The sequence below is a fragment of the Mercenaria mercenaria genome, chromosome 2 (assembly GCF_021730395.1).
Source record: "Mercenaria mercenaria strain notata chromosome 2, MADL_Memer_1, whole genome shotgun sequence".
Classification (NCBI taxonomy): domain Eukaryota; kingdom Metazoa; phylum Mollusca; class Bivalvia; order Venerida; family Veneridae; genus Mercenaria; species Mercenaria mercenaria.
Window position 1 is genome coordinate 93,426,162 of NC_069362.1, and position 119,507 is coordinate 93,545,668.

The 119,507-nt window shown below is 34.7% G+C and overlaps 3 protein-coding genes across 4 annotated transcripts; all 3 read left to right on the forward strand.

Annotated features, from left to right (window-relative positions):
* The first annotated feature begins 9,607 nt into the window (after positions 1-9,607).
* Positions 9,608-33,741, forward strand: LOC123564597 (protein TBATA-like). Of its 2 annotated transcripts, XM_045358300.2 has the most exons (9): positions 9,608-9,829; positions 22,040-22,251; positions 24,785-25,021; positions 25,354-25,625; positions 26,006-26,087; positions 26,792-26,948; positions 27,792-27,892; positions 30,501-30,540; positions 31,393-31,530. In XM_045358300.2, the coding sequence occupies exons 2-8, from the start codon at positions 22,041-22,043 to the stop codon at positions 30,533-30,535; spliced, it is 1,095 nt and encodes a 364-aa protein (XP_045214235.2). In that variant the 5' UTR covers positions 9,608-9,829; position 22,040; the 3' UTR covers positions 30,536-30,540; positions 31,393-31,530. The 2 variants fall into 2 exon arrangements, with proteins under 2 accessions (XP_045214235.2, XP_045214234.2); XM_045358299.2 differs by lacking the exon at positions 30,501-30,540 and having other exon boundaries at positions 31,393-33,741.
* A 12,776-nt stretch (positions 33,742-46,517) lies between these two features.
* LOC123564598 (uncharacterized) lies at positions 46,518-102,648 on the forward strand. The gene is made up of 4 exons (XM_053527303.1): positions 46,518-50,030; positions 69,293-69,898; positions 71,865-72,644; positions 96,234-102,648. Exons 1-4 carry the CDS (start codon positions 46,682-46,684, stop codon positions 99,257-99,259), a joined length of 7,761 nt encoding a protein of 2,586 aa, XP_053383278.1. The 5' UTR covers positions 46,518-46,681; the 3' UTR covers positions 99,260-102,648.
* Positions 71,039-75,394, forward strand: LOC123564599 (toll-like receptor 3). The gene has a single exon (XM_045358302.2). The coding sequence runs from the start codon at positions 71,174-71,176 to the stop codon at positions 72,674-72,676; it is 1,503 nt and encodes a 500-aa protein (XP_045214237.2). The 5' UTR covers positions 71,039-71,173; the 3' UTR covers positions 72,677-75,394.
* Positions 102,649-119,507: the final 16,859 nt, after the last annotated feature.

Sequence of the window (119,507 nt, forward strand, 5' to 3'; positions counted from 1 at the left end):
TCTAATTTAGCTGAGATCACAGAAATGTTTCATTGGTGACCATGTATACCAGGTTTGTTCAAATTATTGCGGTTTGTCGAAAACATGGCACCACAGAGGGTAGTCGTTTTTCATGTATGTATGCAAGATTTCCTATATATGCATACAGTGGATACTTTAAACATTTTCACAGATATTTTCCGAACACGAACTTCTATCAGAATTGTTCACGCAGGTGGGAGATCTAGAACAATCACGACACCCTTATTAAATTTATTTGATTTTTCAATTTTACAAAAATACCCATAAACTGTACGAAAATATGTTTTTAAAATTTATGTAGCAAAGTCAAGTTTCACTTTTTTATTCTTATTTATGAAATGATTGATTTAGTTATTTGATTTGTATGCACATGTCCTTAAAGTCATTGTAACAGTATTCCGTAGTCCGTTGTATCGTGTCTGTACCCTGTGATCCGTTGTATTGTGTTGTACTCCGTGTTTGTTTTATCGTGTCCAGTAATGTATCCGCCCGTGCATATGAACTTGATACGTTTTGGTTGGTCAGCTATGCTTTCTGAATGAATAACTTTTTGGCGCGAACTAACACTTGCACGGCCCTCTATACATCATTCTTTAGAATCAGTTCAAAGTGAACGTAAGTTCCTTTCTACTCTACAGTAAATTGTTCTTACCTTTGGACAACATGCCTTATTTTATATTTAAGTGCACGAATCATAGACGTATCTGGCAAGCTATTTTATTCGCAATTGTTTATTTAGTAATAACCGCGAGATATTTATTGTTTTGTGAAATTTGCGTATTTCCACGATTGTTATTGTGTATTACAATTTATATCGTTTCATGCTCCTGGTTTTACTCAACGGTTTTATGTCTTTAAGTTTTCTTGGTACGTATTATACTGGTACTCTGTTCAATAGATGGGGAAAAAACTACAACATGGACGAGTTCACCATAAATCCACAACATCACTACTACATTTACACAGTCCTGTTTTAATGGTAAATAAATTTGTAAAAATGAAATTTACACTTATACATGTTCTTTCCGAACTCTCATAATTTTTATAATTTTCTTTCCTTTCTTTTTTGCAGCAACCTTTCTTTTGCAGTTTTGGGTGTTATTTCCGCCTGCACTCATGTCTACACCATATATAGAGCGGACGCAGTGGTCTGGCTACAGAACCGAGGGTCGTGAGTTCGAGCTTTCGCTCCTCCAAGTAAACAGTAAACCACATTAAGCGGATTTAGTTTTGACTGTAAACATATGTTTGTCAAAACGTTTTTTTTTATTTTTCGTATATTAGGCTTAAAATAAAATTAAGTTTGTTTGACCTTTACCGACCGACCCGAAAAAATTGCCGCGACTCAAATAATTTTATTGCATTCCAGAGAAAAAAAATATTTTTATTTTCTTATCAAAGGGAAAAACTTATTTTGGTGCTTGAAACTGGCGATTATTTTATTTAACAAATGCGTACATAATTATGGCAAGTGAGAAAGTAACCCGCGGTCGGTTAGTAGAAATCGATAAAGCAGACTGTTTATCATCTCGTGTATTCCGAAAACGTGTCAACTATGCCGATAACGTTGCCTAAGGCCATAGGGTGCAGACGACAATCAAACCGCTTATAACCGGAAGGCAATCTGACGAAAGGACATAATTTTACAAATCTAGTATCTAATTTACCCGCTAAATGTAAAGAAACCAAAACGTCATGCCGGTACTTTTCCATTCCACGAGCACGTGCGAGCTATCGTAATATCTAATTTCCATCACTCGACGTTACTTTTGTTTACACATACACAAAAAAAAACGCGCGTAGTGCATCATTTTTTGTTATTATCGCATCAATACTTTTTTAGCACCGCTTAAGAAGTAATATAGTTTGAATTCTATAACGATTTTAATAAGATATCGACAGAAATGTAGGCAAAATTCTATAAAAACGGTCACATTTAAATTTAGTTCTTTGTAAAATTTCAAACAGTGCGATCTTAAAATTACTTACTTCTTTCTAAGAGTAAATAAATGATAAATTCTATGGGCATAAAGTTCAGACTTTTGACCAGAAGGTACAAAAAACAAAACAAAAACAGAATAAAAAAATCTTAAATAATGAAAAAGCGTCAGCAATTTAAATACATGGCGTAAAACGACTTTTGGCAAACAGATTTATGTTAGTGCACTGGCACCAGATCAGAAAGAAAATTCCTCCGTACGTGTTATACCCTACCCCTAGGTATTCTATAAGAACCATGGTCGTGAACGGGAAAATATACTAACCCGTTTCAATCGCGCATTTCATACATAAAACACGCAGTGCGGTAAATGTGTACTATGGATATCAAACAAGTGGTAATTTATCTTCCATTGTGTACCGGTCACATTTTTTCAATAATCTTATCTTAGAAAAACAACGCGTAGTTTATAGTAATTTCAACATTACACAAAAAACTTGCTTGAACTTCCCTGGTGAAGTTCCGTTCTAGATTACAAAACCAATCTGATTGGCTGTTGTGAAAATGTATGTCAATCGTCATTTTACTACACGTGTTCGCTAAAATGTGAAAATGCAGCAAAATGTGCAAAATGAATAAAATATACAGAACAGATGCAGACCAAAGTACGATTTCAAATTAAAGATCATATACAAGATGAATTTCATTCATCATTTCGAGTTTTAGTGTAAAATTGTGATTTTTTTAAAAATCTGTTTTTGTTTGTTTACGTTTCGCCAAACATGTGCGCACTGCCGTGACCTCTAGACCGGATGTTCATTAGGGAAGTTCAAGCAAGTTTTTTCTGTAACGTTAACGAAAGCATAAAATATGTTGATAATCTCAGAAATATGGAATATTGAGACAATGTGACTGGTGCACGATGGAAGATAAATTATCGCTTGTTCAATATACTAGGTACCTATTCACCGAACTGTGCGTTTTAGTTGAGAGATGTACGATTGAAACGGGTTAGTGCACTTTCCCGTTCATGACCATGGTTCTTACAGAATACCTAGGGGTAGGGTATAACACGTACGGGGGCATTTTCTTTATGATCTGGTGCCAGTGTGTTAGTGCGGCAAAATAGCTCACAGAGGTAGGATATCCACAATTATCGTTTGACACATTTACCTGTCAGTTTATACAGGATATTGAATTCGCTTTAAGAAATTAAAGAAGAAACTTTTTTATTGATTAATTCAAAGAACCGGGGCGGTACGATCAAACAGTGATGTGTTATATGGCGCGAAAACATGACGTAATTCCATGACAATCTCGGGCAACTGTAACGCTTTGATCTCCACTTCAGATGCCATGATATATACACACTTCTTTTAGCTCTTTGAGGGGGGTGTTAATTGATGATGAAAACAATGACAAGGACTAAGTTTATCAACAGAATAATTACCGATAATCGTTTACGCTTTTTATTACGCTTTCAACATTGGGTGGATTATGATTTTTGTGTCCATATTTTTGGGACACTTCACAAAATAATCATTTTTCGGGAAATAAGTCTTGAGAAAGTGAAAATAACTAGTCCTAACATTTTTGGGAAATACGGTAAGGGTTAGACTGTGATTATTTTTACTATCGATGCAGTTATTATGGAGAGCAACTAGGTGGTGGTGATTACCAAAATACCCTGAAAGAAAAATGTCTGCTGTGAAAACGAAATTTAAGAACAAATACGATTGATTACAAGGGAAACGTAATGTACATGAGATTATTATTTGTCTACTATGTGTTATACTTGAAATTTGCTTGTACATAATACTGCTTTCATAACAGTGACAGTATTACGGCAATTGACAGGCGAGTGGTGGGAAATTTGATTATCTGTGAAAATATATTATGAACTGACTTAATTGTTGATTTCAAAATGTCTTTAATCAGAGATCGTTTTGAAATGCATTTGTTCAAAGTGAGAAAATCTCAGTTTCCGAATTTCAAGAATTTGACACGAACGTAAATGTTTTGAAATATGACAAGCTAGATAGTTTTAATATTTTAATTTTGTAATGCCAGAACAAAGAGGTATAAAAATCTTATACTTCTTTTGCCAGGACAATGGCATAATAAATGTCTGATGTCGGGGAAACCCAATCTTGTTTCTGTTCTTAGTAACATGACCAATACGTGAAAGTAGCTTGAAGCTAAAAAATCATCACTTTTGCTTGCATACTGCCATAACCGTTGTAAAAACCTTCTAAAACTCATAAAAAGTTATTATCTATTGAATTAAGCATCAAACACTTGTTGAAAATAAGCTGTAATTCAGTAGTGTGTTTAGATGCCAAATATTTTCGCGACTATATCGTTTTGTACTTTAAGCGCAGATGTAGTAAATACATTTTTGATATATATATATAAAGAAAAAGTATAGACATGAAAGATACTCAAAGACTTGGTCAACTTTGCCTTATGTGCAAATTAAGTCTGTGCCCATATTGTGTGTGCATGAATAGGGCTAGGGGTTTATTACAAGCATACATTTAACAGAGCATCTTCCGAGATTATCTACAAGCAATAGGTATTAATATATAGACTTTAATTTTTATTATTACTGAGACAACAAACATTAAAAAAAAACTAAAATATAATAAAATTATTTACCTACCTACCTACCCACTGTAAAAATACTGGGTCGGTAAAGGTCAAACAAACTTAATTTTAATTTAGGCCTTACTGTCATTTCCAATGATGATCATTTTTCATTTTTATTTTTTACATCTTCTGTTGATTACTAGTATATATATAAGCAAAACTCTTTTATTGAAATCAGAGTTTTACTTGATGATAATAATTTAAGAACTTACGAGAACTACTCATTAACTATAGTGCCATCACATGTATGTATTTTATTATGGAGATTGTTCTTTGTTTTTCTGATAGAATAATGAAAAGATAATGTCAACTCAAATAGTGATCAGTGATTCAACTGCCTGTCCAGAAAGCTGTACATGCAAATTGTACTCGAGCATCGTGGAAAATGCCCTGATATTTGCTAAAAACTGCTGCTTGATACTTTGCCTGAGATCCAAAGTCCTATTAGAAAGTGGAGTTCCTTGTAGTTGGTGTCTCCTGTAAAGCAGATGCATTGTCGGATGTTGTAAAATGTTTTGCGTCAGTTAGTGTCCTTGATGTTCCACCTTATTAATCAGGATTAACTATTGTGCACTTTAGGCTACTGTTGAGTGAGGTACTAGTATTCTCTCGGTACAAACATACTTCTAACTTCCTTTAGCTTCAGTAAAAATAAGCCAGCATTTGTTTTCGTCATTTGTTTTACGAGAACGCTGACAATATTTCAAAACTATTTTTATTTTCATGCCATCTGCCGACCCGAAACCACAATTGGTAAACTATAAACCCTCTAAATAATCCAACTTCTACACCAAAAGAATGCCGAGCCTCCCAGTAAGAACAAAGCAATCACTCGGTTATTGCCAAGTTTGATTACGGGTCCATCATCCCAAAATTTGCAAATTTTCTAAAACTAGACATTATATTGTTACAATAGACTGCCAATTTAAGTAAAGTAGTTTTACTTTCACTATTCATAAGTTTGGAGCATTAGGATGTTAAAAGTAATAGTCATCAATATATTTTTTTCTAACATTATCAAAGTAGGGGGCAATTGAAGAGGTAATGAAATTCAGTTATTATTACATAATTGACAGTATCTTTGTTCTCTAGCAATATTATAAAATCTTCCTATTTCTAGGGGTAGTTTATGATTCATACACCCGAATTTACATAGTGTGACAGCAAGATCGATTGGCAGATGTTTCAAATATTTTTCAAATACAAATTCTTGTTTATACGTTCTGTAATTCAAATATTTACTAGAAATACTAACAATACTGTTCCAGTTTTGTAAAAACTGGTCGTTAAGGTTTGAATTAACATTATCCTTTTAAATGAGCTAAACGATGGAGTTTTTTGTTGTTAAAACCAATAATTAGACATACCCAGATTTTTCAAACTATCTTGAACAAAGGAGATCCAGTTAAACGTAATATTCAATCTTTCATGCAGAAAAAGAGATGTTCTATATACAATCTATCTTGGAATCAATAATTTAAAACTCTACTTTTGGTACGATTACCATGTGTTATAATACCAAGTTCGCCAGATAACATACAGTTAGGCATGCTCTGCTTCAGATTTAAAATATATTAAAGATATTTCAATTGAAATTAGTCAATAATATCAACGTTTTCAATTCCCCATAATTCCGAAAACTATATAAAATAATTAAAGTATAGGAACTGTTTCAGGTGAGGAATATATTTACTTACAAAGTGAACAATTGCGGTTTGCGTATATTCAACATAGTTGTTTTCATCCTTGAAGTATTTTTGACTCAAAATTTTGAAAACTGTAGCCAGATACTGGAATAACTATTAGTGCCAGTCATTAAAAGTTGATCTGTATATTGTGTCGTGTGCATATGGATTTATTGTCAGCCCTTGGTTCATTTTCATAAGTTGTATATATTATCAAATTACGTTGGATTTTTCATAAATGACTCCATCCGTATTAAATAGGTTGGAAAGAGATAAATCTTTTGAAGTTTATAGTGACTGATCTATATATGAGCCGCGCCATGGGAAAACCAACATAGTGTATTTGCGACCAGCATGGATCCAGACCAGCCTGCGCATACGCGCAGTCTGGTCAGGATCCATGCTGTCCGCTAACAGTTTCTCTATTTGCTATAGGCTTTGAAAGCGAACAGCATGGATCCTGACCAGACTGCGCGGATGCGCAGGCTGGTCTGGATCCATGCTGGTCGCAAACCCACTATGTTGGTTTTCTCATGGCGCGGCTCATATTATGTTCGATTGTGATGTTTAGAGTTTATTTGATTTATTCCATAAGGCTTTTATTCCATCATGCTATAACAGGCATACATACAGATATGACTGGCGAACAGTGAAAACATATATATGACATACACTTCAATGTGGAGAATGGATGTAGGAAATGTCGTTTAAAGTAAGTATGAAGGACTGGTCGACGAAGGGACAAATAAACTGACGATGAGATGTCACAAAATAGTTCACTAGGGACAGTATGTGAGCTCATTAATCACAAGACATTAAAACGAATGTACATTTTTAAAACTAATAAGGAGTTCCATTTAATTATGAAACTATATGCTAAAATGCTGAATAGCCACATTATCTTAGGATTATTCAACACTTTAAACCGTCTTTTATTCCCCGCACACATGCGAACACGACTCCTCCGGATACGGAATTCCGTCAGGGCCATCGCCTTTGAATGTGCTGATCTGAAACGCGATACTCGATAGTACGATGATGAAAACGCGAAATCACGAAACTACGATAACGAAAACGCGGCAACACGATGATGATAACGCAATACTACGATAACGAAAACGCGATAATACGATGGTACGATGATGATAATGCGATATACTATCGCGTTTTCACCATCCTCCTGTCGCGTTACCACCATCGTAATATCGTGATATCGCGTTATCACCATTTATCGTTATCGTAGTATCGTACTATCGCATTATCGCCATCGTATTGTCGCGTTATCATCATCGTACGGTCGCGTTATCACCATCGTACTATCGCGTTATCACAATCGTACTGTCGCGTTATCATTATCACACCATCGCCTTCCGGTGCGCATGCGCATGCTCAAAATTAGAAGATCTTCCAGTACAGCAGTACAAATGGACGAGTTTATACAATCTCATTTTAACAGAGGCTATGCCTACAAGGAAATACTTGTTTTATTGAAATCGGATATGTGCACCGGAAGGCGATGGCGCGATAATGATAACGCGACAGTACGATTGTGATAACGCGATAGTACGATGGTGATAACGCGACAGTACGATGATGATAAGTACGATGGTGATAACGCGATAGTACGATACTACGATAACGATAACGCGATATTACGATGGTGGTAACGCGACAGTACGATGGTGAAAACGCGATAGTATATCGCATTATCATCATCGTACTATTGCATTATCGCGTTTTTGTTATCGTAGTATTGCGTTATCATCATCGTGTTGTCGCGTTTTCGTTATCGTAGTTTCGTGATTTCGCGTTTTCATCATCGTACTATCGAGTATCGCGTTTCAGATCAACACATTCAAAGGCGATGGCCCTAACGGAATTCCGTAATATCCGGATAATGCAGAAGTCACATACGAAAAATGCGTAAATTGTCGAACAAAGTTCACTGTTTTTTTCTGTTTTTTTTTTTTTTTTTTTTTTTTTTTTTGTCATTTTTTCTTCTTTTTTTCTCTAATTTTAGTTTTCATTAATTCAAGAGGTGGACTATTTGCAATGCCTGGTCAACTTGTGAAATGCATAGAATTTTTATGATAATAATAACAATATCTTTTCTACAGCCTCGGTGATAGAGCGCTTGCTCCGAGTGCAGGAGGTCGTGGGTTCGCTTACGAAGGACGTGAAAATGATACTATTACCTTCTCCGCGTTTCGGTCAGCATTTCAGGATATTGCTAGTACTGGTCTGCCCGATGTCAGTATAATCTGACTGGGTGGAATATGTCATATGTCTACAGCGTGATAATTCATTGTGGCAACACTATAAAGTTGGGTATTGCACTGCTACAAGTAACATCGTCGTTTATATGACTGAAAAAATGTTCACTATAAACACGAACACACAACAACTTTTAAGTATTTATTTTTCGTGAATTTAGATGAAATAGGGCCATATATTATTGCAGTTATTCTGGAAACTTAGCATACATTGATGGTGCTCATGTATGGTGGCCTATCCGACCTACACATGCTATAAAGTAACACGATGTATATTGGCTTCGTTGTATAGGCCTACCTGTTCCGCTCCTCACATATTATGGCAACATATATGCTGTTGATCGTTTAAAACGCATTAGGTCATTGTAACTTTATCAGTAATTTATATAGACGGAAGACCGATCCTGCAGTCGCCAATTTTACTAAGCATCAAATTTCTTTTTAAAACCATGAATATGAAAACATCCGGCTACCACAGAGCTGTATTTCTTTTTTATGAATGCCGGTCAGAGTTTGAATTAGTGCCCACGGCGACGCCGTGGTCCTTGTTTTCTTTGGAGTACGAAAGCGAGCAAGATGCGTACAGTTTTAGAAACAACAAAACACAGTTTAACATCAATCGCTCGAAGTCGCATTGGGACGAACCAAATGCTCTAGTTATCTAGCTCTTCTAGCAAAGACACTACAAAGGAAATAACCGAGCCACATCAATCGGTTGGCCGAGCCATCAATTAGGCCTAATACTCGTAAGAGTAGTGCTGTGCACATATATATCTTTACTGGTATGGAGCAAAAATAAACAAATTATGAAACACTTTATTGTTCCAGAATAACTGAGATAGCTTAACCTTATGCTCAATTTATTTTAATTAATATTTTAAACTAAAAGTTTATTATACACAATCAATTTCAACCTTTGTCACGAAATATTTAATACCTGTCATTGATCTGTTATTTTATTTCAATTACTTTTTCATTCATTCCTACACAACTAATATCGTATTTGGAAATGGAAGGCAAGATTAAATAACTAATCTATCCGCGGCGACTATTATATCGTTAAGTCACTCATATTAATCACTAGGACTATCTATATGCTCTAGTGTTGCGTCCCTAGTTACGACCATTTGTAAAATCGCTTCGGCTAAAACGGGTAGTTCGGATAGAGTAGAGACGTGTTAACTTCTGTCTGTTCTGTTTCTTTTATCTATTGAACGGACACTTTCTTTCCATTATAAGCAGGGATAGGATTTAATACAAAGGTAAGAAACGTTATCATTAATTCACTAAATGCCACCTTTCTCCATTTTACACCATTGTTAAACTGATAAAAGAACCATCTTATTCTATTTATTTGCCTATCTTTCAGTGTTTATTAAGAACTGAATCCATTTCAAATGATTAGATCCTATGAAATGAATCGAATGATTTAATATTTTGCTTAAGTAAATACATGTTATCTAGCAGCAACAGATAGAATAGATCTTTTCTATCCATTTTGATACCCCTATAATAGCAGTTTAGACTTTTTAACGAAAGCAAAATATGTTCATAAAGTTGTTTTTTCCGTAAAGGAAGACATGCTGATTTTTTTTAATCAACAACAAACGTTTCTTAGCATTCTTTATTCACACACTAAGTCTGTTTTCAATTTGTGGTGTGTGTGTGTGTGTGTGTTTTGTTGTTGTTATTTTTGTATCTACTGTTTTACTATTTGTTAAGTTAAATACACACATTTCTATGGTAGTGTGTGTATTGGGACCTTATAGTCTTTCTATTGTTATACATGTTGTAAATTTACGGTAATGGGCTTAAGGCCTATTATTGGCAGTACAAAAGATTTGGATTATCTATTTGATATAATCTTTATGCATATATGGTGTATCAGTTAACAGTTCCAATACACAAACTGAAATACTAAACGTAAAAATATTTGCAAGATAGCTGTAATTGGAAGTATGTTACAAAAAAGGAAGAAACTTACAGAAATACAATTGGGCATTCTAATGTCCTATGATAGGTACTAGCATATGAATAAAAAAATGACCTATTTTGGTACCTATTTCATAGCTATCATTTTTGTTAGCGTATTGCATCCGTCTGTCCGTCCGTAATGTACTTAACTACTATATACTTTTACTGTGGTATCTCTGTACAATATATGCATCATTGCATGTATTTTGTTTGTTGTATATGATGATGTACATAATGATGAGACTGAAATAAGTTATCTTATTATTACTGTCAGAAAGGAAATTATTTTAGAAATGAAAAAAAAGTATTACAGTTGTTTCCTACAATGTGTTTGAACCATTTGAAAGCTATAACTGCAGTTATTTGTCACACTGTCCCCGTCCTGTAAAAACTGTGGTTGGAGAAAATCACAACTTTGAAAACAAACTGTCATTCAAACGCGATATCACTAGTGTAACTGCTAATCTGACAGACCACTTTTTCATATCAATAAGTTTGAAAACTGCCAAATTAACACCGGTAGCATTTATCTTTGGAAATATTTCAAAATATGTACATTACGATTTCTGGTAAGGTAAATGTATATTCTACAAATGTTTATGACTGTATTTAGTAGAGAAAAATAAAAACTTGTTTTTTTTTTGTGCCCCCCACTATGAGTGGTGGGGGTATATAGATTTGGTCTTTTCCGTGCGTCCGTCTGTCCGTGCGCCCGTCCTTGTGTTTGTGTGTCCGAAAGAAAGTTCGTGACGCGCCTAGCTCAAAAAGTATTTGATATAAATTGATGAAACCTTGCATGAGTCTTTGTCATGAGATGAACTTGCGCACCTCCTATTTTTCGTCTGGTTCCGCCCGCCCCCTATATCCTGAGTTATGGCCCCTGAAATAGTCAAAAATGCACATTTTCACCTTGTGAGGCGCCTAGCTAAAAAAAAAAAAAGAATTTGATAAAAACTGATGAAACCTTGCATGAGTCTTAATCATGATATGAACTTGCGCACCTCCTTTTTTTCTGCCCCCCCCCCCCCCCCCCCCCCCCCGCCACCACCACCCACTATTCCCAGAGTTATGGCCCAGGAAATAGTCAAAAATGCACATTTTCAACTTTTGACGCGCCTAGCTCAAAAATATTTCATATAAATTGACGAAACCATACATGAGTCTTTATCATGATATGAACTTGCGCACCTCCTATTTTTCGTCTGGTTCCGCCCCATATTTCCAAAGTTATGGCCCCTGAAATAGTCAAAAATGCACATTTTCACCTAATGGCATGCCTAGCTCAAAAAGCATTTTATGTAAATTCACGAAACCTTGCACGAGTCGTTATCATGATGTGACCGTGCACAATTGGCATTCTTCTTGACAGTTTAGCGCTAATTACAGAGTTACGGCCCTTGAAATAGCCAAAATAGTGGATTTTTTGATTGTGATGCTCATAGTTCAAAAAGTAAGATTGCAAACATTTGAATTATTGCCCCTTATTTGTGACAAATGTACCAGTGGGGGTACACCCTGTGTCCTACAGACACATTCTAGTTTTATATATACTTGAAAAACACAAACACTCCTTGAACGGTAGGTATGCGTTATTGAGTACAAGTACCTTTGACTAAAGTATATTTAGCAATTTTATCCTATAAAAACAATGAAAGATAAAGAAATAGTTTATATAAACACACAAGGTGTTGTAACAATTTTGACTTATCATATCAGAACTTATCTCAAACTGTCTACATTCACGTTTTAATCATTAAATAAAAATTCCAAACTCAGTTTTCTGTTGGCCTTGTGCGATTGGTAAACAAAAATGAAAAAAAAAATCTTTGATAAAGTCTCCCTCGATTTCTTAAATAGATACAATGCCGCAAAATGATTGATTTGATCAAGTGCTTTGCGTGAGATATATCGGTGATATCCGCTGGTATAAATGCGCGCTTGAAAACTCGTGCATTTCGAATGGAAATTCCATTCAACGTGAAAATGCATACTGGAAATTGGAAATGTTCGCGCAGTAGGTTGTTAATTAACATCAAAGCATGTTCACTTAATAATGCTGAGCAAATGTGGTAAACAGGCCTTATAATATGATAGAAAATGGTTTTCGCCGTCGATATTTTTTATTGCATATTATTGGATATTGCAATAATAAAAGTTGCTACAGCTGATATATTGCGGAGGATAAATGGCTTATAATGCTTCGTTTATCTGCATCATGTAGCGACAATTCCAAAACTGTACAATACATTTTCCAAATATTTATATTTGTGGGGTCGGGTGCGAAAGTGCGACGAATTTAACCGTTCATGAACTTATACCACCCCATTGCCCTTAGAGTACAATTCCTTTACAAGATACTTGGCTTCCGTTTGAACGACAGATCGGAACAATCACAAAAGGTTGCCCGCCTATGCATATTTAATATTTGGTTTAATTTCTAAAACCGTTTTAAGCAATGTTTGCACATACTGTTAGTAAGTTTATAGGGTCAGGAAGTATATTCAAGGGATTTAAATGAAAATTCACATATAGACAGTATACACCTTGTGATGAATAAATACAGTGCGAAATAAGTCAGACATTTTGGGGTTTTTTTTACGACTACTTATGAAAAAACACAGTAAAATTATTATAGTGGTGAAACACCTTGACTTAGCTGAAAACATCCTCAGATGCAGTTTTATAATTACAAACTGAAACACCGCCTAAGAATGCAGTATTGTCATTGGTCAATCTCTAGCGTCCCCCCCCCCCAAAAAAAAACCCCACAAAAAACAATAGGCGCTAACGTTCCTAACTCGACTTTGTAACCTTTAGGTTTGAATAATAACTTAATGTTTTTACTTTGGATAGGAAACAAATCTAAATTTAGCAGCTCGTTTCTAAACTGTTTTTATAACACCGGTTATAAAAAATGTTGTTACAATTGATACTTACAGGCTCAGTGTTTGTTTTCTAGATATCTAACCTACGTACTATTAAGAAACCGCGGAAATCGCCCCAACAACATTCAAAATCACGAGCTAGGTTTCGAGATCGGCACTCTTCTTGCTTCATCATTGCAGGTATAAAGGAGCATTTTGCATGTTTCTCTAACTGGCAAAGGCTAAAAGGCTCTTCAATAGCAAAACTCACAAGTCGTTTAATAATGCAAAAACCATTCTCGAAAATTTTCGTCTGCTTTTGCGAAATATTTAGCTGGAAACGTGTCTGTCCACCAAAACAAATCAATATTTATTTGTCTTTTGGGACCAGTATATAATAAACTAATTGGCTGGAGGTCTTATTTTTATAGCTTGACTCCGCAGTGGTATATTGAAGGCCTTTATAGACCCTTCATGAAATATTCAAATGCTAAATTGTAATGATAAATTACGGGGCTAAGTCACTCAGCACGAGAAAACATTTTAAACGTAATAATATGTATCAATATTGAATCAACAGACGATAACGATTTGAGATTAAAACATGCCTCTTTAAACCTTACGCATGTTTCTTTATTCAAATATAATCCATTCAGATCTTAAATGCACGAAATATGTACGCCTTATGGATCTATACAGCCCGTAGCGAAATCAACGGCTTACCTTATACAGAACGATTTTTGTTTAAAGAATTTCAACAAACATTTTAGACAAATTCTATAAAAGGAAAGATTAAACAAGATTGACGTGCTCTAAAAGCATTCTTAAGGAAAATATATATTTGTTGCTATTCACTTGACAGCGTTCCTTTCAATACGTATAAAAAGACCTATAGACAGTCGATTTGTGACTTCTGAACCAATTGCGTTTAAATAATTCAATCAATAATTTCATGAAAGGAATTTATTATTGGATCATTTTGCATCAATTTTATAATCCTAATCGAAAAAGTCTGGACTCGTTGGTCCGGTAAACATTGCGTTTTACTAAGATCTATAAAACAATTTCTGTCTTCGTGCAATTTTACAGTTATGCAAGAACTTTTTTCTTTCTTGGTCCTCATCTACTCCACATTTGTTCTCTGTTTGCAAATGACCAGTCATGGGTCATCTTAGATATTCTGTCATCTAACTCCATAACTAAAATGTAATGTTTTGTCCGCTGAGAACGATTTAATGCTTTTGAACCCGAAGATTATGTTATGCTAGGATATCAGGTCCTCTCAGTCTGTAGGCGAACCACTGCTAGAATATTGGGTCCTACTTAGTGCTATGGCAGTTTCTGTGTTTAACTCGCAAATGATCCAGAACACAGATCTTTGTTACTTTAAAATACCAAGGCGACTGCATGTCCGCTTGCAAATTTTATTTCTTTCAAATTATCGGTTATCTAACGGCTAAGAAACTATAGGATCTTTGGCAATTTCCATTTAAAAGGGATCCGGTACAAAGGCAATTCCTGTTATACATCCTTTCTTTTACCTACTTTGGGTGCTCGACAACTGATGCTTGATTCTTTTCTTCTAGCAATACGTCTCCAACAAAACTGATCGGTTCTTTTGTTTTACGATGTTGGTCCTGTCACAACAGACGCTCGTTTTTTCCCATCCAGCCATGATATTTTCTGATCCCGAAACGCAAGCGGTTTTTTTTTGTCAGAATGTTTTTGCAATGGATATGTTTTCGTTACTTTTTATGAAAAAATCGACCATACTAAATCTGTCTTAATACATTTAGTGTTCACAAGGTAAGACTATACTAATTGGTTAACATATACCTAGCTCTGTACAGCCCATCATAATGTTCATTGGTTAAAGTGTTTCGCATTATCATCAAGATCTCTAACTTCATTGTAAAAAAGTCAGTCAAAACAGTTACTTTCATTCCATAATTTCTAGCCGAAGACACTAACCCTGAAGTGCAGGGGATTAGTCAATATTTCTGGAAAAAAAGGACTATTTCTAGGGTCATATCAGGCCCTCTGCTGTTTATTTTCAATATTTGAGCATGGACTTGCATTTTATGGCACAATTTTATAAAGGTAAAAAAACTTGTATGTGTCGTTATCAGCCAATCAAGACTATTCTGCAAGTTCCCTACCCAAAACCTATTGGTTCACGTATTTAATGAAATAGTGGAATATCCAAAAGGACTGTGCATATGGACTCTTAAATTATCAACAACAACAACAACAACATTACCTTTATTAAACTCAAATCACAAAGTGACACAAGAGTATACAGTAATACATTGTATATATCTGAAAAATGTGACATGGTGTAGAAGCTACAAAAAAAAGACAAAATTTACATTGACTTGAGATATAAGATACAATATATTATAGATCTACACAAATAGAAGAAAAAAAAACTGAAAAAGAACTAAAAAGCGGATTTCATTCAAGGAAATGAAATGAGGGGGAATGTATACTTTGACCTATTTTTTTTTTTAAACATATTTAATGCACACGCGATCTAGAGAAACAGACTATAATTTTGGATTTCCAAACAATTCTATTTAAATAAATCTATTTTGATTGGTCGTTATGTCACGCGCTGTGTCAATTGAAACTGTGTCAGTTGTGTATTAAACCCAGATACGGGTCAGAAGCGTGCAATTTATTCATAGACAAGAAATTCTCGTTTAAGTAAATTCAAAAGGAATAAAAAAGTATTTTAAATCTATATGACGCGGTGTGAGAGTGTATATTATCAATCTTCGCAACGTGGCTTTATTGAAACAACGCACCACTAATGTCAATACAAAATGCTCCTAAATAAAAGAATGCTTTCAACAAACGTTGGTCAAATAAAATACATATTTCATTTTCTTTCACTAAATAGGTGTGATCGATTTTAACAGACATAAAATATTCGTTTAGTACATTGAACATCAATTAAACCTTTCATTTTAAGTATTGTGATTTTTATTGGCAACGCGTGGTGCTCTTCTTTTCACATATTGATTACAATTGTTATCTCTTTGACACGGAACTTTTGTATTTATAAGACTATTTGTCAAATCAATTTAATAACATAAGCTTTTATTGATCTTCCAATAGCAACGTTAAGTCTTTTGAAACAAACCGTAATAAAGCGAAATACGGGCATTACACCAAACGAAAATTCTAACGCCTCCCTTACTAATTTTGCAATACCTTTCATAATACTAATAGTACAATTAGAAAGTTCTCACACGCAAGAAAACTATGCTGTCAATAACATTTAAACTAAAACAAAACGAGAAATGCTATGCTATCATTTTATTCAGTTTAGGACGTGGCTGCCTCTATCGCATTTTAATTATTCTTTAAAATATACATAGCTGTCTAGAATTAATTTACAAACGGGCGTAGTTCGTTAAAAGAGAGGAATATCATGGCAAAAACAAAATACCCTCTTTACCCTGCCATACTTAAGAAACAAAATTTTAATTAAAAACTTCTTGTCCATATGTGTTACAGTGAAATATCAGTATCTTCACATCTGTTTCCTTATAAATAGAATTTTTAGCCGACTGGCGGCAATTGGTTTTGCCTTTGCAACCACTGCAGACAAAGATCCGTGCAGGCTGGATTATGGTCTTCACTGTTCGCTGTTCAGTTAGTCAATTTTCAGTGAACACCCCTTTGAATAATAAGTGGCACTGCCGAAATTGAATAATGGACCAGTCCATTTTAGAAATTTAGTACGGTAAATGTTAATAAAACAAAACAGTCATCTTTAAATTGTCGTAGAATGAATGAAATTATGTGATTGCATGATTCGAGTTTTGAAATTTTGGAATGTTATTATTGTCATTATGCCCATATTTGTCTAAACGCGTAAGAAAATTAATAAATATTCTATTAGTATTTATGAAAGATATTGCTAAAGTTAAACGTTTTGCTAAGTGTATAATGAACTCCTTCCCATTTGCGTGTGGTGTCGCATTTTCAGTTTGCCTTTTATCGAGATCAATTAAGAAGAGCAACGTCTCTTCCAATCCACTTATAACTGACAGCAGAGCTCTATTTTCTGTGTTATCAAATATAATAATTATGTCAGCTTGGAGTTTTTACAACATTTAAAGAATTTAATGTTCAAACCGAGACGGAAATGCGTATAAATCACTTAACCTTTACCCTGCTAAATTTCTAAAATGGACTGGTCTATCATTCAATATGGGCAGTACCGTTTATTATTAAAAGTGGTGTTCATTGAAAATTTACAGACTGAATGGCGAACAGTGCAGACCATGATGTGAAGGCTGATCTGGGTCTGCACTGGTCGCAAAGACAAAATCACTTGCCACCACCAGGCTAAAGGTTAAAAGATACAGTATGTGCACACTTTGTTGAAGAAAATACATTTAAGACACACAGAGATTATTTCTATAGATAGTTAATGTCGAAATTTTATTTCGAACAATCACTTAAATGAATAGTATACATTTTAAAAAGTATGTGCCGAGGCCTCGTTTTCAGGGTTTTTTTTCATTATACATTTAATTGCCAGAAACATTAAACGTAAATGCAAATTCTTTATAGTCGACCCAAATCGACAATTTAGCTGTTTAGGAATTGTAATTAAATCAAAATATCAAAATATTTAAATTACATGTCTAGTTGTGTTACCTTTACATATATGAATGGAGCGTTTTCAAACGTTTTGAATAGATCAAGGTTATCTTGAGATCTAACGCCTGCTAATTCTGGACTCAGATTACTCGATACACGACTGATATATGCTTTGTAAAACGTACATAATTGTAACAATAGTACAAGAAATATTCAGCTTGGCATGGGATATTTTTCAATGTAAATTGCCCTTTCAAGTTATGAAAGCAACGCAGCAGCTGTGGCATCAGAGAAATGTGGACACCAGAAATGCGCTAAGGAACATGTGAAGAGAGGAGCCATGCACTATTTAAATTTTGACAAGTTTTTAGAGGATCGAGCCACTATTTAAATCTTGATATCTTTCATACACGAACTACCCTGATCCTGAACATTTTCTCCCAACCGTTTCCTTTTTACAACGTATCTGATAACAAAAAACTTCAGCTGCTTTCAATACCTTTGCGTGAGATTCTTTAAAATCAGCCTGACTAACCATGTCTTGAATATATAAAATTATACTGCTTTCCCTTCCAATATTTGTTCTTGTCTTTTAGGGTCCGTATTTTCTTTTGCCGTTGCACAACGCGAGACACTGAATTCTCATTGCATGATACTAGTAATCAAATTCACTGCGGACCAACGTGAGTGACTTGCCTTTCACTGCATGATAATCAAATTCACTGCCGTACGACGTGATTATCAAATTCACTGTAGCACGACGTGAGTAACTGTCTACTGTTGACTTGCCTTTTACTGCGTGGTTATCAAATTCACTGTAGCACGACGTGAGTAACTGTCTACTGTTGACTTGCCTTTTACTGCGTAATTATCAAATTCACTGCAGCACGACGTGAGTGACTGTCTACTGTTGACTTGCCTTTTACTGCGTGATAATCATATTCACTGCAGCACGACGTGAGTGGCTGTCTTCTGTTGATTTGCCTTTTACTACGTGATTATCAAATTCACTGTAGCACGACGTGAGTGACTGTCTACTTTTGACTTGCTTTTTACTGCGTGATAATCAAATTCACTGCAGCACGACGTGAGTTGACTTGCCTTTTACTGCGTGATAATCAAATTCACTGCAGCACGCCGTGAGTGACTGTCTAATGTTGACTTGCCTTTCACTGCGTGATAGTCAAATTCACTGCAGCACGACGTGAGTGACTGTCTACTGTTGACTTGCCTTTTACTGCGTAATAATCAAATTCACTGCGGTACGACGTGAATGACTTTCCTTTTTACTACACGATACATGTAATTAAATTCACTGCGGTACGTCGTAAGTGACTTGCCTTTTACAACATGATAATAAATTCAATGCGGTACGACGTAAGTGACTCGCCTCTACGACGTAAGTGACTCGCCTTTCAGTGCATGCGCTAATCAAATTCGCTGCGATACGATGTATAAAGGAAAATAGGAAGTGTTTGTTTTCTTGATATGCATGTAAAGTAACTGTTTAACCTAGCTATAGCAGAGATATTGCTTTGATTGCATGTAGCATGCTAATATCTAAATTGTTTTATCGAACGGAATTTTAAAAAATCACAGGAATGCATTCAATATATGCATGGTGCACGACACTGATTGAAAGGCATTACATGCTCTAATCAAATCGATCTTAGTTTTACGGAGCGCACAAATGCATCTCATGCCTGCTCGTTTGTATTTTAAGGAACGTTTAATATGCTTTTTTACCTCTCCAAGGTACAAACTTACTGACATATAATTTTTGCAAGATATCTAATAGATAACCAAATATTTTGTGCAGAAAGGATTATATAAACTGTTTTGAAATAATAGTTACAATCAACATTCGTCCAACTTTTTTACCAGTAACACCTGTTTTCTAGATTTACAATTTTTACAATGTCATATATTCAGTCTATGCCAAACTTAGTGGAAATAAACAGGTTAAAGATTTCTCCCGATGTATAGGCGTGTAGCTTTAAGACTGTTAAGAGAAAAACTACTAAAACTACTCCAATACTGTTTTCTCAGATACCGTCAAACATGTGTCAGAGGCCAACTGTAAGACTGAATATAAAACCACCTTAGATACTTTTAGTCTAAAGTCTGTAATAAAGTCCACTTGTGGCTATGTAAAGGTGGACTTTATAGACGGTTTCGAGACTGTTTCATCTGAGTGTCATTTCTTTTGTTAATTAGTATAACCTGTGTAACAAGCCTATTATTAGCTTTTATTCATATGGTGCCTAGCTGTATCTGTAGATAATCTGTATTGAGGTTTCATGTAAGTTAACCCTAATCAGTCGGGTCAAGTGTATTCTCATATTTATTTTCAGTCCCGAATTCGGTCACATGGATATCTGTGTGTCATTTCAATATCGTTTGATCTGAGAGAAAACCCTACAAAATAATTAATAGTTTATTATGTGCCTTACGTTTTCTTTTGTTTGTTTTCCTTGTATGTATTTTTCTTTTGCTCCTGTCGCCTATACAATTTGAGAATACGACACTGAAATATAATTTTGAAAACAACTTTTTGGCAATACATTGTTGAGGTATTTCATATTTCAGTTGGGAAAATGTCCCGCAGATTAACTAAATAAATCTATGTAAATAACATTATCTCACATCAATATATACGGACTTGACTCTCGAACCCTAAATGTACTGACAATTGATACGTTGTGTCCCATTGATAAAATAGACCTAGTGTAACACTATAACTTTTTAAAGATTTACAAAAGATTAAAGCTTCCCTAATACCATCTTGAAACCTTTCAGAAGACTTTAATTGTTGTATGGTTTGTCTGCTACACTACAATATAGACTCTTGTAGTTCATTCCGAACACCCCATATTGAAAAGTCTATTGAAATCTTAAGAGAAATAAATATCATATACGCCCAGACACTTTACATACAATCACATTAACATTTAGACATAATATTATGAGGTATTGCACGCTCGCGCCCGCGGACTAAATTTCAATCATGATTGTGAATGTGTTTGTGGTTAACGTTTCTAAAATGTAAGTACGACAGGGTTTTTTTTTGCAATACAGATTTTTTTTTATTTCTTATCATTTCCATTATTGAGAATTAATGGACTTATTGAACCTTGCTTTTTTCGGTCATAAAACAAACATTGGTGTGGTTATGCTGGATTCACCAACATTATTTTTTCAGTTGTAGGCTTACATTTTTACTTTGAAGTTTGGTGATGTCGTAGTTCTGTTGGTGATGTAGCTTAGACATGAATCAGAGTTTTTGACACAGGCAGTCCCGAATCTGAGTTTTTGACATAGGTAGTCCCGAATCTGAGTTACTGGCAGAGAAGGTCTTGAATCTGAGTTTTTGACACATGTGGTCTTTAATCTGAGTTTCTGACGCAGGTTGTCTTGAATCTAACCGGATCTGATGTCTTGCAACGGCTGTTGTTTAAAGTCAGTATACAAAATGAAATATTTTTGAAATATATAAACCGCTAAACCGCGAAATATTTCAAATAAACAAAATATTTGAATGCACATGTATTCTATTTTCGAAAATTATGCGACAGATTACGTTCAGCTTTAATGTTTTTCAAATAATGAAACAGTATCAATAAGGAAATTGAATATACCTCTGTAGAGCAACACCCTATGGGAGATAAAATATTGACAGTTATGTAGAGGTTGTTGTTATGGAGAGGTAAATTTGATAGTATATTTCATCTTAGGGAAATTTTGATGATGTTGTTATAGAGAGGTGTTTGCTTAAGAGAGGGCCGCTCTGGAGAGGTTGTACTGTAGGTATTATTTAACACTTGAAAAGGGTGAAAATAGTATTCTCTTGTTCTCATGTAGTATGAATGTAGTATGAAAAGGAATAGACAATCCTTGTAAATGTGGTATGGTTAATATAGCAACATCGTTTTGGACATTACAAAACATTCATCTTTATATATTGAGATGATAAAATTACTGAAAAATAAGAAAATAAAACATTTCCATTTTTCACAGAATGTCAACAGAAGTGTTCAAGCCCACAAATGGTGCCGACCTCGTGACCAGAAGTGCCATCAATGAGGGTTATGCAGAACCTGTGGACTCGTTTAAGAAATCAACAAATAGCCGACCGTCAACACAAGGAGGGTACAGATTTGGTCAACTTAGTCAGAATTCATTTTTCACCAGACATAACCCTCATCCTGCAAGAGTTCGACATTTAAAAGGTAGTTCAATCGTTTGGTTGTGTAAAGTTTATATAACATTACATGCTTATTTAAAGCGAGTATAACATTCCATATGTGAACTGAATGTCATATCAGTTGAACTGTTGGCCATAACACAACTTTTAGCTAGTCTTCTTTTTTCTAAATTAAATGAACAAAAATGTAAGGCATGCGACCTGTGCCTTTTCTAAATGTCTTGTACCATAATTCTCTTGAACACCTGTGGCAGTGATTAACAAGCACACTGTGAAACCAGATAAAATATGACAAGGCTTTAATATGGGTTTTGAACTCATGTGTTTCTGCTTCAGCAAGAACTTGCAATTGAATTTAAAAAAGCTAAATAACCATTTGATACCGCTATTATGCTATAACCACTATGCGTTGTGATTTGGTTATTTAGTGTTCGCATCCCTTTGCGAGGAGAACGTTGTACATATTCTATTTCTCTATTTCTCTATTCCAGCAATATTTAGTGTTCGCATCCCTTTGCAAGGAGAACGTTGTACATATTCTATTTCTCTATTCCAGCAATATTTAGTGTCCGCATCCCTTTGCAAGGAGAACGTTGTACATATTCTATTTCTCTATTCCAGCAATATTTTTATAAGGAAATATACTAATGTATTCTTTATCGTTTATATTTGGAGTCTTATAAAAACTAAAGGTAAAGGTCTTGTTTATTATAGTGTCACCCCTACTGAAAGGGCCAGTCAATTTGGCTTATGAGACACCTTTATTGTGCGTACCAAATACCTCCCAACTCCTACCATTATGCCAGGCGCCAGGCGGATAGAAGCCGGTAACCATTCATTTAACTAGCTCGCGGCTTACGAACCGGCCTTTTCGGAACGAGTCCCATTGACAAACATCCCCCGGACGAACGCTCCCCTGGGGCTCGAACCTTCGACCTCCCGATCCCGAGGCGGACGCCTTAACCACTGGGCCACGGTGACCGGTGTATGTATATGTACCCAAACCATGTTGTGAAAAATAAATTGAAAACTATAAATTCATGTATAAATTAAATGATTAACTAATAATATTCCAGACATGTAAGAGAATATTTCTCTATATTTCCATAAACAAATAAAAATCATCCTATAGAGTCAACACTCATCTCATTTTACAGACCATGGGGCAATTATAAGTGTAGGAAAACAGTTTGCTTCTTAACCTTTGAACTCGTTCAAGTATATAAAGGATAAACACTGTGAACTGCACTTCAAATGCTACTGAAAAAAATCGCATTGAAATGAAAATGCAAATATTCCGTAATATTTCAAAGACAATACTGGAAATCTGTAATTCTAGGCACGAAAAAAACGTCATCGACTAGTGTAACGTAACGTTACGTTACGCACATAACATATGCCACAATCATGTAACGTACGGAAGAAATAAACACACACAGGAACGCGTAACCTCAGAAACACTGCTTGATTTAGGCGTGAATTTATATTAAACAGAAGTTACCGTGAATAACAGCTTTAATTATGGGACATAGATTGTCATATCACACAGAAATATTCCAAATTTTAGTTTTGAAATGTTTGCAAATCGTCTAAGTCACCCGGAGTGTTTGTATTTAAGTTTAAATCAATAATTACCATCCATATGGCAATGTTTGTCAAACACTTCATTATTTTGGCCTACTTGTGTTTAAAAACTGTTAGCAAAACGACCATATTGATGAAAATACACTTGAGAATGTCTGATAAAATATTCAAATCAGTGCATGCCGCATAAATACATCTTGTGAAAAAAAATCATATCAGAAACGAGCAAATATTTTATGATATACGTTGATGAATGTATGCTAATAGCTGCACGAGTTTTGAGTGTCCTTATATACTTCAAATTGACCTCATCTTGCAAACATTATCTAAAACTTTAATTTCATTAAAAGTCGACTTGGTATCCAGGGCGGTAAGGTTATTTTCAACGGGTATTCAATTTAAATCCAGGACTTTAGCTTAAGAGATTACACGTGCTAATCCTACAGCAGTCTTTATTACCATTATGATATATCTTTATTACATTTTCTCATTCTTTGACATACATTTAACGTATAATGGTTTTGTAATGTTTATCTTGGAATAAGACTTCTAAGCTGTATCTCTATAAATCAAACGGGAGCAACACACTTTTGTCAGTGAAACAATCGAGCAGCTGACAACTCTTTTAATAAACAACTTATGTCATCCGTACATAATTTAAAGAAAGTAATATCAAAATGCATTTTCATTTCTTGCTATCCCCGTTAAATTTTTATTTCATTATATGAAACGTTGTGTCTTGATATACACATAGATGATTACCTACACGAATTTCCATCTTTTGATGGTGGGGGAAGACTTCAGGAGCCCCTACATGCATAATTTCATCACAGTCGGATCCACCATTTTACGTGTACAAGCCAGCTTAATGGCTTCCTCACCTACCGTTAAGAAAATATATTAATTCAAATTAGAACTTATCACACTGCTCAACTTCTGATGTTTATTTATTCCAAATTTTACATTTTATATAGGTCTGTTAGATGTTCCAATATGCGCCGTCAACGACGATGGCTATTTCTCCAATCCACGATATTCTCTACAGTTCCCGCCAAATTATTTCAACCAGAAGAAATTGCAGAGAATTCCAGTCAATGCCATCAACGTCAACTCACAACTACACCCTATCAATACTGTCACTGGTCTACAGTACTTTACTGGGCTTACAAACTATCCTTTCAGAGAGCGGGCGGTGCCAAAGGTGGGGCTTGGTAAGTCAGTTTTAAGCTATTTTCACAAGCAAGCTAAATTAAATTAGGACTGCAGTGGGCTAAAGTGTGCTGTTGACTAGAGTATAGTTACTTCACTACATTAGTTGTGTGGTACTCATATCAGATTTTTATCTCCATATAAATCCAATATTGATAAAAAAAAGTAATTTATCTAAGAGTAAAAGAGAATGCATAACCGGTGCGCGACTCCATGACGCATGGGTATAAAAATTGCTAGCCTTTTCCAAGTTAGAAATAGATGCGTTGTTTTCACTCATGTCAAGAGATTGTCAAAACAAATTCCGAATAGTATAATTTATAAAACAATTTAGTGCCAGTCACTGAGGCGTGGAGAGATGAACTGAAGGCCCTTACAGACGCTTTGCAAGAAGCACAGCCTGAACAACCCAAAGAACCAAAACTACTAGAAAGACCAAAAACACAATACTCAGAAACAACAGGGCGTCTGATCCCACCGCCATCACGTGCAATGTCGAGGGGTTCATCTAGACATGGATCACGACAGGGATCAAGGGCGGGTCAGAGAGACATGTTCCAAAGAAATTTCCAACATATAACAGAAGACCCGGACATGGAATCACATGTGAGTGTGTCATCCAAAGTTGTGACACATATACATATTTTCACCTTTAAATTAGATTAAATGTAAATATGCTGAAACGGAAGAAACCTCCCAGAACTACTAATTATGAAAATTTTTTATTACGAAAGACTAATTGCTCTCATGTTATTTGAATCTATTTGTACACAGCGCACTTGAAGTTGAAATACTGTACATCACTGCATTTGTAATGAAGTTGGAATGATTATTACCACATTTTTCACTTATTAAATAATTGAATGAGGCTTTAGACACTTATGAATACGTCATGATACGTCAACATTGCGGCAGTTTGGTAACGTCGCTGATAGTGTATAGATTCTTTTCAATGTATCAACACGTATATATCTTTATTTTCTTAGGTTTTAATGATGCTGTGTCAGATTCTACAAACAGAAGATATAAATGCTGTAAAAGCTTGGTTATGTTCTGCCGGAGAAAGAGGTAAAAAAGTACAACATATTGTTCTAAACGATAATTGAAGCAACGAAATGTAAAGAATTATAGGTGTTACGCTAGCCCTATAAAATGTTTTACGCTGTCAAAAAGCATTTCATCAAAACGTTTACTTGTATAGAAATAATTTTGTCTCAAACGAATGTAAAGTTGTGCCCACTTGGCTTTGTCATAATAAACACTTATTTTGGTAGAATAAGAAAAAAGCTTGTTCTGGTTAACATCCACTGATTAAAAAATACCTTCGTTTTTACTATGTACAAATACAGGCGATCCTAATGGCGCATGTACACTTTTTGTAAAATTGCGAAGTTAGACTATTGTTAGAGTAGGCGACTGCTGAAGATGTTAAGAAAAACTCTAATCTGCTATGTTTGTTCGATTATTTTGTTTGGTGACACAATTATAAGTCATATGGCGACTTTCTAGCCTTTTATGGTGTAGGAAGGCACAAGGGACCCCTCCGGGCATTAACATGAGCGGGCATCTGGGTAGAACCTTTGACTTTTCGTTAGCATGCTGGATGTTTCGAACCAGCAGCAGTGAGGGACAAGTGGTTCGAAGCACTTGGCCACGGAACGGAGACCCTATCAAACTGCATTGTAAAAGCAGTATATATATTATAGAAGATCAAAAATCGTTAAAAAAGTAAGTTAGGATAGGATGTCTAAAGAGTTTTATAATCTTTTCAGAAAAATCCATGGTACTTGAGATGATAAGAACGGCTGTAGGTTCAAAAGAAGACTATTTTGAGAGACAGTTTAAACCAGAATATGTAGAAAATTACAACGTTCCTAAGCTACCACCAATAAATGAAAAAGATGATGGTAAACCTAAAACAGTTACCAGGTTAATGTTTATAATTATTATATAAAAAGAGATAATTCCATAATTATTTATTTGTTGTTATTTCCAGTTTATTTGGTTGATTAAAACTGACTAAGTATAACATTTCACTCAGTTTTGATTGTCTAATCCGAGTTTTAGTTACATTCACAGCTAAAACTGTGACCATGTAAAGAAGTAAGTACTGTGAAATCATTTTTATTCGCGTAGGACGAATTTTCGCGTATTTCGCGCTAGGACCGATGCGCGAATTAAAGACCGCGCTTTTATTAATTTTTATTTTATTTTTTATTTCTAAAATTGAAAATGCGCGAATTAAAGCCCGCGCGAAACAGTCCTTTTTCACATATGCGCGAAATTTCATGCCAGCGAATTTAAATGATTTATATCACATGGACATCAAGTTTTCAGACAGAAACGGCTGACTTTAATCAACCAGAGAACTACAAGCTAGATGAAATAAATCACTTAGTGGAAAGGATTTGACTGTGCTCTTAAGTGAAATTATTCACATAATGGCCCTGAATACTGAATAGGCAATGTTTTCACCTAGATAGTTATAGTATGGTCGCATTCAACACGACAATTCGGCCAAAAGTTGCTTGTTTTACTGAGGTCACCATAATAACAGATGAGCGTCATCTATAGGAAAGGTTATTTTGAATTACATCATACTGTCAAACCAAATTTAGTTAAAATATTTCGTCTCAAAGGGTCATCAGGGCTTTTGGTAGAATTGCAAGATTTTGCAACACGTATCGGCTATGGAGAGCATCACTATATGGAATCTATATCTGTACTTCCAAGTTAGGAGATTATATTAGCTTTTTCTTCTAATGTTTCCAGATTGACGGTAGAGGATGACGGAAGTGAGCACGTGGAGTCATGGAAACAGCCGGCTGGTGCCACGTGGTCCCAGCAGCAGTCAACACAACAGCCAGAACCAGGTAAGTTTCTATGATACAATGTTACTTTGGCAATATAGATTATCATTGTACTTTGGATTTTGTTTTTAGTTTTACGATGCAAACGTTAGACAATAACACACGGCTACTAAACGCTAGCGCCACCACCAAATTGTGGTGATAAGGAAATGAGCTATCGACATTTCCGTGGTGCAGCTATCGCCCGATTCTATTTGTTAACACGTGAGTAAAATTTATATTTTATCTTATGTTTTTATTGATAGAACTTTTTTCGAAAATCGGAGAATGTAGTTCCGTGTAACAACACTTTTACTACAGGTTGGCTGTTATTTCATTAAAATATTATGCAAATTGTGGTGTCAGGAGCTTTTCTCCCGAATCTGACTGTGGCACATTTTCATATCGGCCAGTATTCGAACACCATTCCGATGAATAGAAACACTGTAAGAACATACCTGCGCATGCAAATGGTGCAGAAATGATAAATAATCATATACGCACACACCATGAATAATAGAATCTCGGGTTAGAAGAAATATACCAGGATTTTTAAAAGTGGTGGCGCTATAACTCTAGTGATGGCGCTATACAGTAGTGGTGGCGCTGTTACGACATTCAATAATACGAACTGCTGACGCGTCCGGAACAAAACAAAAACAATATTTTTTCTAACTGATAGTTTTCCTGCAAATAATTATGTTATTAAAGAAAGAAAAACACGATCATAGTTTATTTACCTTTATGAAACATTCTCTATCCAAGAAAAAAATGAACAAAATACTCACAGACCCTTGGGACTCGTGTAGTCAAAGTAAATATTTTCCTTTGTTTAAAATGTTAATGTAGAATTATTTCTAACCTTTAAATATTGTACTTAAATACAAACGTAAGTGTACTTTAAATTCGGGTAAAGAAAAATAGTAGCAATACCTTTATTTCAAACGAAGATTTGTGTCCAGGCAATAATTCGAGGATAGTGTAGAATTTATTTTTATCTTAATATTCTGAAAGTTACTTCCCTTTGTTTTTATACGTCTTTTGCATGTCAAAAAGACCTTACTTTCACAATTTTTTTCTGAAAAGTGAATACAGTACATTTTCAATTCCAATCGGTTAAATATGATTATCAATAGAGCTTAGTTGTACAATCTGAATCCATATATATGTAGATTATTTTATGTATGTATTTTGTTGAGTAACGTAATTTTATTATAGTGTGGATAGGTTGATATCATCGATTATTGTAGAAATTTCCGTGGATTGCAGACAGACATTTTCATATATTAAAATTGAATATATTAGCCACTAATCATATACAACAGCGCCACCACTACAGTATAGCGCCACCACTTGAGTGATAACGCCACCACTTTCGAAAATAGTCGTGTTTTAACTTTTTACTGTGTTTTTCATAATTCTTTGATGTATAGGAATACGTGTAATTCATTTCTACACCATTTGCATGCGCAGGTATGTTCTTACAGTGTGTCTAGTCATCGGAATGGTGTTCGAAGACTGACCGATATGAAAAAATGCCACTGTCAGATTCAGGAGAAAAGCTCCTGGCACCACAATTTGCATAATATTTTAATGAAATAACAGCCAACCTGTAGTAAAAGTGTTGTTACACGGAACTACATTCTCCGATTTTCGAAAAAAGTTCTATCAATAAAAATATAAGATAAAATATAAATTTTACTCACGTGTTTACAAATAGAAACGGGCGATAGCTGCACCACGGAAATGTCGATAGCTCATTTCCTTATCACCACAATTTGGTGGTGGCGCTAGCGTTTAGTAGCCGTGTAACAGTAGAATAATTCATTTTGTAACAGCAGTGATAAATCGTGTTTTGATGTGTTGAATCATGGGTAAGAAATTTCAAATACAAAGTTGTCTTCCTTCCACTTCCAGAAACATAGCAAGTGAAGGGGAGACAACCCGTGTAAGACTTACTGACCGATTCAAGGTCACTGGACGATTCTGAATATACTTCAGCATTATATAATCTTAATTTCAAATAAGTTCTCCAAGAATAAATGTGTCACGGTACTGACTTGGTCACGTGAGGGAAGGGAAGGTGTCAGACAACCGGTTAGCTCAGTCGGTAGAGCAGTTCGAGCCTCGGACTGACTGCACATTTTTCTCACCCATTGACATTTGGCGCCCAACGTGGGGTCGTAGCATGCTTGCATGGTCAGTCTTACAGGTTAACGCTTGCAATATTATGTACCTCCAGAATTCGAGTACGAATTTCCAGTTTGTGGGGGTGTATGTCACGGTATGGACTTGGTCACGTAAGGGGAGGGAATGTGTCAAGCAGCCGGTTAGCTCAGTCTGTACAGCATAGGGTCCCAGGTTCGAGGCTTGGACTGACTGCACATTTTTCTTACCCTGTGACAAAATTTACGGGATCATGTTTTTCTATATTAAACAAGACGATTGAGTGGCCAGTTTGTATTATTTAACAAAACAAACCATGTAATGACTTAATTTGAAGCTGTCGTTGTCATGTTTATTTCAGAAACTAATACAGTGTCATACAAAGGTTGTCTTCTCATAAAGAGTTTCTTAAGAATGCCTCTTAAAACATCTTCCTCTTACTTTTGATAAACTCTTTCCATTCCAGAATATGAAGATTTCACTTGTTTTCCTGATTTCTAAAAATGGTATTTTAATTTTATAAAAATTCAAGGTACAAAACGTGTGGATTGCAGTTTTTTGCCAGGCAGTTTCCCCAGTGGTCGAATGCACACTATATCATTCTAAACATCTTGGCTAGTGTTCAGATCAACGTTCTAACATATATTTTAGGTTACCAACTAATATATTGGTATATTATCTGTGGCTGGAAATTCTCGAAATTGTCAGATATATTTTCTCGCAATGCTTTAGTGTGTGCCCTCCTTGTATATCTGAAAATATATCTGAATTTTACAAGGAAGCATATTCAAAAGGGGTTCTGTTTAAACTTTTGTTTAAACTTAGATTTTCTCAGATCAGTGCAGTCCAGAAACTGGGAAAATAGAAAATATTTAGTTTAATTCTTATAAATAAGTTAAAACGTTGGTGAATGCGGGCCAAAGCTCACAAAATATCCTCATAATTCTGCTCTACATTATCATGTTTTACTTTTTGCACATAAATCCCATTGTAAAGGGCCTAAACTGTTTACAAAATCTGTTTATTTCTGACATATATTTGCTTACAGCTTTTGGCTTTGTACTTTGGTGAATGAATATACTATTATTCCTTGTGTTTGATATTATCAATGGTTGTGTAAGAATGAAAAATAGGTTCAAAATGTATGATGAAATATAATGCTATCTTTGTATTCAAATGATAAAAAAATGATACAATCTATATTAATCAAACGATTGATTCCTAAGGCATCGACACCTACTAAAATTATACTACAGCTTGATTTCAGTAGAAAAAAACAACAGTATAAACAAATGCAAAGTGTGTTTTAAACGACATCTTCTTCATATAGTATTTAAACCCTACATCTTTTTTTTCAGACAATTTCCGACCACCAACCTCTGATGCATTTAGAAAAACATCCGGACGTCTAAGAAGTCAACAAAATGGCCGCGTAGCGACACCAAAAGCGGCACCAGCACCGGAGCAAGCAGTACTTAGATTAACTACATCCGCACAAGGAAATAGGCCTCAACTACCTGAACCTGTTGCCCCAGCAACGGTAGAACAAGATCAAGAACCAAGTTTAAATACATTTTAAGGGTCGAGAAATAGCTTAAGCTGACTTGCATTATAACAACATTTTTCAAGTTAATGAAAAGACACAGTCTGGAATTTATTTTCACAGAAGTAATGACTGGCGATAGGGTAATTGTGTAAAATGGTCAGTTATATTTTCCAGCTTTAAAATTACAGATTTGAACCTGTCATTGTTTTTGTACATTTCATATACAGAATTGCTTAAAAGCATGAAAACCGTGCAGGCGGTTTTCATATTCTCAAAAAAAAATGTTTTAATACGATCTATTTATTTTGAGAAAAAAAAAAACATGAAACTGAACTTAGAGATGTTGAAAAAATATGGAGATTTATTTCGTTTGCTGAATAGGGTTTATTTCATTTTGCCGGATGCTTTATCCAATGATTCTTAAGTTCAGTCTATCTTCTATTATTGCTTAAAGACTTGTCTTCAGTTAAATATATTTGTGCACTTTTCATTCAATGAAATATACATAAAATATCTCTTCTTCTACTACAGTTCAGTCTTCATAAATGAGCATGTACAAAACGTGTTTTATTGTTGATCTTTTTAGTTTATATTTTGATAAATTTTGCCAATGTTAGATATGCCTGTTGCTAGATTTACCCGTGCAATGTAACCAGCATAGCTAACTTAATTACTATCAGTATTAATTAGGATGTTCGAAACATTTAGTCACGAATTGTGATTAATTTAGTAAGTGCGCTTATTGCTAACTGCTCAAATGTATAAGGAACATACTAAAATAATGTTGGCGTAAATTGGTCTACCATGTTTAAGTACTGGTTGCAGAAATTATTTATGTATGAATACGTACCTTGACTTTATCTTTTACGTTTCTCTAAAGAAGTTACTTCTTAAGTACGATTACAGAAAAGTTCCAATCGAATACATTTGTAAACACGAAACATACAGGGTTTCAATCATTACACATTTTGATGTGTTTGTCATTCTTGGACAACGCATATTCAGTTTTATTACAGTTCTTGCACTTTTATGATAATATTTTAGCACGTATTTTAAACGTATGTAAGCGTCATTTATTACTCATTATTTTTGGTTGTGATTATATACAAAAACGTAAGTATGAGTATGTATGTATGAGTGTACGTCTTTATGCCTGGGTAAAAAGACAATTGTACCCACTGACATTAAGAACATATACGATAGTGGTCAAACATATACGAAACGTGAAATGTGATTCAAACTAACTGAATATTTGCTGATTTTCATACATATAAACTACATATCTTCGTTTTGATCACAAGATCGAACAGTTAAATCAACGGCAAAAGGGAGGTAACTGCTGTTATGTCATTTTTATGTAATATTCCTGTTACATTTTGTTGTGTTTGTTTTTGTTGTTATTTATTACAGCATTTTTTACTTTGTAAATGTTACCTTTATCTATGTTTTATGTTAAAGCTTAAGCTGTGACCTTAGAAATATTGTTTTCAATTATTTGTGTACAACTTTTGTAATATGTCGATTTCACTTTGGGTATTTAGTTCATGAAATTATTTTGATCCTCTATTGTATTGTATGAGGATCAGCTATTGATCATTTTGTAAAAACAAATAAAATTGTGTACATGAATAAAAGTGCTTCCTAAAATGTACACACACTCTAAACTTTTAGATATATTGCAATGTAGCGCTATATAACATCCAAAATATATTTTGTTATCGAAATAATGTGATAAAATGCATATACCACTTTGTCTAGTAATAACCGTAAAGTAGTAAACCATGTGACCCATAGGCTGTGAATTAAATATACTTATGAATAATTATTTCGTACTTTGCAAAGTATTTGATGTATAGTGTAACGTGACTGTGTGTTCATTACACGGAATTGCGCTAGTATATGTATTACATATAAGCATCATGTTAAAATCGTCTTGATGAAAAGTATGCATGATAACGGTTTCTAAACGATTTTACTGTAAACAAAGTAATTCAAACTTCATTAGAGGGCCGAATTAAGCGTGATCTGTGATAGATTTGTATAATGTTCGTGTCTGTAAATGTTTTTATTATAAATAGGTTTTATTGTTTTGTATTAATTATTCTTCTAAAATATATATTTGAACCTGTCATATACAAATAAATCTGTTTGCAAAAAGGTGTTTTCCACTTTCCATTTGTCATTTTTCTTGCTTCCAAAAGGTCACTTATTGCCAGAACAGCAGTCTGTTTACGTGCCGTGTAACTGCCTTGGTGATTTTGTCTGTTTTTTTGGGATAAAGGGGTCACGCTTTGTTTACAGTATAGTTCCACTTCTGCCAATGCTAGGGGACGTAATTGCCTAAGCTACACATTCCTTCATTGCGTTCTATGTTACAAAAGGGATATATTTACAGGAATCCCAGGAATTACTACATGCTGGCAAAATACTGACAATGACGTTGATGGTATTATAATCTATGCAACAGAATAACATTTTGAAAAACATGAATTTCAAAAGGACGCTTAGCTTGCATTTAAGTGTTGTATGAGAGTTGATAATGTCTGTCTCGATGGTCAAAGAGGTGGACATAGATAAAGGTAGCAAACTAAACAAATACAAAGAATATTTCCTATGTACTACAAAAGTGTATAGCTTTTTGCGTGGAAATTGCAACACTATTCACAAACCTTACCAAGAAAGGTAAATTACATTTACATGCCATAAGGAGAAGAGCATGCACAATCTCAGTAAATGTTGACCAGTTACTAATACAAGTGCACATATTACAATTTCAAGACTTTTCCATGTTTCTTTCCATTTAAAACTGGGGTTCTAGCCCCACTTCTTCAATGGATCAAAGATGGAATATTAATAATTTTCTTAATTCGCCGTAATATGTTTAGATACGTGGAAGAACATGCACACTTATCCCAGGAATTTGGTGATGAATGTACATTTAATTTCCTTTATCAAAACTGTGATAAAACAAACACTATAAGGTACTTTCCTAATCTCGTCCAGTTTCTTTGAATTTTAGATTTTATTTTGTTTATTTACGTCTCATCAATGTACACACATATAATATGATTTGAAACATCACAATTATAATATTAATCTATACAAAACTACATTGACACTCTAGGCAGAGTTATAAGAGACAATATGGTATCACAGACACAGTTCAAATACACTGACAAACATAGATAAGTGTTTTAAAAACTAAAAGGAAAACACCATTGTAAATCAGTTATAAAGAAGGAATGTCTTAAATTACTGATAATAAAGTGAATTTATAAATGGGTGTTACTACACTAGACAAAATGGGTATAAACAATGTTTCTGTATTGTTCTTATTGATCATATATTTCTGATAAATATATATATACATTTATAGTTTATTCATTGATTAATATAAGCGTTTTAAAAGCAGATAAAACAAACTGACACAAGATTTCTTAGATAAACTAGCTGTATATTACAAGATTGTAAAAAGCCTTAAAATAAAATGTGGGAATAAACGGTTTAAGAATGACTGAAGAACTGGTATTTGCCAAAAGCATAATAATTACCGAGTAGTAATGCATAGAACACCATTATATAATAATCATACAATAACCAACACATATAAATAGAAGTCATTGCAAATTAATGAATCTTCTATGAATCCCACCTCCACTCCCACCAAAAAATACCGCATCATGTTTTCAACAATGACAATTCTTCAACCATCATAAAACAAAACCATGATAAAACAACACAAATGTTAGTTTATTTGTACAGCAAATTGTTCCTAGTTTTTAAAATCATACAGCAGGTTTTGGCAGTAACATTGACTATAATTATCCTTGTTGGAGAGCACAGAATTCAATTTCTCTTGGTTATTAAAATTCACGTAGGTATTATTAATTTCAGTAGCCTTAGCATTGAGTTCATTCAAACAGAACATGCATTTCATTTTCAACTGACATTTTACATATTGGGCAAACACGCTGATTTTCTGGAATGTTTTCATACCTTCAAGTTTCTAACCTAAGGGGAGAAGCCCCACATCGGAATGTAACAAAAGCAGATCTATGTTTGACAGATAAATATGATTTGAGGTATGTTTTATAATATTTTTTGAACAATCTATTTTCTTCCCCGACCAGATGGACCAACATCATTCTGAATATTGGAACTCCATGCACTAATAAAATCATCCATAGAACCTTGCAAAACTTTGCAAAAACGCGAAATGGCAGAAATCAGCCACCATATATATATATATATATATATATATATATATATATATATATATATATATATATATATATATATATCTTTATTTTCTTAGGATTTAATGATGCTGTGTCAGATTCTACAAACAGAAGACAAACATGCTGTGAAAGCTTGTTTATGTTCCGCTGGAGAAAGAGGTAAAACAGTACGACATACTGTTCTAAACGATAATGTAACATGTGTAAAGAACTACAGGAGTAACGCTAGTTACCAGGTTAATGTTTATAATGATTATATAAAAAGAGAAAATTACATAATTGACGACAGAGGATGACGGAAGTGAGCACGTGGACACATGGAAACAGCCGGCTGGTGCCACGTGGTCCAAGCAGCAGTCAACACAACAGCAACCACAGCCAGAACCGGGTAGGTTTCTGTGGTACAATGTAACTTTGGCGATATAGTTTATCATTGTACTTTGGATTTTGTTTTTAGTTTTACGATGCAAACGTTACATAATAACAATAAAATAAATTAGGCTGTAACAGCAAAGATAAATCGTGTTTTGATGTGTTGAACCATGGGAAAGAAATGTAACAGCTGTCTTCCTTCCACTTCCAGAAACATAGCAAGTGAAGGGTAGACAACCCGTGTAAGACTCCACTGACCAATTCAAGGTCAGCGGACGATTCTGAATATCCTTCAGCATTATATTATCTTAATTTCACATAAGTTCTCCAAGAATAAATGTGTCACGGTACTGACTTGGTCACGTGTGGGAAGGGAAGGTGTCAGGCAGCCGGTTAGCTCAGTCGGTAGCTCGAGCCTCGAACTGACTGAAAATTTTTCTCACCCATTGACATTTGGCGCCAACCGTGCGGCAGTGGCATGATTGCTTGGCCAGTCTTACAACGTTCAAGCAATATCATGTACCTCCAGAATTCGAGGACGAATTTCCAGTTTGCGGGGGTGTATGTCACGGTATGGACTTGGTCACGTAAGGGGAGGGAATGTGTCAGGCAGCCGGTTAGCTCAGTCTGTACAGCAAGGGGTCCCAGGTTCGAGCCCCGGATTGACTGCACATTTTTCTCACCGTGTGACAAATGTAACACAATTTACGGGATCATGTTTTTCTTTATTAAACAAGACGACTGAGTGGCCAGTTTGTATTATTTAACATAACAAACCAGGTAATGACATAATTTGAAGCTGTCGATATCATGGTTATTATAGAAACTAATACAGTGTCATACAAAGGTTGTCTTCTCATAAAGAATTTCTCAAGAAAGCCTCTTAAAAAATATTCCTCTTACTTTTGATAAACTCTTTCCATTCCAGAATATGAAAATTTCACTTGTTTTCCTGATTTCTAAAAATGGTATTTTAATTTTATAAAAATTCAAAGTACAAAACGTGTGGATTGCAGATTTTGGGAAACGTAGCCTTCCCAAAGTCGCCAAACTACGTATATCGACATTGGTGATATTGTAGTTACAAATGCCGTTACTACCTTTCTCCATACATACGCTATAAAAGTAGTTCAGTACTTCTATGAAATTCAAGGGTCTGAGAGTAAACAGATCGATACCATTTAATTAGCATATGCAATAAATGTGAACACTTATGATTTGTAAATGAAAAATATGGCAGGGATCATAAGTTCTTGTAAAGAACTTTGTCTACGCGTTGTACTACTTTACGACGTAAATATTTATCACGTGACCAAGACCAAGAACACATGGTTCCGATTCAGCGCTACCTTTCTCCATGCATGCGCCGTAAAAGTAGTTCAATGCTTACAAGTAACTGAAAGATATGAGAGTTTATTCTATACCTATTTTATCTATCCAATCGCAAACGTTCATTTGCAACACGTGACCTTACAATATATTACGGTATTTGGATGCACGTGCGTACAAAAATCCTGTATTTTCTGTATTTGGACGCACGCGCGTACAAAAAACCCTGTATTTTCTGTATTTGGACGGTTCAACAGTCCCATGTTAAACATACGATAAAGCCCGAAACGCGTGAAAATGTTCCGAATGTAAATCGGATGAAGTAGGCGCTCTATGTACAGAGTTTGATTATGCGCCTTGAAATCTGGATTTAATTTGAGATTTTTGTTTACAACACACAAAAACGATTCAAGGGATAACAATGCAATCTGGTTTAGGTATTAAAACGTTCGTTAATAATCAAAAACTTAAAAATACAGTAAAAAAAATTAATCGGATGTTGGAATATTTGAAAAGTCGCTAAAAGAAGCCGTTCCGGACGAAACCTAGAAATTGGTATCAGCCCTGACTGTCTGAATAGCTACCTCAGCAGTTTTTATTTAACGGTTAAGAAACAAAATGGAGAAGATTATGAATGGCAGCGGACGGGCGGTCAGCATCCAAAACATTCAGTTATCGTCGGCTCTTCACCAAACTTGCTGACAATGTTTGTGGGCATTACATCTCGGCCAATTTCGATAACCAGCCAAACTGTACCAGGCACTCTTTGATTATAGTCCTTCAATTACTCGAAAAAACGGGGAATTTAGCCTTGTCCGCTCTTTTAAGTCGAAAAGTTTTCATCCGATTTTTAACTAATATTATAGTAAGATAAAATAGATATAGAATAAAAAGGTTATTTAACATTGTACTGTACAATACGAGATATTATGTACTCGTACCCAGCTGAGAAAACCATATTGAACTCGCCTAGCGGCTCGTCCAATATGGTTTTCTCAGCTGGGTACACGTCCAAATATATCTCCGTATTGTACAGAACAATGTTAAATAACCGATGCAATTTATTATGGATATGCAATAAATGTGAACACTAATTAATTTTTAAATAAAAAATGTGGTTTTGATCGGATACCCTTGGAAATTTTATAAATGTATTGATTTTTTTCTACGCGTTGAACTACTTTAATTACGCGGTAAATATTTGTCATGTCACCAAGGCGGATGACAAACGGGAATCTATATTAATCCGCTAAAAATAAATCGTCAGTAGCACAAATCTTTATAACATGAAAATCACGGATATAGATTTTTTAATGAAGTATTTGCAAAAAAATAGTAGTCACTTATGATTATGATATGCTGCTAGTCTGGCCAAATTATTATCAAGTGCGCACACAGTACTATTAAGTGCATCAGTTGGATTTCTTGACATTTAGAAAATGTTGGGCCTTCAACATACTGAATTTTTAATCTGTTAGCTCTCCACAGTTTTGTAAGATTTTTAAAAACTTGTTTCACAGTTTAGTAAATAAATACTTTAACATTTTCTCTGACTGTTCTCTTGGTTTAATGCGTTGACATCTCACTTTGGAAGATCCTGCCATGATTGTCCGTCGAACCTGCTTTCAGTCTAGACCGTTTGATTTTCTTAGAACCTTGCCAAAAACATAAACCACCCCTATTGATGTTGGTGTCGAGGTCAAAGCGACCTTTAAAGCTTTCGTCTACTTTTACTGATGATCAGACTTCTTACATACAGACATTGGTTTCCTATTAGATCTAGGGTCAAGTCAAAGATTACGATTTGAGTAACCTTTACTGACTTTGGTCTGGATGTGGATTACTTTTTGGGTTCAATCAGTTAAAAAAACTGATAGCATTTAGTGAAATATTGCAAAATGATGGAATCTTTTCTTGCCTGGCTTCTCGATTAAAATGCATACCGGTTCAGCTACGCTTCCCTATAGTCCACTCAGGGCTTTGATTTGCCAGGCAGTTTCCCCAGTGGTCGAATGCACACTATTAGTATATCATTCTAAAAATCTTGGTCAGTGTTCAGATCAACGTTCTTACATATATTTTAGGTTACCACCTAATATATTAGTATATAATCTGTGGCTGGAAATTCTCGAAATTATCAGATATATTTTCTCGCAATGTTTTAGCGTGTGCCCTCCTTGTATATCTTAAAATATCTCTGATTTTTGCAAGGAAGCATATTCAAAAGGGGCTCTGTTTAAACTTTTGTTTAAACTTAGATTTTCTCAGATCAGTACAGTCCAGAAACTGGGAAAATAGAAAACTTTTCGTTTAATTCTTATAAATCTAAATTGTTTATTTAAAACGTTGATGAATGCATGCCAAAGCTCACAAAATATCCTCATAATTCTGCTCTTCAGTATCATGTTTTACTTTTTGCACATAAATCCCATAGTTAAGGGTCTAAACTCTTAAAAAAGCCTATTTAATTCTGAGATATATTTGCTTACAGCTTTTGGCTTTGTACTTTGGTGAATGAATATGCTATTATTCTTTGTGTTTGATATCATTAATGGTTGTGTAAGTATGAAACATAGATATAAAATGTATGATGAAATATAATATTATCTTCGTATTCAAATTAATAAAAATGATACAATCCATATTAATCAACCGATTGATTCCTAAAGCATCGACACTTACTAAAATTATATTACAGTTTGTTTTCAGTTGAAAAAAAGGTGTAAAGTGTGCTTTAAACGACAGCTTCTTCAAATAGTATTCAAACCTTTTATCTTTTTTTTTCAGATAATTGCCGACCACCAACCTCAGATGCATTTAGAAAAAACATCCGGACGACTAAGAAGTCAATAAAATGACCTTCTAACGGTCGAGAAATAGCTTTAGCTGACTTGCATTATAAACAACATTTTTTCAAGTTAATGAAAAGACAGAGTCTGAATTTTAGGCTGTTTGTTTTCACAGAAGTAATGACTGGCGATATTGTAATTGTATAAAATGGTCAGTTATATTTTCCAGCCTTAAAATTACAGATTTGAACCTGTCATTGTTTTTTGTACATTTCATATACAGAATTGCATAAAAGCATGAAAACCGTGGAGGGGCTTTTCATATTCTCAAAAAAAATGTTTTAATTTGATCTGTTAGAACTTTATTTTAGATTTATTTCGTTTTGCTTACTAGGGTTTATTTCATTTTGCCGGATGCTTTATCCAATGATTCTTAAGTTCAGTCTATCTTCTTTTATTGCTTAAAGACTTGTCCTCAATTAAATATATTTGTGCACTTTTCATTCAATGAAATATACATAAAATTTTTGACCCGCTGTCAGCTCTTCTTCTACTACAGATCAGTCTTCATAAATGAACATGTACAAAACGTGTTTTATTGTTGATCGTTTTAGTTTATGTTTTGATAAATTTTGCCAATGTTAGATTGCCTGTTGCTAGATTTACCCGTGCAATGTAACCAGTATAGCTAACTAACTTACTTACTATCAGTATTAATTAGGATGTTCGAAACATCTAGTCACGAATTGTGATTAATATAGTAAGTGAGCTTATTGTTAACTGCTCAAATGTATAAGGAACATACTAAAATAATGTTGGTGTAAAATGGTCTACCATGTTTACGTACTGTGTTCGCAGAAATTATTTGTGAATAAATACGTACACGGACAGTTTCCCTTGCACTTTTATGATTATATTTTAGCACGTATTTAAAAAGTATGAAAGCGTCATTTATTACTCATCAAAAATCATTTTTGGAGTGATTATGTACGAAAAAACGTAAGTACGAGTATGAGTGTACGTCTTTATGCCTAGAAAAAAAAATGGTACCAACAGACATTTCGAACAACTGAACAATTGTTGAAAAACTTACAAGATAGGGGTCAAACATATACAAAACGTAAACGTGATTCAGACTAACTGAATATTTGCTTATTTTTATACATTTAAAATACATACCTCCTTTTTGATCACAAAATCGAAGATGTAAATCAAGGGCAAAAGGGAGGTAACTGCTGTTATGTCATTTTTATGTAATATTCCTGTTACATTTTGTTGTGTTGTTATTTATTATAGCATTTTTTACTTCGTAAATGTTACATTTATCTATGTTTTATGTTGAAGCTTAAGCTGTGGTCTAAGAAATATTGTTTTCAACTTTGTGTGTACAACTTTTGTAATATGTTGATTTCACTTCGGTATTTAGTTCATGAAATTATTTTGATCCTCTATTTAATTGTTTAAGGATCAGCTACTGATTATTTTGTAAAAACTAATCATATTGTGTACATGAATGAAAGTTCATTCTAATTTGTACACACACTCTAAACTGTTAAGATATATTGCAATTTATATAACATCCAAAATAACCTGTGAATGAAATATACTTAGTGATAAGTATTTCGTACTTTGCAAAGTATTTGACGTGTAGTGTAACGTAACTGTGTGTTCATTACATGGAATTGCACTAGTATATGTATTGCATACATGCTTGTTGACGGGAAGTAGGCATGATAAGGTTTCTAAAAGATTTTACTGTAAACAAAAGAATTCAAACTTCATTAAAAGGTCGAATTAAGCGTGATCTGTGATAGATTTGTATTATGTTCGAGTCTGTAAATGTTTTTATTATAAATATGTTAAATTTATTGTTTTGTATTAAGTATTCATCTAAAATATATATTTGAACCTGTCATATACAAATACATCTGTTTGAATAAAGGTGTTTTCGATTTTCCATTTGTCATTTTGCTAGTTTTTGTTTTGTGCTTCCAAAAGATCACTAATTGTTACAACAGTAGTGTAACTGCCCTAAATGACTCAGTGTGGTGATTTTGTCTCGTTTGTCACGTTTGGTTTACAGTATAGTTTCACACAACAGACACGCATCAGAGATGCATCATTTGCTCTTTCCAAGGTCCCTAAATATTGCATTCTTGGTGTGTTTAATTTTTCAGTTTCCTAAATTATCTGTAGGCCCAGGCCTGCTGTGCTTAAATAATAGCGGCTACGCCACAGAGTCATGCACTTTTAGCCTATAATTTTTAATGCCTAGCAAACATTTAAATGTGCTTTCTATTACTCCAATACAAAAAATAAATAAAACAACATAATAATACATTTAATAACAGACCTTTAAGGCGTAAATGTAAATGTACACGACTATGTATATGCATACATATTTCGATCAATTGCGAGGGGTTTTATCAAAACACTTGACAGAACATATTTTGATAGCAATAACTTTAACGAATAATCCAGCCTGTTTAGATACGAAGACAGAACAGGAACGTATGTGATAAAACGCTGTCACCAAAATAAACCGTGCGATAAGCAAGATCAGTTCTTCCATGTGTGGTCTAACTCGGCTGAGGCATATTAACTAACGGTACGTTATTCGTTGTTGTCTAGAAAAAAGAGGCATGTCCACTTGATGTTGATGATTTATATCAAGTTTATTTGATTTGAATGAGATCTGTAAAAAGAGCTGAAAACGACAGTTATTCACGGTGCGACATAGAATAAAATTTACAATTGCGAGAAGCAATTTTTGCACCTTTGTCAACCGTAATTTTCCTTCCTCTATTAGCAGTATCATGTACAAATAAACATGTAGAAATGGATGGAAGGCATATGTGAAACAACAGGAAATGCATGATAAGAACTTATGACGGTGTAGACGATTAGCCAAAAGGTAAAATTTAAACATACCGTTTTTAAATTTTGTTTTAATGGGCAACATAATTACTGCACGAGAAGCAATACATATGTGGATATCCTTGCTGGAATAAAAGCCAATTTATAACAATACTGTCTTTCATCCTGAAGCTGTAGCATATGGAACAGAATAGAATGCTTGTACAATTTTATTTCTAACTGACCTTGGCTAGGAGGCAGTAGGATATGTCCGAGCAGTGGGGGTACCGGTTCCCCTCCAGGATTCCCGAGGCGACGGCCTTGCGGGACGGACGACGGGACAGGCGAATCCGGTTTAAAGAGATGTAATATTTATTGAGAGCAAAGCGAGAAAAATGTCTTATCAGATTTCAGATTTTTCTTTTGGTTTAACGTCGCACCGACACAATTATATGTCATATGGTGACTCTTGCATTATTTCAACACGAACGGGCACCTGGGTAGAACCACCGACCTTCCGTAAGCCAGCTGGATGGCTTCCTCACATGATGAATTCAACGCCCCGAGTGAGGCTCGTACCCACACCGGTGAGGTGCAAGTAATTTAAAGTCAGCGACCTTAACTACTCGGCCACGGAGGCCCCGGTTTTAGAATATATTTCCTGAAAATTATTTTCTTCATAACTGGGACAAAGACTACTAATATACATTAAGTTTAATGTTGAAGAATTTATTTACTTTTCTGACATCCGCGTCCCTGATTTTCTAATGATCATCGCTTTAATGTAGATATGAATAGTTTGATGGCTCCAAGTTTCCTATAAAATATGGTTGTGATCCCAATTTGTGCAAGCATTTCACACTGGGCGACTGAACTACAGAGCGAAAGTTAGAGTTCGAGCGTTAGACGAGGCAAATATATTCGATCATTGTGGAATATTTTATTTGTTTAGAATCTTTCAGTTCAAAATGGCGATATGCAAGACCATTTCCTAAGTTGGTCAATCTCAGTTGTGCGTGGTATTAATTTTAACCGATGATACGTTATTCGTTGTCGTCTTGAGACAACCCCCAAATTTTGTCCGAAGTACATTATACATGTACATAGTTATATACATATACATTTACGCCGAAAAGGTCTAATGAAATACCGACTGGTCCAATATATCAATGGAACAGAACTTCACTAGCTAGTATCAACATTTATGTAGATATTCTTGGGGCGTCAGTGTTAGTTCTTTGAAGGTCGTTACTGGTATTTCGGTCGGCTTCGGAATAAGTTTCAGACGTGTGGGTGAATTGGTGTTAATTCTGGGGGATGTCAGTGTTAGTTCTGGGAAATCAGTGTTAGTTCTGGGGGCGTCAGTGTTAGTTCTGGAAGCACCAGGGTCAGTTCAGGAGGCGCCGGACTTGGTGTCTTGTGTAGTTCTGTTAAGAGTTGAGGATGCTGGATCCAGTGGTTCTTTGCTTCGAATTAAAGCAAAGGTTGTTCTTAAAATGCATTCTAGTTGCGCCATAATTGTGTCCTACTAAGGGTAAAAAGGCATTTGCACCACAGTGGCACTATTCCCATAGAAGTTCGTCTGTATCTCTTTGTCAGGTTTAGGTTGAAGACATATACATCTAGTTGTATATGTCTTAGCCTCTTGCTTGGTTCATGACTAGCGACAGACGCAGTTGTCTCAATCCTGATGACACTCAAACGACGGACTTAGATTGTCAAGCAGATATTAAAGTATTTTAGGATTCTATCTCGGCTTCATCTTTCAGTTTCAGATTATTTTCACCCACGGACACGCCAAAGATTGTTCGATTATTCTTTTTTGAGCTGAGCTATCAACGAAAAGTCAGACGTGTACCACATTGGTGTCTGTAAAAAAAACGATGTAGGTATTTTGCACTTTTACGTATGTAACATTTATATTTGCATTTTTTGTTGTCCACTAGAGGGAAATATTAATTAAACAATGACATATCATTTTAAGACAAATACAATGATTGTTGAATTATATGTATGGTAAATGGTTTACTGAAGACAATATAAAATGGTACGTTTGATTAATAGAATAAAGCAAGTCTAAAGAACGGACGGCATTAAATCTCCCGCATTCAGTGTACGCACGCATTGAATGTTCACAATGTTAAACCTAACCCTAATCTTAATACAGTATATTGTTCAGTCCTTTTGTTTACATTTTTGAATGGCGAACATACAGGCTTATTCCGACGTTTCTGTTTCATGGACGACAAGTAAAATCTTGTGTGTTTTTTTCTCGTCATTTTCGACGTTCCGATTTATCTTTCTAAAACAGATGAACGCTACATCAGGCATATGAATGAAAACATGTACAGATAACTGATACATACTTTTTACCTTGGATCAAATTTGATATATTTTGTACGAACAGCTTAAATGCACAATATATCAGTACTAAAATAGCAATGCAATGTTTTAAGGGAGTAAAAATAAACTAAATGTAACTATACTGATTTAAAGAGTTAACACGCTTGTGATTGTTTTGGTACGCTGTTCAGTACCATACGTGATGGAGTTACATCCGTTAACTGGTTCTTGTTTTTACTAACTAATATTTTGTTGATGATATTGTTCGATATTCATTGTTGCTTTAAGTTGTTTGTTTTTGACAATGTCCGCAAAAATATATGTCTAATGTTAAGCGAACTTAAAAATGCAAAAGTGCAATGTATTAGAAATGGCAGGATCAGTATAATGATATAGAACGTTCTAAAGCTATTCTGTGTGAGGTTCTAATGACTTTTTATGACGGACAGGACTTTGCAAATAAGGCACAGAACGATATCCACTTGATTGCGTTGCGTAGCGACCCACTAGAAACTGCGTTGCGTTAGGTTTTCGGCCGATTTTTCTGAAACAAACCCGAATAATTCTATGAAAACACACATGCTTTGTTTTTTAGAGGTAGCCCTTTAGATAAGTAGTGTTTTAATAATTACTTGTTCCAGATAAGCACTATATTTGACTGACAAAAAGTCCCTTCCCCCGCCGGACTGTACAGAAGTGTATGAATAAAAAACACAAATCTCACCTAAATGGACACATGTGCTAAGAAACACAGACATTTGCACTCAAGGTGCATCCATCATTTTCATTCAGGTCGTAGAAATTCCTTTAAATCATACTTATAAGACCGGAAATTTATACAATCGGCCATTTTCTGTATCTGTTCTGCGTAAAATTCACCACTCAAACAACGTTGGAACCACTTGATCTGATAAAGCTATGGCCAGTGTGATATCTGAAGATCTTGAAAATTATCCAAACTGCCTTTACATTTATTCGGCCTGATCGTATTTATACATCCTAGCGTGTTATCTATGGCATTTTGTGCTATGTAATTGATAAGTCACATACGCTATATAAATAAAATCTTTAGCTATATTTGTACTGTTTTTGTTGGCTTTCTGAACAACAGAAAGGAGGAAGCAGTGTACTTGAAAGTTTTATTTAACTGGAAATTAATTTATTGACTTCCAATATGGCTTTCTGTCTTCCAAGATACAAACATATCCTCGTTGCATTCACAATTATTTTTGGAGTTTTTGGAGTGAAACGGGTTATTGGTTCGCAGTCCCGGAAACCATGCATGTATGAATGTGTAAAATTGGATACATCCATTAAACATTACGTTTCTCCGGATGCAGACATAAGATGCATTCTTCATGAAAATCAGTTTGGATGTACAATCAGTTTGAGTGATTTTTACGAGAAACTGAGTATTTTGCACAATTCAAATGTTACGCAGCCCAAAAACGAGTTGACTCTCAATCTGAAGATAAATTGTGTCGATAACGAGATTCACTTCACTTCTTCGTCAGAAATAGAGGAAAATGAAATTCAAATCAAAGTAGCTGCATTGTTAGAACTACAGTCGTGTACGGTGTTTTTAAATGAATTACAAGTATTTAAGAAATATGGCAGAATAAAGACGTTATCAAAATTCTTTGATACGACAATATACCCAGACGCCGACTGTTCTAGTCTTGCAGATATTATAAGTATTATCAATCACATTCCATGCGGTTTTAACAAAATTTCTTCTTTTGACAGTGCCACACGATTCTTTTGGGAATCTTGCGAACAAACATTAGACGAAGTTGTTAGTCTAGAAATATATGGCTGCTTCCAACAAAAATGTCAAGTGAGACAAGATTTGCTTCAAAGAACATTTCCAAGACTTCAAGTGTTAAAACTGAATAACGTAAGGTTGACCAGATTTCCAAAAACATTTCCATGGACAAAAATTCACATTGACCTATATTCACCAAAGAATGCCTCAGATGATGGAATCTTTTCAAAATTACCTTTTGATAGTATAACTAAAAATATATCATCGATTCCGAGAAAAATAGAAATAAGTGCAAGTGATATGAACATCAGTGATGTAAACCTCGACGGAGACATCCAAAGCATCGTTATAATTAATTCGCATCTGAAACGAATTAATGAAAACCTATTCAGACATGTTACTGGTTTGATAGTGTTGGACCTGTCTAACAACGATCTCGAAGAAATAGATGAAAGTGCGTTTCAAATGCAAACAAATTTGACTTATTTAAAGCTGAAAAAGAACAAGTTAAAATTCCTTTCCATGAATGTTTTTAACAGCCTGTACAATGTGATGCTCATTGATTTGTCGTTCAATGAAATTAGAACCTTAAGCCAGGAACACTTCAAGCATCTTTTGATTTTGCAAGCATTAAATCTTGCATTCAATAAAATTACACAGCTACCAGGCGACTTTTTAAAAGATCAAATTCATTCCTTACAAACACTTGATCTTTCTTGGAATCCTTTAGAAGTGATTCCCATAAACGCTTTTTATAGTGATAAATTACAGAATATTCTCATTAGCCACTGCAACATCAACTCAACAGTTTTTTATACTTTTATAAAAAGTTTGAAATATAAGACATTACTTGAATTACTTGAGTCTTTCACTGACCATGATAGTCGTGTAAAAGAACTATATTCATCAGAATGGCCTTTCAGAGCTATTCTTGACATTTCATTTAACCAGATACAGTACATTGACACAGACATAACTAATATTACGGCAAGAAGGACATACGATCAATTGATCAAGTCCATCTATATTATCTTTACAGGGAATCCTATTGACTGCAAATGTTTAACTTTCAACATAAAACATTCGTACATCGACTGGAAATGTATGTATCCTTCTGAAATGAAAGGGCGACTTGTCACAAGTATAAAAGATAATGAATTTTACTGTCAAGTTAACATTACAAACTGTCCAAAACTTTGCACTTGTTACGAACGTGTTAAAGCACATACATTCATTGTCGACTGTAAAAATATAAACATTACAACTTGGCCGGATACAATGCCAGTAGGGGAACTAGAACTTTGGTTTCGAAATTCAAGTCTAATGAATATAACTGTTCATGAATACTTCAAAAATGTAACAGTACTTGATGGCTCACACAACAGAATAAACGTAATTACATCAACTGCTGCAATTGCACTGACAAATTTAACATCTTTAAAATTAGACCATAATAACTTAACAAGTCTTCCTGATGAAATAATGTCAACAAATATTAGAACATTAACGCTTGCACATAACCCTTTCCTCTGTGACTGTCGCATTCGCTGGATGAAAACATGGCTCCTAAAAGGAAGAAGCCCAGTTACAGACTGGACTGCAATTGAATGTACTTATAACACAAGCAAAGTAAACCAAATGGTATCTCTCTCAGATTCATTCTTTGTTTGCCGTTCTTGGTCCATAGTCAGTATGTCTGAAAATGTTACTTTTCTAATTATTGTCATAGGATGCTTTTTGTTTCTTTTAGTTTCCTTATCTCTATTAATATATTTCCAAAGGTTCACGATCAAAGTGTTACTCTTTATGCACTTTGGAATTCATTCATTTGATGAACAAAATCACAATGATGCAAATATGGAATATGATGCTTTTGTGCTTTATTCACAAAGTGACTCTGCATTCGTAAGTAAGAATATAATAGAAACTCTGATAAAGAAAGGTTATACTGTATGTGACTTATATGAAGACCTTGTGATTGGTTTTACATTTCTCAATAACATTGAACACATGGTCAAAAAGTCAAGAAAAATTATATTCTCAATGACAGAAGATACACTAACTAATACTCTGCTGATGTCTGCATGGAATATAGCTTATGAAAAATCAATCGACAATTTCACAGACTCTATCATTTTAGTACTTGATAATGAAATTAAGAGTAAATGTGAGGAGGATAAAGTGAGAAAATATATAAGGAGTGGTAAATATATCAAAAAGAAATCAAACATTCTGCAATCAAGTATTTTGTATTTTATGCCAAAGCACGTGAACATAGTAAATGACAGTAATTTAAATATGGTGAACACTGATAAAACTGCCATACCAATGATAATAGAAAGAAATAATTTAAATAGCAGTTTAGTGTACATATCACACTCTGAAGAACATGATAAAGAAATGAGGAACACCTTTATTCCTGAGTTACAAGTAAAAAACTATGATGTTAGAATCTTTGAGAACGCGTTTATTCCTGGTACTGATATTCGTGATGAAATTAACGAAAAGCTTGAAGATTCCGAACATTTCATTTTTATTCTTTCACATGACACGATTCAAGACGAAGTTAAGATGTTCATTCTCTCCACTATCATATCGAAATCTGTCTTCAGTAATGACAACTACCTATTGTTATTCACTTCTGGCTTTATAGATTATTCGTGCTTGCCTAAAGAGATAGAATATTATTTAAACAAATATGTTACAGCAAGCATCTCATGTCCAGAGTTTAAAGGACGTTTGTTAAAAGCTCTGAGCTGCAGATTTTAATCATATACTGTCTAGGATCATCCAGACGTTTAATCATTTTGAAAACAAACACCAACGTCAATAAGAGATCAAAAGTTTAAAAAGAAACTAGTTTTAGTAAGTATTGTTTAAACTATCGATTCCGCTACATAGATATCTTTATCAGTTTATCAGTACATCTAAATGATCTCTCAAATTGTTTTTTTTTTTTCTTAAACAACCGATATTTCTTTAAAAAAACGTTTGGGTCAAAATCGGGATAGGGAGGCCCAGCCCCCACATGCTCCAACGCCTGTGGATAGTTTTTATTGCAAAGATCGAAATGACAAATAGATGTGGGTATTTCTTGAAATTAAGTATATAGTTTGTTTATGTATTGGTGTTATGATAGTGCTAATAATATGTGACGTATGTCACTTAAGGATTTGAAAGCAGCTGTCATTCAACGGCAGACATAATGTTAAAATTTGTCTTTTTACACAAGTTAGATGTTTGTAACGCTGAAACTTTTTACTCAATACCACTGTTAGTGCTTATATCCTTTAGATTTATTGCAGATGTTTGGTATCGTTTGCAGCTTCATTTTGCTCCATTTTAAATGTATAAGATTATTCATTTTACGGTATCCAAGACAACGTTAAGGTTTGCCTTTCACACCTTTCTCTTTCATATTTGAGCCGCGCCATGAGAAAACCAACATAGTGGCTATGCGACCAGCCGCATCCGCGCAGTCTGGTCAGGATCCATGCTGTTCGCTAATGGTTTCTCTAACTGCAATAGGCTTTGAAAGCGAACAGCATGGATCCTGACCAGACTGCGTGAATGCGCAGGCTGGTCTGGATCCATGCTGGTCGCAAAGCCACTTTGTTGGTTTTCACATGGCGCGGCTCATTTGTTATTATAAAACATGCTTAATGTAAATTTTATCTGTATTGTTACATCGATATATATAGATTTAGATGCTGATATCATTTACATCTCCATGAATAAATTATTCGTTTGCATTTTACACCATTCTTGAGGCATACTACAAAACATGGAGTGGAGTCGTGGAGTGGAGTCGTGGAGTGGAGTGGTGGAGTGGAGTCAAAATTGGAGTGGAGTCGTGGAGTGGAGTCAAATTTGGAGTGGAGTCAAATTTTGGAGTGGAGTCAAATTTGGAGTGGAGTCATTGAGTCAAAATTTTGAAATGTTGTATTAAGCCTGTGAAGCTCCATCTAAATTCCCGTTAACAAAATAATTGATTTATTGCCCTTTAGAGAAAATGCGAGTCAGTATATATATAATATATTTCTGAAAAAATAAATGTAGTGTCTATAATTCTCTATGTTCTAGTTCCATGTATTTCTAACACCTACCATGCGGTTGATTGAATATTTAAAGGTTTAATTAGGGTATATTGGATGGTTGTTGCCTACATTAATTTTCATTTTAAGTGACAGGAGAAAGGTTGTGCATTATCATAGTGGTGTCAATTCCAATTAAAAATGATGAAAAAAATTGTAGCATTTTATGATGTAGCACTGGATTTTTTATTTAAATTTGAAATGGCATTTGCATTTATATATTATATGTTCACCACATAGAGATAACATGTTGTTTTTCTTGTTTTTTCTTGTTAATTAAAAGTAACAGACTTTTAGGTGAAACTTTATAAAATACATGTTTCTTATCTGTGAAATGCATTTGAGACCACTCGGATGAAGGGGCTATTGGAATCATTAGGTCAATGTGACCATTTGAAGAGAATTTTCTTTTAAACATTACAAGCATAAATGGTTATGACACAGCCCATTTCTTAACGATCTTACCATCACACTTGCACCAGATTTTAATTCTTCATACCATTTGGATTGTGCAGAAATGAAAGTGTAAACGTGGGAATCATTTTATTTTTTATAGATCAAGGCCTTATAGCTCTGACTCTGCTAGACTTTTTAGTCTGATTTGCCTTGTAATCACTCCTGATCTAGACCTAGATCTTAAGATCACTTCATATTGTATATAAATATGATTGGGATTCCTAAAGAAATCAAGATACATGTAATGTACTAGATCTAACAAGGTGATATGTAACAAATTGTGTGATACTGAAGGGCCGACAACACTTGACTTACAGTATACAGGTGGAGCCCAGAATCAAACTTGGCTGAGATTTTAAGATTACATGTGCATTGTATTTTATTTTGATATGTGTGTACATAGATGAAATAGTAATAAATTAACTAAATTATTTGCCCAATATATTTCCAGAAGGTATTTAGCTACCTGTGATAAACACAGAATGGTGAAAATTAATGAAAAATCCAAGTAATAGACAGTAACATACCGTAGAATTGGTAAACTTAGCAAGGTGGACATTTTGGCAAATTGTAAAAATTCGCTAATATTTGTAAATAAAATTGTAATGTACCATAACAATGGGTTATCATTACATAAGTCAGGAAATCAGAAATTTGCTAAAATTTGTGCACGCTAAACAGATGGATTTCAAAAATTGCTAACTTTTTGACACTCAAAAATACGAGGGTCGTTCAATAAATAATGCTACTCCATGTGTAGTTCCTTAATCGGTGGTTATTTTTCAGTGCGGTTTTACACTGTAAAGCAATTTTTTGGGAACAAAGTAACATCGGAATAAAAAAATCGTTAAAGCCAAATTATAAAAAATAATTATTTGAATGAGGTGTACACGCTGGTTACTGGAGCATATCAAAAAATAATCATAACTTCGGTTTGACCTGGGCATCCAGGTCTCAGAATAATAGAATAACTTGTGAAATCTCAAAACTCTATCATTTTTGTACGAGATACAGCAATTTGTGACGAGTTTGAGTTTGTTTTTAAATACTTATTGCGTTTTTCATTTTACAAGACAACTAAAACATCTTAACTCGAGGTTAATTCCATCTGAAATGAGTCTCGCGAGCGATTAATCTTAAGTTGTAAGAACTTGTTTCGCAATCGAAAATAAAGAAATTAGTGTAAACTTAAAATACAAGAATTTTTTCAACGATCAACATCACATCTGACAAAATTGCAGAGGCTTATTGTACTCAACTCCTCATTTTTCGAGTAAAAATGTGCAATCATTTAATACAGTAACACTAAATTGTGGGTTGTTATAATGGAAAAATGTTTCATTGTAGCAACCTGCAGCCCGCAAAATATATACATGTACACAAAATTGCGGGCTTCGGGCTGCAGGTCGCGGGTTGATACAATAGAAATTTTGTCAGCAATAAAATTAATGAATTTAACACACCAACATGCATGCTACTTATTTTTTTTTTTTTACCCGAGCTAAACGGTAGTCAATATTGCAATATCAGTGGACATAAACAATTTCAAACACTAATAATGCATAATCACAAAATATTAAATTATTTATGTAACAAGTTTAAATATCTAAATTTTATCTGACTCATAAATTCCTCTTGTTTATTTTAAATTAAATGCTGCTGAAATAATTCATTTAATAAGATAATTAAACTTGTAAATTGATTTTTGGTATTTAGAATGGGACTAACAGGTTCTCATAATAAATCTGTCGACAAATTTTGAAAATGATCTCAGGCCAAGTGAAAAATTTGTTAAGTAAAACAACAAAAACAACAAACTTCAATAAAAATAAAACACTGATGAGGAGTGTTATATTTGTTCACTGATAAAGGTTATGAAAAATAATGTCTATTATTATACCCAACCCATCAGAGAATACATCAAGTAGTAATTAGAACATGCTCCTACAGTTGTTCAGTTGGAACTTAGTTTTGGAAACTTGGTTATTACTTTTTACCAGTATTTTATACTGTGGTCTATTTGAATATGTTCCCATGGGTTGACCGCCTTTTGATTGGTTTACAACTGTTCTCAAATAAATAAAATTGTATTTCATATCTATGTGATGCTTTAAAATCTCTTCAAAAACAATGAGATAAAATATACTGACAATTAACAATTTGACCAAGCCCTATGTTCCGTGTGGCTACAATTAATGTAAGACAAAAGCATTATTATGTTGAACAGTTATAAAAATATCAATAAATAAATATTATTGATAAAACAAATTTGACTCCACTCCATGACTCCACTCCAATTTTGACTCCACTCCACTCCAAATTTGACTCCACTCCATGACTCCACTCCAATTTTGACTCCACTCCACTCCAAATTTGACTCCACTCCATGACTCCACTCCAATTTTGACTCCACTCCACCACTCCACTCCATGATTCCACTCCACGACTCCACTCCATGTTTTGTAGTATGCCCATTCTTGATGTTTCTTTAAATTTTATATTATAAACCATGGTTAGGGTTTATTTAGATTTTTATTGTTACACCATTATGTAATTTAAAGATGTTTATATCGTTCAAAGCTTCATTTTGCACTTTTATAAATGTATACATGTTAAAAGATTGTTCATTCTACGCTATCCAAGATAACGTTAAAGATTGACTAGTAAGAACATTCTACACGCTTTTTGAGATTTGTTTATTTTATGAACCATTGTTAAGGTATAGGTAGATTCAAATTGTTACGCTGCTGTATATATATGTCGTTTACAGCTCTCATTTTGCATCCATAGATGTGAGAAAAACTAAATGTTTTTTTTTCTTACACCATCAAATATGTCTTATCACGTTGAAAATTTAGGCCTACATTGCGAAAATTATTTTTTCATTCATTCCTTACTGTGTTTATGTATAATACGTTATCTTATAACTTTATGTGCATATTGCATTTTGATTTATATCAAAGAAACTATTCTTAAAGAAATGTATCTACTTGTCAATTATTTATCAGTTTGCTAATTATGTAGGGAGATAAGTTGACTAGATTCTGCTAAAGATAAAATTGCATGTAATGAACATAATAGTTATGTATTGGTTTAAATGCCAAATGTTATAACTTGTAGAGCACCTGGTACATACTTTAGATAAACAGCATTCTGTTATATAAGTTAGTGTTTTTGTTGTCAAACTGATTTATATAATACAGGCATGTTAGATAAATATTTTTTTGGAGAGTATCCATCATGTTATATTGTATATCCTGTATAAGATGGTACTTTTGAAATTAGACAACCAATCAGACACTGTATGTATTCACAAAATTATTTTATTGTGATACTGTTTACTGAATTATGCAAGTCAGTCTGTATAAGAAAGAGATCAATACAACCAATCAGCCAATGTATATATTTAAATCATATTATTGTGTTGTTGTTTACTGTATTTTGTAGGCCGATCTTAATCGTTCCACACTCTGTTAACTTTTAGCCTGTTGGCGGAAAGTGCTTTTGGCTATGCGACAGTGCAGTCTCATCAAGGTCAGCACTGTTCGCTATCAGTCTGTAAATTTCAGTGAAGACCCATTGAATAGTAGATGGTACTGCCAAGATTGAATGATAGATCAGCCCATTTTAGAAATTTAGCAGGCTAAAGGTTAAGAAAATACCGTGAATAAAGATCAGTATTGAGAAATATTTTGGCTCAAAAGATATTCATCACTGGCATGACAGAATGATAGATACATATGTATTAACAACAATAAATACATTTTATTTCATGCAAAAAAGTAGTTATTTTAAAATTAGATTTTATACTTAAAGGTACACCACTATGACTCTAACATAACGTCATACATGTACTTATCTTGTAGTGTTTCCAGTTTTAACGATGAAAAAGAAGCCCAAGTGCCCCTCCAAACATGACTTTGAACATATACTGATTCTGAGGATAATACCATAAGAATTTATATTTATAGACATATAGATGCAGAGTGATAGTTTGGGTCAATAAATACTTTAGACCAATATCTTTATCAAATTCTATTTTTATGATATTCAAACTTACCGCCATTCTTAAAATATCAGTTTCCGGTAAAATTGATTGTATACTAGTATTTGATCTTTTGATCAACTGATGCTGAAAATCATTTCTTAATTACCCTCGAAGGTAGGAAAGATATCCTTTATGTAAATCAGCATGTTCGTCAGTATGTCTGCATCTGAATGTAGTTGTATTTGAATGTGGTGCTTCAACAAATATCCCGTAATAATCACGTATTTAGCTAATGAATAAATACAAAAACTGAACTGAAAGGTCTTTTCTCATATGTATAAAAGAGATATGTCAGAAAATAAATCTTACCTAAATTCTTATTTTAACATTTCTGTTTTTGTAAATTTTAAAATGGCTACCACTGTATTGTTCTCCAGAAATGGTTCTTTTGTCGCTTTTCAATCCAGGCATTGAATGATTTAATAAATCAATTCATTTGTTTTGTTATAGTGTTTACCCTTGTAAGCAGCAAAATTAAGTTGTTAGTTTAGTCCGGTAAGCACATGAACTATGTTTCTCTTCTGTTTGAAGAATTAAATATATCATATAAAAAAAGTCTTACATTAGATATATGTTATTCAATAAAACGAAATGTATAATGCAGTATATTTTCTAATTAAAAGTAATTGGTTGTCATTAGCTCTGTTTATTATCAAGTCAGAAACAGTGGGGAAAGGCTTTTAGAGAAATCGTTGAATAATATTCGTATAGAAATACATGTATAATAGTTTATGTTTATACTCATTAAATGTATAAAACTTAAAAGCCTTTCTCTATATCTACGTGTCTTCTATATAAAGGATATATACCATAAACATTGAACGCGTATATGTTCAAGCTGAAGCGAAATATGAGAATTTACGACAACATCAAATAAAAAGTGGCTTTCTGTAATAGTGTCAGTTTCATTTATATAGTAACAGTAGTTTCTTTGCATGAAAAATAAGTTTCCGCTTGAAAAGATGATTTTTTTAAGGTTTTATGGCATTTTCAATAACGCGTGTCACTGTTGCAATTTTCCACCAAAACTAGTTGTTGTGACATAACCTTTTCTCTTATTTGTTTGCCAGGTCAACACTACGGAATATCTTCCAAACTGACAGCCAAAATGTTGTTATGAACACATGTTTAATAAGGTTTGTTCACATTTCTATAAATGCAGAAATCTCCTTGAAAATGCTTCTAAAATGTCAAGTATAGGCCCACAATGAAAAAAACGGGAAATAGCTTACTTAAAATATGAAAACGCCACATAAATGGAATAAAAATGAGGATTTTCCTTTCTGCCGTTACCCGACTTGCTTGATTACCTATTTAGTACTATTATTCCTTAACGGTATTACGATAATATTTTTGTTCGAAAGCAACCAAAAAAACTGAATCTTCTGAATATCTTTGAAGCTTTATTTTACCCTGCATTCTGTGCGAGCAATTGCAAATGCAGTGTCGAGCTGGGTACCAGCTATTTCAATATATAAACCCAAAGATACTCGACTCTAAATAAAAGTGGTTTCCTTTTTGCTTAACTAGTCGATGATACACAAGCATATGTACTTCGCAGATCTTTCAGTCTCACGTATGAGCATTAGCATAATAATCGGGCCGCTGAGAGCTAATCTACAGAAACGCCAGAAAGCAATGTTACCGCTGACCTCTAACGTTTTTGCGTAGTTACCCATACGTACAAGAAGCAGTCCTCGTTGTTTACAATGTTGTGTAATGTGGATTACTCCTATATAAACAAATTTAATTTGATGAAAAAGTGTAAATGTTTGTGCAAGTCAGGAAATAAAGGTACATATAACACACTATATTGGATTGTCATTAACGTCGATCCGACAAAATTATAGGTCATATGGCGACTTTCCAGCTTTGATGGTGGAGGAAGACCCCGGGTGCCCCTCCGTGCATTATTTCATCACGAGCGGGCACCTGGGTAGAACCAACGACCTTCCGTATGCCAGCTGGATGGCTTCCTCACATGAAGAATTCATTGTCATTTAACTCTTTGTTACATTTATTATATAATTAGCTAAGGGCTAATACAGCTTGATGTGACTGCCATATATATATAATAACAACCTCAGATGCATTTAGAAAAACATCCGGATGTCTAAGAAGTCAACAAAATGGCCGCGTAGCGAGATCAAAAGCGGCACCAGCACCAGAGCAAGAAGAACTTAGACAAACTAAATCCGCACAAGGAAATAGGCCTCAACTACCTAAACCTGTCGCCCCAGCAACGATAGAACAAGATCAAGGACAAAGTTTAAATACATTCTTATTGTCGAGAAATAGCTTTAGCTGACTTGCATTTCTACAAAAAAAATTCAAGTTAATTTAAAGACAATGTCTGGATTTTAGGCTGTTTTTTTTTAAGTAATGACTGTCAATTGGGCAAATGTGTAACATGGTCAGTTATATCTTCATGCTATGAAATTACAGATTTGAACCTGTCATTGCTTTTGTACATTTCACATACAAAATTGCTTAAGAGCATGTACACCGTGGTAATTACTACGGAAAAGTACTTTCAAAAAACAGACTAGGTATGTATTTACACTTTGGAAATGAAAGGAATATTTGGCTGATGAAACATACTGTCATATTGTCCAAAACTTTGCTCTTGTTACAAACGTTATAATAGATATATATTATTTGTTGACCTAAACAAGTTTACCCGTGATAATGCCAACAGGGAAACTAGAACTTTGGTTTCAAAATGCAAATCGAATGAATATACCTGCTGGGGTGTATTTTAGAAATACAATAGTATTTGATGCGTCACATAAAAGAATACATTTTCTAACACCTGTGGCGGTATTTGAGACATTGGCAAATGTAACACATTTAAAGTTAAATCATAATAATTAACATGTCTATCTATACAAATAACGACCCTTTCCTCTGTGACTGCCACATCCGTTGGATGAAAACGTTCCTCCTCACGATAACGTGCCCAGATTTTAATGGAATTGATTGTTTTTATAACACAAGCAAAATAAGCAAAGTGGTATCTGTTCCAGATTGATTCTTTGTTTGCCGTTCAGGGGTCTAATATTATGTTTCCTATTATTGTTATAGGATATATTTTGTTTCCTTTAGTTTCCTTATCTTTATTGATATATTTCCAATGATTCACAATCAATGTGTTACTTTTTATGCACTTTGGGATTCATTCATTTGATACGCAAAAACAGCTAGGATGATGCAAACGTTGAATTTGAAGCTTTTGTGCTTTATTCACAAAGTGACTCTGCATTCGTGAGTAAGAATATAATATAAACTCTGATAAAGAAAGGTTATACTGTATGTGACTAACATGAATACCTAATGGTTCATTTTACATTTCTCGATAATATTGAATACATGGTCAACAAATCAAATAAAATAATATTTTAAATGAGAAAAGATACACTAACTAATAATCTGCTGATGTCTACCGCTTATGAAAAAGCAGACTCTATTATTTTAGTACTTGATAATAAAATTAAGAGTAAATGACCATTCAAGAATATATAAAAGCTCTAGCCTTTTGGTCTTTATTCATAAGGTAATACTCATGAAAAACATTCCTGCAAGTAAAGATAGTGTTTGTTTATAGAATTCCTGTCGTAATTTTTCCGTTTTATCAGAATAATTTCACCATTAATCATTAAAAGGTTGATAAAATTGTGTAAAGAGATTGATAAAACATATATTCGTCTTTGTAAATATCCCCATCTGTCTTACTCAAATTCTTACTTATCTACACAACATCTAAATAAGTGTGTATAAAATCATTTTATCAAAGTAATAGAAAGCTTTATTAGAATTATTTCAAAACAAAATTTGACAGAAGGAAGTTTGAAAAAAAAACCCAGAGATATAAGTATATAGCTATATTAAGATAATTCTGAACTAATATTAAATTGATAGAATACGCATACAATTATTTATATTTAAATACATTTCTTTCAAATACAACGATACCAACAAACAAATCAAGTCTTTTGCAGATCGCTCAGAATGATTGTATCAATAAAGGTGACCGTGTTTCGGGCTGTTTTGCAATTTTTAAACAATTTTTACCGTGCCGTTTTTTGTTGTTTCTTTTTTTATATTATTATTTTTTATATATATATATAAATTCTGCATAACTTATGGTATCTCCTCAAGCTCAAGTAGAGACAAATTACTAAGTCACAGGCACTGTCCATAACGTTTGCATAGAACTCATTTTACCATTAATTTTAATAAAAGAAACATCAAATTATTGGTTAACAATAACAAAACACAAAAGAAAACTGTCAATATCATTTTCTTCTAGGGGGCCTCAAGTAAACGGATTTAATGAGACAAAATTCTAACTCCAACATTGAAAATTTAAGGTCGAATCCTGTGTTTCTGTTTTCAATTTTGCTTACTTCTTTCAAAAATAACCCTGGGGCAGACATAAAACCTACTAAATTTCTTCTACAATGTATAATCTAAAGAGTGAAGGCAAAATAGAGAACTTTTACCGCATGTAACTCAATATGTTTGAAGACGTGTAACTCTACCCTATCTGTTTAAGAGGTAAATTCACTTTGAACAGCAAGAAATAGCTTATCAAATTAATTTTTTCCACTTTTGTACAATAAATCAATCATAAGTCTTAAAAGAAGTAAAAGCTTACTAGAAAAAAAGGAAAACAAGGAGAGAAAAATTGGTCCGAGTAGGGCTTGAACCTACGCCCCTTGAGAATTGCAGTAAAAGTAGGTTTATGGTAGGAATTGAATACTGTTCAAGAAGGAGGTTCTCTATTAGTGATCTAATACCTTCAAGATTTTATTTTACAATAATGCAATTACAAACGTTACTCAAAATGTGAACTGGAAAAAAACAAACAAACAAAAAAAGTTATTGAGTACTGACTATGCAGCTTTTGATATCACAGGTCGATCTTGACCTTGAATCGACATGACTGTAATCATATTTTGCACATCATCTTATCGAGCTAACATAAGTCTGAGGTGGTATTAACCGAAAATATTGCTTATCGGCGGTGTCGATCCAAGACCTACTTACAGCAAAATGACAACTGTTTAGTTTTAGAAGATAATGAAAAAAGTTTTGACTACGTTATAGTAAAAGCAAGTATATTTAGAGCTAGTTTTTAATCGTGTTTTGTGTCTAAAAGAGCTTTAAGTCATTTACTTTGCTTATAAGCCTTTGGCTAGAATGCATTTACAGGATTTTTGATCTTTCTAAACCGTATCTAAACTTTCTTATACCAGTAACAAACACTGAGGTACTCCTAATAAAACTAGAGGTGCTTTGAGAAAAGCGCTGCCTAATTATCTGAATAGTAAGTCTGTCTTTGCATACTGTTTGTGGCCTATTGGTATTCACATGTTGGAGTAACTGGTCTACAATTCTGTATCGGTAGTGTCGATAATTATTAACAAGGGCCATAATTCCGAAGTGCCTGAGCCGATTCGGCTAGTTATCGAACTTGGCCTAGGACGTATTGCCAAACACACTCTGTTCAAGTTTGGTGAAAATCGGATGAGAAATGTTCGACTTAGAGTGCGGACAAGCTTTGTGAAAGACAGACTGACAGACACGCACCCATGCACGCACGCACATACACGCACACAGGAGTAATTCAATATGTCTCCCACACCACTGTGGGAATAAACCGGGATTGAACTATATAGCGCGCGCACCGTATTTTAGTTATTCAATTTATACAATACATTGCGTATATCGCCACCCCTTACACGGGAGGAAATTTCGAAAGCCAGTTGCTGCGGCTAAGCACACAATTGTAATTTACGTTTGATGAAAATACTCCTCTAATTCTCGTCTAACGTTATTTGAAGTAAGAATCGTGATAGAAACGAGGGTTATTCTAAGATAAACTAAATTTTGTTACTTGATATCTAGTAATCAATTTGCTGTAATTTTGAGCATAATAAATTCAATCTTTTTCATAAAAGTGCTTTTTACTGCTAAAATAACATTACCCCCAGTAAATACATCAATATTTAAATTATTTCTTCGTTTTCGAGGACGTGGTCACCTGCAGATATTTAGCAGTCGTGGATTTTCTGAGACATTTTCCTAGAGCTTACTTAATTCAAATCATTGCTCGTGGATAGCAAGTAAGACAGGGTTCCTAAACTCGACGTAGTTCAAAGACAACCTCCTGCGACAACTTAAACAGGGTGTGTATTTATTTATAATATTTCAAGCCAGTTGGAAAGTAAAAGTCTAGTCAAGGAAGTTGAGTTGTACTTCTGTTATGGGGGTAGAAACTAGTTTGAGCTGTTTGATTGGTTAGTCTTCAGATAAGGATCATTTGGCAATCATTTGCTTATGACTTATCAAATCAAGGAAAATGCATGAAAATTGTATTGAAAATGTACACCGTCATCGTTAAAGGTCTCACCCACAAAGGAACCCAGCAAAGTGTGTTAGCATTTGTCTTAAACACAAACACTTTACTGTATAGGGGATCCATTTCATTGTTCAATGTATATAAGTATAGATCATATCTGTGGGTCCTCTATCTATTACTTGACAGTTATCTGTCACTTGTCACATTTATTCAATATATGCACATTATCCACTTCGAAAGCTAGGTATCCCCATAGAAGATAGCATTATCTGAAAATCTTAAAAATTATCCAAACTGCCTTTACATTAATTCGGCCTGATCGTATCTATAAATCCTAGCATGTTATCTATGACAAGTTTTGCTATGTAATTGATTAGTCACATACGCTATTTAGATAAAAATCTTTAACTATATTTGTACTGTTTTCGTTGGCACTGTGAACAACAGGACAGCAATAACTTAGTTAATGTAGTCTGGCTCCCGTCCCTAAGTTTGTTCTGTCTTATTGTTCATATATAATTTTTTTCATTAACAATGGAAGTAACTGCAGAACTGACATGGCTCCGAACATAGGGACTGGTGAAAGTCTCACAAAGTTGTGAGAAATGCCAATTAATATCAGCTTCTATCATTGTCTAAGGACACCATGTGCTGACCGTCATTATATGACCAGGAGCTATTTTACTGATTTACGGCCTGCTCCGAACCTGTATTGGCTTATCAGACAACAGGAGTGTGGTTTTATAAAAAGTACCGATTTATCAGGAGTTTTTTTGTGATGTTGTTTTTCTGTTCTTTTCTTTTTTTTTTTTTTTTAATTTTTCCAATTAAACTTTTTATTGAGTTATGGCTGGAGCTATACTTAAAAGTCATAAACATTTAAAATATGGACAAATATTTAAGAACAAACCAAGATTGTAAACAGTATGTAAAAGGCAATTCTGTTTGCGGCTGAATGTTGCAAAAGTTTAACGTTTGAAATTCTCTAATTTGCATTGTTATTGTTTTTTTTTTTTTTTTTTTTTTTTTTTTTTTTTTTTTTTGCATTTTATGTGCTTCTAAAGACAGCTTCAAAAGAGGTGTTATGAATTTATGCAAAATATTAGCCCTAAAAATTGATCATGTGATTCATCACACCCACTCCCCTCACAAAAATGTTTTACAGAATGGCATTAAATATTTATAAATTTCCATCATTTTTTTATTCAGATATTTTCTCAGTTTCTTATATATGCCTCATATACACAAACTGCTTAAAACTAATTTTGAAATAACACTTTTTTTGTAAATATGGGATACTCTCCAAATTCATAACATAATGTAAGGCAGAAATATTGGACTATAAATGGGACTAACCCACACATTTTAGGTGAAAATATTTTCTCTAAAATGCATACCAATAGGGCCATGGTGGCCGTATATCGCTCACATGAGTTTAATTGCATGCTTGAACAAATTTCTTTGCTAAAGCTTCAAAAAACAAAAAGACAAGCTAGTTGAGTAGGTCAGTAGGTAATTATTAAGATTATTCAAAATCAGTATTGAAATCTGTATCAAAAATTATACATGTGGTCCAAAGTTCTATACTGTAAATTCAAAAACGAAAAAGTAGGGTAGAAGGTCTTGATTAAGACTATTCAAGATAAGTATTGACATCTGTATCAAACATTATTCTTGTTGTCCAAATTTCTTTCTGTCTATATAAAACAAGGGACCACCGGGGCGTGGCCTATACTGACCCCTTGGTCTTGACTTGGACAATCTTGGTAAAAAAAATAGAGCATGCCACATACCATATATCTATGCTCTGGGCCTTATGGTTTCAGAAAAGAAGTTTTTAAAAAAACATCCTGACCAAGTTTCATGAAGATAGGGTCATAAATGTGGCCTCTACAATGTTAACAAGCTTTTCCTTTGATTTAAGTGGTGATCTAGTTTGTAACCTGATATGACCCAGTTACTTGGCCTAGGAATCATCAAGATAAACATTCTGACAAAGTTTCACGAATATGGGATCATAAATCTGGCCCCTAAGGTGTTAACAAGCGGTTTCTTTGATTTGATCTGGTAACCTAGTCTTTGATCCCACATGACCCAGTTTCGAACTTGGCCCAGAGGTCATCATGATAAACATTCTCTGCAAGTTTGTTTCATATCATAGCATAAATGAAACCTCTATATGGTTAAAAGGATCAAAATAGAACATTTTCTCCCTTCCATGGGTAGTAACTCTAGAACACATGATGGAATCTGGCCGGTTTTCGAAGGTAACCGGGATCTTGTTGTGATTTAATTTGTGTATAAGTGTGGTTAAAATTAAATGTAACATGTCACTTCTATCGTGTTAGGTAAAAAATAACATATTTTGGCTTTTTCAAGGGTCAAAGGGGGACCATAACTGCGGAACCTATGATTAGATCTGACGGATTCATCATGGATTCCAAGGTCTATTGTTTTTAAGGTATTTTGCAAGTTTGTATCATATCAAACCATAAATGAAGTCTCTATATGGCTGCAAAAGCCAAAATAACAAATGTTGGCCCTTGAACGGGCCATAACTCTAGAACCTTGGTGGGATGCGGCCAATTTTCATTAGAAATTGAGAAATTATGCCAATACAAGTTGTGTGCAAGTTTGAGTAAAATCTATCGCAAAATGTGGTCTCTGTCGTGTTAATAAGAAATTGTGGACCGACGGCGGACGAAGGGCGATCATAAAAGCTCAACTTTTCACTACGTGACAGGTGAGCTAAAAAGTAAATACTCTGAAAATGACTAGTTGTACAAACTTATTGACCTAACACTTTTAAACTAACGCAGGAAATTTACATTCTTCTTGCATTTTTTTCCAATATCTAACTTTGTTTTCACCCACTTTATCATTTTCCAGTGTTATATATTCATTCTATGCTAAACTTTTTGGAAATGAGCATATTAAAAATATTTACTCAAGCTGTTGGCGAATAGCTCAAAAAGATGTATTCAATTGCTATTTGCTCTGACATTCTTCAAAAAATTTTCCAAGTGTCTAAAATATTCTCAACGTAAAGAGGAGATGTACAAACATATTTCTACTGTTTCAAATGACAATAATGATGCTGAAACTTTGTAACACCGTATGTGAGACGTTGTCACATATTTCTCCTTGCGATATTGCAACATATGTGTAAAGTTTATAAGTGTATTTGTAATAAGTTCTTTCGATTTTCCAAATTATAGCAAAACTAATACAACTCAAAGTTTTCAAAGTTTCAAAGTTTATTTCAATCAACTCTCAGTTTGTATATACAGTGTATACAAATACATTCATATAACTAAGACATATATACGGGGGCAACATTAAAAACTACTAAAACAACTTCCTTTTGAAATATCAAATCAAGATTTCAGTATTATAATCAGTCTCAAATGACACATATCAAGAAATTTAATTAGCTTTCGGTGTTATGTGTTTCCGCGAAATCTACCTTAACTTCGATTTCGTTAAATAAGAACTAACTGTCTTCGTTCCTGGCCGATGCTTCAACACAGGATAATCGATGTTATAAACCCGCAGTAAAATAACAAATAATACATGCCCTAAATGTCTTTTTTTTTTAAATTTAGGTCTAGTGTATTTAAACTTTTATGCAAAAAAAAAAAAAAAAACACACACAATAAAATCGCTTCCAGTTCGAAAATCGCACTTGGTAGCGCTCGCGATATACAATACGGCAAATTACGCAAGAACGAAACCATGCAATTTTAGTCTAGGCTTACAACCCGTATCCTGCTTAATTTCTATAATGAAATTGTCAGTTTTTCAATTTGGAGAGTACAATTAGCTGTTGTACGGGGTGCTTACCAAAATTTCTTACAGAATGGCGAACAGTGCAGATCATGATCAGACTACACGGATGTGCAGGCTGATCATGATCTACACTGGCCGCAAAGGCAGAATCAGTCATGTCCAGCATGATAAGGGGTAATACATTATGAATACAAAGACATTTTTATATGCATCCAAAATTAATCAAATATGATTGGTCCACTTGAAAAAATCCTTAAGTAGATGCCATATCATTTCTTATAATTTGTATAATATTTGACAAATAAATTGATATTTTGAGATACCTATAGTTCAAGTAATTTATAACTGCATGACTATGGGTACTTTCTATCATGTTGCGCGACAAATTATCAAATTAACTGTAAACTAAAAATTTCAATCAATAATATGCAAGTTTTCAGGACTTTTTATAACACTTTTTTCTCATATAAATATAATTTATAAGAACTAACCAAATGGGAGAAACTATTTCATAAATGGGGATAAATGACTAAGAAAATAATCATAAGCAAGCTCTTCTGGAGAATTATTTTTGACATAGAATCGTTTAACGCTTCTTCTAGTTAAGCTATAACTGTCCCTAAATTAAAGTGCAGTCACATGGGAACAGTTAAGTAAATTTAAGAAAGGTATATGTAAAGATGCTACACATTAGGTTTAGTGTGTATTCATTAAAGCAATTCACGGCATAAAGTCATTTAAAGGTTTGTTTTTTTCTGTTTAAGCTCTGATGAGCAGGGCCATTTACACAAACTTGAGAAAGTTCAATTCTGTTGTGATTCTTACAAGCAGATTTCTACCAGGCGGATATCTATGTAGAATTGCGGACTATACCCGATGTGCGACGAACGACCATTTAACTCTGAAGACAGTCCACACTAATCCATCAGTTTCAAGTGAACTAAAATTGTGTACAGGAAACTTATTTAAATGAGCTGAATCCTACCCTCATTTCCACCTTATTATGTTTATAAATGTATTTGTCTCACATTTGAGCCGCGCCATGAGAAAACCAACATAGTGCGTTTGCGAACAGCATGGATCCAGACCAGCCTGCGCATCCGCACAGTCTGTTTGCTAAAGGTTTCTCTAATTGCAATAGGCTTTGAAAGCGAACAGCATGGATCTTGACCAGACTGTGCGGATGCGCAGGCTGGTCTTGATCCATGCTGATCGCAAACGCACCATGTTGCGCGGCTCATTTATTAGTTTCAGAGTTCCAAGTCTCCAGTTTATTTAGCATGAATGTCTTTCATAAAACCTGCAGGTTTTTGATATCAATTGGTTTGAACAGTAAATGTGCCTGGCCAGTGTTTTAATATTTTCTGGTCCTTTTGGAATCATGAAATCCATTCTTTATTTATCTATTTATTTGGGTTTTACGGCGCACCAACACAGTATAGGTTATATGGCGCCAAACAGGACTACAAATTTTGGTTTCACATCTCATTTACATCGAAATAAAAACATGAGGTATGGAATCAAAATTTGCATACCTGCTGGAATCACAGAGTTACAGCAAAATCAAGTGTTAAGACCCTATTAGTCGCCTCTTACGATCATGCAAGGGTAAGGCAGTGGTTCCAATTCTTTTCATACACAGATTGTCCCAGAAACACATGGGGCTGAAGTCCATTCAGTGCATATATGGTAGGTAGCGGTCCAGCAGGTTACTACACCTCCTCCTCTTAGCACCGGCTTAACTGGTTGACCACTATCTACCATATATGCACTGAAGTCCAGTGCATATATGGTAGATAGTGGTCAAGCAGTTAAGCCGGTGCTAAGAGGCGGAGGTGTAGTACATCTCATTAACGCTCTTTGAGAGACTCGGTTGAAACCGAGTATACTAGTATTTTGCTTCCTTGTACAGCATTCGTGCTTTCAAATATTTTGATAGATTTTATCGACACTGTGGATTACACAACCTGAACGAGCAAGAAATACTGCTGCATTTTTTCATCAGAAGGATGTATATGACCCGGCACGTGAGGCCCTATGAACTTTGAACATATCTCGCAATTAAATTCTAAAGAACACTGTTACCACATATGATGACAAATTATTTTTACCAAATTGCTTCCGTTGCTTTATTTGACTGAAATATCTACCTGCAGTATTTACATTTCAATTCAGATGTTTATTTGTTTCGTTTATTGTGCATTCTACACAATATATAAAATAAAGTTACTGTTTAACTAAAAAGGTATTTGTAACGCTTGCCCAATATATTTCAGTTGTTCTCATATGCTTGAATGACCCCATTCATGAGACATATATTTCTTTCGGTACCCGGCCCGAACTAAAAAGTTAATGTTATCTATTCGAGTGGCCAGTAAGCTGGTAATAGTTTGTACGCCGTTTAGTCTATTTGTGCGAATAGTCATGCATTGATAAATAATTCAGTTTCAATAGAGTGAAAACGAATGGTGTCAGTGTTCCAGATAAGCTGCGTATCGGCGTATTTTACGCATAAAAATCAACTAAAAACGCACATGATTTCATTTTGATGCGTACATTATACGTACATGACTTTGAACTTACGCACGACATTAAAACTTGAAGCGTACCTTAATTATATTTAAATGAAAACATGTTGAAAACAGCTGATCACTACTTCCGTATAAACAATGCGACGGGTAACCATTATTAACTTCGCTAAAACGTTCTACCTGTCTTAGAAACCGTAAACTAGTCTACTTGAACATCTGCGTCGTCTAGGCGCTCTAGAAATTTTATGATTTTACTTATCAAAATCAAGCGTTTGATCGTTGTATTAAAACGAAAGTAAACACATTATTTTTTTATCATGGCTTCCGAAGCAAAACAGAGAAAAATTGATAAGTTTTTTGTGGTTAAAACACCTCTACCGACTAAGAGCTTGGTGCAACCAATAATCGAAGACATTATTTCTGCCGTTTTAAAAAATAAAAAGTCGCATGTGGCTGTCACAGAATCTACCATTGAAAGTTGGAAAAAATCGTATCCTTGGATAAAACTTACTGAAAAGGACAGTTTATGGTGTTGTTATAATGTCTGTCTTTGTCTCTATAGTAACGGTAAGTATTGTTAAAATTACCCTTTATCCGAATTTGGAATTTTGAATTTACCCCCATCTTCTGAAAAGTGGGGGTAATTACCCATGGGGTCAAAAAATTATCTGGAACACTGTGGTGTAATGAGTTAAATCTCTCGATAACAAAAAGTAAATATAAAAAACATGGTCTTAGTTATTATTGGAGCAATACTTGGTCTAGCTATTGGGCAGGAGCATAGGAAACCGTGCATGTACACGGTGAATGGATTCGATTCATCCTTAACATATAACAATTCACTGGATGAAGAAATAGAATACGTGCTTGCAGAAAATCAGTCTGAATGTGAAATTAATCTCAGTGGATTATACACGAATTTGAGCACTTTACACAATTCATACAATTCAAGCTTTAGGCTCGACAGAAAGGAGCTGTTCATCAGTTTAAGAATATACTGTGATGCAAAGGGATACAACGATATTCACTTGAACTCTTCATTGGAACAAAGCAAAAATCAAAGTAAAGTTCAAGTAGCTGTACAAATAGTATTACGAAGTTGTTCACTGTTTGTAAATGAGTTACAAATCTTCAAGAACCATGGACGAATATGGTCCATAATTCATACAAATTCTTCAATAATACATCCAGACTCTGACTGCTCTAGTCTTGCTGAATTACAAATTCTTAACTCCCGTCTTCCATGTGATACAAACAATAGATCTTCTGCCATCAGAGCAACAAGATTCTTTTGGGAATTCTGTAGCAAACCGTTTGAAAAAGTTTTCGATCTGTTGCTTGAAGGTTGTTCCCATGAACACTACGAACTTAAACACGATTTACTGCAGCACTTTTTTCCAAACCTTCAAACATTAAACTTGATATACGTTAACTTGACAAAATCTCTTGTGACATATCCATGGACAAATGTATATATTGATACACCAGACGCAAAGTTAATCTCATATTTATCTTCCAGTTATGAAAGTGTCTTAAAGAATGCATCGTCATTACCAAGACTACTAATAATACGTAGTAGCGATGTAAACATTAGCAATGTGAAATTTATTGGAGATATATATACAGTTAAGTTAAACTTTATCCATTTAAAACGTCTAAATGACAATACTTTCAGAAATGTTAGTGGTTTAACACGGCTGGACCTATCTTTTAATGAGCTTGAGACAATCAGTCAAAATATGTTCCAAATGTTAACAAATCTGGAGTATTTGTATTTAAGAAAGAACAATTTGACAGTCTTACACCCCAAGGTGTTTAACAGTCTACATAATTTGCTATTCCTTGATTTGTCTCATAACAAAATCAAAATTTTGAATCAGGGTCAGTTTAAACACCTAATTAAATTAGAAAAGGTAAATCTTGAATATAATAACATCACAGAATTACCAGACGATTTCTTAAAAGGTCAAATTCATTCCTTAAGAGAACTAACATTATCATGGAACCCACTTGAAAAGATTCCAGTTTACCCTCTGTATGCTGTAGGAGTTACTCGTATATTTATTAGTCATTGCAGAATCAATTCAAGTGGCTTTCAAACTTTTATAGACAGTTTAAGTCACAACGATCTTAGTGCAGCTTACAATAACCATCCTGGATTTGAGTTACTTGGGCCTTACACAGCAAGGGCAATGCTCGACCTATCTTTCAATGATATAGGAACTATTGAAAATGCAGTGACGAGTGGACCACAGATGTTTAAGTTTCAAGATTTACTTCAATGTTTTTATGTAATTCTAATCGGAAATCCAATAGACTGCACCTGTATGGTAGTTATACCTGATTTGATTTCATTTATAAATAATAAAAGAAAGCTGGATACAATATCATGGGCTAACACCTGGATATGTGTGCGCCCTTTGGAATTTAAAGGGAGACTTGTTTCGAGTATATTACCGAAAGAGACTTACTGTCCAGTTTTAATTGAAAACTGTCCAGAACGTTGCTCTTGTTTTCAGTCTGGAATCAGACAAATTGCAAATGGACACAATAATAATAATAGCATCAGAACCATTGTCGACTGCAGAAATTTAAACATTACACGTTTGCCTGAAAAAAATGCCAGCTGGAAAACTAGAACTTTTGTTTCAAAATACAAGTCTAACCCAGTTAACTTCAAGGGACTACTTCAGAAATACGACAGTACTTGATGCCTCACAAAACAGAATAAACGTTATAAAATCGACCGTGGCAACTGCAATGACAAATTTCACCTCTTTAAAATTAGATCATAATAATTTAACAAGTCTTCCTGTCCAAATCATGTCAACAAATATTAGAACACTAACGCTTGCAAATAACCCTTTCATCTGTGACTGTCACAACCGCTGGATGAAATCATGGCTCAACGAAAGTACAACCTCAGTTACAGACTGGAATAAAATTGAATGTACTTATAACAAAAGCAAAGTAAACCAAATGGTTTCTCTCTCAGATTCATTCTTTGTTTGCCATTCCGAGTCTACAATAAGTATTTCCGAACATATTATTTTTCCATCAGTTGTAACAGGTTGTATTTTATTTGTTTTATTTTCAATATGTCTGTTAATATATTTCCAACGATTCACAATCAAAGTGTTACTCTTTATGCACTTTGGGATTCGTTCATTTGATAAACAAAAACACGATGATGCAAATACAGAATATGATGCTTTTGTGCTTTATTCACAAAGTGACTCTGCATTCGTAAGTATGAATATAATAGAAACTCTGATAAAGAAAGGTTATACTGTATGTAACTTATATGAAGACCTTGTGATTGGTTTCACATTTCTCGATAACATTGAACACATGGTCAAAAAGTCAAGAAAAATTATATTCTTAGTTACAGAGGATACACTAACTAATAATATGCTGATGTCTGCATGGAATATAGCTTATGAAAAAGCAATTGACAATTTCACAGACGCTATAATTTTAGTACTTGATAATGAAATTAAGAGTAAATGTGAGGACGATAAACTGAGAAAATATATAAGGAGTGGTAAATTTATCAAAATGAAATCAAACCTTCTACAATCAAGTATTTTGTATCTTATGCCAAAGCACGTGCACAATGTAAATAACAGTAATTTGAATATTGTGGACGCTGATGACCCTGCCATACCAATGATAATGAAAAGAAATAATTTTGGCTATGATATAAATAACAGTTTAGTGTACATATCACACCCTGAAGAACATGATGAAGAAATCAGAAACACCCTATTTCCTGAGTTAGAAGTGAAGAATTATGATGTTAGAATCTTTGAAAACGCGTTTATTCCTGGTGCAGATATTCGAGAAGAAATCACCGAAACGCTTGAAGATTCCGAACGTTTCATATTTATTCTTTCACAGGAAACACTTGAAGACGAACTTAAAATGTTCATTCTCTCCACTGTTATATCGAAATCTGTCTTGAGTAATAACAACTTTCTATTGTTATTCACTTCTGGCTTTATAGATTATTCGTTCTTGCCTAAAGAGATAGAAAATTATTTAAACAAATATGTTACAGGAATAATCGCATGTCCCGAGTTCAAAGGACGTTTGTTAAAAGCTCTAGGGTACAGATTTTAATCATATACTCTGTAGGATCATCCAAACGCTTACAATTATAATGAATGACATTTTGAAAACAAAGACAGACGTCATGAAAAGATCAGAATTTTAAACATATATTCTAGTATGCATATGCGAGGCTCTGTGGCTGTGTTTTTTGGTGCCCTGTGCTTCCGAGAAAACTACCCTTACCTATTATCTTATGAAAGTTTTATTCAAGCCATCGAATCTGTATATATTATCTTTTTTATTTCATACGACTTGTTTGGACTACAATAAGATTCATTTCGTAATTTCCGGGTCTCTCCCTCTTTATTTGGTCTTTTTGCTTTTGTTCTAAATGTTTATTGGGGCTTCAGAAGACAATAGAAAACCCAATATACATTTATATATGTATATATAAGTATGTTTAAACTAAAGCTTAATTAATTAATGACGTTACAATATTTACGTTGTATACAAATGTGTACGCATCATATGACGTTGCATGACAATTACGCCTTTTATGACGTCATATTTTATTATTTTCCCTGATGTATGAATTAACAAAACAGGTTGGCAAATATTAACTAACTCATGTATGTTATTATTTATATCATGTTGACGGTCTACACTGACGGTCTGCTTCTCTTAACACTTAAATTTTGCTTTCATGCTATCTAAAATATCCAGAATGTTTATAACAAATCCATTAACATTGTCAACAATGACTGAAATTTACAACGGTATATACCCACTCAAACTTATATTGACAGTATTTTGAAAAGACATAATATTAACAGGCTACTATACCCTCTTTAAATCGATACTCTACATTAATGATATTGTCTAACATTTGTTATGAATTAGCTACAATCTTAGTCAAAATCCTTTTCTCGTGTGCATTGTCTCAACTTGTAGTGTTGGAAAGTCATTTACATTCAACTTGACGTCATATATGAACTGAATAGACTAACTTTATCTTCTTTTCTCAGCAACTGTAAAATTTTAGCCTTTTAATTTAGTTTACTGTTGGAAAAGATTCTAATATGCTTACCTGTGTAAAGACAGGATTATCCCAAGCAATGCTTTTTTATCCATGCTTTACTGGAGATTGTTCACAAATTTGTAAGGTCGCATTGGCAAGGAGCAAAGTTTGGGGTGGCAATAGCAAATGTGGGGGCACGGACAGCGCAAAACCTATCAAGATATTCCCTAAAAATTTACCGAAACCAAAAACAAACAGGAAAAATACGTTCTTTTCCCTTATTGACTATAGACATCAAATAAAATTCTTATCAGTTTATCAGTACATGTAATTGCTGTCTCAAATTGGCATGTTTCCTTCAACAACTGATATTCCTAAAAATGGGAACAAAAATCGAGTTTTGGAGGCCCAGCCCCCACATGCTCCAACGCCTATGGATCGTTTTTGTTGCAAAGATCGAGATGACAAATAGATTTGGTTATTTCCTGACATTATGTATATAGTTTATGTAATGGTGTTATAATACTGCTAATAATATGTGACGTCTGTCACATAAGTATTTGAAAGCAGCTGTCATAATATTAAAATTTGTCTTTTAACAAAATTTAGATGCTTGTACCGTTAAAACATTTTTATTCAGTGCCACTGTTAGAGCATATACCCTTTACATTTATTGTTGATGTTTGATATCATTTACAGCTTCGTTTTGCACCATTTTAAATGTATAAATTTTACATGAGTATTCATTTTACGCTATCCAAGACAACGCTTTGCCTAACACACCTTTCTAGATGCTCTTATTATAAATAATGCTTAAGGTATATTTAGATCTGTATTGTTACATCGTTATTTAATGATATCGTATTCATTTTCATGAATGGATTATGTGGTTTATGCTATCCAAGATAACGTGGAGGTTTGAATTTTATGTTGTAGATGGATTCTTTTAGACATTATATATCATAAAGCATGATTAGGGTTTATTTATATTTATATTGTTACATCATTAGGTAAAGATGTTTATATCGCTCACAGCTTCATTTTGCACTATTGCATAAAAAATGTTCATATTACGCTATCCAAGAAGTTTGAGTATAACATCATTCTACATGCCATCAATTTGAAATTTGTTTGTATATAGACATTTATGTTGTTTACAGCTATAGATGAAAGAAAAAACTAAAAAAAAAAATTCTCACCATCAAAGATGTCTTTAAACGTTCAGATTTTAGGCCTACATTGTGGAAATTATTTTCTTATTCCTGATTGTGCTTAAGTATAATATATTATCTTCTAACTTTATGCGCATAATACATTTTATTTATATCAAAGAAACTGTCCTTAAAGAAATATATCTACAGTATTTGCCAATTTTTATCAGATTGCTTATTGTGTAGAGAGATAAGTTGACTAGATTCTGCGCCTTGCATGAACATAATAATTGTGTATTGGTTTAAATGTCTAATGTTATAACATGTAGAGCGTCTTTTACATACTTTAGATAAACAGTATTCTGTTATATAAATTAGTGTTTTGTTTCCGAACTGATTAAATGCATGTTAGATAAATATTTATTTGGAGAGTATTCATCATGTTATACTGTATATCCGGTACAAGATGGTACATTCGAGACTAGACAACCAATCAGACACTGTATATATTATAATAAAATTATTCTATTGTGGTATTGTTTACTAAATCATGCAGGTCATTATGTACAAGTATGAGATCATTTCAACCAATCCGCCAATGTATATATTTCAATTCTGTTTTGTGTTGTTGTTTACTGTAGGCCGATCTTAATCGTTTCACACTGTTAAGAGAATACCATGAATCAAGATTAGTATCAGTATTGACAAATATTTTGGTCCATAAGATATTGTTCATTGATATGACAGAATGAGTTCAGTCCGATTTTATTACAGATACATATGTATTAACAACAATAAATACAGCTTATTTTATACACAATAATAGTTGTTTTTAGGCTTTTAAAGTACCACCCCTATGACTGAAGCATAACGTCATATATGTACTTATTTGGTAGATTTCTTTCAAATTTTAATGATGAATATGACGCCTAAGTGCTCCCCTCCCAACCCCAACCCACACTTCGGACATTATTTTGAACCCGTGATGACACTGCGGAAAAATAAATAAATATTTATAGACATGAATATTCAGAGTAGATAAATACTTTATGGCAATATCTTTATAAAATTCCATTTTTAGGATGTTCAAAATTACCGCCATTCTGAAAATATCAGTGTCCAGTAAAATTGATTGTATATTAATTTTTATCCTTAATCAATTCATCGTGCAAATTATATCTTAACTAGAAAATGCTTTTGTAAAAAAGCGCATGTCTCCCCCAATGCAAAGTCGTATAGGCAAGAAGTCAATAGGGGTCAGGAGCAAAAGTCAAAGAGACACTGATGGTTGGCTGCAATAGCGATCATCTACTTGGCATGTCCAGTCATCCCGCTAAGTTTCAACACTCTTGGCCTAGTGGTTCTCAAGTCACTGTTCAGGCTTCTGTGACCTTGACCTTTGATCAAGTGACCCCAAAATAAATAGGGGTCATCTACTCTGCATGTCCAATCATCCTATTAAGTTTCAACATTCTTGCTCAAGTGGTTCTCAAGTTATTTTCCGGAAATGATTTTACATGACCAGGCCCCTGTGATCTTGACCTTTAATAGACTGACCCAAAAATCAATAGGAGTTATCTACTCTGCATGTTCAATCATCCTATGACATTTCAACATTCTGGGTCAGGTGATTCTCAAGTTATTGATCGGAAATTGTTTTCCATGTTCAGGCTCCTGTGACCTTGACCTTTAACAGAGTGGCGCCAAAATTGATATGGGTCATCTATTCTTATGTTCAATCATCTTATGAAGTTTCAACATTCTGGATCAAGAGGTTCTCAAGTTATTGTTTGGAAATGGTTATCAATGTTCAGGCCCCTGTGACCTTGACCTTTAACGGAGTGATCCCAAAAACAATACGGGTCATTTACTCTGCATGACCAATCATCCTATGAAGTTTCAACATTCTGGGTCGAGTGGTTATCATGTTACTGACCGGAAATGGTTTTCCATGTTCAGGCCCCTGTGACCTTGACCTTTAATAGAGTGACCCCAAAATTAATTGGAGTCATTTACTCTGCGTGTCCAATTAGCCTATGAAGTTTCAACATATTGGTCAAGAGGTTCTCAAGTTATTGATGGGAAATGGTATTCCATTTTCAGTCCCCTGTGACCTTGACCTTTAGCAGAGTGACCCCAAAATCGATAGGGATCATCTACTCTGCATGACCAATCAACCTATTAAGTTTCAACATTCTGGATTAAGTGGTTCCCAAGTTACTGACCGGAAATGGTTTTCAATGTTCAGGCCCCTGTGACCTTGACCTTTAACAGAATAACCGAAAAATTAATAGGGGTCATCTACTGTGCATGTACAATCATCCTATGAAGTGGTACTCAAGTTATTGATCAGAAATGGTTTTCAATTTTCAATCCTCTGTGACCTTGACCTTTATCGGAGTGACCCAAAAAACAATAGGAGTCATCTACTCTACATGACCAATCATCCTATGAAGTTTCAACATTCTGGGTTAAGTGGTTCTCTAGTTATTGATCGGAAATGGTTTTCAATGTTCAGACCCCTGTGTCCTTGACCTTTGATAGAGTTACCGCAAAATCAATAGGGGTCGTCTACTCAAGCAGCCCTACAACCGTATGAAGTTTGAAGGTTCTAGATCAAATGGTTCTTCAGTTATTGATCGGAAATGAAGTGTGACGTACGGACGGAAGGATGGACATGGTAATCAATGTTCAGGCCCCTGTGACCTGGACCTTTAACGGAGTGACCCCAAAAACAATAGGGGTCATTTACTCTGCATGACCAATCATCTTATGAAGTGTCAACAGTCTGGGTCGAGTGGTTCTCAAGTTACTGACCGGAAACGGTTTTCCATGTTCAGGCTCCTGTGACATTGACCTTTAACGGAGTGATCCCAAAAACAGTAGGTGTCATTTACTCTGCATGTCCAATCATCTTATGAAGTTTCAACATTCTGGGTCAAGTGGTTCTCAAGTTACTGACCAAAAATGGTTTTCCATGTTCAGGCCCCTGTGACCTTGACCTTTAATAGAGTAACTCCAAAATTAATTGGGATCATCTACTCTGCATGTCCAATCATCTTATTAAGTTTCAACATTCTGGGTCAAGTGGTTCTCAAGTTACTGACCGGATATGGTTTTCAATGTTCAGGCCCTGTGACCTTGACCTTTAACAGAGTGACCCCAAAATCGATAGGGGTCATTTACTCTGCATGACCAATCATCTATTAAGTTTCAACATTCTGGGCCAAGTGGTTCTCAGGTTACTGACCGGAAATGGTTTTCAACGTTAAGGCCCCTGTGACCTTGACTTTTAACAGAGTAACCGAAAAATCAATAGGGGTCATCTACTTTGCATGTACAATCATCCTATGAAGTTTCAACATTCTGGGTCAATGGGTACTCAAGTTATTGATCAGAAATAGTTTTCAATGTTCAGACCCCTGTGACCTTGACCTTTAACGGAGTGACCCGAAAACACAATAGAGGTCATCTACTCTACATGACCAATCAACCTATGAAGTTTCAACATTCTGGGTCAAGTGGTTCTCTAGTTATTGATCGGAAATGGTTTTCAATATTCAGGCCCCTGTGACCTTGACCTTTAATGGAGTGACCGCAAAATCAACAGGCGTCGTCTACTCAAGCAGCGCTACAACCAGATGAAGTTTGAATGTTCTAGATCAAATGGTTCTCCAGTTATTGATCGGAAATTAAGTGTGACGCACGGACGGAAGGACGGACATGGTAATCAATGTTCAGGCCCCTGTGACCTTGACCTTTAACGGAGTGATCCCAAAAACAATAGGGATCATTTATTCTGCATGACCAATCATCCTATGAAGTTACTGACCGAAAGCTATTTTCAATATTCTGGCCCCTGTGTCCTTGACCTTTAACGAAGTGACCCCAAAAACAATAGGTGTCATTTACTCTGCATGTCCAATCATCCTATGAAGTTTCAACATTCTGGGTCGAGTGGTTCTCAAGTTACTGACCGGAAATGGTTTTCAATGTTCAGACCCCTGTGACCTTGACCTTTGATGAAGTGACCCAAAAATCAATAGGGGTCGTCTACTCCAGCAGCCCTACAACCCTATGAAGGTTCTAGATCAAATCGTTATCCAGTTATTGATCAGATATGAAGTGTGACGTACGGACGGACGGACGGACAGACGGACATGCTTATCAATGTTCAGGCCCCTGTGTCCTTGTCCTTTAACGGAGTTACCCTAAAAACAATAGGGGTCATTTACTCTGCATGACTAATTATCCTACGAAGTTTCAACATTCTGGGTCGAGTGGTTCTCAAGTGACTGACCAGAAACGGTTTTCCATGTTCAGGGCCCTGTGACCTTGACCTTTAAAGAAAGACCCCAAAATTAATAGAGGTCATTTACTCTGCATGACCAATTATCCTATGAAGTTTTAACATTCTGGGTCAAGAGGTTCTCAAGTTATTGATCGGAAACGGTTTTCCATGTTCAGGCCCCTGTGACCTTGACCTTTAACAGAGTGACCCCAATTCGATAGGTTTCATCTACTCTGCAAGATCCATCATCCTATTACGTTTCAACATTCTTGCTCAAGTGGTTTCAAGTTACTGACCGGAAATTGTTTTCAATGTTCAGGCCCCTGTGACCTTGACCTTTAACAGAGTGACCCCAAAATCAATAGGTGTCATCTGCTTTGCATGTCCAATCACCGTATGAAGTTTCAACATTCTGAGTCAAGTGGTTCTCAAGTTACTGACCGGAAATTGTTTTCACTTTCCAGGCCCCTGTGACCTTGACCTTTAACAGAGTGACCCCAAAATCAATAGGGATCATCTACATTGCATGTCCAATCATCCTCTGAAGTTTCAACATTCTTGGTTAAGTGGTTTTTAAGTTACAGACCGGAAACGGTTTTCCATGTTCAGGGCCCTGTGACCTTGACCTTCAATAGAGTGACCCCAAAATTAATTGGGATCATTTACTCTGCATGTCCAATTATCCTGCGAAGTTTTAACATTCTGGGTCAAGAGGTTCTCAAGTTATTGATCGGAGACTGTTTTCCATGTTCAGGCCCCTGTGACCTTGACCTTTGACAGAGTGACCCCAAAATCGATAATGATCATCTACTCCGCATGTCCAATCATCCTGTTAAGTTTCAACATTCTGGGTCAAGTGGTTCTCAAGTTACTGACCGGAAATGGTTTTCAATGTTCAGGCCCCTGTGACCTTGACCTTTGATGGAGTGACTCCAAAATCAATAGGGGTCGTCTACTCCAGCAGCCCTACAACCCTATGAAGGTTGAAGGCTCTAGATTAAATGGTTCTCCAGTTATTGATCGGAAATGAAGTGTGACGTACGGACGGGGACGGACAGGACAAAAGCAATATGTCTCCCCCACGGGGGGGGGGGACATAATTACCCTCGAAGGTTGAAGAGGTACCCTATCAGCCTGACTTCCTTAACATCAGTTCTTTATTATCGGATACCAGTATTGCAAAGAATGGTTATTTTGTCGCTTTTCATGCCAGTCGATGAATGATTCAATGTATCAATTCCTTGGTGTTTATTATATTGTTAACCCTTGTTAACAGCAAAATTAAGGTCGTTAGTTTATTTATTAAGTGCAGCCGGGTGAGCGCATGAAGTATGTTTCTCTTCTGTTTGAAGAATTAAATATATTATATACAAATGTCATGTCTTTGATATATTAGTTAATAAAACGAAATGTATAATGCAGTATATATTCTAACTAAAATTAATTTGTTGTCATTAATATCCCCGTTTTATGTTAAGCCAGAAACAAGGGGAAAAAGGTTTTAGAGGAATCTTGATAATGGTTCGTATGGAAATATCATAATATGTTTATACCAATTCAATGTAGCTTTTGTTAGTTTGTTTTGGGAATAACGCCGTTTTTCAACAGTATTTCAAGGAGAGCGTGGTCTAGTGGATAATGTGTCGGCTGCTCAATCCAGGGGCCGTGGGTTCTAGCCCCGCTGGGGTCACGACCATGACTTCTCATAAGACACCAGTACTTGTTTTTCCAGGAAGCGGACTCGGAATGGGTTCCAACCAGCTAAATGAAACGACTGACATTAACCAACCAAAGAACTATAAACTAGATGAAATAAATTACTTGGTTGAAAGGAGTTGATTGTGCTTTTGAGTACCATTACTCACATAATGGCCCTGAATGGGTAATTAATGTTTAAGCACTCATCAAAAACAATTATCTTAGAAAGTTATAGTATTGTTCCTTTCAATACGACCATTTGAACAAAAGTTGCTTGTTTTACAGAGGTTACAATTATGTCAGATGTACGGTTATTTTGAATCTCATCAGACTGTCAAACCAAATATAGCTAAGTATTTCGTCTCAAAGGGTCATCAGGGCGTTTGGTAAAATTACAAGATCTTGTAACGGGTATCGGCTGATTCACTATGGAGAACATCACTTTATGGAATCTATATCTGCACTTCCAAGTTTGGAGAATATGTTATCGTATTCTTCTAATGTTTACAGATTCACGGTAGAGGATGACGGAAGTGAGCTCGTGGAGACATGGAAACAGCCAGCAGGTGCCACATGGTCCCAGCAGCAAACAACATAACAACCCAAGCCCAAACTAGGTAAATATTTATGATACAATGCAACTTTGGCAATATAGATTATCATTGTACTTTGGATTTTGTTGTTATTTTATGATGCGAACGGTAGACAATAACAGTAAAATACTATACCTAAATCTGTGAATATTAATGATAAATCGTGTTTAATGAGATATTTCCAAAATACAAAGTTGTCTCCCTTCCACCTCCAGAAACATAGCAAGTTAAGGGGAGACGACCCGTGTAAGGCTTAACAATAGCAGTCTTTAAGTGCCGTGTGGCGGCTGTAAAACGTTTCCCCGTACTTGGATTCAGTGTTGTTATATTTTCTGGTCCTTTGGGATCGTAGAGTTCATTCAACATATGTGTAATAGAGTTCCGCTTTAGCCGGTGCTAGGGGGCACGAGAGGTGTTGCACATTTCATTACCTCTCATGAACAGACTCAAACAAACCGAGTCTACTATTATTATTCTTGGTTGCATTCTTTGCTCTCAAAGGATCTGATTACAGATTTTTTAAGTGACCGATTCAAGGTAGTCTGTAACACTGATCTGTCTTAGCGAATACAGATATAATATGTAGTATAAACGCGTGGAAGAGTCTACAATTGAAGGTTACTGTACCATTTTGAAATAGAATTCATCAATCAAAATAAGTTCTCCAAAAATAAATGTAACGAAATTACTGGATCACATTATTCTTTATTAAATTTGAAGTTTGAATGAATTGCCAGTTTTTTTTATTATTTAACTTGAAAAATAGACAATATATAATGACTTTGAAGCTGCAATCATTTTTTAAAATAATACAGTTTCATGCAAAGGTTGTCTCCTCAAAGATAGCCTCTTAAGAAAGCCTTCTTACTTTTGATGAACTCTTTCCATTCCAGAATATGAAGATTTCATTTGTTTTCCTAATTTCTAAGAATGGTATTTTATTTTATTCAAATTAAAAGTACAAAACATGTTGATTGCAGATTTTTGCCTGGCAGTTTCCCCAATGCTCGAATGCACACTCTATCATTCTAAACATCTTGGCCAGTGTTTAGATTAATGTTCCAACATAAATTTTAGAATTAAGGTTACCAACTAACATATAAGAATATGATAAATCAGTGGCTGAAAATTCTCGGAATTATCAGATGTATTTTCTCGCAGTGTTTCAATGGTTGGCCTCCTTGTATACCTTAAAATATATCTGATTTTATTTGGAAGTGTATCCCAAAGAGGTTCTATTACAAATCGTTTAAACGTTTATAAAAACAAAGAAAAATATCAAACAGGGAATGCCACGCACCAAAAGCGCAGCCTCCTCAAAACGAACCCCCCAGCACGCAAACGCGTGCACCACACACACACACACTCAAAGCTTACACATCAGGACAAAACGAACAACACACAAACACACACACTCAAAGCCAACACATAAGGACAAGACGAACAATAAGCATACACACACGCGCGCACACAAAGTCAACACACAAGGACAAAACGAACAAACAAAGGAACACAGTGGGGCACCGCCTTGGAACGGTCAGAGGCAAAAACACCACTGGGGAGCTTAAACCGGTTTATGGTGCGCACCCAACCTCACTCTTACCCCCAACATGTTCCAAAGACATGGGACAGTGTAAATAAAAGTAATCCCCTCCAGGTGAATCTCTAACACACGTAATGGAAACAAAAAAGCATGGCATGTAAAACACAAAAATGCTCGTGTATAAATATATAAAAAGCAAACCTTAAGAACCAAAAACGTATGTACTCAATGCCTTTTCAGACGACAGAGCAACAAGAGAAACACCCTTAAGGGCCCGACGAAACAGGCCAGAAGACAAATATCAAAACAGTTCAGTCCTGGTAGGATTTAAAAACTGCTCATCATAGAGTCCTCCCCCTCTTCCGTCAGACGCAATCAAAGAGGGAAGCGTAGTGTCCAGCTGTAAACGGGTTGAACACTAAACATGCGGTATGTCTCAAAACAGTTGGGTCGTAACCTCTTTTAATAAAACGTTTGATAATCTTTTCAAATACATTTGGAAAATTACCATGACCCAAGATCTTACGAAGTTTGTAAACCACATCCCGATAAAAAACGGGTTTAGAAATACCTTCTCGCAGAAGTGTCTTTAAATTACTATTGAATTTTAAAACTAAAGCAGAAGTACGATAATAAAATTTAGTAAAATATTTACGCAATTTGTAATAACGGTAGCCTTGCTGAAGAAGTTTACTTGTAATATATTGATTACGTTCATTGAAATGCTTGACATGACTACACGCTCTGGCAAACCGAATTAATTGAGAAATATATACCCCATAAGATGTAGCCTGAGGTACATCCCCATTCAAATGGGGAAAATTTACAGTACTAAAATTAAAATCATCCCTCTTGTCATAAATTTTGGTATGTATAATATTGTCATAAATAGAGAGATGTAAATCTAAAAATGAAGCATCAGTATCCGAATTGTTAGTTTTAAAACTGAATTATAAAATATAAAATATAAAACCGTTCACCGTGACCCAGTGGTTAAAGCGTCAGCCTCAGGATTGGGAGGTCGAAGGTACGAGCCCCATGGGGAGCGTTCGTCCGAGAGATGTTTGTCATGGGATTCGTTTCGAAAAGGCCGGTTCGTGAGCCGCGAGCAAGATTAATGAATGGTTACCGACCTCTATCCGCCTGGCGCCTGGTATACTGGTAGGAGTTGGAGGATAATTGGTACGCACAATAAAGGTTTCTCATAAGCCAAATTGGCAGACCCTTTCAATAGGGGTGACACTATAATAAACAAGACCTTAACCTCTACTTTTTATTTATTCAAAACTTTGATGAATGCAGACCAAAATTCACAAAATATCCCCATAATTCTGCTCTTCAATATCATGTTTTACTTTTTGCACATAAATCCCATAGTAAAGGTTTATAAAAACTGTTCATTTCTGACACATATTTGCTTACAGCTTTTGGCTTTGTACTTTGGTGAAAGAATATGGTATTATTCTTTGTGTTTTTGTATAATTAATGGTTGTTTTGATATGAAATATGGATTCAAAATCCATGATGAAATATAATGCTATCTTCGTATTCAAGTGACAAAAAATGATACAATCGATTGAATTCTAAGTCATCGACACTTAGTAAAACGACATTACAGTTTGGTCTCAGTAGAAAAAAAAATGTAAAGTTTGTTTGAAACGACAGCTTCTTCGTATAGTATTTGAACATTACATCTTTTTTTTTTTTAAGATAATTTACGACCACCAACCTCAGACGCATTTAAAAAAAACATCCGGACGTCTAAGAAGTCAACAAAATGGCCGCGTTGCGACATCAAAAGCGGCACCAGCACCGGAGCACGCAGTACTTAGATTAACTACATCCGCACATAAGGAAATATACCTGAACCTGTTGCCCCAGCAACAGTAGAACAAAAGCAAGGACCAAGTTTAAACACATTTTAAAGGTGGAGAAGTAGCTTTAACTGATTGGCATTAATACATTTTTTCAAGACACAGTCTAGATCATAGGCTGTTGATTTCCACAGCAGTAATGACTGGCAATAGGGTAATTGTGTAAAATGGTCAGTTATATTTTCTAGCTTTAAAAATACAGATTTGAACTTGTCATTGTTTTTGTATATTTCATATATAAAATTGCTTGAGAGTATGAAAATTCTCAAAAAAAAAAGTTTTAATTTGATCTGTTTTATTTTAAGAAAAAATAACATGAACATGTTGATAAAATGTGGAGACTTATTTTAGTTTTGCTTTATCTAAGAAGTCCAGTCTATATTCTATTATTGGTTAAAGACTTTATGTAGTTTGTCTTCAATTAAATATATCTCCGCACTTTTCATTCATAAAATTATTGATGCGCTGTATTCTCTTCTTCTACTACTGTTCAGTCTTCACTTCATAAATGAACATGTTCAAGACGTGTTTTATTGTTGATCTTTTTAGTTTATATTTTCATAAATTTTGCCAATGTTAGATATGCCTGTTGCTAGATGTACTCGTGCAATGTAACCAGCATAGCTAACTTACTTACTATCAGTATTAAGTAGGATGTTCGAAACATTTAGTCACGGATTGTGATTAATTTAGTTGGTGCGTTTATTGCTAACTGCTAAAATGTTTAAGGAACATACTAAAATAATATGACGTAAATTTGTCTACCATGTTCAAGTACTGGTTGCAGAAATTATTTATGTATGAATACGTACATGGACTTTATCTTTTTACGTTTCTCTAAAGCAGTTACTTCTTAAGTACGATTACAGAAAAGTGCCATATAAACACGAGAACATACAGGTTTTAATCATTACACATTCTAATGTGTTTGTCATTCCTGGACAAAGCATGTTAAATTTTACAAGTAAAAGCACAGCAAAAGTTCCTTCTAGGGCACATCTATATAAATATAAAATGATCATCTTGTAAAATTTTGGTTGCAATGTCTGTTTTATACTGCCAAAAAATGTCAGGTAAGTATTTACGCTAGTTATTTAACATAAAATATTTGTTCTCTTCTGTTCTGTTCATAAATTGTTAAACCCAACAACAAATTAAATATGTTACCACTTTCAGTAGAGTAAATACGGCAATAAAACACTGACCCGGTCAATCCATTACGATTCGATGCGTGAATTTGTTGCGCATAATTAGAGGGTCGCAATGGGGTTTGTTTTCACATATTAACCATGCATTTGAATGTAACGGTAATATTTAGTTGTTTACATTTAAATTTGCTGATATATGTCTATCTGGTCGACTGAATGTACATATGTTATGTTCTTCGAGAATGGGGGAAATAAAAGGATCCATCAATCATCCTCGGGTTTAGTAATATGCATTCCGTGGAACGCGTTCAGTCAGAGTCGCCTCAATAAGGAAAGAATAGTTTAACGTCAGAGGTTATTTCTAAGGTCACGGAGTTTAATTGGCCAGCTTGTAATTACAACAGCTTTTCGATATCAGTAGCTCAGTCAAGTGTGACTTACCGAATTAAAATATTCCTTCTCAAGAGAAGGAACAATTACAGTTCTTGCACTTTTATGAAAATACTTTAGCATGAAATTTAAAAAAGTATGTAAGCCTCATTTCTTTCTCATCCAAAATCATTTTTGGGAGTGATAATTATACACACAGGTAAGTATGAGTATGTATGTATGAGTGTACGTCTTATTGCCTGAAAAAAAATAACAACATTGTACCCACTGACATTTCGAACAATTGTTGAAAAACTTACACGATAGGGGTCAAACATATACGAAACGTAACGTGAATGTGATTCAAACTTACTGAATATTTGCTGATTTTCATATATAAGCCGCACCATGAGAAAACCAACATGGATCCAGATCACCTTGTGCATTCGCTCAGTCTAGTCAGAATCCATGCTGTTTGTTAAAGGTTTCTCTTATTACATACGCTTTGAAAGCGAACAGCATGGATCCTGACCAAAGGCTTTTTGTGAATAACTTTTGTAATATATCGATTTCACTTTGGAAAAAAATGACAAGAAAATTTTAAACGAAGAAAAATTAAAAATGTTGTATTTTGAATTTTTACAGGAAAATGACATTTGACCTATAATGTCTGGTTTGGCCTTGACTAATTTTCAGCTATTATTTCAACAGTGATATTATCTTTTATACATACTTTATAATGACTGATGATCAGTTTTACTAGTAGTAACAAAAATACGCTAAAACATAAAGAAAAATCATTGCAAAAATGCTGTTTTGCGATTTTTTTTAAACATATTTGACATTTGACCTTTGATAATTGGTTTGGCTTCGACTTATTGGGATAAGATCTACACTGCTGACCTTGCTTGACATGTATACATTAAGGTTAAATGCTAACAATGAATTATAACAACAAGCTATTTTTCAACAAAGTAATGAGTACGTATGCTACATTTTGTGAATTATTATACAAAAATGACCCATGACTTTCCATACCAGGTTTGACCTTGACTTACTTTCTCTTCCATGACATCGTTTGACATATATACATTAAAATGAACAACAATCAATTACTAAAATGAAAATCAGGAGGACCATGATGGCCCTATATATCCCACCAGAGTTGATCTGGCCTACTAACCTAGTTTTTAACCATACATGACCAAGAGTCGACCTTGACCTAAAGATCATTAAGACAAACATTCTGACTAAATTTCATAAAGATTTTTTACAACTATGGCCTCTAGAGTTTTCACAAGCTTTCCCTTTGATTTGACCAGGTGACCTAGTTTTTGACCCCACATGACCCAAATTTGAACTTGACCTATAGATTATCAAAACAAACATTCTGACTAATTCTCATGAGTTTCAAACTTTAACTGTGGTTTCTAGAGTGTTGAAAAGATTTTCTTTTGATCTGGCCTGGTGACCTAGCTTTTGACCCCACATGACCCAAGATTCAAACTTGAGCTAGAAATGATTAAGACAAACATTCTATAACCAAGTCTCATAAATATTGAGTTCCAACTGTGGCCCTTAAAGTGTTTGCAAACTTTTCCTTTGATTTGACCAGGCGACCTAATTTTTAACCCCACATAACCTAGATTCAAACTTGATCTAGAAATCATCAAACTAAACATTTTGACTAAGTTTCATAAATATTGGGTTACAACTGTGGCCTCTTAAGTGTTCACAAACCGGGTGACCTAGTTTTCGACCCAACATAACCCAGTTTTGAAGCTGACCTGGAGATTATCAAGTCTAATATTCTGACCAAGTTTGACAAAGATAAGGTCAAAAATGTGGTCTCTTAAGTGTTCACAAGTTTTTCCATTGATCTGACCTACTAACCTACTTTTGACCCAACATGACCCAGATTCAAAGCTGACCTAGAAATCATCAAGACCAACATTCTGACCAGGTTTTATAAAGATTGGATCACAAATACGACCTCTAGAGTGTTCACAAGCTTTTCCTTTGATCTGACCTACTGACCTAGTATTTGATCCCACATAGTTTCAAGCTTGACCTAGACACAATCAAGACTAACATTCTGACTAAGTTTCATAACGATTGGATCACAAATGTGGTCTCTAGAGTGTTCACAAGCTATTCCTTTGATCTTATCTACTGACCTAGCATTTGACCCCACATTACCCAGATTCAAATTTGACCTAAAGATCATCAAGATTAACATTCTGGCAAAGTTTCATGAAGATACAGTCATAAATTTGGCCTCTAAAACCTTAACAAGCTTTTCCTTAGGTTTGACCTGGTGACCTAGTTTTTGACCCCAGATGACCCAAATATCTTTTTTTTTTTCAAGATTTCATTGAGAGTAATATTCTGACCAAGTTTTATTAAGATTGGACTAAAATTGTGACCTCTAGAGTGTTAACAAGCTTTTCCTTTGATTTGAGCTGGTGACCTTGTTTTTTACCCTAGATGATCCAATATCAAACTCGTCCAAGATTTTATTGAGGGTAACATTTTGACCAAGCTTCATTACGATTTGGCAAAAAGTGTGACTTCTAGAATGTTAACAGTCAAATTATTGACGACGGACGGACGCTGACGGACACACGGCGATCACAAAAACTCACATTAAGAACTTCGTGCTCAGGTGAGCTTAAATACTGCATCATGAATTCAGCTATGGCAATTGTTCAACCATTATTAAAACAAAACCATGATTAAACAAGTTAGTTTATTTGTACAGCAGATCGTTCCTAGATTTTAAAATCTTACAGCATTTTGGCAGTAACATTAACGGCATCCTGTTTGGAGAGCACGAAAAAAATCAATTTCTCTTGGTTATTAAAATTCATGTTATTATCATTAATAGCAACAGCTTTTCAGCCAATCTCAATAAAATGCCCTAGTCAGAGTAAACCCTGTCTCATTAACATAGCTATTCATTGAAACAACTATTTATGTATTAAGATCATTTTTACTATATATTTTATAGTACTATTTCATATTATAGTTCATATACATATTATTGTGAATAAACAAAATTGATTTAATATTTCATTTATGCTCAAAAACGATATTTACGTGGTGTCTCAAAGCCAAGGGAAGTATTAGAAATTGAGGTTAAAGAGAGGTAGATAGGTATTTGCTATCTGATGTAATATATCTTCAATAAGAAAATACCAGAGATTATGTGATCGGTATTTCCAACAATCAGAGAGATAACATATTTCCATAATAGAGAATCAAAACGGTGTCTCATAATTTCAGTCTGCCAAAATTTAAAATGAATTATTAAGGTACACAATAAATTTTGAATAACTTAAACGATAAATACAAATTGTCTCAACTTTATACAAATGATTGCAGACACCTGTTTGTAATGTAATTTAAATATTCAGTGAAGCACTATTATTTTTTAAACAAATCTTGTACATTTTTTTCTTTCTACAAGTGACATTTTTCTGCAATATTTACATGACTTAGTGTAGTTAGTTTGTTTTGTTTGTTTGTTTGTTTGTTTTGGGTTTAACGCCGTTTTTCAGCAGTATTTCAGTCATGTAACGGCGGGCAGTTATCCTAACCAGTATTCCTGGATTCTGTACCAGTATAAACCTGTTCTCCGCAAGACACAGTGTCGTTTATCAAATAGTCACGGAGAACATACGCCCCGCCTGAGGATCGAACTCACGACCCCGCGATCCGTCGACCAACGCTCTTACCTACTGAGCTAAGCGGGCGGGCTAGTGTAGTTAGATTACGAGAACTAGACTGTATGTGAACTTTATATCAGCTAATAGCCTGATGGATTCATACATCAAATACCATAGATTAAACTTAATGTTTCATCAATGAATAATTTTTAAACAAGTAAACATGCTGAAAAAATATTTACGTTACCGATATTTACAATACATGATTTATCTAAAAGAAAGATATTGGAGTTAAATGTGCTTACAGAGTTGTCTCTCATATGGCTATATGCACCATTTGTATAGTAAGGCATACTGCAATACCTTGCAGCAATGTTTTAGAAGGTTTGTGGCGGGAAAAAGAAATGAAAGCTCGGTCATTTTATTTTTTTTCAGTGGCATTAAAGGAAAGGCGAATGAAGACAGAGGGATGTACTGATTTTGATATTTTTATTTCATACTGTTGTAAAAGAAATAGTAGGAACAAAAATAGTTTCTGTTTTACAAAGAGCTTAAGCTAATTCCATGGATTAATGTTTATATTGAAAGATATTTACGTTTACAAGGAGTAATTATACAGATCTGTAGATGAAATTGAAAATCTAACGTTTTTAACAGACATGTTATGTTTTCGTAAAGTCAAAAGGTTTTTTTTTATAAAATCGAAATAAAATGTGCGCATTTCTTACTCAAATCCATATTTTTGATTTCTATATTTGAATATTACAAAATTTAGAAATGCATGAATTATAAAATAGAGAAAAGTGGAAACTTCACAGGTCGCCCAACACGACAAAAACGAAAGTGTTGCAGGCTCGGTTTGATTGAGCTTGTTCATGCCCTCTAATACTTAAGTATGAAAACAACTTTTAAAGATCCTAAATATGTAAAAATGCAAGTCACAAGCACACAAGATCGAGTATGATGTGTGTATTGAAGACATACAAGTTTAGAGACACTTGGAGACACTTGGAAAAATATTCATATAAAAATCTAGTCATACGTGCCTAAAAATATGTTTTGGTATAGGTTTAGGGAGTTTTTAGTTGTTTTTTGAATATTTGATATTTACGTTACAGATCTGTTAAGCTGAATTTCAGCATTTCCTTTTATACTGTCTGCATAGCTGATGCAAAATGTTCAGTAGATTTCTTAAGGTATTAGGCCCCTAATAGCAATGTTTAAAAAATGGCATTTGCTTGGTATATTCTTACAGTTGGCCGTGCTTCGCACTTTGTTGCAAATTTTTAAAAACTTTTACCGAGCCGTTTTTTATAAATTTTATGTAATTTATGGTATTTCCTCAAGCTCAAGTAAAGACATATTTCAAGGTGGCGACCTGTATCCAAAATGTTTGCAGAGATTTCATTATACAATTATTTTTCATGAAAGAATCATCAAACTATTGGTAAACAATTATAAAACTAAAAAATATAAGTGTCAGTATAATTTTTTCCAGGGTGCCTCAAGTAAACGGATTTAATGAGACAGAATTCTATCTCCAACATTGAAAAATTAAGGTCGAATCCTGCGGGTCTGTTTTCAATTTTGCTCACTTTATTAAAAAAAAACTGCGGGACAGAAGTAAAACTTACCTAAATTTCTTCCACAATATGTAATCTAAAGAATGAAGGCAAAATAGAGAACTTTTACCGCACGTAACTCAGTATTTTTAAAGATGTCTAACTCTACCCCTTCCATTTCAGAGGTAAATTCACTTTGGACAGCAAGAAATTACTTATCAAATGAATATTTTCCATTTTTGTACAATAAACCAATGACAAGTCTTGAAAGAAGTAAAAACTTACTAGAAAAAAAGAAAAATAAGGAAAAAAAAATTTGGTCCCAGTGGGGCTCGAACCTACGCACCCCTGAAAATCGCAGTCAATGTAGGTTTATGGCAGAAATTGAATACTCTTCAAAGAGGACATACTCTATTATGGGCCTAATACCTTAAATTTTGTTATTGGTTCCTTTGGGCATGTTTTTAATGATATAAATCAAAGGGTCAGTATTTTATTCCTGACATCATTTAATTGCGATATGAAAATACACAATGTTTGAAACGGACATGAACAAATATCAATACGCAGATAAGTAATCTAACTAATACTACCAAAATGTCTACCGGCCGAAAATAGAATAGTTTTAAACTTTATAGCAAATGTATTGTACTTTATGCAATAGTTTTCAGAGTATTTAAAACATTTTGCTTGATATTTACGTCACACCTGAGTGTTCGAGACAGACCGAGTAGTGTTCCTCTATGATGAAAATAATGTCTATGATAAATAGATCTGTTTGACAGTAATGCTTAATAGTTATGATACTGAAGTTTGAGGTTTTGAAACAAAATTATATTCATCTTAACATAAATATTTATGTTTAAAGTCTTTGCATTATGCATTTTAAGTTTAATTTGCATTTTAAGGGACGAATTTGGAAATCTGTAATTCAATGAAAAACAAAAGTAATGTCATGTTTTGTTTTAATTTTATTTTTGTACCATTCTACCTCACAGCGCAAACATCACAAAATGTGTTCTTGCAAAATTTTCGAGCTTCATTAGCATTTTTCAAGCTGTACTTACTAAAATATGAAAAATGCGGCAATGGAAATTAACATTTGCACTCGTGTTCTTTTCACGACCACTGAACTGAGATACGAACTTTAAGTTTTTAACTAATAACACATTGTCCTTTCCTCATCCAGAAAGCCCATTACGAACAAAAAATGTTATATATGACATCGAATGTACTTATTTGTTCTGTTCTGATTGGGTCATTTTATTGAGATTGGCTGTTTTGCATTGAGTGCATTTCTTACATCTTGGTATGCATTCGATTCCATCATAACGTACATTTTATTTTCAACTGACATTTTAAATATTGGGAAAGCACGGTGATTTTCTAGAATGTTTTCATACCTTACAGTTTCTAATCTAGGGGAGCAACTCCATATCGGTATTAAGCAAAAGCAGATGTATGTTTGACATTTTCATAGTGTTTGAACAATCTATAGTACGCAACTTTTTTTCTTCCCCGACTAGATGGACCAACTTCACTCTGAATGTTGGAGCTATAAGGCACTATTAAAATCATCCATAGAACCTTGCAAAACTTTATGACAAAATTACTTTCATGCTGAGCTTGTACACATATCTAGTGATTACAACATATCAATACTGTTCATTTGATTCTTAAACTGATACTACCAATTATTACATTAAGTGACACCTTTATAACAACACTAAGAGTAGATCTTACCGTTGATATTACTAATATCCATTGATTACAACCGATGCCACTTATTGGCTACATATTTCTATTGATTTACTTGAGATGCTCGGGACTGAATGGCATTTATGCAGGAATATGACTCTATTCCCCAGACTGAGGAACCGTAAGCTATGACAGGCCATATTGTAGTTTCAAGTTTTGTGAATACATTGAACGGTATACTACCAAAAGCTTACATTTTACTACCAATAGCTCAAGAGCATCCCAGCACTTTCAGCAACAAACTTGGAGGCTACACTGAAGTCCAAATATTCATCCAACAAAAGCTTGAAGTTGGTCACCACATGTAAAATTTTATGAAGTTTTGTTTACAGAGTTTGTTCTAAAAGCATTAATACTTTTAGAACGATTCGCAATCATTGAATTAACATTACCTCATTCTTTTAAAATGTTAAGCATAAACTGCAGTTCTTCCTCCTTCTCAGATAAAAGTACAGTATCGTCTGCATACAGAGATATCAAACTCGTTCGTTTTCTATGCAAAACACTTTTACCAGCAGCCGTTTATTTTAACGGCTAAATCATTCACAAGCATGCTAAAAAGTAAAGTTATTGTCGGCGTCGCGGGGTGAAAAGTCGAGATTTAATTACTTAGATGGCGAGGGCGTGGGAAGAAAACACGAAAACGTCGACGTTTCGCATTGCGTCTTGTCATTAGAGTAACCTAATGTCGACTTTTTGCCCGCGACCCCGCTAATTATCGTGTTTTTGCTCTGCGCCGTTTCTAAAAAACGACTTTTCATCCCGCGCCCCTGCCAATTTAACTTGTTTATTCTAGTGTTTGCGCTAGGCGGGGTCGCGGGCCAACAACGCGAAATTGCAGAAATCAGCCATAATAGGTAAGAGATGGCTGGTCAGTAGGTCACATTCATGGTCACCGAAAGTTAGTTTTAAAATCGGTGTGCTACACTATACATGTCACTCAAAATTTCAAGGCTGTATCTTAAAAGAAAAAAAAACAACAAAACAAAAACAAGAAAATAGGTGTCAACCAATTTTCAAGGCTGTAACTTTAGAAAAACACCAACAAAACATAAGGTCGCTAAGTCACATTCATGGTCATTTTAAGTTCGGTGTGTAAAATGTACATATCATCCAAATTTCAGGGCTGTATCTTTAACATCAGGAAACAAGGTCATTAGGTCAGTAGATAAAGGTCTAATACGGGTGACCTCTTATCACTTACGGTCTGCGAAATATGATTTGACATTTTAAGATAAGACAAAGAAGTATTAAATACACAGAATAGCAGCAGGCTGTAATCTTGCGTGATCTCGTGTCAGAGCGAGAATCGGTGTTATCTTAATAAAAACAAACATCGGCGAGCATGAAGTAACAATTTGTACCTTTAAAAGAACATTTAAAATACACGTTACTGCAGCTTCTAAAACAACATTAGTTTAATGTGAAATAGTCTTAGGACACAAAGTACACGGTTCTTACCATCAAAAGAAGAGTGGCCATACGGTGATAATTAATTTACCGTTGAATGATTGCTTTCGCTTACAAGATGGCGCGTGGAGAACGCGTCACTTCCGGTAAACGAGATCTCATTCAGTTGTCTCGTTTTTAGAAAGATTTGCTCTATATGCCTTTCAAGTTGGAGATCTATCTATTTTATGGCTCTTTGGATCAGACCCCCGGGGCGGGGCCTTTATTTACCCACAATCATTTTAGAAATCAACTAGGCAATACAAAATATCAAAAGCCTAGTCCTTGAACTTTCAGACAAGATGATTTTTCAAAGATCTTTCCTATATAAATCAAAACAGGTTTTAAGTCATATAATCGACGGTGTCTACATGTAGCAGTGAGCACAATGCTCAATTTTATAGTGCTGCCTCACTGGAATATCACGCCGTAGACACGTGGCATGACACCCCACCTGGTCATTATATTGACACCGGGCTGACCAGTCATAGCACTATCCTCTTACTGATGAGCTCTTTGAGAGACTCGGTTAAAACCGAGTATACTAGTATTTTGCTTGCTTGTACAGCATTCGTGCTTCTAAACATTTTGATAAATTTCATCGACACTTTGGATTACACATCCTGAACGAGCAGGAAATACTGCTGCATTTTTTCATCAGAAAGATGTATATGACATAACATGTGAGACTCTATTAACATCGGACATATATCGCAATTAAATCCTATATAACGGTGTATACATATGATTACAAGTATTTTTTTCCAAATTGCTTCCGTAGCTTTATTCGACTGAAATATCTACCTGCAGTATTTACTTAAGGTTTATCTAAAAAGGTATTTGTAAAGTTTGCCCAACATATTTCAGTTGTTTCTATATGCATGAATAACCCCAATTATGAGACATGCATGTCTTTCGGTACCCGGCTTAACAAAACGTTAATGTTATCTTTTCGAGTGGCCAGTAAAGCTGGTAATATTTTGTACGCCGTTTAGTCTATTTATGTGAATACTCATGTATTGATATATAATTCAGTTTCAACAGAGTGAAAACGAATGGCGTAATAGCTTTAACCTCTGGATAACAAAAAGTAAATATAAAGAATATGATCTTAGTTATTATTGGAGCGATACTTGGTCTAGCTATTGGACAGGAGAATAGGAAACCGTGCATGTACATAGTGATCGGATTCGATACGTCCATAACATATGACAAGTCACTGGATGAAGTGATAGAATACGTGCTTGCAGAAAATCAATCTGGGTGTGAAATTGATCTGAGTGGATTATACACGAATCTGAGCACTTTATACACTTCATACAATTCAAGCTTTTGGCTCAACAGAAAAAAGGAGTTGTTCATCAGTTTAAGAATATCATGTTATGGAGGTGCAGTGGGAAACGATATTCACTTCAACTCTTCATTGGAACAAAGCATGAATCAAAGTAAAGTTCAAGTAGCTGTACAAATACTATTAAAGGCTTGTTCAATATTTGTAAATGAGCTACAAGTTTTAAGAACTATGGAAGAATATGGTCAATACTTCATCACTCGAATGCAATAATACATCCAGACTCCGACTGCTCTAGTCTTGCTGAATTACGAAATCTTAATTCCCGTCTTCCATGTGATAGAAACAATAGGTCTCCTGCCATCAGAGCATCAAGATTCTTTTGGGAGTTCTGTAGCAAACCGTTTGAAGGCGTTTTCGATCTGATGCTTCGAGGTTGTTTCTATGAACACTACGAAATAAAACACGATTTACTGCAGCATTTTTTTCCAAAACTTCAAACATTAAACCTGAAATACGTTAACTTTGCAAAATCTCTTGTGACATATCCATGGACAAATGTATATATTGATACACCAGACGCAAAGTTAATCTCATATTTATCTTCCAGTTATGAAAGTGTCTTAAAGAATGCATCGTCATTACCAAGACTACTAATAATACGTAGTAGCGATGTAAACATTAGCAATGTGAAATTCATTGGAGATATATCTATAATTACGTTAAACAATATCCGTTTGAAAAGTCTTAATGACAATACATTCAGAAATGTTAGTGGTTTAACGCGACTGGACCTATCTGACAATGAGCTAGAGACAATCAATCAAAACGTGTTCAAAATGTTAACAAACCTGGAAAGTTTGAATTTGGGAATGAACAAACTGACAGGCTTACACCCCGGGGTGTTTAACTGGCTACATAATTTGCTAATCCTTGATTTGTCTCGCAACAAAATTAAAACCTTGAATCAAGGTCAATTTAAACACCTAATTAAATTAGAAAAGGTGTATCTTGAATATAATGAAATCACAGAATTACCAGACGATTTCTTAAAAGGTCAAATTCATTCCTTAAGAATACTAACGTTATCATGGAATCCTCTTGAAAATATTCCAGTTTACCCTCTGTATGCTGAAGGAGTTACTAGGATATTTGTTAGTCATTGCAAAATCAATTCAAGTGGTTTTCAAACACTTATAGAAAGTTTAAGTCAGAACGACCTTCATTCTGCTCACGATGACAAGGCAGTAAGAACTGGTTCTGAGTTCATTTGGCCTTTCCAACCAAGGACAATTCTCCAACCAAGGGCAACTCTCGACCTATCTTTCAATCAAATAAGAACTATTGAAAATGTAGTAACGAGTGGACCACTGATATTGAAGTTTGACAGTTTGCTCTATTTTTTTCATGTAAGCCTTTACAGAAATCCAATAGACTGCACATGCATGTCAGTTATGCCTTATTTAACTTCATATATAAATGAATATGTAGTAAAGTCTGGAAACTCGCGACGGTCTATCACCTGGTTATGTATGTACCCTTTGGAATTGAAAAGGACACTCGTTTCGACTGTATCAATAAACGAGACTTACTGTCCTATTACAGTTGAAAACTGCCCTGAACGTTGCTCTTGTTTTCAGCGTGTAACCAGACAAACTGCAAATGGACACAATAATTATAGCAGCACAACCATTGTCGACTGCAGAAATTTAAACATTACACGTTTGCCTGAAACAATGTCAACTGGGAAACTAGAACTTTGGTTTCAAAATACTAGTCTAACACAGTTAACTGCTAGGGACTACTTCAGAAATACGACAGTACTTGATGCCTCAAAGAACAGAATTAACGTTATTAAATCAACTGCGGTAATTGCAATGACAAGTTTAACATCTTTAAAATTAGATCATAATAATTTAACAAGTCTTCCTGTTCAAATCATGTCAACAAATATTAGAACACTAACGCTTTCAAATAACCCTTTCATCTGTGACTGTCACATCCGCTGGATGAAATCATGGCTCAACGAAAGTACAACCCCAGTTACAGACTGGAATAAAATTGAATGTACTTATAACACAAGCCAAGTAAACCAAATGGTATCTCTCTCAGATTCATTCTTTGTTTGCCATTCCGTGTCTACAATAAGTATATCTGAACATATTATTTTCCCATCATTTGTAACAGGTTATACTTTATTTCTTTTAGTTTCGATATCTCTCATAATATATTTCCAACGATTCACAATCAAAGTTTTACTCTTTACGCACTTTGGGATACATCCATTTGATAAACAAAAACACGATGATGCAAATATGGAATATGATGCTTTTGTGCTTTATTCACAAAGTGACTCTGCATTCGTAAGTAAGAATATAATAGAAACTCTGACAAAGAAAGATTATACTGTATGTGACTTATATGAAGACCTTGTGATTGGTTTCACATTTCTCGATAACATTGAACACATGGTCAAAAAGTCAAGAAAAATTATATTCTCAATGACAGAAGATACATTAAGTAATGACATGCTGATGTCTGCATGGAATATAGCTTATGAAAAGGGAATTGAAAATTTCACAGATTCTATAATTTTAGTACTTGTTAATGAAATTAAGAGTACATGTGAAGACGATAAATTGAAAAAATATATAAGGAGTGGTAAATTTATCAAAAAGAAGTCAAACCTTCTACAATCAAGTATTTTGTATCTTATGCCAACGCACGTGCACATTGTAAATAACAGTAATTTGAATATTGTGGACGCTGATGACCCTGCCATACCAATGATAATGGAAAGAAATAATTTTGGCTATGATATAAATAGCAGTTTAGTGTACATATCACACCCTGAAGAACATGATGAAGAAATCAGAAACACCATATTTCCTGAGTTAGAAGTGAAGAATTATGATGTTAGAATCTTTGAAAACGCGTTTATTCCTGGTACAGATATTCGCGATGAAATCACCGAAAAGCTTGAAGATTCCGAACATTTCATATTTATTCTTTCACAGGAAACGCTTCTTGACCGTGTTAAAATGTTCATTCTCTCCACTGTTATATCGAAATCTGTCTTGAGTAATGACAACTATCTATTGCTATTCACTTCTGGCTTTATAGATTATTCGTTCTTGCCTAAAGAGATAGAAAATTATTTAAACAAATATGTTACGGCAAGCATCGCATGTCCTGAGTTCAAAGGACGTTTGTTAAAAGCTCTGGGGTACAGATTTTAATCTTATATTCACTAGGATCATCCAAACGTTTACAATCATAATGTATATCATTTTGAAAACAAAGACCGACGTCAATAAGAGATCAAAATTCATAAATAGATTCTAGTTTTATATAAGTACTGTTTTAATTATCGAATCCGCTACAGAGATTTTAGGTGAAATTTGGCCTCATTATTCAAGATTCAGATATAAACTATATATTATCATTTTGACGGTCTACAATGGTAGTGTCTGTAATAACTGTCAATAATGGCTGAAATTTACAATGGTTAATACCCAATCATATTTTTGTTCACGGTGTTTTGAAAATTCATAATATTCGTATTTGGCTTTCATCCTCTTTAAAACGATGCTCTAAACATTAATAGTATTGTCTTACATTTATGTTATCAATTTGCTATAGCCTTGATCAAAATCATTTTCACGTGTACATCGTATCAACTTGCAGTGTTAAAAGGTTATATAGCAGTAATTCGGTCCAAAAAAAAATGAAATCGAAAGAAGTCCCAAATAAATAGATCCTAATTTTTCCATTTTTCGCGCATTTGCGCGTAAACCGGAGGCCAAATAGGCATTATTTCACTCGTGGAATGAATTTTACATAAAATAAGACACTTTTCATGCTAATATTCGTGTGTTTACTTGAAAACGAATGTAGGGTGTTATTCTGCGGACCGCTTTCTGAATGTGGCAATATGAGGGTACCTGACTTCAGTTGACTTGCATTTCACTGCATACTATTCAACACCCCTTTTTCTTTTGTTTTCTCGAAGCAAATGTATGGATATCTTGTGGAAAATAGGTCTACGACGGAGTGAAAATCTAGAAACTGTATCAAAATTGTTCTGAAGGAGATGAATTTATATGAAACAAAGAACAATTTCTTTTATTGGTATATAGCCTGAAAAGTCATCCATGTTCAACGGGACGTCATATATGAATTGAATAGACTAATTTAACCTTCTTTTCTCAGTAACTGTAAAATTATAGGCTTTTATTCTAGTTTTACCATCGGAAGTGATTATAAGGATTTCATATGCCTAACTGTGTAAAAACAGGATTTTCCCTAGCGATGCATTTTTATCCATGCTGTCCCGAGTATTGTTAAAACAGAGCTCTGTAATTTAAAGACATTTTTGTAAGATCGCAATGGCGAAGGAGCGAACTCGAAAGTTAGGGGTGGCAGTGGCGGAAGTGGGGCGGGCGGGTGGCGATCAGCGCTTAACCTATCAAAATTATCCCTAAAAAATTAAAATACAAACAAGAAAAGTACGTTCTTTTCCCTTATTGACAACAGACATCGAATCAAATCCTAAGTATCAGTTTATCAGTACATGCTCTCTCAAACTGGATTTTCCCTTTAACAACTGCTATTTTTAAAAAAAAATGTTTTTAGGTCAAAAATCAGTGTGGGAAGGCCTAGCCCCCATCTGCTCCTACTCCTATGGATCGTTTTTGTTGCAAAGATTGAGATGACTATTTCCTGACATTATGTATATATATATAGTTTGTTTATGTATTGGTGATATAATAGTGCTAAACTATGTTACGTCTGTCACCTAAGGAGTTGAAAGCAGCTGTCATGTAGGCCCTACCGGTAGACATAATTTGAATATTTGTCTTTTTACACAATTTAGATGTTTGTAACATTGAAACATTTTATTCAGTACCACTGTTAGCGCTTATTATCCTTTAAATTTATTGCAGAAGTCTGATATCGTTTACAGCTTCGTTTTGCACCATTATAAATGTATAAATTTTACATGATTATTCATTTTACGCTTGAGGTTTGCCTTTTACACCTTTCTAGATGCTCTTATTATAAATCATGCTTAAGGTATATTTAGATCTGTAATGTTACATCGTTATTTAATGATATCGTAATATACATTTTCATAAACGGATTATGCGTTTTATGCTATCCAAGATAACGTTGTTGAGGTTCGCATTTTACACCATTCTAGATGGATTTTTTTAGATTTTATATTATAAATCATGGTTAGGGTTTATTTATATTTTTATTGTTATCTCATTATGAAAAAAAAAGTTTTATATCGTTCACAGCTTCGTTTTGCACTATTATAAATGTATAAATGTTTAAAAAAATGTTCATTTTACGCTATCCAAGATAACGTTGAAGTTTGACACATACCATTTGAAATTTGTTATTATGAACCATGGTAAAGGTTTATTTAGACTGCTGTATATAGATGTTTATGTCGTTTTCAGCCATAGATGTAAGAAAAACTAAATGGGTTTTCTTCTTACATCATCAAATATGTTTTAAGGTTGAGATTTCAGGCCTACGTTGTGAAAATTATTTTTCATTCCTGTATAACGCATTATCTTATAACTTTGTCTTGATTTAGATAAAAGAAACTGTTCTGAAAGAAATATATCTACTTGCCAATTTTTTCATCTGATTGCTTATCACGTAGAGATAAGTTGACAAGATTCTGCTGAAGATAAAATTGCCATTCATGAACATAATAATTATGTACTGTTTTAAATGCCAAATGTTATAACTTGTAGAGCACCTGGTACATACTTTAAATAAACAGTATTCTGTTATACATCTTGTGTTTTTGTTGTCAAACTGATTTATATAACACAGGCATGTTAGATAAATATTTATTTGGAGAGTATCCATCATTTTATATTGTATATCCTGTATAAGATGGTACTTTTGAAATTAGACAACCAATCAGACACTGTATGTATTCACAAAATTATTTTATTGTGATATTGTTTACTGCATTAGGTCATTATGTACACGGATGAGATCAGTACAACCAATCCGCCAATGTACATATTTAAATCATATTAGGAAGATCTTAATCGTCTCACACTCTGTTAATCAAGATTAGTATTGACAAATATTTTGGCCCATAAGATATTATTCATTGACATGACAGAATCAGTTCAGTCCGATTTTATGATAGAGACATATTATGTATTAACAACAATAAATAGACATATAGATGCAGTGTTGAAACAAATATCCCGTATTTTGGCTGGTATAAAAGGGATATATCAGAAAATAAATCTTACCTAAATTCTTATTTTAATATTCCTGTTTTTGTAAATTTTAAAATGGCTACCACTGTAAAGTTCTCCAGTTCTTTTGTCACTGTTCTATGTCTGTCAGTGAGTGAATGATTTTGTAAATCAGCTTATTTGATTTGTTATATTGTTTAACCTTGTTAGCAGCAAAATTAAAGTTTTTTCTTTATTTATTAAGTATTTTTGTGTCTGAGGAATTAAAGATATTATACTCATGCATAAGATACCTGTTATATATTAAGTCAGAAACAGCGGGAAAAGTTTTAATATTTCGTATTGAAGTATGATTATTTGTGTTTATATTCATAAAATGTATAAAGCTTGAACGTCTTTTTCTATATTTATGTGTCCTTTTCTATGTCCTTTCCGCTGCCGTAACGTAGTAAAACGTATTAGCGTCTGATGGCCCTTTCACGCTTCCGTAGAAATCTACATTTATTATTCGGAATTCATTTTGAAAATAATTCTTAAATGTCTAGGTCTGCAGCTCCCAAATACGGAAATGTTTTAGATCCGAGGCATATCATAACACTTTCAGACAACATCAAAAAGGACCTTTTGAACGATTTGACGAAGATCAAAAAAAAACAACTCTTCCATATACCCTTACTCCGATACGGACCCCTCAGCCTGTGAGATTTATGTTTATTCAGAGTTCAAATATTTCTTCGTAGATTTTTCGTAGATGAAAAGCTGACATGTCGTGCTAAAGCCCAGGTATTTTCAAATTGCTAGAAAGTGCTGAAAATTGGGCCTACCCATTCGCAAAACAATAATTTAAAAAGGTCCACGCGTATACATTTAGACGGGTACCCCTGCGCGTGATGCCTGACTATAGACCAATGCAAATGCGATTTTCGTTTTCAAGTTTAGCATGTTTACTTTCATTTTCTTTACTTTCGGAAAAAACTGACGTCATTTTCTGTGTTGTCAAATACATACGTATGCTTGGCGAGATTGCATAAAACTAAGGTTTGAGAGTATGCATGTCCGAGCGGAAGCGAAATGTAAGAAATTACGACAACATTAAAGATAAAGTGGCATTCTGTAATAGTGTCAGTTACATTTATATAGTAACAGTAGTTTCGATACATGAAAAAGCAAGTTTGAGCTTGATAAATATGGGGCGTTCCATGAGAAAAGTCGTATTAGTGACAAAAAAATCAAAATTAAGATAATAACATATTCATAAAGAACATTCTTTTATCTTTCAAATCCGAAATTTTGAAGTGATTATCTTCACTATCGTAAGAGCTACAATGTTTTTAAGTTAGTCACCGAGGGTATTTTGAGACGTGACGTTAAGAACGTCATGAAAGCAGTATGACGTCGTTGTGCATACCCTGTATTTTTCAAGTCATTAATGGAACAAATTATGCGTAACACTTACTTAACATCATACATTTGAATATTTAGGAACAGTTTAAAGCGATTTTACTGAAAAATAACTTAACCGTATATTTTTAGTTTCATTACGAGCCTTTTATCTATACACCTCTATATTTTCATGACGCATGGGTGCTTTGGAATTTCTGTTGCCATGACAACAGAAACAACATTTATATGAAAAATATGGTAGAATTTGATTTGTCTTAGATGACACAATTATAGTATATTAGTTTCTAGTTTCTGGCGCAACATAAGGAAAACAGCGATTTTTCAGTATTTTACACTACTAATTACATAATAGTTATATCATGTCACTAATATAGTTTTCTCATGGAATGACTTTTCCTCAAAAATAGTTGTTGCGACATAACTTTTTAAACCATTTCTCCTAGTCGAAGCTTATTTATGCACTATTCTTCTATTTCGTGCAAATAAGACATACACACTGTTACTATATAAACTCTTAACCCTGATAGCTATGAATAGGTAATATTTAGGCTCTGAATATGCTTTCTTAAGAGAAAAAAATACATCCAAAACAGTGAAAATGTGATATTTTTGGATTTTTTTTTCACAATTTTTGCAGCAAATTCCAATGAAATATTCATTTTCTATCAAAATCTGACCAAAAGAGCCAATTTATACCCATATCTGGACAAATCTCAATTTGTGCCAATGTTGTTATAAGGTATACAGTGGTACTTAAATAAATTTGCTATATGTTCTACATAAAATCAACAATCTTCAGAGAGCTGTAAAATATAGCCATGCCCATTTTAAACAAGAGGGCCATAATGGCCCTATATCGCTCACCTGTCATCACTGCACTTAAGGACAAGAAGGTAAAAACAAGAAATATCTTTAAAAATGATGGTCGGCGAATTGTAATAAGGAAAGAAGTTTATGAATTTTTCATCTAACATTTATCTTTCATCTAACATTTTTCAAATTGCAAAACTAAACACCACACTTTAAGGTTTCGTAGGGTTGCAATTTTGTTTCGTTTATCCTTAGACGAATAACTACAGCAGTAGTTTGATGAAGATTCATGAAGCGGTTCATGAGAAGAGGTCATTAAACGTGTTTATATTTTTAGCTAAATTGGTCCCTATCCCCATTTGTAACAAAATAGCAGGAGACCTTACGATATTGTTACACATCGAGTTTGATAAAAATCCATTACATTTTAGTGGTTAATGCAAAGAAAGGCATAACTACTTTTAGCTACAGTGGCCCCTAATAGGGCCCAAGTTCCTATATAAATAAATTTGGAAGAGGACCTTATAATGATGTTCCAGACCAAGTATGACAAAGATCCACCAAGCTGTTCATGAGACGCTATATAAAGGCATTTCTAGTGTTAGCTCTAGCAGCCCCTAAAAGGGGTTAAATGTTCCAGCTGAACAAAGTTGGCTGCGGGCCTAATAAAGATGCTACAAATCAAGTTTGATTAGAATACATGAGGAAAAATCAATTAAAGGATTTTCTTAAATAGGCCAACTGATCCCGCTTTAACAAATGCATATTCGCTATTCATGAATCTTTGGACAATGACGTCACACCTATAAAAAAGTCAAGGTCAAGCAAAACATACAATTGTAATTATTTCAATACTTCTGTTTCATAAGCAAAGTTTGACCGTAGTCATATCACATAGATAAACAGTATGCAGCGTACCTTCATTTCAGTGTAATGAGATTCAGTCATTATATAACATATATATAATAAAACATATTTCAACTGAGTTCAATATTTGCATACCATACTAAAGAAAAATATTCATATATAATAAATCAGTTAAATAATTTATAACAAATATATCAAAGCAAACAAGTACTCATTTTAATATGCAATCTGAATAAGTCACAAAAGCAAGAAACCTTTTCATATACAGATGACAGTTGTAACAAGGAAAATCTTTTAAAAAGCACTTCTCTACATAAAAGACTCTTATCACACCCTTATTCATGTGATACGCAGACCGTATTCAACTCTTTCTTTAATTTGATATATATTGGTATTTGAACAGGTTTTTATCATATTTATTAAACTTACTTATCATTTTGAGATATATCAATATTCTTGCTAAATATACTGAGCCAAAGTTAGCTTTAAAACTGTGAACAGCGTCGTTTAGGATAAACGCTTTGCCTACATTTCACTCAGCGTAGCACAATCAACAGAGTGAAAGAAATTGACACTCTCGTCCAATCAGGCAGAGTGTTGCATAAATCTTACATTTTGATAAATTATCTATAATGCGTTATCAAGTAGTTTAATTTGCAAACTGAAGTCACGTGGCATAGGTAACGAAAACGAATTTAGACGGCGTTCGCCGAAAAATCATAATCAAGTTTAATCAAAAGAATCATGAAAAAATATAGTTGAAATTTTCTTAAAGGTACAGATATGTCAAAATACACCTATAAATTGGAAGTACCATCCATGTTGTACCACAGGAAAGTGGTCTCGGTTTTTCCCTACGGCCAATAATAAAAAGGTTACTAAATAAGCTATTTATAGTAAGATAAAAGGGAAGTAATTAAAAAAAATCATTGTAAGTGAACAAAAGAAGGATCTGCCAAATAATAACAAGCGCACTACAATGCAACGCAAATGCAGAGCAATATACACACAAAACAAAGACACATGACCTTTGACCCTTAAGTGTGACCTTGACCTTGAAGTGATCCATCCGAAACATGCGCTCTGCACATCGTTTCGATAAGGTGAACATTTGTGTCAGGTTTGTTTGAAATCCTTCAAGGGGTTCAAGAGTTACAGAGCGGAAGGAAAATTGCTAACCAACAGACAGACAGACAGACGGACACCGAGGCGATAACATAATACGTGTCTTAGGTATCGAGATCTTATGGTGATACAAGTTGTGTGCAACTTTGGTTAAAATCAAATCATAAATGAAGCTGCTATTGTGCAGACAAAGTCAAAATAGCTAATTTTGGCCCTTTCAGGGGCCATAACTCTGGAACCCACTATGGGATCTGGCCAGTTCAAGAAAGAACCAAGATCTTATGGTGACACAAGTTTTTGTGCAAATTTCATTATATTCAAATCATAAATGAAGCTGCTATTGTGCAGACAAGGTCAAAATAGCTAATTCTGACCCTATCAGGGGCCATAACTCTAAAACCCATAATGGAACCTGACCAGTTCAAAAAAGCAACCAAGATCTTGTGGTGATACAAGTTGTGTGCACGTTTGGTTAAAATCAAATCAAAAATGAAGCTGCTATTGCGCGGACAAGGTCAAAATAGCTAATTTTGGCCCTTTCAGAGGTCATAACTCTGACACCCATTATGGGATCTGGCCGGTCCAAGACAGGAACCAAGATCTTATAGTAACACAAGTTTTGTGCAAGTTTGATTAAATTCAAATCATAAATGAAGCTCCTATTGTGCAGACAAGGTCAAAATAGCTAATTTTGGCCCTTTCAGGGGCCATAACTCTGGAACCCATTATGGGATCTGGCCAGTTCAAAAAAGCAACCAAGATCTTATGGTGATACAAGTTGTGTGCAAGTTTGGTAAAAATCAAATCATAAACTAGAAAATGCTTTTGTAAAAAAGCGCATGTCTCCCCCAATGCAAAGTCCTATAGGCAAGAAGTCAATAGGGGTCAGGAGCGAAAGTCTAAGAGACACTGATGGTTGGCTGCAATAGGGATCATCTACTTGGCATGTCCAGTCATCCCGCTAAATTTGAACACTCGTGGCCTAGTGGTTCTCAAGTCACTGTTCAGGCTCCTGTGACCTTGACCTTTGATCAAGTGACCTCAAAATAAAAAGGGGTCATCTACTCTGCATGTCCAATCATCCTATTAAGTTTCAACATTGTAGGTCAAGTGGTTCTCAAGTTATTTCCAGCCCGCCCGCTTAGCTCAGTAGGTAAGAGCGTCGGTCTACGGATCGCGGGGTCGCGAGTTCGATCCTCGGGCGGGGCGCATGTTCTCCGTGACTATTTGATAAACGACATTGTGTCTGAAATCATTAGTCCTTCACCTCTGATTCATGTGGGGAAGTTGGCAGTTACTTGCGGAGAACAGGTTTGTACTGGTACAGAATCCAGGAACACTGGTTAGGTTAACTGCCCGCCGTTACATGACTGAAATACTGTTGAAAAACGGCGTTAAACCCAAAACAAACAAACAAACAAGTTATTTCCAAAAAATGACATTACATGAACAGGCCACTGTGACCTTGACCTTTAACAGACTGACCCAAAAATCAATAGAGGTCATCTACTCTGCATGTTCAATCATCCTATGAAGTTTCAACATTCTGGGTCAAGTGGTTCTCAAGTTATTGATCGGAACTGGTTATCAATGTTCAGGCCCCTGTGACCTTGACCTTTAACGGAGTGACCCCAAAAACAATAAGGGTCATTTACTCTGCATGAACAATCGTCCTATGAAGTTTCAACATTCTGGGTCAAGAGGTTCTCAAGTTATTGATTGGAAATGGTTTCCATGTTCAGGCCCCTGTGGCCTTGACCTTTAACAGAGTGACCCTAAAATCGTTAGGGTTCATCTACTCTGCATGACCAACCATCCTACGAAGTTTCATCATTCTGGGTCAAGTGGTTCTCAAGTTACAGACCGGAAATGGTTTTCAATGTCCGGGCCCCTGTGACCTTGACCTTTCACAGAGTGACCCCAAAATCGTTAGGGATCATCTATTCTTTATGACCAATCATCCTATTAAGTTTCAACATTCTGGGTCAAGTGGTTCTCAAGTTACTGACCGGAAAGGGTTTTCAATGTTCAGGCCCCTGTGACCTTGACCTTTAATGGAGTGACCCCAAAATCGATAGGGGTCATCTACTTTGCATGTCCAATCATCCTATGAAGTTTCAACATTCTGGGTCAAGTGGTTCTCTAGTTATTTATCAGAAATGGTTTTCAATGTTAAGGTTCCTGTGGCCTTGACCTTTGACGGAGTGATCCCATAATCAATAAGGGTCATCTACTCTTTATGATCAATCATCCTATCAAGTTTCTACATTCTGGGTCAGGTGGTTCTCTAGTTATTGATTGGAAATGGTTTCCAATGTTCAGGCCCCTGTGACCTTGACCTTTGACGGAGTGACCCCAAAATCAATAGGGGTCATCCACTCTGCATGACCAATCATCCTTTGACGTTTCAACATTCTGGGTCAAGTGGTTCTCTAGTTATTGATCGGAAATCGTTTTCAATGTTCAGGCCCCTGTGACCTTGACCTTTAATGGAGTGACCCCAAAATCGATAGGGGTCATCTACTTTGCATGTACAATCATCCTATGAAGATTCAACATTCTGGGTCAAGTGGTTCTCTAGTTATTGATCAGAAATGGTTTTCAATGTTCAGGTTCCTGTGACCTTGACCTTTGACGGAGTGATCCCATAATCAATAAGGGTCATCTACTCTTTATGACCAATCATCCTATCAAGTTTCAACATTCTGGGTCAAGTGGTTCTCTAGTTATTGATCGGAAATGGTTTTCAATGTTCAGGCCCCTGTGACCTTGACCTTTGACGTAGTGACCCCAAAATCAATAGAAGTCATCTATTCTTCATGACCAATCATCCTATGAAGTTTCAACATTCTGGGTCAAGTGGTTCTCTAGTTATTGATCGGAAATGGTTTTCAATGTTCAGGCCCCTGTGACCTTGACCTTTGACGGAGTGACCCCAAAATCAATAAGAGTCATCTACTCTTCATGACCAATCATCCTATGAAGTTTCAACATTCTGGGTCAAGTGGTTCTCTAGTTATTGATCGGAAATGGTTTTCAATGTTCAGGCCCCTGTGACCTTGACCTTTGATGGAGTGACCCCAAAAACAATAGGGGTCGTCTACTCCAGCAGCCCTACAACTCTATGAAGTTTGAAGGTTCTAGGTCAAATGGTTCTCCAGTTATGGCTCGAAAATGAAGTGTGACGTACGGACGGACGGACGGAAGGACGGACGGACGGACGGACAGGGCAAAAACAATATGTCTCCTGGGGGAGATATAATAAAGCTGCTATTGTGCAGACAAGGTCAAAATAACTAATTTCGGCCCTTTCAGGGGCCATAACTCTGGAACCCATAATGGGATCTGACCAGTTCAAGAAAGGAACCAAGATCTTATGGTGATACAAGTTGTGTGCAAGTTTGGTTAAAATAAAATCATAAACGAAACCACTATCGTGCAGACAAGAAATTGTGGACGGACGACGGACGAAGGGCGATCACAAAAGCTCACTACGTGACAGGTGAGCTAAGAAGGCATTACTAGCCTTATGTGCTTTAACCACAAAAAAAACACCAAGAAAAGTAGGGGTCATGTATCTTTTAAGAGCTTTTTTCTGACAGGTCTACACTATGGATATCTTCCAAAATGACAGTGAACACGTGTAATAAGTTTTGTTTAAATTTTTATAATTGCAAAAAAATATTCTCCTCGAAAATGCTACCAAAATGTCAAGTTTAGGTCCATAATGAAATAAAAACAGGAACTGACTTACATACTAGTAAAACATGAAAATGCCACTTAAAAAAAATGGGGATTTTTTTATCTTTCCGCCGTTATCCGACTAGGGAAGTGTTGCCTTATTACCAATTTAGTACTTCATGTATTATACCTTAACGTTATTAGGATAATATTTTTGTTTGAAAACAACCAAAAGACTGAAGCTTTTGAATCCTACTGAAGCTTTTTTAACTTGCTTTCTTTGCGAGCAATATAAACCCAAAGATACTCGACTCTTTCTAAATGGAAGCGGTTTCCTTTTTGCGTAAACCGGCGTGAAGTTAGCAATGCAGCTTAAAGCCCACATGAAAGTTGTGAATAAAAGCAATTAGAGGATTTCGATCCCGTTCCTGAGACATAAAAAGACAAAAATATTATTTAAAACAGCTTTGGAAATATGTCGTCGGCCAATAATGCATAAATTGCTAAAATTGATTTCATATTGTATTTCGCACATCTTCCAACTACTGTTGTTACTGCTATAACTTCCAACAGTAGCAGCAGTTATAATGATGATGTTGCTATAACTTCCAACAGTAATAGCAGTAATTCTGTTGTTACTATATAACTTTACAACAGTAATAGCAGTAATACTGTTGTTACTATATAATTTTACAACAGTAATAGCAGTAATTCTGTTGTTACTTCTATAACTTTACAACAGTAATAGCAGTAATACTGTTGTTACTACTATAACTTAACAACAGTAATAGCAGTAATTCTGTTGTTACTACTTTTACTTTACAACAGTAAAAGCAGTAATTCTGTTGTTACTACTATAACTTTACAACAGTAATAGCAGTACTTCTGTTGTTACTACTATAACTTTACAACAGTCATAGCAGTAATACTGCTGCTACTGCTATAACTTCCAGCAGTTGTAGCAGTAATACACTGCTGTTACTGCTATAAAGTTCTAGCAGTAACACCGGCAGTGTATGACTGCTATTACTGCTACATCGTTAAAGCAGCAATAGCAGTAATACTGCTGTAATGCTGTAACTGTTCTACTGCTAAATTCGCGCGGGTTTTATGGTACATGTATACTGTACTGAACATTTGCATAATAAACGGACAGTTGATTAGCTACCTTGTAAATGAATTACTATAGAAACGCCACAAAATAATGTTAATGAACAAATAAACAATGTTAATTACCGCTGACCGCAAACGTTTTTGCATTCTTACCTAAGTATACAAGAATGTATTGACGTTCTTTAAAATGTTAAAATCTATGTTTTATACGGCATCTTGTGTAATGTGGATTGCTCATATATAAACAAATTTATTGTAACTGTTTGTGCAAGTCTAGAAATAAATGGGCATACAACTCTTTGTTATGCTTATTCAAGTACCTTACGGCTAGTACAACTTAATGTGACCGGCAAATATATAATAACCGTCTGTCCCTTCGCAACAAAATCGTGTTCACCTTTCAGCTATATCGGAAGACTGGCTCCTGTCCCTGTGTTTGTTCATATTTACATATATCAGTTGTTGTTGTTGTTGTTGTTGTTGTTGTTAATGTAAAAAATAACCATGCAACCAGGGAGCCAGGCTACTATATCGGTTCTGGGTTAATGATGGGCAAATCTTTCAGTCATGTCTGGTCAAGCTCTAGCACGTACATTGAGCTGATAGATCAAAGGCAATGTATCTTGTCCGTTTTATATCTTTTATTTTCAATTTTCAGCAAAAATGTTTGCCAAATTGAAAGCGATTTCGATCCATATCAGTTCAAGGTCAATGCTGTAATGTGAGTTAAAATGTCATAGGCAGTAATGTCTGTTTACTCTCATCTTTCAACACTTCATTATTGTTTCATGACTTGACAGTGTAATAGATAGTTCCCAGAATGTATCTTCCAGCCATGTCAGTTCACGAGCAAGGTCAAACGGTTAAAGCATAGCAGATATTGTAATATCCGTTCATTATCTTTTTACTCGCTCGACAGATTTTATAGTTACTTGGCACAATAATATGGTTGGTGCTGCTGTACCTAACACAATATTCAATGTGAATGTGTTGCAGTGAGGTGAAAGGTCAGTCTAAACTTGCCACTAGGTCATAACCTGTTAAACTACTTTGAAGGATTTGGATAAAAAATAGATGTTTCACACTATGAGACAATATGCAGAACGATCCTTTCAGTCACATTTGTTAATGGTCCATGTCGTGTAATGACTACTAGTTTTAATCCCACATGACCCAGATTCGAACTTGTCCAAAACTTCATGAAAACAAACATTCGGACAAAGTTTCTGAAAGATTCGCGCAAAAAGTAGCCTCTACAGTGTATATAAGCTTTTCCTTTCATTGGACTTAGTGATCTAGTGTTTGAACCCACGTAAACCGAGATTTCAAATTGTTCAAGATTTTATTATAACAATCATTCTGAACAAATTTTACGAAGAAAGAATAAAAAATGTGCCCCCCACCCTATGGTGCTAACAAGCTTATTCCTTGATTTGATCTGGTGGCCTAGTTTTTGACCCAACGTGGCCCAGATCAAAATTCATCCGATATTTCATACAGACATACAGACCAAGTTTCATTCACATTAAATGAACAACACTTAGTGTTAACAAGCTTTTCCTTTGATTTGACCGGGCGACCTTGTTTTTGACCCCATATAACCCAGTTTCAAACTTGGCCTAGGAAACAATAGTAATAACATTCTGATTAATTTTCAGCCTTTTCAGCGGCAATAACTCTGGAGCCTATTTGATCAGTTTTTGAAAAAGAACCGAGATATTATGCCAAAACCAGTTGAGTGCAAGTTTGATTAAACTAACTGCAAAATGTAGTCTCTATCAAGTTCACAAGAAATTGTGGACGGACGACAGAAGGACGGGCGGACGAAGGGCGATCACAAAACTCTCCCTGTCACTAGGTGAAAGCTGAGCTAAAACAAGCTTTTCCTTTGATTTGACCAGATGGCCTAGCTTTTGACCCGACATGACCCAGTTTTGACATAGCCCTAGAGATCATCAAGATATTCATTCTGTACAAGTTAGTTTCAAATCAAGGCTTAAATGAAACCTCTATATGGCTGAAAGGGCCAAAATAGAAAATGATGCCCCTTTCAGTGGCAGTAAATCTAGAACCCATGTATGAATCTACTCGGTTTTCGAAAGGAACCGAGATCTTATTGTGACTTAATGTGTAAAAGTGGTAAAAATCAAATATAAAATGTCACATCTATCGTGTTCACAAGGTAAAAATTAACAAATCTTGGCTCTTTCACGGGTCAATCTAGGGCCGTAACACCAGAACCTATGACTGGATCTGACAGATTCATTAAAGTATCCAAGATCTATTGTTGTTGAAGATACTTTGCAAGTTTGTATCAAATCATACCATAAATGAAGTCACTATATTGCTGCAAAAGCCAAAATAGCAAATGTTCTTTAAGGGACCATAACTACTGAACTTATGAAGGGACCTGGCCAGTTTTCGAAAGGAACCGAGATATTATACCAATACATGTTGTGTGCACGTTTGATTAAGGTTGATTGCAAAATGAGGTCTCTATCGCGTTCACAAACCAAAAATAGCAAATTCTGGTCCTTTTTAAGGGGCCTAAACTCTGGAACACATGATGAAATCTGGCCAATTTTCAAAAGGAATCGAGATATTATACCAATACAAGTTGTGTGCAAGTTTGATTACAATTGATGGCAAATTCTGGTCTCTCGCGACAGACGGACGGGCGGACGGACGAGCCCACGACGGACGAAGGGCGATCACAAAAGCTCACACTATCACTATGCGACAAGTGAGCTAAAACAAGCTTTTCCTTTGATTTGACCTGATGACCTAGTTTTTCACCCAACATGACCCAGCTTTGATCCAGCCCTAAAGATCATCAAGATTATCATTCTGTGCAAGTTTGTATCCAATCAAGTATAAATAAATCCTCTATATGGCTTAAAGAGCCAAAATAGAAAATGTTGCCCCTCCCCTTTCAAGGGCAGTAACTTTAAAACCAATGAATGAATTTAGCCGGTTTTCGAAAGGAACCGAGATATTATTGTGACTTACTTTGTGTGTACGTGTTGTTAAAATCAAATATAAAGTGACACTCCTATCGCGTTCACAAGAAAAAAATAACAAATTTTGGTTCTTTCAGGGGTCAAACAAGAGCCGTAACTCCGGAACATATGATTGGATCTGAAAGATTTGTTATGATATTTATTGTTGTTAAAGATGTTTTGCAACTTTGAATTAAATCAAACCATAAATGAAGTCTCTATATGGCTGCAAAAGCCAATTTGAAAACGGAAATTTTAGCCATTTAAGCGGCCATAACTCTGGAACCCCTTTGGCCAGTTTTAGAAAAGAAACCAAGATATTATGCCAAAACAAGTTGTGTGGAAGTTTGATTAAAATAGATTGCAAAATGTAGTCTCTATCGTGGTCACAATAAATTGTGGACGGACGACAGACGGACGGACGGACGAAGGGCGATAACAAAAACTCACCTCACCAAGCTTTTCCTTTGATTTGACCGGATAACCTAGTTTTTGACCCAACATGACACAGGTTCGGTCCAGGCCTATAGATCATCAAGATATTCAGTCTGATTTTGACTGATTTTCGTTCACTATCTTTAATCCCTCGCCACAAGTGGTGGGGGGGGGGGGCGGGGGCTATAGGAATGGTCTCCGTCCGTGCGTCCATCTGTCCGTAACACTTTCGTGTCCGCTCCATATCTCCTAAACCCCTTGAAGGATTTTCGTGAAACTTGGGTCAAATGATCACCTCATCAAAACAATGTGCAGAACTCATGAGTCAGCCTTGCCGGCTCAAGGACAAGGTCGCAACTCAAGGTCAAAATTTTGAGCCTTCCATTTTGTGTCCACTCTATATCTCCTAAACCCCTTGAAGGAATTTTATAAAACTTGGGACAAATGATCACCTCATCAAGACGATGTGCAAAACCTATAAGTCAGCCATGCCGGCTCAAGGTCAAGGTCATAACTGAGGGTCAAATGTTTGAGCCTACCATTTTGTGTCTGCCCTGTATCTCCTAATTCCCTTAAAGGATTCAAATGAAACTTGGGTCAAATGATCACCTCATCAAGGCAATGTGCAGAACTTATCAGTCAGCCATGCCGGCTCAAGGTCAAGGTCACAACTCAAGGTAAAAGATTTTAGCCTTCCATTTCGTGTCCGCTCTATATCTCCTAAACTCCTTAAAGGAATTTTATAAAACTTGGATCAAATGATCACCTCATCAAAACGATGTGCAGAACTTATGAGTCAGCCATGCCGGCTCAAGGTCAACGTCACAACTTAGGGTCAAATGTTTAAACCTTCCATTTTGTGTCCACTCTGTATCTCCTGAACCCCTTGAAGGATTTTCATCAAACTTGGGTCAAATGATCACCTCATCAAGAACTCATGAATCAGCCATGTCAACTCAAGGTCATGATCACAACTCAAGGTCAAAGGTTTGAGCTCTGTATTTCCTAAACCACTTGAAGGACTTTCATGAAACTTGGGTCAAATGATCATCTCATCAAGACGTTGTGCAGAATTCATGAGTCAGCCATGTCAGTTCAAGGTCAAGGTCACAGCTAAAGGTCAAAGGTTTACCCTTTCACTATCCATAGGTAGTGGCGGGGAATTTAGCTGTCTTTCAGACTGCCTTGTTAACATGAAATAGGTGATACCCATTTCATGCTAGAAGCTAGCTCTTGAACATAATCTTGAGTAAATATAAATTTACTATCGTCTTGTATTTGGTAAATGTTAATGATGATTTTATATATTTTCTTTTTATCGTATCCATGAATTAACAAACTAAAGATCATAAAAATGAAATAATTTGTGTTTATTCATGTGCATGAAAACGCGTGAAAGTGCTGACGTTACTCAGACGTCATTATCGATTCTCCTGTTTATTTCCAGTTTTCAATAGTTTATATCTGTTCGCTATAACAGAGGGGTTTTCCATTGAATTTCGTACTTTAGGACGGGAAAAAATGTTCCTTATAACCGAGTGTTCATTATAAACAAGTTCCCTATAACCGAGGATTTCTACATTGAATAAAGAAGGAATTAGATCGGGGAATTGAAAACTGTTCCTTACATCGGAGTGTTCCTTATCCGAGTTCCTTATAAGTAAGGTTTACTGTATTATACCAATACAAGTTTTATGAGCGTTCGATTAAAGTTAATTGCAAAATGCGGTCTCTATCGCGTTCACAAGCAAAATATAGCAAATGTTGGCCCTTTAAGGGACCATAACTCTAGACCTTATGATGGGATTTGGCCAGTTTTCGAAAGGAATCGAGATATTATGCCCCAGTACAAGTTGTGTGCACGTTTGATTAAGGTTGATTGCAAAATGTGGTCTCTATCGCGTTCACAAACCAAAAATAGCAAATTCTGGCCCTTTTTAAGGGACATTAACTGTGGAATCCATGCTGGGGTCTGGTCAATTTTCAAAAGGAACCGAGCTATTATACCAATACAAGTTGTGTGCAAGTTTATTAAATTGACTGCAAAATGTGGTCTCTATCGTTATCAAAAGAAATTATGGACGGACGATAGTCGGACGGACGGGCGCAAGTCGAAAAGACGACGGACGAAGGGCGATCACAAAAGCCCACCCCGTCACTAGTTTTTGACCAAACATGGCCCAGTTTCGCTCCAGCCCTATGGATCATCAAGATTATCATTCTGTGCAAGTTTGTATCCATTCAAAATGTAAAATAAAACCTCTATATGGCTGAAAGGGCCAAAATAGAAAATTTGCCCCTCCCCTTTCAGAAGCAGTAACTCGAGAACCAGTGAATGAATTTAGCCGGATTTTGAAAGGAACCGAGAAATTATTATGACTTAAGTTGTGTGTAGGTGTCGTTAAAATCAAATTTAAAAAACCACTTCTATCGTGTTCACAAGGTAAAAATTAACAAATTTTGGCTCTTTCTGGAGTCAGACAAGAAGCCGTAACTCCGGAACCTATGACTGGATCTGACAGATCCATCATGGATTCCAAAATTTATTGTTATTGAAGATATTTTGTAAGTTTGTATCAAATCAAACCATAAAAGAAGTCTCTATATGGCTGCAAAAACCAAATTAGCAAATTTGGCCCTTTAAGAGCCATAACTCTGGAACCTATGATGGGACATGGGAGTTTTCGAAAGGAAAGAGATATCATGCCAATGCAAGTTGTGTGCGAGCTTAAATTGCAAAATGTAGTCTCTATCGTGTTCACAAGCCAAAATTAGCAAATGTTGGCCCTATAAGGGACCATAACTCTGGAACCCATGATGGGAGCTGGCCAGTGTTCAAAAGAACTGAGATATTATGCCAATAAAAGTTGTGTGTATGTTTCATTAAAATTGATTGCAAAATGTAGTCTCTATCATGTTTACAAGGAAGTATGTAGGGACGACGGACGATCACAAAAGCTCACAGTCACTAGGAGGTGAGAGATGAGCTAAAAACACCAAAAAGAATCGCGCGAAATTGCAAATAGTACGTTTTTACTTTATTCACATGGAAGTCCCGTTATATAAAAAAGTATATTTGCCAGACCATTCTGATTCTTTCTTCGTTAATTTTTGTATGAAAGTTAATTACTACTCTCTTTTTAGCACTCCTTTTTGTGCCATGTACAGTTCAAATGTATGCTCTGACTAAATGAAATTATTCTAAAAGGTGTTATCTCTAGTACACTGTCTATACTAAATGGCATAGTATTTAGTACTAACCTCTTCTTTTTTTTTTGAAAAGAGCTAGGCTAAGTTAGCCGGAAACGTCTGTATTTGAAAAGTTCTCTCTGTCTGTTCTGAGGGCTTTATCTCACTCTGTCCCACTGGTCAGATCGCTCTGTGTCTGTACTAGTAGATGATGATTTCGCACCCTGTATGGCTGCAGTATATGTAAAGCGCCTTTGAACGTGTTTATCATGAAAAGGGCACTATATAAATCTGGTATAATAATAAAACACAAAGTAATACAATATGGAAGTATTCGACCACTTATTCACAATAAGATATATTCTTTCTATGACTGGGGATTACACATTTTCGACTGCTTAATAGGTAGGACTATACAAGACTAGAAATACACTCTGCTCGAAAAGTTCGAAAATCGACCAAAGATGCAAGAACGAAACCATGCACTTAATTCATTGTGAATACAAAAAGATTTTTCTGACGTATATCCAAAATTAATCAAATGAAATTGTACCACTTTAAAAAATCCTAAAACAGATGCCATTATTTCTTTAATATGATATCCATAATATAATATACATATTTGTGACAACTGAATTCATTGTGAATGCAATAAAAATCTGACATGTATCCAGAATTAAACAGATACGATCGGCCCACTTCTGAAAAAATCCTAAAATACTAGTAGATACCATAATCTCTTATAATATGTATATTTTCGGCACATGAACTTGATTTTTGGAGATATCTATAGTTCAAGTAATTTACAACTGCATGACCTACGGGTACTTTCTATCATGTTGCGTGGCGAATTATCTTCTTCTTTTTTTTCATTTTATAAATATCAAGACAAATGTAAACTATAAAACTTTTAAAAAGAAATATGCAAGTTTTCAGGACTTTTTCTAACATTTACATGAACATAGTGTAGGCGCTAACAAAATCAGAAACAATTTCTAAAATGAGGATAAAAGAGTAAGGAAATAATTTTACGCAAACTCTTTTGGAGAACAATAATCGTTTAAAGATTGTTCTCGTTATGATAAGTGCAATCACATGGCAACTTTTAATCAAATTTAAGGAAGAAATATGTATAGATGCTATAAACAAAGCGTTTAACGAGATGGTGTTTAAAGTTGTTTTTTTTTCTATTTGGCTCTGATGAGCGAGCTAGGCCATTTGCACACTTGATATGTTTATACTCGTGATTAATTAATAAAGTATCAACGAGTTTCAGAATTGCAAAACTTCAGTTTATTTAACACGAGTGCATACAGGTACATGTATTTGGTATAAACTGGATTTGAAAAACAAATGTACTTGGCCTGTGTTGTAATATTTTCTGGTCCTTCTGGCTTCATGACAGTGCTATGGTAGATAGTGGAGCTTCAGTCAAGCAGTCAAGCGTTAGAGATGTTGCATATTTAATTACCTCTCAGTAAGAGACTCAATTTAATATACCAAGTATACTAGTATTTTGCTTGCTTGTAAAGCATTCGGGCTTCCAAATATTCTTAAAGATTTTATTGACTTTGGATAACACTACCTAAACCGTTCATAGTTTGAGCAAGAAATTCTGCTGGATGTTT

Coding starts and splice junctions, on each gene's coding strand:
- LOC123564597 (XM_045358299.2), top strand. CDS start 22,041: ATGTCAACAGAAGTGTTCAAGCCCACAAATGGTGCCGACCTCGTGACC. Junction 22,252..24,784: donor AAGAGTTCGACATTTAAAAG/GTAGTTCAATCG, acceptor CATTTTATATAG/GTCTGTTAGATGTTCCAATA. Junction 25,022..25,353: donor GGTGCCAAAGGTGGGGCTTG/GTAAGTCAGTTT, acceptor AAAACAATTTAG/TGCCAGTCACTGAGGCGTGG.
- LOC123564598 (XM_053527303.1), top strand. CDS start 46,682: ATGGCTTTCTGTCTTCCAAGATACAAACATATCCTCGTTGCATTCACA. Junction 69,899..71,864: donor TTTCGATCTGTTGCTTGAAG/GTTGTTCCCATG, acceptor ACTTATATGAAG/ACCTTGTGATTGGTTTCACA. Junction 72,645..96,233: donor ATGTCCCGAGTTCAAAGGAC/GTTTGTTAAAAG, acceptor TTTGTAAATGAG/CTACAAGTTTTAAGAACTAT.
- LOC123564599 (XM_045358302.2), top strand. CDS start 71,174: ATGCCAGCTGGAAAACTAGAACTTTTGTTTCAAAATACAAGTCTAACC.